This window comes from Candoia aspera, chromosome 14, assembly GCF_035149785.1.
Source record: "Candoia aspera isolate rCanAsp1 chromosome 14, rCanAsp1.hap2, whole genome shotgun sequence".
In the NCBI taxonomy this organism is placed as follows: Eukaryota; Metazoa; Chordata; class Lepidosauria; order Squamata; family Boidae; genus Candoia; species Candoia aspera.
Window position 1 is genome coordinate 4,830,116 of NC_086166.1, and position 121,896 is coordinate 4,952,011.

The 121,896-nt window shown below is 46.1% G+C and overlaps 4 protein-coding genes across 7 annotated transcripts; 2 read left to right on the top strand and 2 right to left on the bottom strand.

Moving 5' to 3' along the window:
- Nucleotides 1–22,812: 22,812 nt before the first annotated feature.
- MAP2K3 (mitogen-activated protein kinase kinase 3) lies at nt 22,813–67,981 on the bottom strand. 2 transcript variants are annotated; one of them, XM_063314604.1, is made up of 13 exons: nt 67,864–67,981; nt 37,190–37,222; nt 36,546–36,615; nt 35,761–35,809; nt 33,956–34,069; nt 32,991–33,110; nt 32,496–32,612; nt 31,389–31,440; nt 31,094–31,221; nt 29,742–29,819; nt 29,278–29,417; nt 27,492–27,537; nt 22,813–26,459 (listed from the first exon to the last, which is right to left on the bottom strand). In XM_063314604.1, exons 1-13 carry the CDS (start codon nt 67,877–67,879, stop codon nt 26,376–26,378), a joined length of 1,047 nt encoding a protein of 348 aa, XP_063170674.1. In that variant the 5' UTR covers nt 67,880–67,981; the 3' UTR covers nt 22,813–26,375. The 2 variants fall into 2 exon arrangements, with proteins under 2 accessions (XP_063170674.1, XP_063170675.1); XM_063314605.1 differs by lacking the exon at nt 67,864–67,981 and adding an exon at nt 49,719–49,832.
- A 12,492-nt stretch (nt 67,982–80,473) lies between these two features.
- Nucleotides 80,474–92,585, top strand: NATD1 (N-acetyltransferase domain containing 1). The gene is made up of 3 exons (XM_063314729.1): nt 80,474–80,651; nt 88,290–88,408; nt 91,256–92,585. Exons 1-3 carry the CDS (start codon nt 80,546–80,548, stop codon nt 91,370–91,372), a joined length of 342 nt encoding a protein of 113 aa, XP_063170799.1. The 5' UTR covers nt 80,474–80,545; the 3' UTR covers nt 91,373–92,585.
- A 5,850-nt stretch (nt 92,586–98,435) lies between these two features.
- TMEM11 (transmembrane protein 11) lies at nt 98,436–108,412 on the top strand. The gene is made up of 2 exons (XM_063314813.1): nt 98,436–98,678; nt 107,488–108,412. Exons 1-2 carry the CDS (start codon nt 98,614–98,616, stop codon nt 108,002–108,004), a joined length of 582 nt encoding a protein of 193 aa, XP_063170883.1. The 5' UTR covers nt 98,436–98,613; the 3' UTR covers nt 108,005–108,412.
- Nucleotides 108,413–110,399: 1,987 nt separating this feature from the next.
- On the bottom strand, nt 110,400–121,534 carry DHRS7B (dehydrogenase/reductase 7B). Of its 3 annotated transcripts, none has more exons than XM_063314730.1 (7): nt 121,452–121,534; nt 116,392–116,561; nt 115,678–115,793; nt 114,298–114,508; nt 113,054–113,146; nt 111,775–111,927; nt 110,400–111,182 (listed from the first exon to the last, which is right to left on the bottom strand). In XM_063314730.1, the coding sequence occupies exons 1-7, from the start codon at nt 121,463–121,465 to the stop codon at nt 110,977–110,979; spliced, it is 963 nt and encodes a 320-aa protein (XP_063170800.1). In that variant the 5' UTR covers nt 121,466–121,534; the 3' UTR covers nt 110,400–110,976. The 3 variants fall into 3 exon arrangements, with proteins under 3 accessions (XP_063170800.1, XP_063170801.1, XP_063170802.1); XM_063314731.1 differs by having other exon boundaries at nt 116,392–116,558; nt 121,452–121,493; XM_063314732.1 differs by lacking the exon at nt 121,452–121,534 and adding an exon at nt 118,315–118,386.
- Nucleotides 121,535–121,896: the final 362 nt, after the last annotated feature.

Consider the following 121,896-nt stretch of genomic DNA (forward strand, 5'->3'; position numbering starts at 1 on the left):
AAATAGTTTCAATGTGGCCTGGCACCATGGGAAATTGGCTCCACCGTTTGGAAATGAGGATTATTAGGATCAAGAACAGGGTGGGATCCAAAATCTCAGGGGAGATAGAGAGATAGAACAATCGTGCTTTGTAGAAATGTGGTCTTATTAACTAGATATCTCTATCTCTCTCTATCTCTCCATCTCTATCACCTCTATCACCTCTATTTCTATCTCTCTATCTACTCTCCTCCCCTCCAGTTGTACTCTTTCATTACCTTTTCTTTCTCCTCCCAACATACTTTAATGTTTAATAGGGCAGAGCATTTATTCGGCCAAACAACAATTAATCAATAGATTCTCTCTATTTTGCCTCTTACATGATGGTAAAGACCTCTTTAGACAAGAATGCAACCTGTGGCATAGATGCTTTCCTCCCTCGGTGTCTTCTAAAGTTGCTACTGAACTGGGAAAAGAAGGACATTATTAAATATTCAGGGAATCTATCTATCATCCACCCACCCATCCATCCATGACCAGGAGAAATCAGGTCCAGGAGGAGGTAGTTCTTCTAAGATGATGCTAGTTACCCAACAAGTCTGTTTGGAGGGAATAATGAAAGCCATGATTTTACTTGTTTCATAAGACAGCTTTTAGCTAGATGCCAGACTGACTGAGAAAGGAGAAAAAGATGTAATCCACCAAGGAAAGCTTTTAAAAGATATATATATATGACATATATATGTGACATATATATATATATATATATATATATATATATATATATATATATATATATATAATATAATATATAAGGCAGGTCCTGGCCAATCAACCAGACATCGTGGTGGTAGACAAGGACCAGAAGACAATGGTGGTGATAGATGTAGGGGTGCCAAGTGACAGCAACATCAGGAAGAAGGAGCATGAGAAGCTGGAGAAGTACCAGGGCCTGAAGGAGGAACTGGAGAGGATGTGGAAGGTGAAGGCCAAAGTGGTCCCAGTGGGGAGAGCTGGGAGAGCGGCTCCAGCAGATCCCAGGAGCAACATCAGAGCTCCCTGTCCAGAAGAGTGCAGGGCCAGGAACAGCTGAGGTCCTGTGCAGAACCCTCAAATGCCCAGGCCTCCGGTAGGGGCCCTGAGATACCACCCATAGGAGTGAGAAGGGACTTTTATTTTCTTTGAGGAAAGGGCAATTGTAACCAGCATGTTTAGGAGATTAATATGCACTTGACCTGCATTTGTCCTTAGCTGGATCAGCTGCTGTAGCTTTGAAACTGTTTGAATGCACAAAAGTGAGTGTAGAGCAAAGGGACGCGAAGGTCCCTTTCTCTAAATGTTAAATCTAACAAAATGGGCATTGCACATCAAGACTCTTGTGTTTGTGGCAGAAGCCATGCCAAGGGTGCCACTGTACTGCCAAACAGAGGAATCTAGACAACGTTACAGTATAAAGAGCCCATTTGGGGCCATTTCAGTCTGGCATAACTAAGATCTACTCAAAATGCCTGGACACAGATGTAGGATTTCTCTTTTGCTGAGCAAGACTACCAGAGCCTCATGCCAAACCAAATTAATACCAGCTGGGGCCCAAGTAAGCCTTCTGTACAATGGTGAAATCTTTGTCAGGGGGTGGGGGGAGTTCTTGTTGGAAGAAGTTTCTTGTGTGATGCGTTATGGTAAGGCAACTGTTCGAAGCAAGGGGGGTTGCCATTGTTAATCCACATTAGTAACCCCAAGACAGAAAATTGAGGGAAGTGGATACATCAGAAAATAAAATATTCAGATAATTGTAGATCTGTGTAACCCATTTGAGATGGAATGTCCATCGCTTAGAAAGACACAACAGCAAGGAGCTAAGCTGCTCTCACCCCACTGTGTTCTTCCCACCAGTGTTGTAGAGTTTGGATTTCCCATCTTAGAAGCCAGGAAAGGGAGCTGTCCAGCCAAAGTGCTGGAACCAGTCTGCATGATTTCAAATTTGGTGAAGCGAAGCATGGCTCCACCAACTTCTGAGTGGAAGCTCAAACGTTCTATAAGCCGATTAGCCTCCTCACTCCTCCTTGGAACATCTATGGAGACCCTCTGTGGGAAGACCTGTTGGTTTTCTGGGGTCTCCTTTCCAGACAAGGCCTGGAGATGGCAGAACTCTTACAGCTAAGCACTGTCCCTGATCCTTGGATCTCAAGGTCATTTTAGAAGATCTGAAACGGTATGTGCAAGAAGGAGAGAGAGTTGCTGTTCAAAGTCCACTGAGGTTCCCAACTGAGATATCTTCCAAAAATAGTGATTTCAAGGTAGGTGTGTGTGTGTGTGTGTGTGTGTGTGTAATTCCCTTTGATCATTGCCTGTGCCTAGGCAGATGATGCGGTCCTTGACTTGTCCAGTTGAATTAGAAGGAGGTGGAATATAATCCTTCTAAAGGAGGTATTCCCTGAAATATTGATCCCAGAGAGTAAACCTTTCTAGTTTTTCAGTGGCTGATGAAAGTTTAATCAGAAGGTGAGCTATTAGACTTGTAGTTTGGGAATGCCACTATTTCCCATTAATAGCACTTAAAGCTGTATTTTAAGATGTAACATATGATTACATTGTGTACTATGTTTTTATTACCGTAAGATCTATCATATGTTCTTAGCTGGCACTTTGCCTCAGTTGCCTTTAAACTGAGGCGAACTGTATAAATATTCTTGGAACTAAAGATAATGTTGGAAAGCTGAACCTCATTTTGCAACATGGCAGTTTCCGGGGAGGAGGAGGAGGAATAGGGAACGGGATGCCAAGCCAAACATCCATGGACAGATGGTTGCTCATCGGGGCTAAGTTGGTGACCCCATAAATATAAGTCCAAGGGACTTCCTGAACTGAACTTTGGAGGGTTAAAAAAGACCAGGGCAAGATTCCCCACAAGGTACAGGAACCAAGTCATCACCCCAAAGCTCCTGTCAGTATCTTAAAAAAAATTCACAGGCCACAGAGACAAACAGATGACCACCAGTGAAATCCTTCCCAGGCTGAGCCAACGTCACCGAATCATCAAGCTAGCTCAGGGTCATCTGGGTTACAGGCGAGACGTAAATACTTTATGTAACTGGTTCTGGCAGTCACAATAATAGCCATCTTGCTATCCAGGGGAGCGAGCCGTCCTGAGAGAGAGCAGGAACAACAGGATGGTGCAAGGGCAGAAAATATCCAAGGGTTTGAACACCCAAGGAAAACATTACCCATGTTCCAAGCTAACAGGAATTCCATGGCAAGAGAAGAAACCTTTCAGGATTTGTAACTAATATTTGAGAGGGTGAGGGAGGGCTCAGCAATTCAGCTGTGAGGTAAGATCTCGATTTAACCCACTTGAAGGCTTCCCTGAGGGAGAAGAAGAGGCACAGAGAGCTGCTTCTATTCCTATATGTGTTGGGTGCAAGCTGCTTGTTCCTTAGGTTAACCCTCCGGAGAAATGCGCTGTTTCAATTGCCCCCGGTTTGAACTGTCGCCCAGGAAGAAAGTTGGTTTGTTAATAGGACCTCTGTGGCTTCCTTTTTGGAGCTGGAAGGCCAAAGATCGCTGGTGGGGGGTTGACCCTCAGCTGATGAATGATCGCCAATGAGAGATTTTCCTAGAACGGCCTTTTAAATCCTGCATGAGTGGTGAATGGAGCACATTTCTCAGCCCCTGAGGGCTGGAAAATTTGCTGACCTAGGAATGGCACATATTTGCACACCTGCATGCCCTGCTACACCCCCCCCCTCCTCCTTCTCTCTCCACCAGGGCAGGAAACTAAGCAATCGCCACCCTATTCTTCTGAGTCCATAACCTTCCTCCATTATGGAGAGTTATATAAAAGCAAGTTTGGCAAGTAAGTTGTGTACAGTTTTTAGGACCCTGAGTTTCACATGCAGTCCAGAAGAAGTGGAGTGTTTTTGGCCACAATCTGGGCAAACCAGTGGCCCTTGGATGACCTACAGCCCCCCAGTTACACAGTGTATGGTCTGGCGAGCAATGAGTTCTCCCTGCCTGTTTCCAAGCATGAACGTTTTACTGGCAACATCCAGCATTTCCTTTCCAGCTGACCATTGAGAAAAGCAAGCAGGGCTCTGTGAAGGGCATATGTTGCATTCAGAGCTGCTGATCTCCTCCAGGAGAGCTTTACTTCTGTCACAAGCAGGATCTCAAGGAATCTAGACAGCTGCATGCCAGAGGAGTTGACAGAGAGACCACAGAAAGGTGACCTCCAGGAAAGGGGAAAGTCATCAGCTGAGAATAGGGAGGACAACCCTCCTTATTTTTCATTTATTTTTATTTATCAAATTTATGACTGCCCATCGCCCCCCGAGGAGGGACTTATGGCCGTTAGGGTGAGAAACAGATCTTTCTCTTTAGTTCCAGGGCTGTAAAGGAAGAGAAGATATTCGAAAGAAAGGCAGGATTTTTCTTGAAATGGAGACAAGGGTAGCTACTCTGAACAACTGGGATAATGAGTTAGTGTTTGGGAAAAAGAGGAAAGGAGAGAAGGGAAGAGAGAGAGAGAGAGACAGATGCTCCTCCAGTATCATAAGCATATTATTCTTCATAATTAATCTCAACTATTAGCAATAATCATCACCAGCTATTAATAATTTCCTTCCCAGAGTAGCTTGTGGCCAGCTTTAAGAGATACTTGTGGGAGTTTTAAAATTGTACTTGGGTGATTTTAAACATGGATGGATCATGTTTTCTCAACATGTCTCCATGGAGGAGGAATAATGGAGGTTGCCCAATCCCCTTAGACATCCTTCCAATAGAAGAGAACATCCTTAGACATCATTTTTAGTGGTCTTAACTTGAACCCTGTCTTCAGGTATCAGAGATAGAGACACACTGACCTAGCAATGTTCTTCCACTCACAATGACCAATATCTCCACTCTGATCTGAATGGAACTTTAGTTTGCTTGAGGCAGGCCTAGATTGGTGCAGGAGCATCTCAAAGCCGTCGTTTCCATCTGAGGTTTGCAGGAGAGGGACCTTGATACATCGAGTGATGGCAGGAAACTGTGTCAACATCACCCGGTAGGTTTTGTGGCAGAGATGGCTCTGAAGTTGAGTCTTCTTCTTCCATGCTTTAATCTGTTACAATTGAAGTACCATTCTGGGTCTCCAACTTAAGATAGTCAACACCAGCACCTATTCTGCCAAACCAGAAGCATTATACTGAGCTGTGGCAATTAGTTTTTCTACTCCACATTTGTCCATTCTGCTTTTAAGGGCATCTGAGTGGCTGGTCATCTGCTTGGCATCAAGCAGTTCCATGCATTTGGAAGGTCTTCTTTTGATCAATCCAAAATTTGCCCTCTTTTTCAGGGGATGACCCCCACCCCCTTTGGCTTTGTCCCACAGAAAGGAGAGAAGGTGAATTTGCTTCTTTGATCTTTCTCAGGAGTTCATTCAGTGTCTCTCCCCTGCATGATGCCAATTACTAACTTGAAGATTTCTAGTTGATGAACTTACAAACCACTTGACTTGCTGCTGAGCCATTAGTGACAAAAGAGACAGAAAGAGACCCTAAAACTCTTTTGTTCAAGCATATTATCCAATCCCTTTAGTAGGCACCTGGGGAGTTAAAAGTAGCTATTCTCTGCAAGACAATATTTGTTCTGGTTTGGCTTTCTTTATTCCTCCCCCCCAACACACACTCCACCCCCCTTATTGCCACTCCAAGTCAAGATCATCTTTATTCATCAAGCATCTTCTAAAATGGATCCCAAAGAGCAGGCTGTACGGGGGAAAGGATAGGATGAAATCAAATAAGGTTTGTCTAAATCAGTGTTTTTCAAACTTAGCCACTTTAGGATGTGTGGACTTCAACTCCCAGATTTCCCCAGCCAGCATGCTCCCTGAGGAATTCTGGGAGTTGAAGTCTGAAGATCTTAAAGTGTCCAAGTTTGAAAACACTGGTCTAGATAGTATTGTACGGTGTCCCGTTTTCTTTTTGAGGATACCCAGCTAGATGGCAATAACAGCCCAACCTTAGCTGATTTTGAAAAGCTAATCAGGTATGAGTCTGGTTAATGCTGGCATGGAAAACTGCCAGAATATCAAAGGGCTGTAGCTAGATGAGAAAGTACAGGTAGTCTTCCACTTATGACCACATTTGGGACTGGAACTTCTGTCCCTAAGTGAGGCGGTCATTAAGTGAGTCACACCCAATTTTATGACCTTTTGTGCCATGATCATTAAGCAAATAATTGCAGTTGCTAAGTGAAACAGGTGGTTGTTAAGCAAATCCAGCTTCCCCCATTGACTTTGCTTGTCAGAAGCCAGCTGGGGAGGTCGCAAATGGTGATCACATGACCCTGGGATGCTCAACCATTGTAAATACATGCCGGTTGCCAAGCACATGAATTTTGATCATGTGACCGCAGGGAGGCTGCAACGATCATAAGTGCAAGGGCTGGTCATAAGTCACTCTTTCCAGTGCCATCATAACTTCAAACAGTTGCTAAACGAATGTTCGTAAATTGAGGACTACCTGTAAAAGAAACAAGAAAAGTCGTCTTGGAAGAAGGCAGTGGCAAAAACCTTCAGTACTGTTCTCAAGAAAATTTCATAGACCTGGTCATAAAATCATGAAGGGTTGAATACATCCAGTTCTCTGCATTCACACATCCGTAGAGCTATCAACCAACCACCAAGGTTGCCCCTATACATCATGTGTAAAGTGCTGTTGACTAATTTGTGGTTAAATGGTCCAGGGAGTGGACCCAGATTTGGTTATGCGCAGAGCAGAATTTCAAAGCTTTCACTACTGTATTCAGTGATTGGTGCTTCTCTTTGGAATGGGTGTCCCAGCCTTAATAGGTTCCCGGCATTTCATACCGCAAAATAAATCAGCCCCATTTCTGAGGGTGACCTTGGCCCATTGGAAGGGAGCAAGGTAGGATAAATCTTTCTCTTGTCTCCTGGCCTCCCCATGGGAAAGAAGATGGATACATCATAAAATGCATTGACCCACATTGGTTTTTTTTTTGCTACTTAGGGATATATTGACCTCTGGGAAAGAAATACAGCAAAGAAAGCTCAGATAATTTGGAACTCCTTCAAGAGAACCATAAGGAAAGTATGAAGCTCAGCAATACAGATGATGGCGTCTGAGAAAATGAGGCCTCAGACATCACCGGAAATACCTTGTTCCTCATTTCCCCAATCGGCAGAGGAAAATTAACCACATTTTTTGTGGTCATTTAGCCACATTTTTGAGACCAGACAAGCCCTAAACTGTGGGTGCAATATAGCATTCTGAGAGTGCCTTGGACTGCAAGGAGATCAAACCAGTCCATACTCCAGGAAATAAAGCCAGACTGCTCACTTGAGGAAATGATATTAAAGGCAAAACTGAAATACTTTGGCCACATCATGAGAAGACAGGACACCCTGGAGAAGATGCTGATGCTGGGGAGAGTGGAGGGCAAAAGGAAGAGGGGCCGACCAAGGGCAAGGTGGATGGATGATATTCTAGAGGTGACGGACTCGTCCCTGGGGGAGCTGGGGGTGTTGACGACCGACAGGAAGCTCTGGCGTGGGCTGGTCCATGAAGTCACGAAGAGTCGGAAGCGACTGAACGAATAAACAATAAAAAAAGCATCTTTCCTAATTGTGCAGAAGTTTCACAACAGTCTCCTGCAACTTGATGCCTTCGGGATGACAGTGTTGGCTGCAGCTGATGGGAGTTATAGTCCAACTCATTCCAGCCCAGGGGAGCCTGCTAGAGCAGCACACCATTCCACAATGCCGTATTTGCATCCCTTATTTTTTATTTTGAACTCATTTTTTAAAAAAATCCACTGTCCCCATTGGCCAGCTGCACGCCCCACTTTCTGGCTCAATTTTTCTGCTGTACAGTTTAAGAACAGAAGCGCCTTCTTCTCTCACCCCCAAAATCTTTTCTTGTTCTTTCGCTGGTTAACCCTTCTGCTTCTCACCAGCTGTTTGCTCCACTTTGGGGCACCATTTCTTCCTCCTCCTTTATTGCCAATTGACACTCCTTCCTGCCACACAGCCCACAGTTCTAAAGGGGGTCCCAAGCTTGGCTTACTGGAATCCAAAAAATACCAGCATCTATTTCATGGGCTACGGGAAGTTAAACGGGGCATTTGTTAGAAAGAAACGCGATGGCCATCTCACCAAGGTTCCTTGATAGGCCAGAAGCAGGGAAGAATCCGATTTAAACTGGAAAACCTGCTCTGAAGAACATAAGCTGAACCTTGCCAGAAAATCTATCTATGAAGTTGCTAAGAGTTGACACTGATCTGATGGCACATAATCAGTCAATAATCAAATTTGGACCTCTCTTGGTAAATCTTCCACCTGTTGGTTCTTGTCCTACCTCAGGTACTATGGAGAATAAATCCTCATCTTCTTCCCTGCAAAAGCTCTTCAAGTATTACAAGACTGCTGTCACGGCTCTGCTTAGCCTTCTCTTCTTTAGGCTAAACGGTACCCAGTTCTTTTAACCATTCTTCATAGGATTTAGCTTATTAACCCTTCACCATCCGTATTGCTCTTCTCTGCACTCTTTCCAGTTCCTCAGCATCCTTCTTGTATTGTGGTGACCAAAACTGGACAGTCTGTTCCAGGTGGGCTCTGGCCAATACCACGTGGAGGGGAACTATCACTTCAGGACAACCTCCTGTAGTCTCGGCATGACCCAGTCTAAACTGGTGACTATCAGCAATTCTACACTTAACTTTAGATTGCATGAAGAAATCCCTCCTTTCCCCAAATCACTTCCAGATCTCCCTGAATTGTGTTTTGGTGGATGATGCCAAGCTCTGGCAGTAGGAGAAGAAGAGAAGAACTTCAGATTTTCCACACCAGACATGAGTTTACATATCTTTCCCCAAGCTAAACAGTCTCAGATTGTCATCTTTCTCCTTAAGGAAGCTGACTCTGCCCCTCTCCATCCCACCAATCATTTTGATCCCCCCTTTTCTGCAGTCTTTCCAGGTCTACAATATCCTTTTTGAAGTGTAGTGATCACAAGTGGGCACCGTATTCCAACGGCGATCGTACCAATTTTAGGATATTTTAAAAAAAAATGTTCAGAAGCCAGGGCATGGCCAAACACGTCCTTGGTGGAATCAGGAGAGATGAATACAGTCTTAGTTCCTTTTAGGACATCCAATTAGTTACCAATTTTAGGAATGTTTGGGGAATACGGTCTAACTTCTTGTGGTTTCATTATGCTGTTCCTATACTCTATTGTTTATTCCTTGCTTGAATTTCCAGGAAAGGCATCTTTCGGAAAGCATATCATTTTTAAGAAGGATGGCAACAGAGGGTCTGGAATTCCTTCTGTGCTGCTGGAAAGAGGGGGTTGGGTATGAGCCTTTTCACATACGCCAAAGATAATGTGCTTAAGGCAAATTTGATTTGGGGGATGTGCTTGTTGTGTAGGTTCCTACCATGACCATCCCTCAAGCCCATCTCCGCTGCCGAGTGCAGCTGGAAATACAGCTCGCCACCATATTGCAGAAGAGTTTGCTGCTTGCCCAAAATAAATTCGGGATGTCAGGATGATGAAGCCATTGTGGGCTCCGAAATGGGAGACTGTCACAGCATGAGCTCTCCTGTAATTAATGGCGCTGCCACACACCTCCCAGTTCGGCTAAGAATAAAACACTCCCTCGGTGGGACCCAACATTTTTTTTTTGAAAAAATAAAAAAAATCTCTTATTTGGGTTAATTATATTTTTGAAGTGACGACACACATTTATTAACTCCTTTTCATGCTTCATCGGAAAGTAAGTCTTTGTCTCGTCTTCTGAGTCCTTTTTTCTTGAAAGAGGCCTGGGTGCACCTTGGGAGTTGAGAGATGATAGAGAGAGAGAGAGATAGGGATGAGATACATAAGATAGATACATAGATAAAGAGATGAGATAGAAGATAGACAGACAGACAGACAGACATAGAGGGAGGGAGGGAGGGAGGGAGGGAGGGAGAGGTAGAGATAGAGGTAGATAAGATAGATAAAGAGATGAGATAGATGGTAGGTAGGCAGGTAGGTAAGTAGGTAGATAGAGGGAGGGAGGGAGGGAGGGAGGGAAGGAGAGATAGATAGAGATAAATGAGAGATAGATGAGATGGATCATAGAAGAGATAAGTGAGATGAGAGATTAGATCCATAGATAAAGAGATGAGATACATAGAGGGACTACAGACCCCAGCATCCTGGTTAGGTGATGGGTATGCTGCCTGGCCTATCTGGAGGAGGCCAAATATGGGGAGGTCTTCTCAGAAAGGGATTTTTAAGACCTCGTAGAACCCTTTCCCCCATTTCCCCTAAAATAAAAGCTTACTTCTTCACCATCCACTTGGCGCCAAAGGGGACAGGAGCACATTTCTTTCCTAATGAAGAAACTAATTAACTTCATGTTTTATTTTTCAGGGGAAATTTAATTTTTTACAACCGAGAAGCTCTCTGTTCCCCAGCGCCCTCTGGAGAGGGCTCTTGTTGAATCCTACCAGATGGCGACAAACCGCTTTGATGACTGTAGGCTTCATCCTCTGGTCGCTCAGGGTTTCTTTGAAAGATGCGTGCCGTTCCTTTTGCGCAAGGTCTCCCCCTCTCATCCATTGGTTGTCCTAATGACACTGCCTTTCCCTTTGGTGAAAATAGATTTAACGGCATTAGAAAAGCTGGATAAAATCATCCTTCAAAGTTTGACGGGGTAAAATCAAAACCCCTCCATCTTAGCTTTGTAGACTCCAATCGGTGCTACGCCATCAGAGATAAGGAAGTTGTTTCCTCGTTCCTTAGGCATTATGCCTTGTTCCAACCACTTTTGTTGCGGCTTCCCCCCCACCCCACTAAAGCTGAATCCAAGCAATGCCACTTGGTCACCATCTTTCCCGTATGGCACACCTCCACCTGGACCGCAAAACAGACACGATTTCGCTTGTTGGAGAGCAAGGGTGACATTCAACTTCGTTATTTTTAGCATTGTCTCTATTCCTGATGCCAGTTGCAGGCTGCCGATAGATTTCATTTTGTCTGCACTCCGAAAGAGAGCAGCTAGCCTAATTAAATCTCTTAAAACATGGCTTTAGTTTTATTTTTTATTTTAGGTCTCAGATACTGTATATTCCTCTGCAACTCAGAAAGCCACGTGGAAAAAGTCTTCTCTTCCAAACACACAGTGCTTGAACAATGGGTCATTTCTGGAAAGGGGACTTAATGGTTTGGTATGGCATCCTCTCTCCTTTTTCGGAGGCGACAGAGGTGCAGGAAAGTGTAGATGACCTTGATGGATATATGCAGGAACTATTACCAGGACCAAAGGGGGTGAAACGTTTTTAAAGTCCAGAGCAAGGAGATAACATTCAGAAGCAGCTCAGACAGACCTCCCTAATTCAGTGGAGTATAAGGAGAAGGAGGTCCAGCACAATCAGGCTGGCAAGATTCTGCTATTATTGCCCATATCCAGAGAAGTAGTTTTAGCCTTCCTGTGGAGTTGATGTCCTGGTCTGGTCTGCCTAGTGGGGCTGACAGAAAGGGCTGTGGAGTTGGAGGAGGAGGTTTGGAGACCTCTTGTAGGAATCAATGAAGGTCCAAGCCACACACGTGTTTAGATAGCTAAAAGGATCCTATTTGTTCAGTGCACCTCTCTTTGACCATTGGCATAGGAAAGACCAGGGGAAATGAATTCAGAGCCAGCTAGCCAAGTCAATAAGCTTTCTGGGATGAACTCAAAAGATATGTTAGAAGGTGGTGGAACATCATGTCTCCATCATGACTCCAAGATCAGGAGGGCTCTGAGCAAATGTCTCATTGCCTTATAATTGCCAAAACAGCACCTAGGAGCTTTTCTTTCTTTCCTTTATTTAAAAACAGAACAACTCCCAAAAGCACCAGCCAGCCTCCGATACAACTCACCTGCCCTTCTTTCTCAGTTCCATTTCGAAAACACATTTTCTCCTGCCCTGAGATCCACAAGGGCCCTTGGCAGAATCCTCTTGGCTTCTCTCTGTCATGTGATCCTCTCAAAATTACATGAGCAATTAAGTCATAATCAGCCTCTTTCACAAAAAATGTCATCTGAGGCAAGGCTGAAGCAGCCCCGTGGCTCAGAATGGATGTTCGGCATCTAAGTTGGGAAAAATTAATCATGATGTTGACTTATTGAACAGCTGACTCCTGTTCCAACATCAAGTTGGGAGTGGATGGTGACACTGGAGGAATTTGGCCTGCAAGATACATTGATGCACCAAAATATTTCCTGCAAACTAGTAGTGAACATCCACAAGGTTCAGTAGAATTTCTTCTAAATCAAAGCAATCCAAATTCTATTCTGCTTGACGATTTGACATCTTCTGGACCACATTGCCAACCCTCCCAACTAAAGAGAGAACTTTTAAATCAAATAACAACAGTTTTTAAAATACACCTTTACCAGCTGAGCAATTGATAAAAGGGTAAGCCAAGATGAGAGGAAATTCCAGGAACTGATTTTTTCATCTTGATCTTTATTTAGTAATCAGTTTTAAATCATCATCATCATCATCTCTAAACTCCCATCCCCCTAATCCAACCATTTTGAGTTTTACTCATGTAAAAGAGACAAGCTCAGTTCCTTTCCATTTCTTTGATAGGCCAAGGACTGAGAGATAGAGAAGAAGCAGAATATGAATTGCATTTCCCTCGGCTTCATTAAATAAAACATGGATTTGGAGGGATAAAAAGAGAGTTTTGTTAAATATTTTAGCACATCCATCACTTAAGGGGTCTTCCCTCATCCCCACTCTATGGGGAACTGTAATTTCAATAATTTTGCATACTGATTCGAATAGGAGCCAGATTTATTTTAAAATAGCATCTCTGGAACATGGCACTTTCCTACTTAACTTTGCATAAAGAAGTTGATAGATATATGTAGATAAATCCAAAATGATTGGCATCCAAATTAAACCAGGTTAGACATGCTAGGAGCTATGAAGGACCCATTTATTAATCAATATTGGTGCTGAAAGCCAAGATACCTTTACGGGAGATATTTTTATGGCTCTAAAGGCAAACGTTGCTTTTATAGTTGAAATCTAATCGTAAGAGGGGAAAAAAACATTTTAAAAGTTGTGGGATAGAGAAAGCAATGCTTTTCTTATTTGTCAGGCAAGAAGCAGGATGCTAAATTATTTACGCCTTATTTGTCAAGCACAAAGCAACAGAGGCTGCGTGTCTCTCCCTAATGAAAGGCTTGCTTTCCCCTTTGAAATCCATCCACACGCGCAGCCCGGATCTTGCGAGCTGCTCACGGCTTCTTGGAATTTGCTAAATATATCAAAGCAAAGACTCACAGAGAGAGAATTCCTTTGAATTATTTCTTTTTCTATTAATTACCATAGCCATACCCCGCCCCAATCACCACCCTCTGGATGGAGTGTTCTCAGGTTTTGTTTTTTTTTCCAACTGGTGGGTCTGGGCTGAGAGGCAGGGTCTCCATTTCTGGATCAGTTATATCAGTTATACTGAAGGCAATGACTGGGTGTGTGGGTTCCATACACCCTTGGAATGAAGCCAATTCAGTGGCCTGCTAGAACCACTGAAATGGAGCAGAGCTTATAACACAGCTGAGAAGCTGCACAGAAAAAGAAAATTATCTTGAAATAGCTTCAGTGAGCATGCCAGAGAAACACAGGGTATGGATCTTACACATTCAGCCCTCCCAAGCATAAAGAATCACACGCTTAGACATTTTAGGTTGAGATAAGTAAAAGAATTTCTTACTGACTTTATTGTTGCTTCTGCTACATCCATCTTGGTGGAAAAGATGAAGTTCCTTTGTTCTTTTTTTCTTTCTAATTACATAGTTTGCTCTAAACTCTCAGCCCTACAGCTGCCAAGAGCTGTGTGGAAGAAAGGGGAATTCCAGGCCCACCACATGGTGCCCAGAATGGAGGAGAGCAGCACACATCCCTGTGCTCACTTCTGGTGGACAAGAAGGAAGAGAGAAAGAGGAAGTGGGAGTGAAAACCAACAGCTTCCTCAGAGTTGCATTGTGGGACAACTCAATTTACATGTTAATTCACATGCAAATGAGGCATGCTGGATTTGCCAGAACTTCCAACATGGAAGAGATTATGTCCTAGTAGGTCTAAGGTTGGCAATGGGGTTCCTGCAAGAAACAGGATGCTCCAGATAGCTGTGTTGTGGCCCGCCAAGCTCCTTGTGCCATTTGGTTAAAGTTGGTTTTAATAAAAGAGGAAATACATTACAGGCAAGCGTACATCAGAAGAAAACACCAGCCTTGGGTGTCTTCTTCATTCATAAGATGGCCTCTAGACTCCAAGCAGGCTCTAGAGAGATTCTTTAGATCAGGGGTCCCCAACCTCTTCAGCTCATTGACCCCTTCATGAAGTTTCAGATTGTTCATCGACCTCCCAGCATTTATAATATGAAAATAATTTAATAAATACGACTTTAACTAAGTACTATGAGTCCTTCTGGTGGGAGGAGATGGGCGGTGACAAACCTGACAAACAAACAAACAAACAATAGATAATAATGACTTCATAAAAATAGGTAATATTTAAAGTATGAAAAATGTAAGATTTAACATACCTTTTTTTACTGAAACTGTTGATATCCACCTCACCTTCAGGACCAGGAACAGGCATGGAGCTCTACAGAGACCCCAACAGAGTAATTGACCCCAATTGACATTTATTGACCATCTAATGATCCCCAGACATTTACTGACCCCCTTTTGACCCCCACATTTATCAACACCTTGGATAGTCCCATCGAACCTTGGTGGGGTCAGTATTGACCACTGGAGGGAACCCTGACGTAGACAATAAAAACAGTCGATCCTTGCGGTCTATGGCTCTGCTTTGCACAATTATCTTGTGCTCCAAAAAAGGACAGTGTTAAGCTAGCGGTGGTAAGCAGGGCTGTCCACGTAGTACAGTGAAAAAAAATCATGCGGGCAGGCAACACACCTAAAAACATGGGCAGAGCTTCGATTGCACCATCACACACCATCCTGACTTTCTTACCTCTTTTTTTGAGAGGACAAGAAGGGCAAATGCCAGCAAACATGGGGATGTTCGCCACACTATTGGCCTCTTTAATATGGCTCCCTGATGAAATTCCAAGAAAATCTGGGTGCAGATGTTTCACCCCTCATTCCCCAGTTATGGATATGGACACAGATAGATGCTTTTTCTTCTCTGAACCAAAAACTGCAGCCTCCAGTGGCAGGAATATGAAAGCCATCAGCAGTTTCTTCTTAGAGATTTATCATTAAAGAAGACAAATTGATGCTGATAAAGTCAACACCCCAGGTGCCACTTAATCGGGCCTGTCATTCCCACAGCATGACCCTGATGGATCAACTCAGAAACTTGAAACTCAGCCGAGCTGGCGAGGCAGTCAAGAGACTCATCTGCTGGATCATTTTTGGAGGGGGAAATAATTCCAGCTTGAGAGACGTTGCCAAGGTAGCCCTATTTCTGATAAGTGAAACTCGAAAGCGGGACTTGAAATGTATGTGTCAACCCAAAGAGGAATTCTTATTCCGTGTCCCAGGAAGAAGTTTAGAATGTACTACTTTCAAGTGTCTTGCACAGTGTCGGAGTTACTAAGAACAAAACTCCAGAGTGCTTCTGAACTTGAATGGCAAAATATTTCATTGCACCATGCGTCACCATCGTCTTAGACTGAATTGGCTGGATTAAAGCACAATCTGAGCCTTCAAGAACAAACCGGGTAGTCCTCGACTTGCGACAATTGGCACCGGAACTTCTGTGGCTAAGCAAGGCAGTCATTAAGTGAGTCACACCCGATCTTTGCTGTGGTTAAGTGAATCACATGGTCGTTAAGCAACCAGTATTAAACTTCTTGCTAGGATAGGTGAATATCCACAGGTCTGGGGGAGGGAGAGGGGGGAATTTGCATTTGGCTTCTTCTCTTAAGTGGCTCAAAAATGAAAATCCTCCTCCAACTCATTTCCCCTGCCCCAAACTGGCTGTCAACTGTACTATGCTGTCAGAGAGAACAGCAAAACAAAATCAAGCAGTTCTTAATTGGCAGCGATGATGATGCACATTGGTTGGTAATAGGCTTCAGTGCAATGCAGATGGCTCTCAAATCTCATCATCCCCTGTCCTCCTGGGTATGGTCTTCAATCAGTTTGTCTCCTTTTGGCAGGTAGTGACCCAGACAAGGAGCTGCCACCTGTATTTCTGGATGCATGCAAGCCTCTTTGCTTTCCAGAGGCCCAGACTGACATTTCAATTAACTAGGTGGGTTTGTGGAATGAGGGGGAAAATCTTCCACAGATGGGTAATTTAAAAAATTGCAGACTGGGAAGATGCAAAGAAAAGAAGGAAACTGTGACAGGAACCCAAAGGCACCTTCAGGCAAGATCCTCAGGGTCAGAAAGCGCAGGAGTAGGGGTGAAGGTGTTGGACTAGGATCAGGAAACCCAGGTTCAAGTCCACCACCACCAATGGAAGCTTTCTGGGTGACCTCAGGCTAGGCTGACCATATTTCCTTGAGACAAAAACGGGACATTGGGATTGCAAAACGGGGCAGGGCTGGGCTACAGGCTGGATCGGCAGGCAGGAACTTCTCCGGTTTTCTCGGGCTGGGAATCTTCGGATTCCTTCATTTGCAAGAGGCAAGGCTGGGCTGGAGAATCTGGTGAACGGTTTTCCCCGACAAGCCGTTCCTCCTCTGGCTGTGCTTTTACGTTCTTTTCTTCCTGCCATTTCAAGGCAGGAGCCAATTGTCTCACTCTTTGATCACTGCCTATCAGCTGATCCTGTTTTTTCCTTTTTCGGTTTCCCGCCCGGTTGAGCTCTGCGGCTTTTCCCCCACCATTTCTGCTGAGCTCCCCCTCCTTCCACTCAAAGTCAGACTGCCTTCTGACAGGTTCGCTGGAACTTTCAAATTTTTAAGTAAGGTTTTTAAGAAAACAGGACAAAATGGACATTTATATTAAAACAACGGGACAGTCTGGAAATGTTAAAAAAAATGGGACTGTCCTGTTCAAAACAGGATGTATGGTCAGCCTACCTCAGGTGTGTTGTTCTATGAATGGCATGAGCTGAGACCACAACAGAATCCAGAAGTGAAGTCCCACTCAGAATAGGAAGCCTAGTTCCTTCCCTTCAGAGTAGACCAGTTTGAGTAGGACAGATTGTAATGGCCAATCCAGGTCTAAGAATACGCCATGGTCCTGGACAGCTCTCCAAACCACAAGAGGCGAAGGTAACTGATGGAAGCCTTTGTGACTCCTGAGAAGCATTTCTGTGATCCTGAAAAGATTTATATGTTTTCGGTACTACGGCAGAACTTTCATGGACTTCAGAGTCCATCTCCGGTGGGAATCAAACTTCAAAGCTTATACTAGGTAAAAATGCTCTCAGGTCAAGCTGTGCTAGTTAGGATATCCATGACTTTTCTTGGCCATATTAAGCAGAAATGCTTTGCCACTCCCTTCTTTGGGGATGTTTTTCAACTTCCTAGCATACCTTATAGCCATGAAGTTCCCTGGTGGCTTCCCATCCAAGTACTATCCAGGGTTGACCCTGCTTAGGTTTCAAGATCAGCCACAACTGATTAGGTGCTGACACTTATTGAGGAACAAATGCTTGTGCCCAATAACAAATAAGTTCCTATTTAAGACACCACAAGACTCTTCCATCTCTCTCTCCCCCTTTGATATAAGTTCTTCTAATAAATGACTTCACACTGTTGGAATGCTCTTCTCAGATGTCATTCCAGATGTGCTTAGAGCTTCTGCCAGCATCAGGGCTGCTTGAGGTCAGCAAGAGCTCCTTCTGTGCCTTCAAGGCAACCTCTCCATCTTCATCCTGCTGCCTCCGAGCTCCAGCTAAATTTACTTAACACGAAGCACCCGCCCTATGAAAGCCTCATTAAAAATGCAACATAACTGAATTGTTATTGATCCTTCATTTGGCATGATCATGTTGAAGGCTCAGCTGTCAGAGGAGAGACACATCTTCTCCCCTGGAGGTTGCAAAACAGGAGGGGACCAATTTTCTCAAGGTAAGAGGCTCCAAGCAAGCATGTCCTGGGATGTTTCCTGTATCTAGGAAGCCCTGAGCCATTTTTTGAAAATTCAAGATCCAAACAGGTAGGACAGAAAGGAGAATTCAAAGCACTTCCTCTTTTAGTGAGACTTCTGAACACAGCCTGAGGGGAGGGGATCCCCACTTGGTCAGTAGCCCTTGGAGAGCACCACGAAAGTCAGGGCTATCCTCAGTAAATAAGGCCATGGGCTAGGACATTGTAACCCACTGTATTTGGAACACATCAAATTGATGGAAATGGCTTTGCAATCGTTTGCTACTTCTTGGCCCTTCTCTCTTGGCTGGATCTCTAGAGAGCTATCTCACTCAGGTAGATCAATACCCTGCTCAAGTCCAACATCTCCAGCCTGCTTCCTCATTTCCCATTCCTTCTGTAGCTTTGGGAAACCTGCCAGGGAACTATTGATTTGTCATGGGGTAAGAGGAAACCTCTTCAGGGTTTCACAGTAGTAGCTGCAGTGTTGTATATGTAAGAATTGGAGCTTCCCACAAAGCGAGTGGTGAAGCAGCTCTGGGCGCAGAATGTAGAGAGGAGGCCCATTCTGTGATCTCAAAACCCACCTTTGGTTTTTCTCCATGCAGGAAAGGGTCAACATTTTTACAAAGAGAAACGAGGTTCTTGTTTGGTGGAAAACAAGGCTGGCTGGGGAATGCTGGGAGCTGAAGCCCACACCTCTTCAAGGTGCCGAGGTTGAGAAACACTGCCCTACCCATTAGTTGCAATCATCTGCCTGTTGCGTCCTTGGTCTCAAGCCCAGCTTTGCTGTATCCCCCAAGGGATCGGTTCGTCCTCTGCACCTCTCCCCGCAAATGTTCATGCAAAACAAACATTCTTTTTAAGGCTTTTTGCTATTTTAATCATTGCCCAGCACCAAGCAAGCTGAATATAGCTGCCAAAGAATTAGTTCTTCAGCTATAATCAGATGGACAATGAGAAGCTAATACATCAATTACAAGGTCTAATGATTTCACTTTTGCCTTGTGATGGTGAAGGAACTGCGCCTGCCACAAGTTTGCCTCCCCCAGCAACCAAGGACCCATTGTATCGCCGCACAATCGCTTTTCTCTCCATTCACATCCGTTTTCCCTCCCCCCCCATGACAACATGGAGCTTGTGGTACAGCAGACAATGACGATTGTCGCTTGCTATAATCTCCAACGGCAAGGGATAACTTACTCCCTTGGAATTAGAGCCGGAATCTGGTCATTGGGTGTTGGGGACGTTTACTTGTTTAACCTGGTGCAGAGGGGGGCCATGAAGTTTGATTCCTTTTGGTACGAGCATTGGGAGCTCTTTGAAGACCGGTTCATAACGAAGAAGAGGAAAAGCAAATTCAAAACCCAGAGCTGGAAAAAGCGGATTGGGCATATTTGCACGTTCTGGGAAGTACATTCTTCCAAGGTTGAAAAGTATCTCGTCCATGGAGGCCTGAGCAGATTTAAGGGAAAGAGAAGAAGGGAAGTCCTTCTTAGCTGCTTTGGAATGAAAGAAACCGTGAACCTGTACAGAGGTGCGCACACACACACACAAACACCGAGTCTCTTTGGATGCACAGCTGCCCCAAATTCTTCTGCCTCTAAGACCCAAATTATCTGGTGTCAGTCCCCTCTCTCTCCCCTGTGGTCTTACCCACCAGTGCTGTGAAGACAGACATGAGGTGCTGGCTTTGAAAAAGGAGAGAGATGTGCAATTGGATTAAATTTTAGAAATATCCTTGGCCCAAGCAGAACGCAGAGATAACCCAACAGCACCACCTTGGGGCAAATCAGTAGAAGAATGGTGACCACCGGAGTCCCTTAATTTTTTTTCTTTTTTTACAGTTAGGTGGTGGCTTTCAATGCTTTTTTGGGAAACTGGTCCTTCGTTAAAGGAAGGGTTGCTACCATGGCTGATTTGAGGTGTAAGGAGTTGATAAAGGCCAGGAACACCACCTGCTCATCTCCTGCAACCTCTTTTGCAATAGGTGTTCCCCCTCCCGACAAAAATCAGTCAGACAAAACCCATCAGCAACAGGAGGACACCAGGCCAAGGGATTTAGATCAGTGCTTCTCAACCTTGACAACTTTAAGATGTGTGGACTTCAGCTCCCAGCATTCCCCAGCCAGCCATGCTGGAATTCTGGGAGTTGAAGTCCACTCATCTTAAGTTGCCAAGGTTGAGAAGCACTGATTTAGATCAACAGCTCAATGTTTTAAAATGAAAATCTGGGTACTAGAGGGCCTAGTTTTTAAGGTGAAATATAAAAACAGGATGTTACAGTCCAATGATATGTAGGAACTTTGTCGATTTTTGATCAACCCATTCTTGGTCAAGTCAGCGCTATCTGATTATGTGCCATCAGGCTGGTATCAACCCTTAGGGACCACAGAGAGAGAGATCATCATGGAGAAAATCTAAGAGCTCGTTTGGTCTAGTGGTTAAGGCAACGGGCTAGAAACCAAGCGACTGGGAGTTCTAGTCCCACCTTAGGCATGAAAGCCAGCTGGGTGACTTTGGGCTAGTCCCTCTCTCTCTCAGCTCACAACATCAGGCTTGGGCAACAAGCTGGTCTGTTAATTCCTATTGCAACCAATGAATCAACATTCAGTTGATCTGAAAAAGCAGACCTTGCACCTGACGGAAAAACATTAGGAAGAAAAAAAAATCTATCCCTAACTTGGTCCTTCCGGTCTTCCAACGGTGCACCCATTGCTGCTGTAACCGAGTTCATCCAATCTGCTGGTCATCCTCTTCTTTTCTTTCCTTCCACCTTTCCCATGATCAGAACCTTCTCCAGAGAGTTAGGACTTCGCATAATGTGTCCAAAGTAAGATAATTTTAACCTGGTCTTTTGTGCGAGTGAAAATTTTGGGTTGATTTGTTTAATGATCTGTCTTCTTAGCTGTCTGTGGTCTTCTCAGGGATCAGTAGTGTCTGAGGTACTGAATCTACATCTAGTCTTTCCACTTTCATGTCCTCTTTCCTCCAGTGAGCCAAAGAAAACTTCCTTTTCTGGTGTTCTTACAGACATATTTTTGCAATACACATAGTACTACCCTTGTTTGGAAGGCTGCTGAAGTAAAATTCCTGCTTGCAGGAATTCAACAGATATTGTTCTGCAAAGCATTAAATTCTCCTGGCTCTGCTCTAGTGGCATTTAGGACATTTACCCATAACTATCCTGCAAGCACTGGATCTGAATTGCTAGCAGTTTTATTTTTAAAATGCAACGGGCTGCACTTCTTCCTAGGAATAAAAGGATTAAGGGACAGGATAGTGCCAAATGCAGAAAGCATTTGATGAAATGCCATTGTTGTTCATTTGCTTCCCACTCTTCATGACCCAGACAGACATCATTAGCCTTGATTGTCCATCACAAACAGCTCTGAATTCTTGTAAGCCCCTGCTGGTGTCATCAGCAAGATCGTCTAGCCACCTCATTTTCTTCCAGCGTCCTTTCTAATTGCCTTCGATTTTTCCAAACTTCCAAAACACTCCAAAGGATCTTGCCTTTGCCTTATGCGTCCAAAATATTTAAGCTTTAGCATTGCAATTAATCCTTTATATCGAGCAGTCTGGTTTTCCTTCGTTTGATATTGAATTATTTGCTCACCTTGCAGTCTGAGTGGTTCTCAGTTTTTTCCCCCCAGCACCATGATTAAAAGGCTCAGATTCAAATCAATTCTTTCCCCCTCCTTCAGGCAATGACAACAAAAAGGACATTAGAATTTCTCAAACAGCTGAAGGACGATAGAGGGAAGAAGGCAACAGTTCGCAAACAACTAACAGAAGACCGCTGGGTCAACAGATTTCTGGCTCATGCTTTCTCCTCCACTGCCCCAAGAATAAATGTGTTTTGAGAATCCTGCTAGCAAATTGCTTAATTTAAACATGTTTTACAGTAACCTATAATTGTTCCATTTGGGAGGAAGTACATATTAACTCAATTTTGAGACAAAAATTTAATATTTTCAGACAGTCATATTCTTTTGAACTACATCCCTGTTGCATGGAAGTTGACCTCTGGACCAAGAAATTGGATTCTCCATGCCCTACTTACAGCCAAAAGATTTATTTTTCAGCTAAAAATATAGAGGTGGGTTCAATTACTCAATGATCTGCAATTGATGTTCTCAGTAATCTGCAAGTGACTTGCTAATCAATGGAGATTGGCTATGGATGATAATACGGCTACCATTCATTGAAGCACTGACAATATATATTATATAATTAGAATATATACACATAGGTATCCATGAATTTGTGCCTATCTTTTAGTACTTTTTTTCCTTGTATGCTGTTTATTTTTGTTTCTTTTATTCAAACAATAAAAGCAACCCACCGCCCCCAGTACCTAAAATAGGACTACAGAGCGCAAAATCATCATGCATTTTCTCTGGCTTTGGTTTAGCATAATGGGAATGCAAATTGGCTCAGGTTCAAATCGATGCAGAAAACCTAGCCAATTTTTTTCCAGCATCAAGCTGAGATCATTGGGTTTGGCAAACTGATTAGAAAAGGCTTATATGGGTATTGACCAAAGCCTTTCCCACTGTCAAAGCAATTTGAAGGCATCCTGTCTGATCTGATCCAGACTGTTTAATCCAATTCAGGAAGCTGCCTGGGTTCCAAGACTGGACTGAACACTCCATAAATCTCAGAATCAAAGCTTTACTTAGTGTGCTCTATAAATTCTTCGGTTGAAAATATCTTCAGGGAAAATAAAAGTGTCACGCTTTTGCAAGAAAGCCACAATCACACAGACTAGATTGGGGGCTTCTTTTATTGAAAACCAACAACCAAGTTAGTTATTAGAGAGAGTCTTCCAAATCATAAAAGCACCCAGTGTCCTTATCTAAATATAAATAGTCTTCCATTTCCACTGGAAACTCCTTTTGGGTGGGGGGGGGGGGGGGAGAGGTGGAAAGGGAAAAAAAAACAGAGGGGGGAATAACATGCTATCAAGCTTTCTTCGAGCTCAGATCAGCCTGGAAAGCAGACGGTCACTTTTTGCACTGTGGAGACCTAGCTCGTGCTCCACAAGCAGCCTGTGGTCATTTCATTTGCTGGGTTCCAAGCCAAACCAGGTTTTTATTTGCAGGGTGTAGAAGAGAAGCAGGTGGGGGTGAGGAAAAAAAAAACCCTGTAAAATCCAAAAAGCATGCATTTGAAAAAACAAACACTGAAGCACGAAAAGAAACTGGAGAAGCCCGGGGAGTGATAGCCAAGCACCCTCCCGCTATTCCAAAACCAGTAAGAAAAAGTAACATTAGAGATGCCCAGCAACAGCAACCTGAAGCCCATCCCGTTACGCTCGAAGGACATCGCAGGAGAAGTGCTGTAGATTTGCCTCCATAAAGTGCAGAGGGTACAAAATAGCAAAACAGACAACATAGTTGAGGGAGATTTCATTTCCAGAAGCCGCTGCCGCCACAAGGTGTGACAGAGGTCGGTCCGAATAATGGTGATGCAGAGGTGGTCAATCTCCTGTAGCCTCGGGGCCACATCAGGTCCCTCTGATCCAGCCTGGGAACCGCCCCCCCCCCAAATCAGGCAGGATCGAGACAAAACCCAACGTGAAACGTTAAACTGCATAGGGAGAGTTAACAGAATAGTCTCCCTGTGTCATTAATGATGTTGCAATTTGGTGGCATCACTCAGATGGGGAGCCAAACATCTGGAAGGGATGAGACAGGCCCTGGTGGCCCTCAACCCTGTTTTGAACGAGGTTCAGGCCAAATTATGGACAGAGGTTTGACCAGCAACCTAAGACCTATTATGAGAGCATCTTTACAAGGGGCCTTGCGTCAGAATAAGTTTCTAGAGAGCAATGTGATTAGCATTGCCTTTCCAAACTGCTTACTGGTGGCAAAGGTGACCCACAGCTGATCCTGAAAACAAAGTTTGCTTGGGTCTGGTTAGTACTTGGATGGGTCTTTCAAAGCTACCGATGAGAACGGCAGGTCTCTTTTAAAAAGCACCTTGCGGGAGGCTGTGTTGAGCCCCATCTGTAACATCGCCAAGGCTGAGACGTTTTAGTGGATCAACAGGGACTAGCAACTCAATCACCTTCCAGTGGAGGTGGCCATTGGTGAAGATCAAGCCACAGCTTGAGGGTGCTAATGATATTTCTTCAGACTGGACAGATTAAACAAACAGGTGGATCTGTTTTTTTAGCACCTCGTACAATCCTGACATGCCACCACTTCCTGTGTCCTTAAAATGGGTTTTCCCTTTTGTGTGTGTTTTAACATTCTCCTGGAAATTTCATGTGCTGGTGCTTTCTCCAAGCTTATTCTGCATCTATTCATCATTTATATGATATATATATATATATATGTATATATATACACACACATGTTGAAAGATAATTTACTTCTTTGGCATAGCAGTATGAAGGGAGGGAATCCACAGGAAAACAAGAAATGTGAATACAAGCCACTGGTAATATTTCCTTTTGGGTGGGTGGGTGGGGGGTAGAGAAAGGTTTCACAGAAGCAAGTCTATAAAAAGGGAAGAATTCTCCACGTTGTTCAGTTCTCTGGAGGTGTGGTAAAGAAAAACATTTCATTTGTTCCCCGTTTAGAAATCATTCACACCCATGTTCCTATGCATTTTTTCCTGCAAAAGTAGGATACAGATGATCAGCCAGCAATGGGCTCAGTGCAGAAAGCACATCCCTCACCGGCAGACAGCCTCAACTTCAATCCAGATGTTCTCAGGCAGGCAGGCAAAGCCATAACACAGCCACCTCGGTTCTAGCCGTGGCTAACTGCACATCGCAACAAGCCAAATTGTGGTGTCCGTGTGTGAACCCAGCCCGTCGTTCCTAACCATGATGGATGCCTTGGGGCAAATCTCACGAACCTCAACGTGAGTGCTTGATTTGGCGAATGGCGCCATGGCCAATTCATTAGACGTTGAGTTTGGGCAGTAGGCAAAACTGTAGGATTGGCACTAAAAGGTAAATGTGTGCAAAGATCTGAGTGGGTGTAAGTAAGTTTTGTGGAGGGGCAGTGCGCTGTGTTGGAAGGGAGGTGAGATCCTGGTGGACCCATTTCGGAGCTAAGGAGTGATGGGGGAGACTGAAGTTCTCAAGGGAAGGCAGACGATCCACTCCAACGTCTAACTTCTCCTGGCTGTGTATGGACTTCCTGCTTCCAACCATCTAGGAAAGATGACGTGGATCAAGAGAAAAAGGGAATTAGCCCATAGGATCAACCCCGCTTCCCAATTTGGACGTGGGGGAAGCGATCCACCTAACTCCATCTCTTGACACCGCACGGGGGGCCATCTGGTTTTTACTGACATTTTCAACCTCTGAAGGTGGTGGCTATGGAGAGAGAGGCCCCACAATAGCTGAACCTTTGGGTTTCGTTTTAGTGGCTCAGGATGCCTACTTGAAAGGTGAAATGCACATCAAAACAATTTGTATGTTGAAAAGCACCGCTCGGCTTCTGTATTTCAGCCATGCGATCCAGGAGCCGGTGAAAAGACGCTCCCTCCGTAGATTGAGAAGACAGATGGCCCTCTGGCTGTTTTTACCCAAACGAGGAGTGTCTTCCTCTGTGAATTCTTCGAAGTAAACATCGGAAGAGGTGACAAAACTGGGGTGGGTGGGCGCTTCACAATCCAGGAACGTAGGCCACAAAATTGGGATGTAAAATCTTTCCAGGAGGGTTTTTGGGTTTTTTGGGGGGGAAGGAGGAAAAGGGAAATTGTTTCTTTAGGGTAAAAAGGAAAAAAAGAAAGGAAGAATTGCAGAAAACAGAACACATACTTACAGAAAGATCCTATTCTAACCCTCTTTCCAGCCTTGATTTTCTACATAAAGAGAGTTTGGACATTGCAAGGCACACAAACCAACACAAGCCTCTTCTTAGCAGCGGCATCTTTAAAAGGGCGGGGGGCGGGTGTTGCAGTTTTGCATGCAGTCTAGAAAATTCCTGAATGTCCACAGCTGCATTTCTGGGGTGGGTCCATTGCAGGGAACACGCTAAAATTCACCTCGGCAGCAGCTGAAAGGGCAGTGGAGAATTTCAAGGGCAGGCCTCAGCCAGGCCGCCCAAGACGGCGTTCTGAAGCTAGATTTCTTCAGGCAGGGTGAGGCCACACCGCCACCGTGGCCTCTCTCTCGAAGACATGGAGAAGAAGTATCGTGAGAGGCTGGACTGGGCCAAGGGAGGCTGCGGACAAAGACATCTGTTCTATTTCGTGCAAACCGCCGTTAATGCTAAGAAGTTTCCGACTGCCTCGGTTCTTCCCGCTGGGAGAAACCAGGACGATGCCACTCCAGTTGATTCGGCGTGATGGCGAGGTCTGGGGAGTTTAAGAGTCTTCCCCGAGGATTTCTGTGACGAAGGAAGCCATCTCAGTCTCTTTGGTGTCGTGAAGAGTGAAGAAGGGGTGAGCCTGTCAGAAGAAGGAAGGAGAAGTGGAAGAAAGAGGAGGAAGAAAAATAATAATAGTGGTTTCAGCACATGGGAAGAGAAATTGGGATGTTCTTCACATCTCTGGCCACCGGCAAAGGCTGGAAGACAAGACACTTGCAGCATTTCTCGCAAGCCCCAAACTAAAAATAATACACCCTCCCAAGTCATTCTTGGCTTTGGCAACCTTGACTTTTAAAACTGCATCCCAGTGTTCAAGATAGGTCAGCTAGAGTTCACTGTGAGGGCTAGAAATCATGGCAAACCAAGATCAGAACACCATCCTCCTCTTAACAAACATGTTCTAAATACTTGGCAGAGTGGAGCTGTTAATCTTTAGGATCCTGCACATTCATATACAAGTCGTCCTCGCTTAATGACCGTCCGTTTAATAATGGTTCAGAGATACGACGGGGCTAAAAAGTTATTTACGACCCATCCTCGAAATTGCAACCGTCGCACCCCCATGGTCACTTCATCATGATTTGGGCGTTTGCTGACCAGCTCACATTTATGACCAGTTGCAGCATCCTGCAGTCACGTGACTGTGATTTGCAACCTTCCCAGCCAGCTTCTGACAAGCCAAATCAATAGGGAACCATTGATTTGCTTAACAACCATGGTAAAAATGGTTGTGAAATCTGGTCCGGTCATGGGATGCCCTGCTTAACGACTGCATTGCTTCGCAACCAAAATTCTGGTCCCAATTGTGGTGGTTAAGCAAGGACTCTAAGATGTAATCCTTATCATGATATGCAAGATGAGGATGGCTGGCTTCCTCCTGGAGTTGGGACAACTGAAGCTGAGAAACAATGGCTAGTCTTTTCCTTCCTTCCTCCCTCCCTCCCTTCCATCTATCCTTTCTCTAGATGTTACTAAGCAATATGACTTTCTGCCTGAGCTGCCACGTTCAATTCCACATCGGGCACTATGATTAAGGCTGCCCTGTGCTCGCCTGCAGGGACCTGGTTAAACTGGATTAAAACTGGGCCATGAGAAAGAAGATCAAACTCACCATCAGCTCTAAGTAGCTCATTCGTTCAGCAGGGTTCTTCCTCAGACTGGAAAGAAAAAAAAAAGACCACCAGAACATCAGCCCCAATCAAAGCTTAAAGATTTGTCATTGGGATAACAGAAACACCCATCACTCTGCTCTTAACCATGATCAGCTGTTGCGGCCTATTTTATCTACCGCCGTGCATGAAGGTAAGCATTGTTGGAGAATTCCAAATTATCAGGGCCAGTCTTGTTGTTCTCTTTGCTTTTAAGAAATCCTACACTTCTGTTTTACCATTTGGGAGATTTTGGCAAGAAGTTCTCAGCCTACATTTCTTGGTCCATCATGCAGAAAGATTCTGCTTGCTGCTTCTTTTTTTTTTTTAATCCGTTCAATCGTGTCCGATTCTTGGAGGCTGCCTGGACAAGTCCCTGTAGTTTTCTTGGCAAGGTTTTCAGAAGTGGTTTGCCATTGCTTCCTTCCTAGGGCTGCGAGGGAGTGACTGGCCTAAGGTCACCCAGCTGGCGTCATGCCCAAGGCAGGACTAGAACTCACAGTCTCCCGCTTTCTAGCCTGATGCCTTAACCATGATACCAAACTGGCTTGCTGCTACAGGCCTTCAGTCTGGAATGGCAGGGAGATACCTCCTCCTTTTCAAGATATGGCGGAGTGTGGAATAACTCTTTATATTTGGGGATCAACAGGAGCTCTTTCTTGCTCCCCCAATTCCACAAGGCAAACAAGAAATATTAGAATCTTGATCCAGATTGTGACCAGCACAAGGGAGATGCCCATTTCTTTTTAAATCACCGTTCACACAGCCCTAGATTGGAACAGGACGTCTGCGCCTTTCCACCACATGAAATGCAAACGAGGAACCACGCACAGCTTGGTGGTGGAAAGTCGCGCAGAACCATGGTTTGCAAGCAGAAGGTGGAGTGCTCAGTGGTAGAACTGAGTTGGAATTGCCACAGTTCCAGCCGTGCACCCACACGGCCAGCAACAGTGGCAAGAAGCGATCCGTCTGCAAGTCGAGGAAAATGCAATGCTTCGGCATTACAAAAACCATCGTTAAAGTTTCTAGCCCCCACGATTTAGTTTCTGGAGGGGCACAAAGGGAAGGATTCTGAACAGGGATTCCGTATCTCATCTTAGTTCCCAAGCCTTTCCGTGGTTTTAAAGCAAAATTCCTAACGAGGCACCCCCACGCCCACCAGAGATGGAGGGTCGGAGTTGAAGGCCACATCTGAAGGATTCTTCTTGGGAAAAATCTGTTCAGATGGCTGAACACCAAGAAACTTACCACATCATTACCAATGTGAATACAGTTTAGGAGAGGGGTATTACAGTTAATTTCTAAAACACGGAATTTGCCACCTCACAAAAAGTTTTGGCTCTATCGTGCGCGGAGCACAGAGATGGGAGAATTTTACATACAGGGAATTTTTTTTTAAAATTAATGGATTCAAGAGATGAGTCTCTTATCTATTTTTCAAAAGTCCCCGTGTCTTAAAAATGAGAAGATGAAGCTACATGGGCTAGACTTCATGATAAGCCTGTGGACGGAATAAATTCCACATGGATACCAATGGACGTTAGATGGGTGCTTTCTCTCTTTTCTTCCAGTTAATTACCCTTTTACCCTCTCTTTGAATTTTTTTTTAAGGATGTTAGCTGGGTCGTTTGTTTCTCTTTTTCACTGCACAGCCAGTATTTCTGTTCCCCCTGCCCCCCCGTCCCCCGTTTGTGTTAGTTTTCTATTTCCCTTTTTTAAAAAAAATAAATACAACACAGAGGAATTTACCACTGGGCGGTGAAGTCGACAAAGTCTTTGGAGAAACGGTCGGCCGGGAGCTGAGGGGACGGTTCTTCCACTACCTGCTTAAGCTGCTGGAAGGGGGTCCCCCAAGAGTCGTAGGGGAAACGGAGAATGGCCATCTCGATCTGGATGGAGAGGAAAAGATGGGAGTTGCCCAGCACAGGGTTTCCCCACCAGGGTTCCATGGCAGCATCTCTTTCCCCAGCCTCCCAAGGTCTTTCCCACGTACCACTGCACATCCACCGTGTGAAACTCATTTCTAAACTTATCTATACCTGCGAAGGACGCTCTTCTTTATGCACGTCTTTCACTGACCATATAAGAGTTGTTGTTACTTTCATCGCTGCAGTTATTATCCCCATAATCCATACTATATCCAAAGCACAGCAGGTGTCTTGGCCCTTCTGCTTTCTGGCTTGCCAGCAACCGAGGGCTCCTTGATTTCTTACCAAAGTGATCCCAAGACTCCACACGTCTGATTTCACATTGTACCCCTTCTGGTTTAGCTCCGGGTTTATTCTTTCTGGCTGCAGAACAGAAAGGGAGAACTTGATTTGTGTGCACCACCCAGAGGCACATGTGTGAGATGGGCAGCTATATAAATTTAATAATTAAACAAACTCAGTCAAAGAAGCCGGGAGCTGTGAGGGTCCTGGATGAATGCCAGCAATCCACGTGGCCCAATAACTCCTGCAGAGACATTAGGCCAATCAGAATGCTCTAGCCTGACCCTACCTCACAGGGTTGTTGTGAGCTTTGGGAGGATGGAATTGAGCCAATGTACACCCCATAGGGATTGGGGTAGAGTAGAATATAGCCCTAATGAACTATAATAAACCAGCACACAACCACCTTTGCCATCATATTGGTCTGCAAGGTTCATTCTACTTTTGGTCAAACCCCAGACACATATGACAGACAGAGAGACAGAGAGATAGAGAGACATGGACTTATAGGCTGCTCCAATCTCTGTGCAGTGTACAGCTCCCAAATCTCTAATCAGGGATTAAAAACTGAGCAATAACCCATTTTAAAACTAAAACTACACCTTGTGAATAACCATCTAAAAGCAGGAAATCAACATTCTACACAAAAAAACTAATTCATTGTCCAGAGCAGGGACCCTCGGGTTCCGCAAGAGGTCACTAGGAGTTCCCGGGAAGATCAGGATTTCTTTACAAAATTATTTCAAATTAGGGCAACTTCACATTAAAGAGGTAAGCTTCGTTCTTTGTTTTCAGTTGAAGAACCCTGTTAGTGCATCTAGACAGGCCCACCCATGAAACAAATATAATAATTTGCAACTTCTGGCCTATCTTTGAGCCTGAATGTGCAGGGGTTCCCCGAGGCCTGGAAAATATTTCAAGGGTTCCTCCAGACCACCCTTTCTCAAAAGTTGAGAAAGGGTGGTCCAGAGAATCTCTAACACCCTGGACCTGAAGACTTGGTGAAATAACCACGTTTTCCCCTATTTTCTGAAAAACAGGAGGGAAATCGTCCTCATCTTCCCTTCCTCTTCCATTTGAAGCTCCTTGTTTGTCTAACACACCCAGAGAAACCCAAGATGGATACTTGAACAGTTGACAGGAATCAGATTTGGCTAAAAAATAATTACCCTTCTGCACTTCCTTCTATTTGGAGAGAAATGAAAGGACAAGCCTGAATGAAAGGACAATTCTCTGTAGGAAAGGCAAATTAGAATTGGAGGAAAGGAGAAAAGGACAGGACACTATTCCCCAAACCCACGTACACATGTCCCCACAACAGACACCCCCCCACCTCTAATTGTCCCCACACTCACAGCCATGTAAGGTTTGCAGCCGGCATCCAGGGTTTTAGCCACTGAATCCACCAAATAACCACTGATTCCAAAATCACACATTTTCACATGCCCCTGTTTGTTGATCAGGACATTGGATGGCTTCACATCTGTAAGCAGAGAAGAGACATGGCAAATGCCTTTTTGGAATCCTTGCCCACAAAGCTGAGGTGGAAAAACATCACCCCAGTTTCAGCCGCCCACCATTTCAACGGCATTGGGGAAGAATGGTGGGAAGTCACCTGCCACCTGGATGAGATTTGGAACAGACATTTACCTCTGTGAATCACCGACAGCTTGCTGTGGAGATGCTCCAATGCCCGCACAATCTGGACAGGAGGGGAAGAAATAGCCGGTGCCTGTTAGTGTTGGGAAGCTGTCACAACTACACGCTGTCCAGCTGCTGTATGGAACAGCGGCTCTTTAACCATTTGACCAATTATCCCTTTTCCTGGTCTCAAACACCCCCACAAAAACCCCAGACCCTGTTGTTTTACACAAGCATCTCAGCAGCCCCAAGCTGGATCCCCGGCTCACAAAAAAACAATTACAAATTGCTGCCTTACTCCCAGGATATGCCCAAACTAAGAAGCACCTGTATGGAGGAACAGCTGCGCACGAAGGGGCTTTGAGTCCTCCATCTACGCCAGTGTTTCTCAATCTTGGCCCCTTTAAGATGGGTGGACTTCAACTCCCAGAATTCTGGCTTGGGAATTCTGGGAGTTGAAGTCCACATATCTTAAAGTTGCCAAAGTTGAGAAACACTGGTTTGCATGGATGCTTCTGGTCAACAACAACTTCAGGACACATAATCAATCAATCAATCAATCAATCAAATCCTCCATTAGTTTGGAGAAAACTAATCTAGCATTAAGAGAACAAGCCAAGCCTTCCACTGGAGTCTGGTGTAGCTTTATCTTCCAATTAGCTGCAAGGACAAAGTCAGAAGTTTTCATTTCCATCTTAATTAAGCTGAGTTTGTTTGGTTGTCTGAACCAGGACAAAATGGCAGGGAAGCTGGGCATGGAAACATGCAAGCTCCAGGGCACTGTTTTTGAAACTCAGGTTCCTACTAACCACAATGAAACTCAGGTTTGGTTAACATACCAAACCAGTGTTTCTCAACCTTGACAACTTTAAGATGGGTGGGCTAACTTCCAGAATTCCGGCTGGCTGGGGAATTCTGGGAGTTGAAGTCCACCCATCTGTTGAGAAACATTGCACTAGCTTGGGGCCAATCTAGTAATGGAAGAGGTATTTTTGTTCCCATTCCAGAAAGGAGGGAGGGCATATTATTTGCCAGCTAGATTTATAACCCTGAATTATAATTCAGCTTTGCATCTGAAAGTGGCCACTCCCTCATCCAGGTAAAGATAACACTCACAGACACGGCTATTTTTCCCAGTATATCTTCAGGGATGGTCTTCTTCTTCTCCAGAACCTTCTTATAAAATTTATCCAGAGACGTGTCCATCAACTCCATGCAGATCCATACATCGCCCTGAGCACCAAGTGAAGGCAGAGCAGAGATTTTATTCCTTCCTTGATTGTATTCGTTTGAAAAATCTTAAGCCACTTCCCCCGCTCAGTTCAGACAACGCATCCCCATTGCTATTTAGGAAGCGGAATTAAGCTTTGAAATTGAAAATTGGAAATGACATTTTCAGGTGCCCTGCAGGCGAGTTGATACCTCTATTGACAAGGCAACAACCCCATCGCTTGGGCTCCCAAATCACAGCAAAGGGCAAAGGATCAGCTCTTACAGGAAAACAGAACAGCCTGTTTCCATCCATGCCTTCTGCCTTCTACCATTCCATCCATGCTTCAGTGCTCACAGTCTACCAGTGAGCCAGTAAAGACTCTGGATTTCCTTCGTTACCTCTCTGAAAAGGGCTCCATAAAAAGTGACCGTGTAAAAGCAGTCAACTGTCCTCATGGAGACATCTAGATCCATCACTAGTCTCTTCTGCTCCTGAGTATTCACAGTGGCTCGGATCCTCTGGATCGGAAGGAAAAGAATTAAAATCAACGGTGGAGCACCGGGAGTAAGACCGCCTTCCCAACCTCTTCGACCTTGAGATATTGGACCACGACCCCCAGAATTCTCAGCAAGGGCTCGGCTGGATGGGGAATTCTGGGAGTTGGCTGTCCACTCCTCAAGATGGAACAACACTGAGATACATCATCACTGCTGACTGTTCTGGGGCCCTATGCTAAGCCGTAGAGCCCTGTTTGCAAAACACAACACCTGGGTTCATGCATGTAGAGGGTGGAGGGAATAACCTGGAGGGCAGGAGGAAGAGGCACCACCAAGGCAACAGTCAGATAAAAGGGAGCTGAGTCCAGAGAAAGAATGGAACATGCAGAAACCTCTCAGACAAGCTCCTCCCTGGTTCACATGAAGATATAGGGAGAGAGGGGGTGTAATAGTCTGTGGGAATGACCGTGGGAGACAGGAGCAAGAGCTGCAGACTAGACAACGGACAGATAAGAGGCAGCTGAGCCCACAGAAGGAATGAGGGCGTGGGAAGCGTCTCAGAAGGGACCCTCCCTAGTTTCTTGGACTGTAAAGGCGAGCAGGGGGAGAGATGTCCTTTCAGACTTGCAAGATTCTGTTATTGTAACCTTACAATAAAGGTGGTTTTGGATTCTTGTCCGGACTACCTCAAAGGGCTGACGGGGGGAGCACATTCAGACTTGTAAGGTTCTGTTACTTTAACTGTACCATAAAGTTAGTCCTGGCCTACATGACATTGGTTTCCTAGTCTGATCTGCCTTGAAGGGCTGTGTGCCAAGGCAACACCCTCGGTCCAACTTGCTGAGCCCCTTTGCTAACGTTCTCACCTTCACAGCCATGATTGTGTCACTCTTCGCATGATGCACTTTCTCCACCACGCCGTAAGCACCTCTCCCCAGTTCTGAGATGCTCACCAAGTCGTCAGCCTCAACTTCAAAATTCTGCAGATCGGACGAGACGTTGGCGGATGGAACAACAGGGGAAAGAAATGACCAGCAGGTTAAGAACATAGAAACAGGTTTCTTGCTCTCCGCCCAACAAACCATCATGAACACTCTTTAAGGCAAAACATTTCATCCATCCAATTCAATTCGCTTCCATCAACAACCCAGAAATTACATAAAAACATCATTAAAAAGGAAAAATAACAGTGTTATTGCCTTGTTTTCATTGCGGCAACACAAAATTTAGTTATCGCGTGTGTGGGGGAAATAATTTCATATCTGAGAGAGGCAAGTTCATATAATATTCTGCTCTTGCTATGCAGCAGGGTAAAATAAACTATTCTGCATATCCCTACAGATGTCACAACATCATAGCACTTAGCAAATTATTTTGATCTATCCCCCAGAATCCGCAGGAACGCAAGGCAGAGAAACTTCTGGCCTGTCTTTGAGCCTGAATGTGCAGGGGTTCCCCAAGGCCTGAAACATATTTCAAGGGTTTCTCCAGAGTCAAAAAGTTGAGACAGCTGCTGTATTTGATGGCGTGCCATTCCCACTTGGAAGACCGAAGCTATCTCTGTTCCTGAAACTCAGGTTGTTATTCTTCGAATGACATACAGCTTACAGGACAGCTCGTAACTAGAGACCACTGGCTATTTCTAGCCGGTGTGTTGAGCGTGAGGGTCACACACACTCCCAAGGGTCCAGGCTGGTTCATCCCATAGCCAATGAAAAGCTTTCAAAGGCAGTAATGGAAAAGGCCATTGGGAGGAAGGGAGGAGGTGACCGTAAGTGACCCATCTGTTACCCAGTCAGGTCAGGCCTCCCACCCAGCAGTAATTGGGGGAGGAGGTTGTTTGCCACAAAGAGGAATATGAAGGAGGAGGAGGAGGAGGAGATTCAGAAGGACACTAAAGTCAGGTTCAACAGAAAGCAGAACTGTAAAAGAGGAGGACTGGGTTGCCCTAAGTGCTTAAGATACTGGAAGCCCTTAGAAAGAAAATTCTTCCAGAGGTTTTGTAGGTGGTATCAAGCAAGCTTCCTGGGGAAGCGAGTTCCACCAACACAGCAGAACTTCTCTCCTACCTAGATGGATTCTCACCCAAGCCATGGCTTGTTGTAACCATGGCTGGTGCAAGGCTGATACACCCCACACAGCTAGCACTCATGGTCTACAGCAGTGTTTCTCAACCTCAACAACTTTAAGCTGTGTGGACTTCAACTCCCAGAATACCCCAGCCTGCCACGCTGGCTGGGGAATTTTGGGAGTTGAAGTCCACACATCTTAAAGTTGCCAAGTTTGAAAAACACTGCTCTACAGTCCATAAATGTGAGAAGAACCTATCTTGCTAAGTAAAAACTAAGCAAACCACATAGTTACTCAGGGTCATCTGTGCACCCGGCCAACCTTGTTCTTTTGTCCTGTTACAAGACCACGAGAACCTCAACAGGAAGGTGGAGAAACCACCACACCGTGGATTTTGTCCCAACTGACCAGCAGCGCACAAGCGTTGTCTACCCCTGCATGGAGGGGGCACTATCCCAACCCATGTCTTTGCATTTCTGAGCCTCTCCTCACAGCTACGTTTTGCTTTCATGAAAAGCCCAAGATAAACAGTAAATCAAAGAATTTTGCAGAAGAAAAGGTCAAAAGCCTGGATGGAGGACAGGACGAGAACAAGACCTACCTTTTCTCCAATGGTAATAAAAGTCCTGGAATCCAAGTTCCTTGGAGGTCTGCAGAGGAAACAAAGAAAAGAATCCAATCCAGTCCCAGAATGGTTCTGGAGGAGACATTGCAAGAAAACCCAGTGCGCATCTCCTACGCTCTAGCATGGAAAAAAGAAACAAGATTGAGTACATTTCAATCAAGTTGCAGCTTGAGCTGATAAATCAGCAACAGCCCAAGGTAAAGCAGCAATTCATCCTTTCTCACATTCTTACATTACCGCAAAACCTCACTTTAACAGACTGTTTGTGGGGCAGGGTGTCCGTTAAATCCAAATGAGTGTAATGGATGTCCTTTGGACGATTATGTAATTGAAATGTGTACGTCAATTGCACGGGTTTATATCATTTGGGTGATCACCATTGATGTCAATTACATAACCATGCAAGTAACATAAATTGAGGCAAATTATGTGAAAACATCAATCATCTCATTATGTCGTTGGAAGCCAATGCCCTGAATTATGCCAGTTGTCCAGACTGATTCAGAAAGAACAGACTTTGGGAGGGGTGACATCTGAAATAACATTTTCTCCATTCCATCTGCAGTCTACTAAACAGAGGTCCGGAGAACCAAATTTTACTTATGTAAGTTCTGGTTTTACTTCTTTCAGGAAATATTAATGCTTCTCACATGGCTTTCAGCATCTTGGGGACCAGACTTTAATTTAGAATGGTCTTCAGCCAAACTACTTTTAGCTTTTACTTGGCGGGAACCCGTAAAACGAGGTGAAACAGATCTTACGTTGGAGGGACGGATGACTGTTTGTTGACCGATGGCATTCTTAAAATGGGTGGCCTTTTCTTCTTCGTTCCTAGAAGAAAGAGGACACTTTTAAAAATGAATCTGCTTGAGAATGCAAGGTTTCTGTTCATCTGAGGTGCTAGACTATAGCCTGTTCAATTGTGGCTTATTAAAACCCCCCCCACAAATGGCTGAGTTCACATCATGTGCCAAACCAAACCTCAGCAAATCACTTGAGTGAATCAGGACTGTGAGAATTAATGGAAAGTGATGGATAGGCTATGAAGAATCCATCTGATTCGAAATTCTTTCCACTTTCTCACAGCCCAGCCTATCTTGCAGGGCTGTCAAGAGGATGAGTTCTGGCAGTTCTCAGCAGTTTCTGAGCCTCTCCTCACAGCTACGTTTTGCTTTCATGAAAAGCCCAAGATAAACAGTAAAGCAAAGAATTTTGCTGAAGAAAAGGTCCAAAGCCTGGGTGGAGAACAAGATCTACCAGTTGATACCTGTCAACTGTAGGAAAGCTCAGGTAAACAGGCTCCCAAAATGAAGAATTTTGGCTGTACTCTCAAATATTACGGGTATGCCAAACAAGCGACTTTCAGTGGTGGAGGATTTTTTTTTTTAATGGAGATCTAACTTACCAACTTTGCGCTTTTCCAAGGATCCTTTGGGATCTGCAAGAGAAGAGGGGGGAGGTTAGAAAACAGCAGTTGTTAAAAAAGCCAGAATAGCTGGGTTGACCATAAGCGGGGAAAAGCCCATGGAGGAAATACTTTCTTTAGGCAAACAAAATTTTTGCAAAACTGTTGTCAGATTTGATGTTGCAAGAACCTTCACACTGCCAATCTCGAAATCAAAGTCTCCACCAGTTTAGAGGGAAGGACCAGATGCCAGTACTGGTAAGGTTTATTCAGCCAATGGCCAGCAAACCATGCAACATGAAAGCCACATCAAATGGGTGCAGTAAAATACTAACAAGGAGTCGCTGTAATAAAAGTGTAATGTCAGCTGCTATACAGATCCTTGTTTAGCGACCACAGTTGGGACCGGCAACTCAGTCATTAACGGAAGCAGTGGCTAAGTGAAACCGCAACGGTGCTTATAATCTGATTTCAACTTTCGTTTGCTTGACAGACCTGCGAAGGTTGTCAATGCAAGGACTGATTGCAGAGTTACTTTTTCATCACCACAGTAACTGCGAATGGCCGCTAAATGGTCGCGCGAAACGAGGACTACAGGTAGTCCTCACCTAACAACCATTCGTATAGTGATGGTTTGGACTTACAACGGTGTTGAAAAAATGGCTTACAACCAGTTCTCACACTTATGGCTGTCACAGAGTCCTGTGGTCACGGGATCGCCGTTTTCAACCTCCCCGGCCGGCTTCTGGCAAGCAAAATCAATGAGGAACCGCACGATTCGCTTAACAACTGCCACAAAAAAGTCGTAAAACAGGGTCAGATTCACTTAATGACTGCTTCGCTTAGCAACCAAAATTCCAGTCCCAACTGTGGTCGTTAAGCAAGGTCTACCTGTACGTGTAATGATATACGTTCATCAACTGTGCAAGTATGAGTCTAAAAACTTGTGAGCCATGGAGTAAAAGTACCCATCACCTAAAATCAAATAACCGACAGAGGTGCAGAATGGACCAGAGGCTTCACGCAGGTACATTCCACCTTATCGAGGACAGAGAAACGGTACACGCTGCGGACTGGCGCTCTTCTGTTCTCCACTTGTTTTCTACACAACTGTCTGATGAAGAACACGCGAGAGTTGAGGGCCACCCTCTCTTGGGTCTAACCCAAGTGACTGGCTTTATGAATTCAGGATGCTCCCCAATGGCCCATCAGATGCCTTGCAGGTAGGGCCTCAGGTAGTATCACTTGAGTTCTGCTGATAATCCATGGAAGCGTAACTGGGCTTAACACCCAAGCTCACTGCTGTCCAAAACCTTGGGATGGCTAATCTCATATTTCATTGCACTTTCAAGACACCTTCCTAACCTCTTTCGGATTGGAGATCTACTTCCTTTAGACACAGACCATTCCAGTATTTTCCACATAAATATGGCTTGTTCGTTTGTTTGCGCCCAGTGAGCCAGTCTCAGGCTTGTCTGTGCCTGGGAAAACCTCCATGCTCAGGGAAACAACTCCATCCTAATTCATTCTTCCTTGTCCTACTTGAACGTAAGCCAACTCCAGGCTTCCGCCCTCCAATTCCAGCATGATCAGAACCACTAGAGGTCCCTCCGTTTCTCGACTTTCCAAAGCCAACCACGCAGAAGGAGACGAAGACCACATTTTCATCCGAGTTCCCACAAGTAGTTTTCTGAGTCTTTATTTAAAAAAAAAAAATCAAGAAAAGAGGAAGGAAGGACTTCAAAAGCTGGCATCATTTGTCTCAGATCTTGACACAAACCTTCTGTTTATTCAAGCCACCAAGATTTCCCCAATGTTGATTGCAACTGACAATGATTTGCAAAACTGGGTATTTTGTATAATTACAAGGGAATGCGGGACACGATGCAAAAGCTATCCAGAAGGAATGCTACCTTGATTTTTTTTATATATAAGGGGTTAGGGAAAGCAGCAATTGTAACCAAGTGACTGGCTTCACCTATTACAGTAAGCCAAGGTTTGTTTTGACTGGTTATTTGAAAAAAGCCATGGTGTCCTGGTCTGAACCCAATGCAAAGCTCTAAACTCTACAAAGAAAGGCTACGAGGTCATCTAAAAGCCTGCAGATAGAGCACAGCTCATCCTTTTATAACCACATTTATTTTAAGATTGTATACACTATCCGTCCAGCTAAATATTTCCCACTTCCATAAATGTTTCCAGGGTTACAGCATTATGCAATGCCACGGCTCACTTATCCACAGGTCTTCATCTCTTGCAGAAACAATTAAGGGGGTTGAAAATAATTCTGAATCTTTTGGGGAGCCCCACTAGAGGAAGCGGGACAATTTCTGCAGGTTTCTCTGCCCCATCAAGAGCTCGCTGAGCAAAACACAAAGCAGAAATCTTCCCACCCCTGCCCCAAAATACAGAATAAGGTTACTCAAACAGAGAAACACTCTGCAAAACGCAACCTGAAGTCACTTCCCGTTTTATCCATCCAGGACAAACACAGCATCGAGGCTTGACCTGAACAGAATAATGGCTGTTAAACGTGTAACTATACTTCCAATATCAAATATAAAACTATATAAAACGATACTTCCAATATAAAATACTCTGTTATTAATATGGAGGTCAACCACTACATTATTGCTTAGTGCCATGTATACATGATCCTCAGGAAACCGAGATTTTTCATTTGGCATAATGGAACTAATGGGTTAGGGTAACTTTCCCATTAACCTTCCCTACTTTGGATAGATTTAGACTCGTCGTTTCCCGGCCTTGGCGTCTTCCAGCTGTATGGACTTCAACTCCCAGAATTCTTAGCAATGGCCTGCTGACTAGGGAATTCTGGGAATATGAAGCCCGCTTTTCTGGAAGTTGCCCAGCTTGGAAAGCAGTAGTTTAGATGGGGGAAAAAAAGCGCTTTAAAACACATGGACTGCCCAAGTTAAGAATCTAAAGGTGGGGGTGTCTACTAAGGACACCATTGGCAGTTCTGGGCCACATGTGCCCCCCATGCCTGTTTCTCTAGCCTCTTGAGCCAAAATCACACTGCAAAATAGGGCTAAAAATCATGGATTTTTGAGCCTGGGAGGAGTGTTAAACGGGTGGGTTAGACTCTGCAAATGGTGATACTCTTTGTGTTAAAAGAACCCCAAACACTCTGAGAAAGGGGGGAGGGAACCCCCTTCTTTCAGCCTTACTGCAATTCATGAGTGTATGATCATCAGCCAGTTTCCCTGAGAAGGGGAAAAATGCAGCCATGGAGGAAAAAAATATTGCTGTCCTTGACTTATGGAAACAGGATGCAAACGACGAAGTTCTCCAATGCAGATGTCTGCTTAGAACAGGGTTCCTCTGACTCCCAGCCTCAGCCCCCAAGTGAGTTCCAAATAGTCACATTTAATGTATACCAGTGTTTCTCAACCTTGGCAGCTTGAAGATGGGTGGACTTCAACTCCCAGAATTCCCCAGCCTGCCTTGTTGAAGTCCACCCATCTTCAAGTTGCCAAGGTTGCGAAACACTGATGTAGACTGAAGGGGAGAGAATTATGGAAGTCAGGAGCATGGAATAATCCCGGGAACCATATTTAACGGCATGCAAAACATCAACAGAACCAGGTTCAGCTTTTGTCCTCTGGAGACCCACAGCTGCTTTTGGGCAGCCCAGATGGGGTGAAGCTCTACCCAAAAACATCTGGGCATTCCTCCATTTAAAAGGAAAAATCCTTAAACGGTCATTATTCCAAGCAATCTGCCTTCCCTCGCAACCTGCAGCTGTCAGAACCAGTGGGGAATTCTGGGAAGGCCCCAGAGACCTTCTCAACCCCCACCTGAGAATATCCATCACCCAACTCTCCCTCAGCAATTCAAAACAAGATGGCTATTTGGTACTCACAGACTGAGTCAGTTTGCATTAAATTAAAAAAGCAACTCAGTCGCAGGTCGGAACCCCCCTAATCCAACGGGTTAGTGTTAGACTTGATGCAACGGCTTGATTTTACGGCCCATTAAAAAAAAAAATCCGAGAAGCATGCTGCTCGTGTAACGAACCCGCCTTCCACCCCAAACTTAGCAGCAAAGGAGACTTAAAGGTGGGTGTTAGGAAGGGTTTAGGAAAAGGAGCCGGCTAAGCTAGAAGGCAGAGTAAATTTGACTTTGCCGCAGACAGTGAGTACTCCCTTAGTCACCCGACGTGACTAACAGCGAGTCTTGTCAATCTAGTTTTGGGCCCGGTAAACCATTTCATAGCTACAGGACGGGTATATATAATTTCTTGCTTCTACTATTCAGAGGGGGAGCAAAACAAGCACACGCACATACCCACTAATTCTGCCTCAGATGGGTCACCTGAGTGCAAAAAATAAGGACTTCAGAGAGTCCTTGGTGCTCTCTGAGCTGGGTGGCTGGCTTGCGGACGTTTCACTGCCCGACTCGGGAACATCATCAGTGCTGGTGAGGGTGGGGTTGGCTCCCTGTTTACATACAGTGGCTTGCCCTGCCAGTGTTGGTGGGGTGTGGTTTTCTCCTTGGTGGGTCCTAGACCAGAGTATTGTTTCCTGCTTGATTGTTTGTCTCCATGGTAGTTCCTTGATTGGGGTATTACCCTAATAACAACAAGGTCATAATAATGCCCTAATAATAAGTAATACCCTAATTCAGGAACTACCAAGGAGAAAACCACACCCCACCATCACTGGCAGGGCAGGCCACTGTATATCACAGGGAGCCAACCCCACCCTCCCTCGCACTGATGATGTTGCCTAGTCGGGCAATGAAACGTCTGCAAGCCAACCGCCCAGCTCAGAGAGCACCAAGGACTCCACAGTTCAACCCCAAACTACAGATATTCTCTTCTATTGGAACTTTTAAGCGTGCCCCTGAAGCACTAAGATCTAGAAAGGGGGGGGGGGTTGCATTTAGAGAAAGCTGAGATTTTTCAGAAAGCTGAATTCAGTTCTCCCACAAACTGGGAACAACTCTTCCTTCATCCATCCAGGAAAAGGCAAGCAGAATCTACTTCCGTATTGTAGCCAAGACTATATTGATGGAGATCCAACTTTGCCGATTACAGACTGGCACAGACTGGGCAGGAGGAAGGGGGCCCATGCCCATCCCTTGGAGGTGCGCAGCTTTTTGAAAACTTCTCTAGCTCCAGGGCCAACTGAGGCTCATTTTCAAACCCACCTCCATTCTCATCTTTTCAAGCCCTTAAATTTTTTCACGCATTGTAAAAAGAACCCAGATTTGGGGGGGGGGGGCAATTCCCACCTTGCCTTCTCCCTTTCAACAGCCCCTAGCTTGGCTCCCAGACAAGAGTGCCCCTGGGGAGATTCATGGACTCTTCTGCACACGAGGACTAGCATGAATGTCCAGGCATGGCTTGGCCAGTGGTCCTGCCCTATCCAGCCCCTTGGGTGGCAGCCTCAAGCCCACAAAACAGGCAGACAGAACCCCAACTCCAAGACTTTTCATCTCCACTGGCTTCATATAGTTTCCTTGGCGGGGCTGCTGCAATGCCCTGGAGATGGAAAAGGACAGGCTGTAACCTCAGCCTTGGATTCCCTCCCCACCCACTTGGGCTGCAAGCACTGCAAACACCTGAGTGTGCGGGAAGACGAATATTTGGGTGACTTGGATCCTGATCCAACAAGCTCTGCAGGAAATTCCACCTTTCTGTTTGGAGGCTTGTCAGCATGGCAACAGGATGGTGTGTCGGGTTGCTGCACCGAGCCCGCAGCTCAGTGCTTCCCTGCGCAGCAAACTCCCTAGGGACATGAATGCATGCCCACGCACGTGATGCAGAAAATGCAACTTACACATCTATGCAATTTGCACACCCATGAAACTTCCAGTTCACCAATGCATCGGCAAGTCGAGAATGTCCTAAAACAAACGGGGGAGAGGGGAGGAATCCAGCAGGTTGAAAATTCTCCTCGAAAAGGAATAGCATACTAGCTGGATCGCCTTTCCAGAATGCTGCCGTTTAGCAAAGGCCTTGCACGGGATTCTGCATTTCTGCAAAGCTTGCTGTACTGGCGGCTTTGCATTTTCTTTCTACCTTATTTTTACGCCAGCGGTGATTAACGCCGCACGGGAAGCCAACACTGGAAAAATTAAAACAGGCAAGGGCACAAAGCCTTCCGAAATGATTCAACAGCAACATTCATGTTTAAAACAGCAAGGCTGTGGAACAGAGGTTAAAGCAGACCTGTCATCTGGAGCAATGCCGAAGGCTGAGCATCCATAGGCAACAGTTTATTTTATTTTACTTATTGCGCACATTTATACGGCTGCCCACGTTGCAATCAACTCTGTCCACAGAGTTGATTGCAAGGCAATTCTCCTAGGCTTTCTTGGTGAATCTAACTAGAGATATATCTTGGCCCAAAAGATTTTCCAAGATTCCTTGTTGTTGTGCTAATTTTTCAGGCAATGCAATATCTCACATTTTAATGCTACCGATGTCCCTTTTATTGTGGCACAGATTTCTGCTTTTTAGGTATGCGTATACATATTCTACGAAAGGCATCCACTTCACTATGACTTTGGTGACATTTTGGCATCTCCCCCCCCGTTTCTGATAGCCGAGGCAAATATTTCTGGAGCACCCTGTTCCACAGCACAGAGTAGGAAGCAAAGAAGCTAAAATGCTCCACCCTGAAACAGCCGTTCCAGCATGGAAATGCAGCAGAGATCAGAAAAACGTCCACTCGTCCTGTGCGCATCCCTTTTCGGATCCAGAAAAGAGCTGCAATGGATGCTTTGAGCAGAGAGCCAACCCCTAAACTTTCTGCCAAGTGCTGACCCTAAAAGAGGCAATGGGGATCAAACGGAGAACCCAGGTGAGCTGCTCCTAATGCCCTCCCCCCCCAAGGGGGAAACAGAACCATTACCCTGGCAAGTGAAACGATTCCGCACCCAACTCGCCTGGAAGCAAGGCTCAAATCACCCCAGGAGAGCAGGACAGAGCTGTCTTAAAACCTAGGAAATGCGGCTGTGCTACCGTTCTTTTGATGCACCAAAAAAGTGTTGATCCACAGCCAGTCAAATACGAGGTTGAGACCCGTTGGGCCTGTTTTAGAAGGCAGGGCGAGCTTCAATCTGTTCCCTAGTGGACAGATTGATGCTTCTGGAAAGCTGCAAAGCAGGACACACACGCACACTGTTGTCGCCCTGGCTGTGTTGCCCGGCAACTGTTGCTTTTGGCCGTGGAGGTAACACACAGCAAGCAAGACTCGTAACTGCTGCTAGTCTTCTCCATCAATTTCCCTAAAAGGGAAATTCCCCTAAAAACCTCTTCTTAAAGCCCGCCACCGTGACAGCAACGTGTCTTTGGGATTGAAAGAATGGATCACCACGCTGAGTTGCTAACATCGAAGACGTCCCCGTAAAGCGACGCAGTTCACCAGCAAGAATTGGGGGGGAACTGATTGGCATGGGTCCTTTACCGCACAGAACTGACCGACTGAAAATAGGAGCTACGAGGATCCGGCGGCAAAGAAGTAGTGCTCGGAGCAAATCCATGCACCAGGATCTTCATTGTGGATTCCTGTCCTGGTTTTCTGGTGCTTGCCCAGTTGCAGCAGGGAGCCTGGATTTTGCTAATGCGCTGTATAAAAACTGCTGCCAAGACAGCAGATCTATAGCAAGCAGGCCTCTTTCCGACTCCTGCCAAGAAATGAAATCCACCTATTTTTAAAAGGACATTGCCCCCTGCACACAGGGGCAGCCCAATATTACTTGAGTGTCTGGAAACAGGGGGTCACTTTGCAAAAACGGTCCACCTCCATTTCTTTATTTTATTTACCCCATTTATATAGCTGCCCAGCTCAGGGGTAAGCGACTCTGGGTGGCGTACGGCAAAGCTGGCACAATTTAAATATCTAAAACATTATTAGTTAAAAACATTAAAGACTATAAAAACCAAGCTAAAAACAAGTGTCCCCCATTGGGGAAGATGGGCAGTGATATAAATTTAATAAATAAACAAAGTAATAAATAAAAACAAAGTAATAGAAGAAGGGATATTATTAATAACGGGGCCAATTTTGCAAAGTTTCCTCCTGTCCTCCAATAGCTTTTTAGACTATTTTTGAGGCTCCAACGGCACCCCATTCCCTCTAAGGCTCAGTTTGCACCCCCAGGCTGGTAAACCCCACCCCCCAATCATCCTGGAGGTCAGTAAAAAAAAGCTGTCTAACAGGGGCTGCCCTTTAGACGGCTGCAAAGCTAAGTTCCAATGCTACAAACTCAAAATTAAACATTCTGCAGCCATGCATCTCATCTTTTTTCACCACACAGTTCAGTCTTTCCAAATGCCAAGATATTTCCCCTATTTTTTTTTTAAAAAGCATTCATCTGGAATTCTCCCCCTAGCCTCCCTTGCGCTGGTTCCAGAAGATGGCTGTGAAACCTCCTTTGTTCCCAAAGTTTTTTGGCCGGCCTGAACACGGTGATGTCATCGGGCTTTGAATCACCCCCGAAGGATCATAGAAATGCCTTTGCCTGTTCCTCACGCGACGGATCTGCAAGACGGGCGACTTTGGTTGGTCTGAAAAATCCCACAGGCTATTGGCAGAGGGTTCGGGCCTGAGGAAAACTGGAGGGTGGGGAGGAGAAAGAAGGCAGCTCAAGGGAGAGAAAACAGAACATGGAAAGGATGTTTCCAAAGTGGGGAAACTGGGATCAGTGCATAAGGGCGGGGAAGAGGACACGCATTCCACACTGCTGCAACCTGAGCCTCGAGAACAGTGTTCCTCCACTTTGCTGGCTGGGGAATTCTGGGAGTTGAAGTCCACACATCTGAAAGCTGCCAAGGTGGAGGAACACTGCTCAAGAATCAAGCTGGAAAATCCGGGTTCAAACTTCATGCCACCACTGACATTCCTTCCCCACTCTCACATTCTTTCGGAGCCTCCAACCTGCCTTGCAGGATTTTTAGCCGGTTCACCAAAAATTACATTGACCTTATTGTAAGGTTGCGAGCAAACTAAAGAACTCCAACGACAGAAGTACAGGTATACCTCGCAGATATGACAGGTTCAGTTCCAGACCACTGCAATCCAGGTAGTCCTCGACTTACAACCACCATGACCAGAACTTATGTTGCTAAGTGAGGCAGTCATTAAGTGAGTCATGCCCAATTTTACAACCTTTTGCCACAGTCGTTAAGCAAATCACGTGGTCGTTAAGCAAATCCAGCTTCCCTCACTGACTCTGCTTGTGAGAAGCTGGCTGGGAAGGTTGCAGTTGGTGATCATGTGATCCCAGGATGCTGCAACCATCATACATACATTCCGGTTGCCAAGTGCCTGAAATTTGATCACATGACCGCAGGGACGCAGCAATGGTCATAAGTGCAAGGACCAGTTGTAAGTCACTTTCTTCAGTGCCGTTGTAACTTCGAACTGTCGCTAAACAAATGGTCGTAAGTTGAGGACTACCTGTAAAGCGAATACGTCTACGTTGGCTAATGTGTGTAATGGTATGTGAGAAAGACCTGGGAGACGGGGCAAAGAGATGCTGCCTAGGGAACAGTCGGATAAGAGGAGGCCTAGCCCACAGCTGTATAATGGGTGGAGGAAGAGGCTCAGAAGGGACCCTCCCGAACTTTTCAAACTGTAACAGGAGAATTGTACTTTCAGACTTGCAAGATTCTGTTCATGTAGCCTTACAATGTCGCGAAAGCAGCGTCCCCCCAAAGGGTCAGACATGACTCAGTGCTTGCACAGGGGACCTTTCACCTTTCACCACCGCCTTACAATGAAGTAGAATTAGCTCATCTGGTCGTGTTTTCCCTCTGCTCCACCTGGGAAGGCTGATGTGTGAGAGGCCAGGCTCCTAAATGCCACCACTCTCCGAAGTGAGGCGAGAGCGATTTCCAACAAGACCTTCTCAGTGGTGGCCCCCCGCTCACCAAAAAGAGAATTGTTCTGTGCTCTTCCTCCTCCAGCGTTAGCACAAACTAAAATGAATATGATTTATGCCATCTTTGGAAGCGGGGGAGATACAGGATACCCTTTGAATAAAACCCTGTTGCTGTTTGGCCAAGCACAAAGGAGTCCGCTGGTCTTTGACAGGCTATACAAAATGTTCCACCGTGGAATGTTCCCTCCGCGCAAGGAGCTTGCCAGAAGGGGCTGGAGGTTAGGAACAGCCCATTCTGAAGTCAGAATGCCCCATGACAGAATGTTTCCTATCTCCTTGGCCTTTGAGTTTAAGCAACACACCCCAAAGTGCAAGAAGCATGCAAGCACATGGCTATATTTCTCCTCCTTTCCAAAGTGCCCCGTGGTTTCAACAGCCAGGGCAAATTCAAGCCCCAACCCACACATGTTGCGTATTGCAAACGAACAAAAAGACTTTGCTGGCAGCTGGTAGAGGAAGTCCAAAAATAAATCAAATCAAATGATTTTGTCCGAATTCTTGCAGCACTTCGGGATTGGAATTATGAACTGGACGGGCCCTAATCTGTAATCCTACCTCAGCACCAACTCACTGTGCAGGTTTCCATAATGCATCGCCCTAATCCAGTTTATCTACAGGTTGTCCTCGCTGAGCAACCACAATTGGGACTGGCAACTTGGTTGTTATGTGAAGTGGTCATTAAGTGAAACCACAACTGTGCTTATAATCTGACTTCAGCTTTCCTTTGCTTTCCAGACCTGCGAAGGTCATCAATGAGAAGATTGGACACAAAGTGCCTTTTTCATCACCGTTGTCACTGCAAACGGTCACTAAATGAGGACTGCCTGTATTTGTCTGCAGGAAGAACATACTGGCCTACCTCACAGGGGTGTAAAAACAGCCCATCCCATCTCTAGGAATTGCAGTTCCAACACTAGCAGTGACTGCCAAGGCGAGGAACGGAGCTTACGCAAAGTGTTTTGAACATCAAAACATAAGTGAGGCCAGCCTCATTTATCGGGGGGGGGGGGGCACGAAATCTGTCCCTCCCCTTCCAGCTTCTGGAAACTCTGCCTTCCTCCCTTAAGACTGCAGAGCCCTTTGCAATGCTTCCTTAACAACGCTAGCAACTCCTTGATCCTAAGAACAGAAACTTGCTTAATGCATGTATGTAAACACAATGAATTCCTGGGAATTTCATCAAAGATACCAGAGATTCTACACTGGTACGATAATCCGGGAAACAAGCAAGAACACGCACAGCATTCTTAACTCTTCTTAATCTATATATATAACAGGCCAGAAATGAACCATTTTTTTAAACCAAGCACTGTGCTTGGGCACTGGGGGAAAAAAAAAAACAGGCAGGGCAGGACCAAAACTGAGCACAATTTAAATTATGTAAAGGGTAAAATCTCCTGTCAGTCAAGCTCACTTTTTGGTGACTTCATGGGCATCCCCACCTAGTTTTTTGGCAACAATACAAAAGTGGCTTGCAAGGCTTCTTTCAATCCCCCAGTCTAGCCTGCATCTCCTGGTGGTCTCCCATCCAAGTATAACATACCTTCCTATTTATTTAGCAAACGTATAGGCCGTCCATCTCATACCCATGACTCTGAATGAATTACTATCATCCAGGATTATCACCCCCGGCAGATGTAGTCACTGTTGTGCTGTTACACTGAATATCACAATTTGGAACCCATTTTGGGAAAACTGCGGGGGGGGGGGGGACTGCAGGAGATCCTAACCTGTAACCTCCAATTCCTCCCCCTCCATGAAAAAGGGAATCATGAATATTTAAGTTTCCCCATCCATAACCAACGCGCACACTGCCTGACAGCATGCCATCTACAGTTTCTGGAAAGGAGGGAAGAGGGCACCTCTAAGCACGTGCAGAGTGCACCACCTCACCACAAGCATTCGTCCAACTGGAAAGCAGGAAACAAAACCAAGCTTTGGGAGCGGGGGGGTCACCAGGGGCTGTGAGAAGTGATGCACAGACACCATTCAGCCCACATGCCGCTTCAGGGGGGAAGAAGGAATCTGCCCCCACCCCGGCTTTTTTCTGAAAAAAGGACAGGTCTCCTGTTTGCAGAAGTTGCAAAAAAGGAGGAAAAAGGGAAGCTGCAGTCCTGTTTCAGGAAAAAGAAAATTTTTTTAATAGCCCAGCTGCCTCTTCAAAGCTTTGCCTGCAGACAGAGTTGCAAAATGCTACCTGTCAGGCGCCAGCTGGAAATCTAAAAGTCCGGCCAGACCCTGGTCCGGCCCGACGGGGTCAGTTGTCCGAAGGACAACGATGGGGGGGAAGCAGGAGAGAAGAGGCAAGCCCAACACAAGTCGGGCCACGAAAAGCATTGGCGTGCCTCCTGCACGCCCCCGTGCAGAACTCCCCACCCATAACTCCCTGTGCAAAACTTTTTGCACACTCATAACGCACCTCCCCCACCCCACCCCGTGCATATTTTAAGCCCCGAAGGTTCCTCGAACCTGCTGCAGAAACGGAGGGGTTTAACCTTTGCACGGGGAACGGTAGAACCCACGAGCCGAGTGGCAACCCACTTCTTCCACCACCCCCACCACCCCAATTTCTTTTTCTTTCTTCTTTCTTTGAGTTGCAACACACAGCTACCTTGTTTTTTGTCCATGCTGGTTTCCCAGAAGTGACGGAACAGCAAACCGCACACGCCTTGCAGGGGTGACTGTGTGTGTGTGTGTGTGTGTGTGAGAGAGAGAGAGTGTGAGTGTGTGTATGCGCTCGCTTTGGAGGCTGGCTGCAAAAAACGGTGACAGTCACTCAAAGGACTGATGCACACTCCTCTGTTCTTGGGGACTTAACGTGGCCACCGTCCATTTCTCTTCCAAGGCTAATCCTGGTTTAAGGTCTGTCCTCCCACGGTTTGCCTGCCAACGCGGCCTCCCGGGGTGCCGAATCCTGCAACGACGACGATGGCAGAGGACAAGCCATCATTCTCCTCCTCCTCCTCCTCATCCGGAAAGGTGAAAAAAAGACGTCCCCAAACTTGAGCAAGGAATTCCCCCACGCCTTCAGACCAGGGTAAGAAAGAAGATGAAATTGAAGGGGGGAAAAAAAAATCAAAGCAATTGGAATCAAGCTCCGTGGGGTCTTCCGCCCAGCGGGAGCCGAGGTGGCCTGGTTTTGGGCTGCTCAGGTTACATGGGGGACACACACACACACAAACAGACGAACTCTGCAACTGAAGTTGTAAAAAGAACTGTTTGGGCAGGGAGAAGACAGGCAGCCCTTGACGTCAGACAGGAAACTGGAAGGAGGCCAAAAGGGGCGGGGCTCCAGGACTGCCCAGCCCTTTGTGGGGCGAGATGCCAGGAGAAGCTATGGGGGGGGGGCACCTCCGATGCCCCCAGCAGGATCCCTGCTCCTTTCAAAGGGGTGCAACAGAGCCTGTCATGCAACTTCGCACCCGCTCCTCTCTCCCCCCCTTCTCCCCCCCCCATTTTTAATTTTGGAAAATCCTGCCAAGCAGGGCTGCTAAGAGGAGCTGACGGGCATCTGAACCCAGGGCTGCCCTTGCACCCTGCAGCCAACCCCCCTTGCCCCGCAAAACAATGCAGGAATCACTGTCCCTCCCTCCCGGTGGGGAAATGTCTGGGGGGGGGACACATCCCCCTTCCCTCACTTTCTCTGCCCAGAAGGAGGGGGGAGAGTTTCTCCCTTGGGGCCCCCAACTCTAGTTGGAAGGCCGGTTGCTCTTTGGGACCCCCGCCTGGTTTTGGCTGCAATTGGCAACATGTGCAGGCGGTTACAGGTTCCTAAATAGATTACGAGGATGAAGATAGCCAAGCACCCAGGGAGTTTGCAGTAATAGGTGCAAGAAATGAAAAGTGGGGGGTACGGTGGTCCTAGAGTGCTTAGATAAACCCCAAAGCAGCTGAGCACCAAGCAGAGGATTTAGAGGCAGCAATTCCACAGCCGGGCGCATCTGTGCATGCCCCAGCATCTGCCACATCGTACGAACTTAGCTCTTCTTCTCAATGCCAAGACCTTGCAGCCGAGACTTTAAAAGAAAGTGGGTGCTGGGCATCCACAGGGCTCAGGGCCCAAAAAGGCTGGGCTGGGCACACAGGAACCTGGCTACAAAAGCAGCCAACGGAGGCGGAGGCCGCCTGGAAAACACACGCATTTAAAAATAAAAGGCGCCCCTGGTGCGGGGGAAAGGTTTTGTTTGTGTCTGCGGGTAGCCAAGGAACCTTGCTGGAGGTGCCCCGTGCAATCATGCTTGCCAGTCCCCGAGCTCAGCCTCCCCTCGTGGCAACCTGCGTCAGGAGTGAAACAGGAGCCCGGCTGGAGCGCGGACAAGCCAGATGCCAGCAGGGAATGGAATGATAACCTTATACCAGCAGGATATATTTTGAAAGAGGGGTGGAGGAGAGAGGCGGAACGCAAATACACAAACACACACACACACACACAGAGGGCTTCTCTGCAGATAGACAGACACCGGAAGGTTCATGCAGCCTGCAGGCTTTGCATTGGCAACCCCTAGGAGAAAATTCAACGGCGTGGCGGTTCGGGTGCAAGCTGTTCTCTGTTGGCCCGCTCTGTCTCAGAGGCTGGATGGCAAGGCTGGAGGGGTGCCCGCGAGACACAGGCCCAATCCCCAGAAGTCCATCAGAAACGGGAAACACCACAAACCTATAGAAGTCTACCACAACAGGCAAAGAACGGTGGGTGGGTTGAGTCCTGGCAGCCTCTCAAATGGGCGGTTCACAAACAGTCCGTTTTGCACCTCGGAGGGGCAAGACTGCCACCGGTGGCCCCAATCCCCAAAAGAGGAGAAGCAGCAGGGAGTGCAGCCAGACTTTTGTCCCCCAAGAAATGCACCCAGCTGCCCTCCAGCTATGTGGGACTGCAATTCCTACCGGCTCGCACGGAAGAAGCCGAACCAATTCCAGGATGTTCAAACATGTCCCAAAAAAGTCCACTGTCATGACCCCCCCAATTTTTTCCCCTTCTTTTTGGAACCGCACGTGGAAACAGAAGGTTGGATTCCCTTACAATCTGATCAGACGGATGCTTAGAATCATTAAGAACAGAAGAACGGCCAGGAGGGAGGGTGGCGATTGCTAAAACAGCCAAGCGGGTGCAAATCGAACTGCAAGGCAAACTTAATTCACACAAAACTCGGAGCCAAGGATGGGAAACGCTGGGCCGGACCCGGCCTCTGCTTGCATTAAAAAAAATTTTTTTAATAAAAGAACCAAGTTTCTAGTCCTCTCACATTTATCCTTCCTCCTAAAAACCGTGCTCTTCTGCCCATTTTATTAGAAACTGCACAAGCGGAGTCAAGGGTTAGCAAGGGGAACATGGAAGAGAAAAGCACCCATAAAGAAATTACAGAAAGAGGCCTATGCTAGATCAACTTGCAATACATCTACATAAAAATTCCCATCCTCCAGTGCGCTGCACATTCACAAGTGCCATTTTTAGGGGGGGGGGCATTTGAAAACAGGAGGTGGTTACCAATACCAAGGGTTTCCAGATGTTTTGGGCTACCACCCCCAGCTGCATGGCTATGATGGCATCGTAAGATTGCAGAGGGGGGGAGGCAGAATTTTGAACACACTAAACGAAAATAGATGCATTAAGCCATCCGAAGCTTTTTTTTTAAAGCTTAATATACTGATGTTCCTTGACACTTCCAAAAAAAAGTAGCCAATCACAATTTGGAGGGACTCTTGGGCTGCAAAAAAAACAAAAAAGTTGGGGGGAAAGATGGGGGAATCCCAGGCAGGTGTTCAGGGATGCCACAACGACTGGGGTTTTCAGCAGGCCAAATGCAAAGCAGAGGTTTGACCCCAGAGCAAGAAAGCCTTGAAAGATTTCTATCTTACACGCTCATTGCATATTGTTGGACGGGAATCATGTTAGTTTAGGATAGCAAAACCTCAGAAAGGTCGGGTAGCACCTTTTCCAAGTAAACCATTTGATTAAAAGGTGGACATTTTTGCAAGCTGGACTCCCTTCTTGAGAAGGATGGCTCCAGTTGTGTTACCGTGTATCCCTGCATCCAAATCAGACACCTTACCATTCCACATGTCGAAGGGAGAGAGTCCAGCGCATGAAAGCTGATGCCCTTTAACAAAATGGGCGAGTTGGAAAAGACGCTACCACGCTCCTTCGGATGATCGCTGCATGAAACTGGAACAACCAACCGCAAGCAGAGACCAGGCTCTGGACCGACCAATCAAAATTCTCCACTGCAGCGTCCCAGATCTGCCGGAAGTGATCAGATCTGGTTGGAAACCAAGCGACTTCTCTCTAAGATTGCCAGCTAATTTCTCCCTTGAAGAATAAACTTAGCAAGCCCCCTGCCAGCCTGAAAAGCAGAGCAGCCCCCCACCCCTTAGAGCAGAAAACTAGATCCCAGAATTCTCATGAATCAAAAGGATGCTTGATGGGCACTGAAATCTGGCCCTTGACTTGCCCTTGGGGAACGGTGCCAAATGCCGAATTAAATCATTGGCTGCTGCCTGATTTCAGAGGAGGGCTGGATCTGAAGGCGAAAACCCCAAAGTTTCTGTGCAGCAGGAGAAACTAGTTTCTCTTTTTAACTCTCTTTAAAAATGGGTCAGGCTAAGGAACCACTGGGCACCCAACAGCTTTACCTAGTCAACGGGAAAGAGAAGAAGAAAAGATGTCATCTCAAGAAAATGCTCCCATTATGTTAAACCATGTACATCGATATTAGGAGGGGCTGGGGGGGGAAGAGGGGAAAAATGGGATCTGGGTTGAGGTAACCACAAAATTCTTGGGTTATGAGACTGCCTGCAAGTCCTGTAATAATGGAATCCAGATGGGTTGGAGAGCGGGCCATTTCCATATACAGATCTGCTGAGGTTTGCAAGGCAAACGTCTAAAAAAAGAGAGAATAAAAAGGGGCTTACCAACCCTGTTCATGTCCTTCCATCCAGCTTTGCTGTCATCGCTGCAGATGGGGGCCGTGATCTCAAAAAAACCCCGGGGGAGGAAGGAAACACCAACACACACGCATGGACACACATTCTCAGCTTGACAGATCTTTCCTCTTTGGCTTCTGCAAAATCCCAAGGTCAGCCAGGAAGGAAGACAAAATACGCCCCCCCCCATTATTTCCCAACCCGGATCAGGAACAGCAGAGAGCTAGATTGGACCTTGCAAAGATACGCTGCAGGGGCTTCGATCTATGGCCAGGGGTCATGCGCGCTGATGCGCAGAGCAGAACAAAGTGGATATCGCCTCTGCGAGAGATGCTAGGTGGGAAAGACCAGGGCAAGCAGGCACCCCACTGCAGCAAAAGCAGCCTAATTCAGATGTGCACACACCTCCTCCCAGGAATTGGAACAATCCCAAAACGGCGTTAATGAATGAAGGAATGCAATCAAAGTCAGATGGTGCAGCCCACATGCACCCACCCCCGGACTGCACGGAAGTGCAAGGAAATGTGCTTGGTTGCTGTGCCAAAAGTCACGAGTGAACTCAGCCAGTGGTGGTGGATAAGTTTGGTCTACTGGTTAAGGTGCTGGGCTAGAAACCAGGAGACTGAGAGTTCTAGTCCCGCCTTAGGCCTGAAATCCGGCTGGGTGACCTTGGGCCAGTCACTCCCTCTCAGCCCAACCCACCTCACAGGGTTGTTGTTGTGGGGAAAATAGGAGGAGGAAGGAGTATTAGGTATGTTTGCCGTCTTGAGTTATTTATAAAAATAATGAAGGCAGGAAAATAAACAAACAAACAAACAAACAAACAAACCACAGCTTATGGCTTGGTGGAGAGTTGTAAACCCAGCCCTTTTTGCTGCACAAACACTGTGATTAAGCAACCCTGGGTTTAGCATGATGGGTGAACACATTCACCCTTTCACCATATCCTAAATGGGACAGTTTCAGAAAAAAAAAAAGGGGGGGGAGACATTTCAGAGAAGGAGGGAGAAGAGAGATTGGAATACTTAATTGTGGGGAGGGGGTGCAGAGAGACCCCTGCCATCTGAACTGACAATTTGGAAGGGCGACAGGTGGCGCCCACCCATTTGCTGGGCCCGCACATCTCGCTAAACTGAGTTTGGGGAAACGGGGGCCTCTCCTCTTTGCAGAAGATCCTAAGTCCAGAATTGGGCACCGAAGAGCCGCAGAGGCTGAGTTCACACGTGGCATCAAGTCCCCTCCAACCGAACGCGCCCGTTACAATCAGGGCCGCAACTGGGGGGGGGGGGGGCAAGCGGGGCATGTGCCCTGGGCACCGCACTGGGGGGGGGTACCAAAATGAGCACTGGGGGGGTGCCAAAATGGGCACGGAATCCATGTTTGCCCCAGGTGACCCAGACCCTAGTTGTGGGCCTGGTTACAATTAGTGTGGAAGCCATCGGGCTTCCCCCTTGCGCATCTGCCTGCCGTTCTTCTCCGTCCCGCTTGCCAAATCATTCCATTTTCTCTTCTCCCAGCCAGTTCTAAAATATCTGGGAATCTCAGCCCCAGGGAGCCAAGAGTGCAGCTAACCTCTTTGCAAACCCAGACGGTACACTCAGAGTTCCTGAAAGCGAGGCGCTTCTCAGAAGTGGGAGCAGAGAGAAATGCTGTAATGGAGGAGGCGGCCACAGTGAGTGAGTCAGCCACAGACGGGGACCTTCCTATGCAGCTGTAAAGCTTATAACTTCGTGGAAAGAAGCAGGGAGGGGAGAACGAGATAGGAAATTACTGCTCAGGAGGCTGAGTCGCATTGAATCCCAGCCCCAGCGGGGAGGGAGGAGACCAGACACCCACCCCCAACGAGGAAGGGGCTGAGAAGGTGGTTTTGCAAAAGAGAGAGTGCACAGTGAGGACTCAAGGGCCCCAGTCACACTGAAAGCTAAGCTAGGGTGGGGATTGATTGATTGATTGATTTGCAGGGGCTCGAGTGCTGCTCCGGCAACCCTGAGGGGCTGCCGCGTTCCCTTCTCCCAGTGGCACCGCAAGAAGGCTGCCAACCCCAGCAAGTAAAATCCCGGAAGACATTGTGTACAGAGGTTGTGCACACTGTCCTTTGGGATTTTACTTGCTGGGGTTGGCAGCACACATCCAGATGCAACAGGGCACTCCCAGCTCACACCAGATCCTGTTCCAGGGCCCCCTGAAAAAGCCAGGGTTCTGCAAAGTTAAGATGATGATAATGATGAGATTGCCCCAACCAATGCAATGGGATTTCCACGAATTACCTGAAAATCTAGCGGTAGGTGTTGACCCCTCTCCTGCCACGTGTGCTCGATTAAATGAAAACCTATTCTACGGAAACCAAGCTCCACCTTTTCTGGCACATCTGCACCCATCTGCAGATCTCAAAGCTGGGATTCCCGCTGGCTAGGTAAACCGGCATGGTTCAGCCAGCTAATTCTTGAAACAGCAGGAAGCCAATCTGGTGAGGGTTAAGCACCTTAGATCCAATGATTACTAACTCCTTCCCACAAACCATGATCATTAAAACAAACTTTTTTTTTTGCAACGTCCGTTCAAACCAGGGCTTGTAGGATGGAACATCCATCGTCAGCTCAGCAGAGAAATCCTGAATCAGGTCTGCAAAGGTGCCCTTCTAAAAATGGTGGAATGTACCAGTTGGGAGTGATTAGAAAAATACAACATTGCTTTGTCTCTTCCCATGTAATTGTCATTAGCCAAGGATCAGGAAAGGGATCTCAGCTATTTTATTATTACTCTAGATTATAGTCAAGCTGAATAAAGGTAAGAATGGGACCACAGCGGTAAGGTGATTAAAAAATAGATACATATTGGTGATCGCAATCAATTATAACGTGGGAAACAGCCATAGGGCACTGACACACAGCTAGCTCCATCCTTTTAATTATTTTTTTCTATTTCTATTTCAAATTTAGTCACCGCCCACCTCACTCAAAGAGCGACTCTGGGCGGTTTACAGTAGCATTTTAATACTAAATATTTAATTTTAATATTTCCGCATATTATTAAACGTAGACCGCATGGAAGCATATCCCACAATCTTCTCATTTTTGCAGTATCATAAAGACTTCGAAGGAACTTCTACAATAACCCGCACCAAGTGACCAACAGTACATCTCAACTGAAGGAAAAGTTCTGATGCGTGACAGTTTCGACTCGGCCGACGGGCTGCCGAGTGGATGGATTCCCACATTACGCTGGCATAAACAGAGTTCACTGAATCCACTCCAAATGTTGGCTTCTTGCTGACCCACGAACCCTTTGGGCAAAGCCAGCCACTGCAGCTCAAAAACACCATTTTCCGCCATTCCAGGATGAGCGGCACTAAAGGAAGGGGATGAAAGTTGCTCGCTGGTGACTGGGGGTGAACTCAGAACCTTGCAAACCGCAGATTACAGCCTTGGGCGGTGCGTGAACCAGCCCACTACATTTAGGGCAAAAGGCAGCACAGATGTGGCTGAACATAAATTGCAAGCCGCCTGGCAAATCTGGAGCAGCTTCAAAGTCACTTTGGAAGCGGGTCACCTTTGGCAACAGTCCCCAGCGATAAAGCCCGCCACCTTTGCTGGGCTTTCATTTGCAACTGCCCACACTTGCAACTCCTTCACTGACACACACACAGACTTTTTATACTGTTGCTTTATTTGGCGACGCGGCCTCAACCAGGCTCCGCAGCCAATGAGAAAGGAAGGGAGGCCACCGGAAGTGTAAACAGTTGACCGAGTTTGAAATAAAAGGGGCACCGCTGGGCAGGCGGAAACGGAGGAGCCGGCTTACGCAAAGCCAGGAGGGGAGGGGAGGGGAGGGGAGGGGAGGGGGCGGCCTTCAAAGGGAAGAGGACCAACCCAGCTGCATATGCTGGTCTTTGACGGTAATTTGATTTGATACAGCAGCAGCAGCATTAAGGTCATCCTTGCTGGCCTGCTCGGCTCCAAGCCACCAGGTGCTTGTGTGGCTCCCGAGCCAGCATTGTGCATCTCTTTGCAAAAGCTTGCCCTGGATTCCATTTGGAAACGCCCCTGTTTCCAAGTAGATACCTGGACATCTTGTGCTTTGTGCAGCTGCAATGTTTTCGAGAGTAGGGCATGGTTCTTGGCTGCCTGGCCCTCTTGCTCAGATGAGGATGCAACTGACGTGGCTGGTCCTGCATCCCACCCTGCCACACCAGGGTCTTGTCGGCAGGTGAGCCTAGCTACGGGAGGGCTGCCCCAGTGCACAAGAGAAGGGAACAGAATTGACACACAACTGAGGGACCCTGAAAGAGCCCCTCAAACATCCAGGAATTTGGAACCCCTGTTCTGTCCCAACTGCATTCCTATCCAATGTTGCATTAAATATTTTGTACATCACTCAGCAAGGAGGGCTTCTCCTTAAGGGTGAAGTTGGCCAAGCTACCCAGGCCATGCAAGTGGGATGCAGCCCTCAGACCCATTTTCCCCCTCCCTCCCCACAAGTAATACAGACTTATTTGGAGGTTTTTTTAAAAAATAAATAAATAAATAAATAAATAAATAAAATAAGTGTGCAAAACCACTAGCTACAGCATGCAATGCCACTAACTAAACACAACTAAAAATGAAAGAGACTAAAATAAGTGTGCAAAACCACTAACACCGCTCCCCACCCCTCAAAAATGCAAAACAAACCGACACACACAAAGAAAAAGCTGGCTCTGGTTTAAAAGAAAAACGGATTTCAGTATTCTAGGGAAAAAAAACCAGTCTCTGAAAATGCCCGTGCTTTGGAAAATGCAGAACTGAAAAACTCCCAGCCTGAACAAGATCCACGCCAAGTCCTGCAACTGTTTGAAAATCTCAACCCTCAAGAGAATACGGTCTGGCTACCGGCAGCCTTTATCTTCAGCAGAGATCCTCAGCCCATTTCCAGCACAGCTCCGCCTTTTCTGGTTGGTCTTTTGGTTTCCGGCCTCTTACATCATCCAAAACAAGACTTCCTTCCCAGAAAGAATGCCCCATTCATTGCTCTCAGGCCCCACTCTTTGCATTCGGTACCTCTAAAGCAAGACTCAGCCACTGCACTTCCTACAGCATTACAGGTAGTCCCCACTTAACAACCATTTGTTTAGTGATGGTTCAGACCTACAACGGTGCTGAAAAAACCGACGTATGACCGGTCCTCACACTTATGACTGTCACAGCATCCCCACGGTCATGTGATCACAATTTGGGCGCTTGGCAACAGGTTCGTGTTTATGACTGTCGCAGCATCCTGTGGTCATGTGATCACCATTTTCTTTTTTATAGTAAATTTTATTAGGTTTCAAGAGAAGAATAAAAACTACCAAAAAAAAAAAAAACTACAAAGAAGGGAAAAATGTGCGGAAACACAAGAGAAAAAATTTTCAAATTTACAATAAGATGCGGCTTCCGACTTCTAACAGCACGGATATACAAAAATTTCCATAATCAATCTCTTACTCTATATTAAACCAAAACACCACACTATTTCTATAAGTCATTCCACTTTAACACATAATAAAAATCACTAACTATAGTTACTCCTCCCCCTTATATTAAAATAAAGAAAAAAAATTCATATAAACCTCCTAAACGTCTTTCTCTCCTCCAAAAGATAAAACAAATTTAATTATTCCCTTCCTACCACTATTCTATACATTTCTGTCTAGTATAATATGAATCAAATTAAACAGCACATAACTTGCCTATTATACTTAATAGTACAACAATTTTAATAATCCCAATCTTAATAAACCCAAAAAACAAAGACAATTCAAAACAGTAATTCCATGTCTTTAAAAGGGAATAACATCGATCAAATCCTTAAAGCAAACCAGATGAACATTCTTCAACCCTTATCCCACTTCAAAATAAACCAGAGCAGTTACATATCCCCACAATCCAGGCCAGGGTTTCTCCACCAGGGTTCTGCAGCACCCTCAGGTTCCGCGAGAGGTCACTAGGGGTTCCTTGGGAGATCATGATTTATTTAAAAAATTATTTCAAATTCGGGCAACTTCACATGAAAGAGGCAAGTTTCATTCTTTATTTCCAGTTTAAGAACACTGTGAATGCATCTAGACAGGCCTACCCATGAAACGAATATAAGAATTTTGTAACTTCTGGCCTGTCTTTGAGCCTGAATGGGCAGGGTTCCTTCCCCGAGGCCTAAAAAATATTTCAAGGGTTCCTCCAAGGTCAAAAGGTTGAGAAAAGCTGATCTAGGACACAACTGCAGAAATTCCGTGGCCTTGCAACCGTGGTTGCACTAGAATATAAGAGGCTGTGCATCTCCGAAGGTTGCAAGCAGGGCAGATGGGTAGTCCTGGTGGGGCAGATGTCCCCCAGCAGCTGGTATTCAAGCTTGGATGCCCATGACTCAGGAGGTGGTGGGTGTTCTCACCCAACTTGATTTTATCTCATCCTTTTTTTAAAAGCACCTATGCCGGTGACCATCCACAATAACCAATCTTAGGTACAGCCATGCTTCCTTTGGTAGGTCTGAGGTCTGCCCACGTGTAGCTCCAAGGAACTTGCATTTTAATATTGTGAAAGAGGAAGAAGAACTGCTTTGTGCTCCCATTTTCTACAGTTCGCAAGAACTTCAGCATGGCCAACACAACTGGTTGAGGAGAAGGCTTGAAACGCTTCTCTGGGTAGGGTCTTGCATCCAAAAGTGAGCTGTTTCCCAGAAACCCAGGGCTGGTAAAACACGATAAACTCCAGGAATTTAACTCCAGAGAAACAACGGTAGAGTTCCCCAACCTCAATTGTTTCCCTCCTGCATTTTTCATCCTTGGGAAGCTTTCGTTTACACTTCGACAAGGCGGCCTTCAAAATCACACGGACTTCCTGCGTGACCAACCTAAGGTGACTTGCTACGTTTCTCATCCAGCTTGCAATGCATTCTTGCCCTGAAGGTCAGGCTGGCGTGCGTGCTGTCAGTGGCTCAGAAATGTGACAGGACTCATTCATAAGAGATTTATACATACACACACACACACACCACTTAGACAGGAAATGCAAATCCGAACTCTCTCCAGTTAAAAACACGAACACACAACTTGGCTGGACTTGCCACATAGAGGGGTTCAGAAGGCCCGCCCAGAAAGCTGTCCAGATCCACCGTCTCATTGGAAAGAAGGTTCAACCTCAAACATGGAAGCTACAGCAGAGTGGCACAGCACACAGAGAAGGCTTCCAGGCTCAGCTCTCTGGCTAGCAAAACTGGGAGCTATAGACATCACCACCAACCAGTCGGCAATGCTAAGTTTGATGCACCGTTTCAGACCTCCATAACTCAGTCTCCAGCTGTGCTGAGCCTCAACTCCTGTAAGATCTTCGAACGTGCAACAATCTGGATCACCTTGAGTTCCTTCCTTTGGGAACTTAAGATACCAACCGAAGCAAGATGGCAAATAAAATATTGCAACTACCCGTTACACAAGAAGCAAAAGACGACATTTTTGCATCCAGCAAACTGCCCCCAGGGCATCAGACAAAGTGTTTGTACTGTTGTTGTTTTTTAAATGTTAATTTGTCACCTGTAAAGGAGCATGACCAGTCACTTGCTCACCTGCATGTTCCATAACCTCATGGGAAAAGGATGTAGGAAGACTAAACAGCCAAGTATTTAATTGAGCACATAAAGAACTAATCCAGATTAGCATCACACCCAGGCCATGAGAGAGCAGCAATGCCGCTTTGGAAGAGGACATCAGGTTAAGAAATGCATAAGGGGAGTTGATTTACACATTCTTTCGCTGCCCTAATGGAAGGATACCCAGTATTTATTCTGATTTATTTAGGACGGGAAAGACAATTATCTGGCTTGCATTTTAATGAAACTCACACACATTACATACAGAAAGTAAAAGGCAATAACCTTTGAGATTCTGAACTTTGCAGTGCTCTCCTCTTCCCCAAAAATGTACAATAAGGAAAAGTGTGCATATCTATCTATCTATCTATCTATCTATCTATCTACCTACCTACCTACCTACCTATCTTCCAACAAACTCAAGCATGCAACAAAGCAAAACTTGGTTCCTGCCTGGCTTGAATTGAAAAAACTAAGCATTTCATCAGAATACATACACTGTTTTTCATGCTGCAAATCTTTTTAAATGCTCTGAGCCCAAAGGCCAGGGGCAATGCACCCGTCATCTTCAATGGTGTGGAGCAAGTTTCTGTAAAACCCACTCAGTGCGCAATTCTAAATTACTCAGAAGTAAGTCCCAATGAGATGAATGAAACATCCAGAAAGCATGCATACAATTACACCTTTAATGGGATTTCAATGTTACGTTCACAACAGACCCAAATATGACTTCAATATTATTAAAATCAGCACACTTCTACATACGTCAAAACATGCAGTTGGGTAGGGTCTGTATCCTTTATTTTATTTAGATTTTGAGATATAAATCCAACAATTCCTTTTCAACAATATTCCACTGATGGCTAGCTTTGAAAATTAAGCTAGTACATTCACTGGAACACTCCCATAGCATCTGCCTGCACATACACTTCTACAGTTGCAATTTTACAGCCACTGACTGCAAAGCACTGTTGACCTCAATGGACCAGGTCATAAACTGGCCTGCCCTTTGCAGCAATCGTTGGTCGTTCAGAACGGACCGAAAAATCTGTTCCACCTTCTCAAAAACGTCTCCAGTGTGGCGGCCTACAGGAAATATTTATGTACCATAGGTATACGGGCCACATGTCCTTTATTACAAAAAGCTGTCCTTTAGATTTATTTCTTTTTCAAAAACTCACTGTTGTCCTTTCTTTGGGTCATTTAACTTTTCCCATACAGATGGGACCACCACTTAATGCACAGCCTTTCACATTCAGGTGAAAAAAAAATTGTAAACAGAACTGTCTTTTTAAAATAAATTTACAGGTAATGTTTGATTTTAGATATTTTTATTAGAAAGTGTGCTTTCTCTAAAGTTTTTCTTGGATTGCTCTTGAATTTTCCTTTGTTAAGCAAAGCTATCAGCAATCAACATTTTTTATCCTTATGAAACTCTTTCAGATTTGCCCTTTTTCAGGTTAGTCCTTTATTTTTTCCAAGAAAATATGGTCACCATAGGTAGCCATAGGTGACCAAGCACTGGTCCTCATAAGCAGCCATCAAGTAAGCCGGACAGAGAGAAAACTGAAACGTGCCCTATTACAAAGTCAGTTACGTAAATAGCAATTACTCTATTATACATAACTATGAGAACAATGTGCAGTTCATAGCTCTGCAGTCATTAACCAAGCACTTGAAAGGATTTCCCGGCCTTTGATGTGAAGGAATTAATGAATCATAACATATTTTTCCAACTTTAATTCCAAAGGACATTCCCATAAAGTGTGCATGGGTATGTGTGTGTGAAATAGATATTGTTTTCATCAGCTACAAACAGCCAACAGTTACCAACCATCTCATCTAATGCATTTTCACGCCACAACATTTATTATTCAAATTTTGTTACCGCCCATCTCCCCCAAAAGAGGGACTCTGGGGCAGTTATGTGGCATTAAAATGTGGCATCCAATCTTAAGAAAAGTTGTGGGTCTGTTTCTAGGTCACCAAACCTGCAGGATGCAAGTCTGCAGGATGCAACTATTGTATGCGGAGATCCAGATCCGTGACCCCTAACACTATTTGTGGAGTGCCCCAGTTGTATTTCTTCGAGCTTTAAGACTTCCAAAGTAGCCACCATGACCCTGTTACTTTGGCCCACAGATTTATCAGCACTTCCCTCTGCATTCCCTCTATTTCTAAAGCTCAGCCTAAACCCCTGTGACCTTCCTGTCCTTGCTGGATTAAAATCCCATCATCCTTGATCATTAGCCACCAGCAGAGCCTGATCTGGGGCTCAACACCTTTTGGAAAACATCATCATTTCACCATCTCAACTTTGCTTATTTTGTTCACCGACCCTTTCTGCAAACTAAAATCAGCTTTAGGCTTCTGCCTTTGAATAAAATGTGTGGGTCGAAAAAGGCGTTACCAGTCTCCTTCCAATTTTGGCTACTGTAAACTCTCCTCCTACAATTTTCTTACTCTCTGATTGCTTCCTCCTTCACTAATAAATTGCCTTACTATAAACAGCAGCTGAAAAACCTCAGTAGCTGGAATATTAATAACAATAACAACAAGGCTGGCCAAGGAGGGAGATCTATGTACAAACTCCAGAGGGGAGCAGACTTCACCTTGGCAAGACTTTTTTTTTAAGTGATGTCAAGCCGATATTCATCAAGCAAAAGACAATGGGGATAAATGTCAGGTGTTTGTTGTGTCTTGCACCGGAACTCTGCGGACAGATCTTCACCACCACCCAATTTATTTAAAACACACACACACACACTTCTCTTCCAATTTAACCCAAGCTGTTGAAAATCCCTGAGACTGCCCTGAAACAGATCCATATATTCAGTTCAATCCTTTGCCTACCTCTGGATCAATTTTGCACAGCTGTTCAACACTTCCCTCTTCTTTATGCTGTCACGGCATCTCTCAGGGGACTCCCAGAGGATTGGGTTGCCACCTGCACCGCCCAAGGAGGTGGGAAAACCAACCAGCTTGCACTTTAAGAGGGTAGAAGGGCTAACTACAAACACAAATTTGCACCTCAGGGTCATCCTCGCCCTGCTGCCAGAGAGAAACACCTAGCAAAAAGAAATATGGCCGTGCCAAAAAGTCTACCTACATCTCCTCCTTGCATTGATGCAAATTCCCAAGAAGCAGCAGAGACCCAGTGGATTATGCCCAGATTGGTCAGCCTTTAAACAAAAATAAAGTCTCCCTGGTGACTTAGAACTTCCCCTGCTTGCCACTGTTTTCCTCTAGGATGTTTTTTTTCTCAAGGCCCCATTTCAACATAAGGCTCGTTCATCCCAGTTCATCGGGTCCTGACAAGCCTTAGTTTTTGTGGATCACACAGGGTTGGCTAAGTGATGCTGAGCCAGGTATCAGCTTCTAAGCCTAAATCATCTTCCAGGAACTTCAGGTCACTTCCTCACCTTGGAGAAAATGCGGAAGACTGGATTGAAGGAGTGTCTGATTAAAACAAAACTAACACAGTTCCTTAACTAATTAATCAATCAATCACCGGAGCAGGGTTTCTCAACCAGGGTTCTGTGGCACCCTCGGATTCTGCAAGAGGTCATGAGGGATTCCCTGGGAGATCAGGATTTATTTAAAAAATTATTTCAAATTCAGGAAGCTTCACATTAAAGAGGTAAGTTTCATTCTTTATTTTTTAGTTTAAGAACACTTTTAATGCATATATACAGGCCTACCCACAAAACAAATATAATAATTTTTTAACCTCTGGCCTATCTTTGAGCCTGAATGAGCAGGGGTTCCCCGAGGCCTGAAAAATATTTCAAGGGTTCCTCCGGGGTCAGAAGGTTGAGAAAGGCTGCACCAGAGGGATTCTCGTAGAGATGCTATAATGCGTTTGAATCAATACACACAGGCACTTATTTCAAATCAACATGTTATAGATCAAACTGGTTTTTATTCTCTTGAATGTTATATAAACACAAAAATCCTTTTTTAAAAAAAATTGGCTGAGTTTTAGGCCTTGGATAAAGGTGTACTTCCTGGGTGTTACACGATATTACTTCATTCTATTCTTGGGTTCATTCTAGCCAAAAGATGCTTAGTGATTCGCATGAAACCCTAAGGCTTATTTTGTCATCTGCATCAAGAACCTTGGTCTCTTTAGTTTAAAAGAAGCAATAAATAAAGCAGTGTTTCTTAACCTCAGCAACTTTAAAATGGGTGGACTTCAACTCCCAGAATTCCCCAGCCAGCATGCTGACTGGGGAATTCTGGGAGTTGAAGTCCACCCATCTTAAAGTTGCTGAGGTTGAGAAACACTGACATGAACAGCAGTTACAATTTATTTTCCAGGCTTTTTATAAATTGCTTTAAACTCTGTCTTTCACTTACTGTTTCAAAATAAAGAAATCAACGATCGTGCATGTATGTATATTTCAGAAAGGGAAACTGAGGTCTGCATTTACACCTCTTCCCAACTTGACAGCTCTGTGGACTCACTGGATTTCACCTGTTGCTGCATATTATGGGTGTGAGGTCCAATATACCCTCGTGGGGAAGATCACCTAGCACAAATCAATTTGGAATAAAATCTGGAACGTATTGACCATTTTTGCATACCGTGGGGAAGCCTCATTTTGCGATTTAGAATTCTGTCTCGCTGGATTGAACAGGCTTACTCCCAGGAAATAAGAAACTACAAACTCTTTCTATTTCACAGCTAATAAGAAAGCTTATTAAGTTACTGTTTAAAATTACTTAGAGCCTGCCTAAAGAGCAATCAACCTCCAAAAAGAAACACCGGGTCTCAGGTTACATGCCTTATTATAGTCATTCAACCAGCTTTCTTGAAAAGTCTCTAAGCCTGAGAAAGGTGGAAGGAAAAAGGAGAGGACAACCAGCAGCAAGGTGGAGGGACTCAGTTACAGGGGTGACGGGTGCAATGTTGGAAGACCTGAAGGACCAGGTTAGGGACAGATGATCCTGAAGGTGGTCTATCTATTTGATTGCTAAGAGTCAACTCTGACTTGATGGCACATAATCAATCGACGACATGAAGACCCAGCTCTCTTGAGAAGTCTATAAAGCTGAGAGAGGTGGAACAAAAGAGAAGAAGGGGACAACCAGCAGCAAGGTGGAGGGACTTATTTACAGAGACGATGGGTCCACCGTTGGGAGACCACAAAGACAGACCTTCTCAAGGATGATCTGTCCCCAGTCTGGCCCTTCAGGACACTTCAGGAGAAGACCTATCTACGCGGTCACTAAAAGCTGACATTGACTTGATTACGGATAATCATGGACCACGATTCCGAAAGCTCTATAAAATTTCAGTGGTTCTTCCTCAACTTCTGTATGCAATCTCCTTGCCACAGATTCCAAAGTAAACCTTTTCCGTATCTCGGGACTCACAAAAGGGATTATGGCACCCAATTGTAAGGATTAAGTTTATCAGAGCAGCCATGGGAGTGGCTTCCTTCCAACCAGGTATGTCAGCCTGCAACTCCCACAGCCACCAAGTTGGAAAAACCCTCAGGTATGGAATACAACCTGGAATCCTGCCTATAAAGCAGGAGTTCTATAAAAATGGAATTTTTATAGCATTACTGGGGGGGGGGGGGGAAGAAGAATTCAAACCCACCCCCTAGGATTTTCTCTCTTTTTTTTATTAGTACAGGCAACCTGTTTTCTCAACACGCACCCCAACACCCTGTGGGTAATAACAATACAACATCTAGATAATAGTAAACCATGACCAATGGCTGGGTCATCCAAGGTCGGTCCCATCAACCATCCCAAGAGTGATAACGGCTTCAGGGCAGACCCCGCCAAGCTCCGCGCCGGAGTTCAACCCACCCGCCAAACTTCATCCCCCGGGGAGACGCGGACCTCCGGTTTGGTTTCGCATTCGGGGCACCCCCAGAAAACTGCTTAACTTCAGCGGGAGCCCAGACGCCCCCAGCCAGGCGGTAAAGCCCTCCCGCCTCCCGCTCCGCGCCCCCCCCCCGGAAGAAGGCTGCGACCGCCCAGCTCCGCACCAAGTCCGGGCGGGGCCGGCTTGGCTGCTGCGCTGCACCCGGGGGTCCTCCTCCTTCCCCCGCGCCGCCGCCCGCGGAGACCCGACCCCCGGCGAGGCTGCGCGGAGGCGTTCCCGCGACCGCCTTCCCTGCGAGGCTCCGCTGCAGCGGCCGTCGGACGGCGCCCGGCGGGGGCTCGGGCGGGGGCGCGGGGTTCTGCTTCGCGGCGCGGGGGGGACGCTGCCCGCTTACCTCTGGGCAGCGACATGGCTGCGCCGCGGTTCGCCCCGGCTCAGACCCGGCCGGGCGCGCAGGTGAGGCGGCGGGAGGAGTCCGGGCGCCCCGCAGAGCGGCCGCCGGGCATGTCCGGGCGCTCTGGGCGGCGGCGGCGGCGGCAACGCGCGGCCCCCGAGCGCCGCGCGGTCTGAGCCGAGGCAGGCGCCCCCCCCCGGCCTAAAAGCCCTCGCCCGCCCCGCCCCGCCCCGCTCCGCCTCGCCCCGCCCCGCCCCGCTCCCCACTGGCTTGCCTCCGGAGCGGGGCGGGGTCCCTGCCGGCCCCGCCCCTCCGCCGCCCGCCCGGTCCCGCGGCTGCTCGCCCAGGTGACCGCAGAGGAAATTCCAGATTCCTCGTTGCTTCTCCGCGGGGCGGGGAGCTCGTGACACGCCGGCAGGATGTGCCCGGCCCCGGGCTGTCCCTCGGCTGCCCGCCCGGCTGGGGCACGCGCGCCCGGCCCGGCTCGGCGGCCCCTGGCATCATCCTGGCCTGTTGACCCAACCGTCGCGGGCTGACGTTGCATGGCACCCTGTGGGAGGTTTATCAGAGCCCTCTAGTTGGGCACCGGTCCCCTGCAAATGAGGCTTTGGCACCCCTTTCCAGTCCTGGCTGTTGCTGAGTTAGCGGCCATGCCACCCCTTCAGCTGGGGTTTGTTTATCGACTCTGGATTGATGATCAAACCACCTGTGCTCAGATTCAGATGACAGGCTGCGCCCCACCCCCCCTGGATGGTTTGCCAGACCCCACTGGCTGGCTTTCTTCAGCAAAGGATCGTTACCTTGTCGTGGTGCTGGAGCTTGAGCACCTCAATGATTTCATGAGCTAAACCGTGAAGGGCCACCCAAGATGGGAAGGTCATGACAGAGAGGTCAGACTAAATGCGATCCCTGGGGAAGGTAATGCCAACCCACCCCAGTATTCCTGCCGTGAAAACTAAATGGATCAGTACAACCAGAGATACGTCGGTATACCATCGGAAGATGAGACCCCCAGGTCGGAAGATGGTCAAAATGCTACTGGGGAGGAACAGAGGATGAGTTCAACTAGCCCCAGACGTGATGACGCAGCTAGCTCAAAGCTGAAAGGACGGCTAGCGGCCGACGGTGCTGGCGGTGAACGGCGAATCCGATGTTCTAAGGATCAACACACCATTGGAACCTGGAATGTAAGATCTATGAGCCAGAGCAAATTGGATGTGGTTATTGGTGAGATGTCAAGATTAAAGATAGACATTTTGGGCGTCAGTGAACTGAAATGGACTGGAATGGGCCACTTCACATCAAATGACCACCAGATCTACTACTGTGGACAAGAGGACCACAGAAGAAATGGAGTAGCCTTCATAATTAATAGTAAAGTGGCTAAAGCAGTGCTTGGATACAATCAAAAAACAACAGAATGATCTCAATTCGAATTCAGGGCAAGCCATCCAACATCACAGTGATCCAAATATACGCCCCAACCACAGATGCTGAAGAAGCTGAAGTAGAGCAGTTCTGTGAGGATCTGCAGCACCTACTGGAGAACACGCCTAAAAGAGATGTTATTTTCATCACGGGAGACTGGAATGCTAAGGTGGGCAGTCAAATGACACCTGGAATTACAGGTAAGCATGGCCTGGGAGAACAAAACGAAGCAGGACATAGGCTGATAGAATTTTGCCAAGACAATTCACTCTGCATAACAAACACTCTCTTCCAACAACCTAAGAGACGGCTTTATACGTGGACTTCACCAGATGGACAACACCAAAATCAGATTGATTACATCCTTTGCAGCCAAAGGTGGCGGACATCTGTACAGTCGGTAAAAACAAGTCCTGGAGCTGACTGTAGTTCAGATCACGAACTTCTTATTGCACAATTTAGGATCAGACTAAAGAGATTAGGGAAGACCCACAGATCAGCTAGATATGAGCTCACTAATATTCCTAAGGAATATGCAATGGAGGTGGATAATCGATTTAAGGGACTGGACTTAGTAGATAGGGTCCCGGAAGAACTTTGGACAGAAGTTCGCAACATTGTTCAGGAGGCGGCAACAAAATACATCCCAAAGAATGTGGTCAGTGAGCTAGAGCCAGACATCCTGAAGAGTGAGGTTGAATGGGCCTTAAGAAGCATTGCTAATAACAAGGCAGCAGGAGACGACGGCATCCCAGCTGAACTGTTCAAAATCTTGCAAGATGATGCTGTCAAGGTAATGCATGCTATATGCCAGCAAATTTGGAAAACACAAGAATGGCCATCAGATTGGAAAAAATCAACTTATATCCCCATACCAAAAAAGGGAAACACTAAAGAATGTTCGAACTATCAAACAGTGGCACTCATTTCACATGCCAGTAAGGTAATGCTCAAGATCCTGCAAGGTAGACTTCAACAATTCATGGAGCGAGAATTGCCAGATGTACAAGCTGGGTTTAGAAAAGGCAGAGGAACTAGGGACCAAATTGCCAATATCCGCTGGGTAATGGAAAAAGCCAGGGAGTTTCAGAAAAACATCTATTTCTGTTTTATTGACTATTCTAAAGCCTTTGACTGTGTGGACCATAACAAATTGTGGCAAGTTCTTAGTGGTATGGGGATACCAAGTCATCTTGTATGCCTCCTGAAGAATCTGTATAACGACCAAGTAGCAACAGTAAGAACAGACCACAGAACAACGGGCTGGTTTAAGATTGGGAAAGGAGTACGGCAGGACTGTGTACTCTCACCCTACCTATTCAACTTGTATGCAGAACACATCATGTGACAAGCTGGGCTTGAGGAATCCAAGGCTGGAGTTAAAATCGCTGGAAGAAACATTAACAATCTCAGATATGCATATGATACCACTTTGATGGCTGAAAGCGAAGAGGAACTGAGGAGCCTTATGATGAAGGTGAAAGAAGAAAGTGCAAAAGCTGGCTTGCAGCTAAACCTCAAAAAAACCAAGATTATGGCAAGCAGCCTGATTGATAATTGGCAAATAGAGGGAGAAAATGTAGAAGCAGTGAAAGACTTTGTATTCCTAGGTGCGAAGATTACTGCAGATGCTGACTGCAGTCAGGAAATCAGAAGACGCTTAATCCTTGGGAGAAGAGCAATGACCAATCTCGATAAAATAGTTAGGAGCAGAGACATCACACTGACAACAAAGGTCCGCATAGTTAAAGCAATGGTGTTCCCCGTAGTAACATATGGCTGCGAGAGCTGGACCATAAGGAAGGCCGAGCGAAGGAAGATTGATGCTTTTGAACTGTGGTGTTGGAGGAAAATTCTGAGAGTGCCTTGGACTGCAGGAAGATCAAACCAGTCCATCCTCCAGGAAACAAAGCCAGACTGCTCACTGGAGGGAATGATATTAAAGGCAAAACTGAAATACTTTGGCCACATAATGAGAAGACAGGACACCCTGGAGAAGATGCTGATGCCAGGGAGAGTGGAGGGCAAAAGGAAGAGGGGCCGACCGAGGGCAAGGTGGATGGATGACATTCTAGAGGGGACGGACTCGTCCCTGGGGGAGCTGGGGGTGTTGACGACCGACAGGAAGCTCTGGCGTGGGCTGGTCCATGAAGTCACGAAGAGTCGGAAGCAACTAAACGAATAAACAACAAACCGGCTGGCTTTGGACCTGGAAACGCCTCGGAGAGCTGCATGGCTCCCATTAGCTGCAGAGTTGGGCTGCGCAGGGCTGGTCTCTGCATGTTGATTTTGTGAGGGGGGGTGGGGGAGAAAAAAGGCACGTGCATTCAAACCAACAACCTGGAGTGTCTATTTAGTTTCACGTTGCTATGTGAAATTCAAACAACAACAGGCAAGGAATTTGGAGTATTAATCAGCTTACCACACCCAGCTACTGTTCTGCGAATGGCTACTTTCAGCGGATGATTAAAACTACCTGCACCTCCTGAATTTAATTTCCCACTGAACTGTTTTCTAATCCCTCTTCTCCTTCCCTGATCCTATCTTCAGATTGGATCACTTTATTCCCAGGCACTGGATACCATGACCTTTTCCAGGTGTGGGGGAAAATGCCCTGTCCCTTTTCAGAAAGCACATCTCCCATTGTTGCAATGTGCCGGTGGAATGCAACGATGCAAATGCCATTAGCGTGACTGAGTGGGGACATGTCTCTTCCATGCCTGTTGCCATATGGTTTGACCCCAACCTCGTCAAGGACAGCTCAGGTTTAAAGGTTGGGGCAGAGAGGGGTGGGACAGCCTTAGCATGTAATACACCAGCAGGTCATGACCTAAAAAACAAGGTGGAACAAGAGAAAGATATTCTGGATATATTAAGATGTGGATTATACATTCTTGCATGCACCGCAATGGTTTCTGTAGTGTTTGCGGCCATCTTGTTCAATGGCTTCTAATGATTCAGTGGACTTCATTAGGCCAGGAACGTCTGCCAATTAGCTCCTTTGAGCCATCATCTGACTATCTTGTCTTCCTTCAAGCTCTTTTTGATTTCCACGCATCGGCATCTTCTCCAGTACCTCTTGCCTTCAGCTTGTGGGTCCAAAATACAGGCTTTGGCTTCATCAACAGGACTTCCTAAGAGCATTCCAGTTTATTTCATTTAGTGCTGAATGCACTCTTACCACCTGCATGGCATTCATTCAGACCTTGAGTTGGGTGGAGATGAAACATGAGTGTTGCAGAAGGAGACGGGGGTCCAGATGTTTCACATCCCACCAAGGGGCCTTGCCCGTTAAAGCTGTACCACCTGGGGTGAGAATGCATCATAGAATGGCAATGTTGCCTCACCTTGGAACCTCCAGTTCTTAAAGTGAGGCATAACTGAGCAAAATGTCTCAGTATTCATTGTCTTCCTCATTACTCATCCCAAAGTAGTTTTGATTGCTCTGGAAGCATCATTCCAATGGGTAAACTTGGCACTTCCAAAAGTTTCCGCTTACGGCTCAGTACAAGTGGAATAGAACAGGGTTGCTGGCTGGGGAATTCTGGGAGTTGAAGTCTACACAGCTTAAAGTGGGTGAGGTTGAAAAGCATTGGAACAGAAGAATAGTAGAACAGAAAACCCATCACTTCAGAAGCTCACATAGTCCCCAACTGCTACAATGAAAATCAGTGGTGCAGCTTCCTCCCATTTCAAGGTTCCACATAATGCACTTAACCATGGTTAAGGGAACCCTAGTTGCTCAATGAACCCAGTGTTCCAGGTGCGCACATCATACTGAGCCATAATATAACCAGATGACTTGAGTTCATATGATGCCCTGGGTGAGAATTGTCTCGCCTAGTTTGCGGTTCATTGGAACACAATGCAAGCACGGTCTGACTGCATTTACACATTGTCTTAAGTGTTTTCTCAGGTTCAGGCTAGCTACGAAGCCAAGCCATGGTGCTTTGTAAATGCTTGGGGGGTTTAGCAAGTTGTGTGAACTCAGCCAGTCCTGGTTTCAGCAAAAGATGACTTAGCACAACGCGCCCACCAGATGACTGGGGGGCAAGGAGGCCGGCCGTGTTGAGTTCCTTGAAGAGAAAGTGGCAATAATATCTTTTATAATAATAATTTTATATGTATATGTATATGTATGCATATGTATGTGTGTGTGTGTGTATAAAAGAAAAACCACTAAGAAAGCGGGAATGTCCTTAAAAGCTGCCACCTACTCAGCCATCAGTGGCAAAAGTTTCTATCAGTGATGCCAATCTCCCCCACAATAATTCCCTGTTGAACGCAGGTTATCAAAATGCAAGTAAAGAATTTTTAAAAAAATTACGTAACAGGAAACAGGCAGATATTTTAAGCGAAGTCTTCTTGCTCACAAGCTGAATTTACCTGAAGTCATTGCACAGTCATGGCAAAACCTGGGTGCAAAGCGAAGAAATCTTGCAAAGACGGAAGAAAACTACGCACACACAAGGGAAACCTCAGATTTCTAGTGAAGATAAATCTTAGGGAAGGCCCTGAATCTCTCCCTCCCAACTGCCTCCTAACTCAGTGCCCACCTTCAGCTGAATGCAGACTTCTCTTGCACATACAGGCCAGTTGTGCAAAATGAGGATTCCAGATCAAGCTGGCAAGTGGGATTCCATGCTTCGGCTGAGGTCACTCAGTGTGCAAGCAAAGTGTTACTGCCTGAGGCTTGGGCGTGGTCCTTGGGAGCTTCTAATATCCTGCCTTCACTGGGAAAGTCCTTAAAAATTTAGGGAGATATTCAGAGATGCATCTGCCTTGAAAATAGCCCCTGTCGAACAGTATAGCCCAGTCAAACATCAGGAGCTGACCACAGGAAATGTTTCATGACATTTTGTATTATGTCATTAAACGTTTTATAATAATTTTTATGTCATGAAATGTTTTATAAAATTTGCCAAATTTCTATTCCACAGAAGTTATGGGCCCTGGATTTTGGACACATTCTGTAAGTTAGCCCATTTGAGGCACCTTGGTTCAAAAACTGTTGCCCCACGATGCGCTGCTCAAAGGCCAAGCATGGGTTGTGGCTGGCAAAAAAGGGTGCACCCGATCTGCTAAGCCATGGTGTGATTTACTTATCCGGCTCTGAATGAGTTGCATAAGCCCAACCGTGGTGATTTGTAAACCCCGATACAGGGCTGGACATGCGCCACCCAAGCCGATCGTAGCTCAGCCATTCAGGCCCTGTGAACAACATCACCTTCGCCAGCTCTACAGTTGCCACCTTCTTATCAGGATGGATAGACCGGAATGAGGAAGTGCTGGGAAGGAAAAAAAAAAGTCAGGGAGCGAGTGTGAATATCAGGATGGAGGCTGTGGGTGTGGTTTAGCTCCACCGCAACAACAGGGAAGAAAAAAACACAACAGCAGGAGAAACTATGATTACAAATTGGTGTCACTCATTACACAGGCAGGAAGCCTGCCAAGGTGGCAGCAGGCCAACAGAGAAGAAGGCTGTTGGCAAAGAAATAAAGCCAGCATTCACTAAGGCTTGGGGGGGGGGGATTTCTCATGACTGGCAGCAGGTGGGTGGGGTGGCGAGATAATCTTCACTATCTGCTGCGGTTCCTAGAAAAGTCCCTTGCCCGAAACTGGTATTTTCTTCAAAGGGACTCCCCGCTGACACGTCGTGGATTCCCCTGGGACTCCTTCTAGAAGAACAAGGTTGATCTAATCCCAGTCACTCCAGTTGGGTTGTTCCCACTCTGGTGGGACGACTGCTTGAGTACTGGCTGAGATTCACAAGTCATGAGTACTGGCTGAGATTCACAAGTCACGGTAACATGGCTTGGTTAGTTTGAGCAGATCCAACCAGGATGGGTTTGAGCTTTAGGCTGATGGTGGAGGATGATTCCAACCAACTGGGCTGGCTTGGTTAAGAAAGCAGAGTTAAACCAGTCAGGACATAGAGCAGGGTTTCTCCACCAGGGTCCCGTGGCACACTCGGGTTCTGCGAGAGGCCGCTAGGGGTTCCCTGGGAGATCACAATTTATTTTAAAAATCGTCTCAAATTCGGGCAACTTCACATGAAAGAGGCAAGTTTCATTCTTTAGTTTAAGAACAATGTTAATGCATCTAGACAGGCCTACCCGTGAAACAAATACAATAATTTTGTAACTTCTGGCCTAGATTTGAGCCTGAATGTGCAGGAGTTCCCTGAGGCCTGAGAAATATTTCAAGGGTTCCTCCAGGGTCAAAAGGTTGAGATAGGCTGGCTTAGAGCAACATGTGGACTCAGCCAATCGTAACTCGCTCAGCAAGCCATGATTTTAGGCTTAGCGACTCAGTGCTCAAACCACATGGCTTTCCATCCCACTAGAAATACCTCTGATGCACCCAGAGATTTCTGCTCTTTCTCTTCCTGTGCACACTGCTCTCTGCTTTTCCACAAGCCGCTTTCCAACAGGTAAAGCAGATGGAAAACTGGGAAGCTCCTCATTCAGTGCAAATTACTGGGGGAGGCCCAGCCATTGGGGCTACCACACCCTCTACCTATACCTTGTAGCTTTCCCAGCCTACTTAGGATGGAGTCAGGATCTTTATTGCAAAGACAGAAAAGTTAAGTATTTAACTTTCTTTTTTAATTAAAACACTGAGCGAACCGGATGAGAGATTCTATCAAAGGTAACTTTTGACTGTGCTCTTTTCTATTATGATCATTCTGCCCCCTAGTGGCCAGTGAGTGAGACGTTACAGAATCCAGCCTCTGAATTTGAGTGGAAACACATCATGTTACTTGGGGGGTCTCTGTTTTTATGACTTTTATTAATTTTTAGTCGGAGCAGAGACACCTGATCTAGGCTATTCTTGTTAATGCTTCTAGTTTGGTTAACTGCCCAGAGTCCAACTGATTGCAGTAGGTACAAACTGAATCAAGGAATTGAAAAAAAAAAAGATGGAGAAATCAAAATCCAAAGGTTCTCATTGATGGCCTTTGAATTGTAATTTTCAGATGATTCCCATTTGGGAATAATGTCTTGGAGCCAGAGGGAGCTACCCAGGAAGTACCAACAGGTAAAGAAGAAATCTGATGCAAATCAATATGGTTCTTAACCCACATTTCTTGGCTATGCTTTTCTACTCATGTTGGCAATGTGTGGTGGCTGTTTCGATGATTTCTCTGAAGATCACGTTGAGTTGAAAATGCTTGGGCAAAATATCTTGTGGATCTCCTCCTCAGCTGTGATGAGTTGACTCAGCACTGGGAATGTGAGTCTGGTCGTCCTTTTAAGTCTCCACAAATGCTCACAGGGTCTGAAGGCCAGCACCAGCCTCCTCAGGAGGTCTTCTTCGGCGTCTGTTGGCATCAGTGAATGATGCAAAGGAAGCTGTCAATGAGATGTTAGAACTTGGCATGTCAGCTACCTGATTTCAACTCTTCTGCTTCCTGCTTCCTACAGGGAATGGGAGTTTGCCTGTGGGTGATAAATTTCAGCCCCAAATCCAAGCTGAGAGTGATGAAAGAGGTGTTACTTTGTCTTCCAGCCCAGATGGTAGAACATCGTGAACATCACGATGTTCTACCAGCTCTGAGGCAAGGCAGATTGGATCATCCTAAGTAATTAATGTCTAAGACAGCGTTTCTCAACCTCGGCAACTTTAAGGCGCGTGGACTTCAACTCCCAGAATTCCCCAGCCAGCCTTGCTGACTATGGAATTCTGGGAGCTGAAGTCCACACGCCTTAAAGTTGCTGAGGTTGAGAAACACTGGTCTAAGAAAAGTCATTCTGGCTTAAATTGGCTTTAGCTTTCTCCACTCTGATGTTCTCCAACTGCGTTGGATGCCAATATTGACCCTCTTGGCAAAGAACCATAGGATTGTTGGCTCAGCATAACATGACAGCACCAACTTGGGCAATCCCACTCATTTCCCATAATAGTCAACTATATGCCTACGGGCAGCACGCAAACTTGCCTGCTCGTGGTCATATTCACATTCCTTATCATATACCTGGGATAATCTATAGCCATCAAGACTACTAGCCTTTGGTCCTCTATGCCTCCATAAACTAGACCAGTTCCCTCGAAAAGGACAATTAAATCCAGGTGACTGGGGCCACTGAGACTGTCAAGTCTGGTAAATCCAATTCCAGGTAGCTTCCCAAAGGTTGAATCCATCTGTCATGATGCTTCTGGCGGAGTTTCAGAAGCCAAAGCCTCCGATGTTAACCTGCTGGATATTCCTATGCTGCCTCCCAGCATTCTTGGTGAGGATACATGCAAGATCATGGATTTATTTTAGGAGAAAGCAATCAAGAGACCTTCAAAAGAATGGACACCCTCCCTTCCATGTCTGCAGGTCTGGTGGCCTTGTAGGATAAGGAAGAATCAATGAGTTGCATGAGTAAACAGCAGGCAGATACTGGAGGTGTTCTCTCTCTCCACCCACTTCCATTCTTGACATTCTTTCTGATGAAGTTCCTAAAGAATGTGCACACAGTGGGAGAGCATAATGCTAAGCCCTGCTCTGGATGGGTGATGGAAAAGGATTGTTCCTTTAGGTTGGATACTTAACTCTGGACCCAGAGTCACAGCCATTACCTAAACACGAAAAAGTATAAATGACGTTCACCCACTCCCTGCAGTGTATTTGAGTTGGTTTATAATTTACACCCCACTTGTTGGTTTGCAATAAGTAAAAGCAGCTTGTAATTTAAAAAGGCATGTATAAAACAAAGCATCAAGGATGCATCAGTATCATAAGCTATCAAAGTGGCAAGCACTAACACATCCCGTAAGTGAGTTCCAAGATCTAAATTATTTCACAAAGGAAAATAAAGAGGATAACATAATAGAGAATAGGCTTGAATTTGAAAAAATCATTTTAGGAACTATCTAGACAGAAGTGAGGCCTAAGAATTGTGCCCCTACAATCCCATTGACTGGATTAAATCTGTTTTGGGAGATTGCACAATACACTAAACCAGTGTTCCTTAACTTTGGCAACTTTGAGATGTATCGACTTCAATTCCCAGAATTCCCCAACCAGCATGGCTGGCTGGGGAATTCTGGGGGTTGAAGTTCACACATCTTAAAGTTGCCAAGTTCAAGAAACACTGCTTTAGAACCACCAGTGAATCAAGCCACACAATACAATTTGCTGCCTCCAATATCACCCTTCCGGTAATGACCTGCCATATTTTCTCCACTTATTTTGGCTGAAATTCCCAAGGAGGGATCCAAGGAACTGAACTGGGCAGAAAAGAGGGGCAGGGCCCCTTGGGGCTCTAATGGAAGACAAATTCCAGTTCTGTGGTTGGGGAATTCTGGGAGTTGAAGTCCATACATCTCAAGGTTGCCAAAGTTAAGGAACACTGGTTTAGGGCTTAACTGACCCCCTGATCAACTTCCAAATATAGCATTCACTCCAGTGCATGAACAACCCTGCCCCCAGAAACTTTATTTATTTATTTTATTTAATCTGATGTGCGGCCTAATCCTGTTTCCTCTCCCAAGGGCAGTTCAGATCTTCAAGAAGCCAAAACGGGTTTCGCTTGTTTGTGGCTTGGTAGGCGCTGGGGTTATTAGCAATACAAGTCATAGGATCAATGAAACGCAAATTCGAGGGGTGAAAAACTCAGCAAAGATTCTGCCTTCCTAACTCTGCCTTGCTTCTTAGAATCAGTTGCCATTATGAGTCACGTTCTCTAGGATTTGCATTTCTTTCAGTTAATCTCTGGCAGGAACTCAGACAATGGCATCAGTTCAGGCCACGTTTCCTGCCAAATGCCCACAGCATTAAAACCTGATCTCTCTAAGGAGTGGGTACTATAATCATCTCCGCAAATGTGCATGTTCCTCTTTGTCTATCCTTCCTTTTCGTTCCCTCCTTCTGTGGTTCCCTCCCATTGCTGACAATTTTAGAATGGCTGTTTCTTCCCCTGCTTTCTGGCAGCACTTAGTCAACTTTGCTCATCTTGAAGCTGAGCAAGGTTAGAGCTGGTCAATCCAGCAGAAAATTCCAAGCCTGTAGCCTAGATGGAGAAACTTAAAAAAAAAAAATCCCCAGAACAACAGTAGCAAACTGATTCTGTGTTGTCATGAAAATTACACCATTCTGTCCATGTTCACATCCCCAGGAGTTGAATTCCACCCAACTTAAAGCAGATATTACTACCACTACTATTATTATTTCATTTTAGAGGCCACCAGATTCCAGAATGACATTACAGGCAGTCCTCGCTTAATGACCACAATTGGGACCTGAATCTCAGTTGCTAAGCAAAGTGGTCATTAAGCGAATCCAACCTGATTTCACAACCTTTTTAGCGGTGGGTCGTTAAGTGAATCACCACAGGTATTAAGAGTCCCCCTTTGGGGGGAGATGGGCGGTGACAGAAATTTGAGATATTAATTAATTAATTAATTAAGCAAATCATGTGGTTCCCCATTGATTTTGCCTGCCAGAAGCTGGCCGGGAAGATGGAAAATGGCGATCACGCGACCACGGGACGCTGCAACGGTCATAAATGCAAACTGGTGGCCAAGCACCCAAATCGTGATTGTGTGACCACGGGGACGCAGCAATGGCCGTAAGTGTGAGGACCGGTCGTAAGTCAGTTTTCCAGCACCGTTGTAAGTCCGAACCAAACAAATGGTTGTTAAGCGAGGACTACCTGTACCTACCTGCTCATCTCACTGACCAAAACCTAAAAACTATATAGCTGCTTGTCTCACATACGTGACTCAGGGCAGGACACGCAATGCGATCAAAACCATTAAAACGAAACGGTTAAAAAAAAAGCATTAAAACCATTAAAAGCGACATGCATATATTTAATTATATGTACATAAAACGCTCGGAGGGAGCAGCCCCCCTTTTCCTCTCCCGCCCGCCCCCCAGAGGCGAGCAGCGGGGCGCGCGACGGGGGAGCAGGAAAGCGCAACGGGCTCCTTTAAGAGTCGAACGGAATGTATCAAAACAAAAGCGCGGGCAGCCCATTGGCCGCCCGCCCGCCACGTGACCCCACAGCTGATTTCCTGCGCTTTTATCGCCGTCGCCCGGGCTGTGCGCTCCGGCTCCTGTTGCGGCGAGTGGCGCTCGCGGCTCCTCCCTCCGCGCCGCTTCCTGGCCGGGGCGTTCGTTCGAGGCCGGCGCCCGACCGCTGACCGTCCGGAGAGCCCGGGCCGGCCGAGGGCCCCTCGCTCCGCGCCGGGCCGCCCCTTCCCCGCCACGCGCGCACAAAGGCGACGGGGCCGCGGCCGGCGGGGGAGGCGCGGGCCCTCCATGGCGCAGGCGCCGCCGCCGCCGCCGCTCAACCTGCTCGAGCCGGGCTGCCCCATCCAGGTGGAGCACGATCGGCGGAGGCGGCAGTTCACCGTCCGCTTGAACGGTAGGAGCGGGCGGCGGCAGGGTCCCCCTCGCTCTGCAGGCGGGCGCCGCCTTTTGTTCGCCCCCCGGCGGAGAACCGCCGCTGCGGCGCTCGTCGGGACGCGACGAGCCGTCCCCGCCTCGCTCCGGCTTTTGTGCCGCGGCGGGGAAGGGCGAGATCCGCTTCGCTTCGGGGGCTGCGGAGCGACCGAGAGCGCGGAGGTGCAGCGGATCGGGAGCTTTGCTTCCGGCAGCCTCTGACCTGCCCCGCCCTCGCCCTGCAACCGGGCGCCCGCGCTCAGCTGGGAAAGGCGCGTGGCGTCGCCTCCCCGCCAGGTCTGGTTTTAAACCCCCGCCGAGGTGGAGCCGAAACTCTCTCATCCCCAGCGGCCCTGGATGCTTCAACGCTCCGCTTGGAGTCCCCCTTAATTTTTTTTTCTTTTTGCTCCCGGCAAACCGCTGAGCCGAGTCCGGGGGCGGATGACTTGAGAGAATTAGCCCTTCTTGGTGGGACTCATCCCCAAGGGCGCTGAAGGCTTGACAGCTCTGCCTGGGTTTGGTTTACTTGGGGAGGCTTGGAAAGCTGGCTTGCTGGCCAGGTGCATTGTCTGAACCCTGCTCTTCTGCTAAACCGTGGCTTGCTGCGTTGCCAGAAGCCCAACTTTGATTGATAAGCCAAGGGCTAGATTTTCATCACTAAGTTAAACCCAGCACATCCCATGAGGGGTTAGCACAGTGCTTTTCAAACTTGGCAACTTTAAGATGGGTGGACTTCAATTCCCAGAATTCCCCAGCACTGGCTAGGGAATTCTGGGAGTTGAAGTCCACCCATCTTAAAGTTGCCAAGTTTGAAAACTCTGGTTTAGCAGGATGCGTCAACCTGGCTGGTGTGATTTGTGGCTTAGGTTTTGGGGCAGTCCAGTCCCCTGGGTTTTATTCAATGTGCTGTCGTTAAACCATGGTTTAGTGGGAAGCGCAAACTAGTTTGTTATTTTAGGTGCTTGAGCTGATGCACTTTAAGTATAGGAGAGAAGGATTGATGATAGTCTCTTTTAAGTGTATCAACATCTCTTCATTTTTCCTCTGTTCTTTGCTAAAAAAAAAAGTTGGTGGTTTTGTTAAAGCTTATGCTTGTTTTATTTAAATTGCAGGCTGTATTAAAATGGATAAACAATTCAAAAATTACATGCCTCGCAGGAGACATGGTTTGTAAACGGCTGAAAATGGAAATGCAAAGAATGGCCTTTCTTTCTCTTAGCCCTGAATTGCTGAGAACAATCTACTGTTTTTTGACAATGGGGGGAAAGTAAAGAGCAAATTAATCTTGTAGGCTGAAGAGTTAGAAAACCATCAGACTACCCGAAGCTTCTTTAAATAGCACAAGGTTAAAATAGTTTTATAGTGATGGATTCCCGGAGGAAATTGGCCTGAGCTATAAATCAAGTTTGTTGGTTTTTTTCCAAAGATTTGTTCCAGCTAAAAGGTCTTGTAAAGGCCTCTTTAATTCTCTTTGCTTGTGAAGAGAGATCCTCAAAGGAGGTGAGCGGCGTCATTCAGACGTATTTATACAAGAACAGCATTTGGGGAAAAGGAACAGAAAGCAGATGCTAGCATTTGGTCGGTTTTTTAAAAAGTTATCCAGACAGCATGGTGCAGTTGGCATGTCCAGGGGTGTCCACATGGTACCGTCAAAAGAGTCAGGATGTCTGTGATGGAAACTCTGCCTGTTTTTTAATGTGCATCACGGACTGAGCTTTGATTGCACCATCTTGACTTTTTTGACCTTGGTACTGGTTTTTCCATTAAGATTCTGGTCCAACCAAGGAATGCTGAGCCATGTGGTAACTGGAAGCATTACTGATTCAAAAGAAGGTTGTGCAGCGTTCTGGGCTGAAGGATCTGGGATTTTTGCCTAGTTGGGAAAGAAATGTCTGCAAGCAGACAACCAAGTTTAGGGAGCACCAAGGACTCCACAGATCCAGGATTTCTCTGAAAAAGTGGTGGAATCTTTCTCTGTGCTCCTTTCTCCAAAGAGATCAGAGTCGCTGTATAGGCTGTTTCACACAAGCTGTGATTTCCTGAATAAACCCAGTTAGGTTCACAGTACAAGCTGAGCCATAACTAAGCAAACCATGTTTTGGCATAGTGTTAGTATGAACCTGTAGGTTGGGGAGGAGGCGAAGCTGGCAGAACAGTTTGCCCCAAATAAACATTTTGGCTAAAAGTAGCATACCAAAACATTACACAGTCTTGCAGCACAGACATTTCCATAGGTTTTCACGAATAGGAATTGTTTGCTTTCATGTAAAATGTGGCAATAAACCACAGGAATTCCTCCTCCTGCTTCCAACTTGGCTGTGAGGATGGATCTGAAAGCTTTTGTTTCTTTTTGGATCAACAGCTGCATTAAGGCATCCAAAACTGAAAGAAGAAAAAAAGTTGAATTTCCCCAGAGGTTAAAGCAAACTTGCTTCAGATTGTAGCTCATGAAGGTGGCTTCTTTCAATTATCCAAGGTTAAGCCTGACTCAACACCCCAACCATAATTAGATGTGTTTGGTTTTGACTGGGCATGTCAAGTGGATTATAGTTTATTCAGCAGAGCATAGATAAAAATCTGCCTTAGCACAGTGCATGAATCTAGCCACACATGTTCAACTCTAATTTATTTCAACAGTGTTTTCTTTTAACAAGCTGCAGTTTCAAAAGCCACACAAGTTTTTTTAAATACAAGAAATTTTGCTTGTAAAATCTGTACAGTAATGGAACTGCCTACTGATGGAATTGTGGGTTCTCCACCCTGGGAGGTTTTTAAGAAGAGGCTGGACAGCCCCTTCTCATGGATGGTTTCACTGATTTTCCCTTTACAGCGCGGAGAGCGGGACTAGATCCTCCTTCCCAGCTCCTTCCCAGCTCCACAGTTCTCTGATTTTAGTTTTACGCAATATGCTGAAGCCAGAAGTGAACAGACCACCATAGGTTTTCAAGGATGTGGGAAGCTGCATGTTTCTCTACCATCTTTGGGGTCTTCGTTGTCATATGGAGTTAAAACTGCAAAAGTTGTGCAGAAGTTCCAAAGTCTGTGCTGAACTGTGAGGTTTGACAGCTGTCACTTCAGGCAAGACAATGCAGTGTGGAGTTGAATAGAAAATTCAGGGCTAAATGTGTCTTGATGTGAGAGTGGCAGGTGTCATTTTTGGTAAAAATCTGGTCGTAGCCCATCAAAAATAACAAAACCAATTTATGGGAGATCCAAGCCTTGTATATATTCCAAGGGCCTAGAAATGTTCCCTGGGGCTTGGCTGGGTGGGGAATTCTGGGAATTGAAGTCCATGCATCTTAACCTTGCCACAGTTGAGAAACATTGCCCTAGAGTAGCCCAAAATCAGGAGGTGTCTGATTTGTGATTTGCAGAAGCCTTTTGATAAAATTGGTTAGTTTGAATCTGAAACACCCACAATGGAGGAATGGTTGGTGAAGATGGCAGAATTTTCAGAGATGGCAAAATTGACTTTTTTGTTTAGGGGAAAGACAACTGCATTTGTTAGCAACTGGAAACCCTTATGGACTTTTTGCTGACGATGGAAACTAGAATGAACTTACGATTTATGGGTCTGATGATTAAAAAGGGTAGAATATGGAAAGAAGGGAGACATGATGTAACCTGGGAAAGAGAGGATAGACCAGTGTTTCTCAACCTTGGCAACTTGAAGATGTGTGAACTTCAATTCCCAGAATTCCCCCAGCTAGCATGCTGCCTGGGGAATTCTGGGAGTTGGAGTCCACACATCTTCAAGTTGCCAAGGTTGAGAAACACTGGGTTAGGCTATAAATGCATTTATAACTGCTGTAAAGAAGATTGGAAGCCATTTATTTATATCTTTTTCTCTTTTCTCTTTTCATTTCTACTACCACTTTTACTTTACTTTTTTCTTTAAACTTGTATTGTTTTTACTTTGCAAAAAACTTCTTTAATGAAAATTAATTTAAAAAAATATAAAATTGGTTAGCTTGAAAAGGTACACCAGACTCCTGATTTTAGGCTACCGGCTTCAGGGTAATTCAATGTTCAGTCTTCTCAGAGAATCCTAGCAGCGGGAGGTTTTTCAAAAGGTGGAAATCTTTCAGGGCTGAAATCTTCTGACATGTATGGACAGGAGCATCTCAATATGTTTCGTCCTGGCACCACTAACAGTGTGGCAGCATCTGCCCTGAGGGTCCCCACAAGCTTTTTCCCTTTGCAAAAGAAACATCTGTTTTTCTACCCCCTTCTCCTGGAGCTGTTGCCTGTGGTTTCAAGTTCCTTTGGGCAAGATTGTTGAGGTTGCAAAGGACCCCGGGTACTTTTGACATTTTTGTTTAGTGACTAGGTCTTTGCGTTGATCTACTGTGCTTTCTGGAGCAGGGGTTCCATTGGAAAACCTCCCTGAGGAGTAGGCTGAAACCAGGGAAGTTGCCCGCAGCTAGAGAAATACAAGGGTGCCATTGAAGACTGGACAGTCATGGATGGACCAGACTGCTGGCAAGGAATTCTGGCAGTTGCAGGCCCGTGTGCCCAGCGGGTGCCAGTTTGAGAAAGGCTATTTGAGGCAATGATTAGCCTGGAAAAACAGCACTGCTACAATTAGGGCGAAGTAGGGATGTCCCTTATATATCTCATATATATTTTTTGCAAGGAATTGGCTCTGTGGTTGATTCTATCTGTAGGGACTTTTGGAATCTGCATGCATTAATTTGAGGGTGCATGCATTTGCCGTGACTTGATAGCTGCATGCAGTCATGTATTTATTTATTTTTAATGGCCCTTTTCCCAGCTGCCTTCTTGGTTATCAGTCCTAACCAGGAAATGTTTACTCTCTAAATCTGAGCTTGTCCTTTTGATATATTTCTCTGTTTCAGATATATAAGCTCTCGACTTCTTGGAGGGGTGTGTGTTTAAATTTCCCATGTTGGCGTCCCTTTGTCCTATTTCCCGAGAAATGGGCTAGTTGCTTGGGATTGTGCCAACACCTCTTTAAACAGGGCTGGTCATGGATTACATAAAGCAGCTTCCTTGAACAGATGGCCCAAGATGACGGGAAGATTCGTAATTTTATTTTGGGAATCCTAATTCCATTTTTCTTCCAGGGGGAAGAAGGGAGGAGGGATTCTTCTCGAGCTGTTACAATCAGTGTTGGTTGATTGATGCAGCAAATAAGCCCAGAGAGTCAATAAATAAATCATATTATTGCTGTGGGAAGTTCATGGGCGAGCCCAAAGTGGGTGGGATCCTGGGTGAAGGAGGCAGGGTTTAACCCTGCACTATAGCCCAGATATGGCTCATGGGCTGTTTGTTTCCAACCCATCCAAATGTGAAGCTATTATGGGTATAGTAATGCAAAGGAGTGAGTTGGTAATCAAACAGCAGGAGAAATATTTATTCATTCATTCATTCATTCATTCAAATTTTGGTACTGCCCATCTCCCCCAAAAGAGGGATATTATATTCTCCCTCCCTCCCTCTATTATAATAGTGTTTCCCCACCTCAGCAGCTTTAAGACTTGTGGACCTCAACTCCCAGAATTTAAGCTGGCTGGGGAATTCTGGGGATTGAAGCCCACACATCTTAGAGCTGCCAAGGTTGAAAAACACTGCTCTAAATTGAACCAAACACAACTTCTCAGCAGATGGTCTCTTTCCACGCCCTCTTCAAGTCTGCACATCTTTCAGCTTGCCAGAGTCCTGAAATATCCAAGGAAACCTGTGGTTTAAAACCATGACACATTCCAGATTGCGGCTGGTTGACAAACCAGGTTTGGGTTGAGAGCACCAAACCAGGAACCTTGGTCTGGGGAGTGCTACTTGTTTGCACAAAAGGAGAACCAATTGGACCATGCTTTATTTTTAAAAATATTTTAGAAGAGTTATATGGCTGCCCATTTTACAGTATACTATAACTTGGGCAGCCCACAACAGCAACTTTTTATTAGTGTTTACCACTGAGTTGTGTGACTCTACCAGCTTTATACCCCTCATAGATTTTTTTTTTTAGCTAGAAGAAAAAAGATGGAGAAGTAATTGGGAAAAGACTTGAAGAAAGATTGCACCAAGCCACGGTTTGTTTGATTGAATTGAACAAACCACAATGGGCTCAATTTGCACATCTGAGCAGTTTACATTGTATGAAACCATGGTTTGTTTAATCATGAACCACAGTTGGCTGGGCTTGATGTCCTAAACCATCATCTGATTTAGGGGTTAATCCGGCTACTGTGATCTGAATCTCTTGCTTGGCAAACCAGGCAGTGTGATTGCAAGCCTCCCCTAGGCATCGTCAAGCCAGAAATCATGGTTTATGTTTGAAGAAAGCATAGAGTGGGATCTCTGGACCTGCTTTTCTCCTCTTGGCAGCATCTTCTCAGTCTTGTTTGGTCTTGAAGCATAAGCATGATAAAATGAACGCATCTTGATCAGCTCACCATCCAAGGAGTGTGAGATAAATGGTGGGTCTGGTGCAACATAGGACCATTCAGGGCATGGGTGGGTCTTATGTTCATACTCCGAGAACTTAGACCTATATGAGTAAGAACTGAATGTGCATGCAGATAAATGCATATATTACCCACCTCCACCCACAGCATCTGTTTCTTCTCCCTTTCCTCCCACCCCATGCATATGAACTTTTGAGTCGATGCAGACCTTTCTTGACGTGGGTTTCCAAACATCCTTTCTTGGAGCGAGGCGCTCTCTTTTTAGGAATTTCAGCCAGTTGAGTTTCTGGAATCTTTTGGGGAGGGTGGGGTGGGGGGCAGCTGAGAGTTGATGCAAACTTATTTTTAATTTCTCCAGAATGGGACGTGTTGGGTAAATTTTTATAACTGAATGGAGGGGGAATGTCTGAGGTCAACAAAGAATTCTCCACTGTGGACAAGGACATGGTTAGGGACCTGGGACACTGGGTCAAGTGTTGGATGGAGAGTGGGAATTGGTCATCCTGCTGAGCCAGGTGTCATGTCACCAGAGGGATGTCTGTAAAGCAGTGTTTCTCAACCTTGGCAGCTTTAAGACGTGTGGACTTCAACTCCCATGGCTGGCTGGGGAATTCTGGGAGTTGAAGTCCACACGTCTTAAAGTTGCCAAGGTTGAGAAACACTGCTGTAGAGGGTGGCCAGAAAAATCAAGATGGTGGCCATGGGGGTGTGATCAAAGCTCTGCCCGGTTTTTAGGTGAGAAGTCACCATCTTGACAACACCCTGGGGACACCCCTGCTCCCTGTCATTTACTGGAATCATAACAGGGTGCCTTTGCAGAATGCAACTAAGTCAAAAAGCAAAGCCATCACTCTATGGTTGAGTGTAGAGGATTCTCTCGAAGCTCTGGAGGGATGGGCTGGGACCAGAACGAACCCCTCATGCCCCAGAAAATCCCGAAATGCCCCTTTTCCCCAAAATACCTTGGCCCCGCCCAGTTTGGGATTTTGGCCCTTGAGACTCAAAGGTTGCTGTCGTCCTTAACCCAACCCTGGTTTAGTGTAATGTGTGAATGCAGTTGGCTATGGGATGACGGAGTTGCAGTCCTGGGGTGAGCTGAGGAAGGTTGAGTGCTGCTGATGTTCATGCCGTATCTTAAGTTTCCCAGCTTGGGGTGGCTTGTGTGAAATGGTTTCTCTTTCCATTTGTAGGCTGCCATGATAAAGCCGTCCTGTTGTATGAATACGTAGGAAAGAGGGTGGTGGATCTGCAGCATACGGAAGTCCCAGATACCTACAGGGGAAGAGGAATCGCAAAACATCTGGCCAAGGTATGACGCTGGTATGACGCTGGTGTGGGGGCTTCTTTTTCTCTTTCTCACTCATTCTAGGTTGTCCTGTTCGGAATACTCATGCAAAGACTGACATCCTGTCCAGAGACATGCCACAGAGACATGCCACGGTTTGCATGAAGCCATGGATTGTTCAGTACTAAACAAGTTAAAGCTAGTTAAACAAGAACCAATGTGGTATAATAATAATACTTCATTAATTATTATTTAATATTTCAAAATAATGATTTAATCATGGCTCCAGCGTGCCTCCCAATTAATAAATAATAGATGTATTACTTAATAATTTATTGAACTTGCACGCTACCTGACTCTCAAGGACCACTTGGGCTAGTGCAAAAGGTATTGGACGAAGACCGGAGGGTGCGAGAGCAGATTAAAGTCCCTGTTTTTTCCAGAAACCCGCTGGAGACTTTGAACCGGTCACGCATGTTCTCCCGGCTTAACCTACTTCACAGGGTTGTTGTTGGGCAGGTCGCATGAAGGGAGAGTCTCGAACTGGGCACATTGAACCCAGGCAGTTTTGCGGCACATTCAAATCTAGCTAATATTTTTGCCCGTTTTTAGAGCGCCTGCAGATTCCCCCCCCCCCATTTGTACTTAGTGGATTAACCCTGCCATGTCCTGGGAAAAAATACATCTTACTGTATATGTTTTTGGCATTTAGATCCAGAGTATTAATTGCTAGAAAAGTACTCAGGCAGTCAGGAAAGAGATTAAACCTGGCATCTGTTAAACATGTCACTTCCAAAGATACGTCTAAAATGTAAGATTGTTTTTTTTTAAAATCTATTTTACTGTCATCCGCTGAAGGAAAATTCATCCATTAATGTTTATGACACAGTGATTAACATTTACATAGTGATAGCCAAGTGTCTTGGCTGGCTGAAATCTGCAGACTGAAAGGAATGTTCTCTTGGCGTGGAAAAACGACAACATGAAAAACTGTTTTTCCAGCGATAACTTCTTTCTTTTAAAGCAATGTTTTAAAAAACAGTAAATCCCATTGAAATATTCCGCCTTTGGCCGGGCACCTGTGATTCTCCATGCTGGTGAGAGATGTTTGAAGCGAACATCCCACACACCTGGAGGGAGGTGGGTCGCATGGAGGGCTGAATTGTTGTGATACCTTGGTTTAAATTTCCATGCACATGTGTGGATTTTACAGCCATTGTCGGGGCAGCTTTCCAGACGGAAACATCAAAATTGCCTCCTTGTGCTTCCCCTGCTTCTTTCTTTATTATCCTCCGGCCTTTGTTCATTAAATTAGCTAATGAGGATGGAGAAACATGCACGTAGCTTAATATTGCTAAGGACCAAAAAAAGAACAATTGGAAGCTCCTTTTCAACCTGCAGTTTATGGATAAGCAGCTTTGGCTTGCAATTCGGACCCTTAGGAGGCACATTATGTTTTTTTTTTCTGGGGGGATGATGGGGGGCATCCTGCTGCTTCTCTGTGTACCAGTCTGCTCTGCTCTTCGTTCCCTCCCCTTCCTGTTGGGGAGAGGGACTGCGAGGACATTTGTATTGCTTCCTCTGCCTGCATAAAAAGGGGATCTGTTCTGAGGGGGGGAATTCTCCCCAAGCTTAAAGAGAAACTGATGTTACGGCCAAGGGAAAAAAGCACTGTTAGGTTCACTCTTGCAAAAGCTGCTGATTAGATTTTATAGGGCTGAGTTAGGACACTGCTTTATTTCTTGTTTTATTTTTTAAAAATTCCATGCATGTAGAGGTCCTAAGTCGTCATCTCCCACCTCCCACATTCTTTTGTTAAATATAGGCATGAAACCACGGAGGGAGGGTTGGTCTGGGATGAGGAATCATCCGTATGTGGATGATTCCAGCTGTCCCATCTCCAAGCCAAGAGGAGATGTGGGGTAGAAGTGCGCTTGGAGACTGAGAGAGCCTGGATGAGGCAGGACAGAGTGAGGTTGAACCTCAGCAAGATGGAGGGACTGTTGGTTGGAAGTCCTCCGGTTCCAAGATAGCTCCATTTTTGGTTCTGGATGGGGTGGCCCTACGCCTGGAAGAGGAGGTATGCAATCTGGGCTTCTCCTGGACTTGTAGCTCCTGAAGGAGCTGGAGGTGGAAACCATGACCTGGGATGACTTTTGCCCAGGTTTGGTGAATGCTTCCACTGAGACCAAGAAGCTCTGGCAGCAATGAGTCATGTCTTTCTCCAACATGGTTGGATCACTGTAGTTTGCTCAGCATGGGGTTGCCCTTGAGGATGATTCAGAAGCTATAGCTGGGGCAGGAATCCACACCACCACATGCTGACATGACCTTCTGTTTCCCGTGTTATATCTTGCCCGGGCTACATTGCCTACTGCTGGGCTTCTGGGTCTAGCCCAAGGCACTAGCTCTTACCTGCAAAGCCCATTATGCTTCTCCACCTTGATACCTACTCTAGAATCTACCTGTCCAGTATGTGCAGACTGAGAGGAGGTGCTGCTGATGCCTCTCCTCCTCTTGACAAATGGCATCCAGAAGTAGACTTTTTCAATCAGAGACCTTTTACTCTGGAAGAGTCCCCGTGGGTAGAATGAACGCTTGGCTACTATCATCTTGCAGAGCAGGAAAAGCAGCACTTTTCCCCCACAAAGATCTTTGGAGAAGAGTGGAAGAGGACCAAAATAACAAGTGCATTATCAGAGACGCTCCCATATTATTTGTCCTGATTAAGTGGCCTACCCCTTTGGTTAAATAAATAAACAACAGTTAAGCCAGCAGTTACCAAAGATGTGGGTTCGTCCCTGTGGCATGGTGGGCCTGATTCTTGACTGTATTTCAGAAGCTGACTCTGTTCCTGTTCTTTCTTTTCAGGCTGCCTTGGATTTTGTGGTGGAGGAAGATTTGAAAGCCCACCTCACGTGTTGGTATATTCAGAAATACGTCAAGGAGAACCCACTACCACAGTATCTGGAACGTTTACAGTCCTAACCCAGGCAGGCAGGAGAACCTTGTTTGAAGATGGGAGCCAGGCCTGCTGCTGACTCGCCTTTGCCTCCAAGCTGTCGTGGGGACCCCTGACCGGCCTCTGCACACGCTCAAGAGTTCCTACTTTTGAAAAGACCAAACGTCGTTTCTGAATGATGCTTCCAACCAGCTCTCGTGAGCGTTTGGCTGACCTGGAATTTTATGGTCTGCCTTGGCCTTCTCTTCCTCGGGAAACCGCAAGGTGTAAAACTAGACCTCCTGCCAGTTTTATTAACTGTTGGCAATAGAAGGGATGGGGTGGGTGAGGTTTTCCTCCCCAAAGGAATGAGCATTGAGCAGAAGTATGTGAGCTTGGCAGCTGTTTACTTGTTAACCTGGAGCAGCATTGAGAAGACGAAAGCCAAGCTATGGGCCTCCAAGGTGGTCTTGGACACCTGGCGACGCTGGCCAGGTGGGAGTGTGCCAGCTAGACTTAAAGGCGAAAGCAAGATGCTGAATGCAATAAATGTGCTCTGGCAATGAGATCTCACGGCCCCGGCATGCCTGCCAAAACATGGACTGAAGTGGAGAAAGGACTGAACTGCAGAGGGTAATATGATGGTCTGTTTTTTGCGGGGAGGGGGGTGAATGAGAGGGTCAGGCGGATTCCGCTGAGAACTTCAGAGGAAAGGGGCTGGCATAGTTTTTTACAATATTTTGGGGGAACCTCCCTCCCCCCTTGATTTTTTCTTCTCTGGTGGGGGAGGTTTCCCCTTGTATGGAAGAAGAAGAAAATCAAGGTGAAAGGATAGAGAGATGGACACAGTGAAGGGAACAGTGTGGTGCATCTGCTGAACAAATGGTGGGCATCTCCAGTCAGGGCAGAGCCTTTTCTCCTCAAGCCATTTTTTTTAAAGATCCATCATGCAGACAGCGTGAGTGAGGTGGAATCCTACAAATGGAACGGCCAGGAATCTGGTGGGATGAAACAGGAGGTTCAGTTAGAAGGGCGGATTTGAGTTGAACTGGCAAACTGGTTCAAAAAAAAAAAAAAGAGGGGACTGGTACAAAATGTTTCGACTCTGGTGGGAACTGTTGGCGTTCTAGCTGTGATCAAACTCTTTAACTTCTCCCATCTTCTGCTTCTGGCCAGGGCGGCTGGGGCTGCTGGGAACAGTAGCCAGAAATATACAGAGGACCGCTGATTGGATTGTTTAAACAGAACGTATCTGTGGGTGGGGAGGGTGGTGGTGGGGCATCTCTTTAGATTGCAGTTATTCTGAATATGATGCAAGAAGGTTTTGCAGGGAACTCTAATCACCTTCTGTTTCCCGCATTCTGCCCACACCCCCTGCCTTGATTGGGGGTTGTTTACTCCAATTTTCCCAAGCCAAGCACCCTCCAGATGTCTAGAACTACAATTCCCGTCACCCTTGACCAGCACAGAGGGTGCCCGCACTGGGGAAGTTTGGCTTAATATAAGGGTGGCACCTGGAAGGTTTGGGCTGTGTTAATTTTGCCACAGACCTGAATTTATCTTCCATTAGAGCCCCAAGGGGCCCTGCCCCTCTTTTCCGCCCAGTTCAGTTCCTTGGATCCCTCCTTGGGAATTTCAGCCAAAATAAGTGGAGAAAATATGGCAGGTCATTACCGGAAGGGTGATATTGGAGGCAGCAAATTGTATTGTGTGGCTTGATTCATTGGTGGTTCTAAAGCAGTGTTTCTCGAACTTGGCCACTTTAAGATGGGTGGACTTCAACTCCCAGAATTCCCCAGCCAGCATATATCGAGAAATACTGTTCTAAAGAGATTCCAGCTGAGAGTCGTTTTTTTTTTTTATATATATATATAATCGTATGGCATAGCAGTTCGGTGTTCATGCTGCTTTTTCTTGCTGGGAAATCCTTGTGAGGTCCAGCAGCCAGATGTGTGGACTATTTAGCCGTGACAAGTCACGTTGCCCGGGGTGCACCACGAGGCTAGTCCACATTGCACCGAGTTGGGCTGAGAGAGAGGGACTGGCGCAGGGTCACCCAGCCGACTTTCATGCCTCAGGTGGGACTAGAACTCACAGACTCCTGGTTTCTAGGCCAGCACCTTAGCCACTAGACCAAACTGGCTCTCAGAGTCCATTCTGATGTTTTGGGAGAGGACTGGCACCCTTAGGCATCCACACACCTTATCTGATGGGCATCTACCCTACCAGTAAGGGACAGAGTTAAATTGCAGGAAAGGGAGCAGAACATTAGTGCTGGTTGTTTAATTGGAAAACCTGGGCTTCTCGTCCTTGCTGTTCAATAACTACCATGATATCCAGTTGTCTTCAGTTGTGTCATAGAAGGTGTCCTCCTTACCTAGAAAATGCTGTTGGGGGCTGAGGAGGAGGAGGATTTATCCCAAATAGTGAAGAGGTCACTTGCAAAGATTGGAGTAGTCCTTCCAGCCTCAAAACAAGTGCAGTATTTGAGAAAATGCTACGGCTTTCTTCTGTGGTGCCCCAGCACAACTTTGTTGACCCTGAGATTTTTTTTTTTTGGTAACACTGGTGCTTTTGTTTCCTTGAAAAAAAAGCAACCCACCTTTCTGCAGTTCTCAATTCTTGCATTGCAGAAGGACAGTGTTTTCAAGGCCAGCTGGAGCGGCGGGGGGTGGGCAGTGGCAAGGTGGTCCTTGTCCTTGAACAATCTGCAAAGTCCAGGGTGGTGGAATGGAGGCCACATATTCCTCTGTCAAAGTTATCTTCGCTGTGAGGATCTCAGTATAGCTTTCCACAGTTTTGGTTTATCCAGAGGTGGTGGAATTCCATCTGTGGTTGAACTGGCTAGGAATTCTGGAAGTCCCAACTCCTCTGAAGAGGCCAAAGTTGGGGAATGTGACTTTAGCAGATCTTTGAGGGGAAAAAATATCTCTGATCTGCTGCAGGAAGAACAGAGCATGGCTAAAGCACCTCTTTATTCTTACGTTGAAGATGAAAAGTCCATTAGATGGGCAAACAGAGCTTCAAGGACCGTGGGTTGGGCACAACTTCAAGAACCATCTACAACGTCAAGAACCATCAGCTTAGAAGATTTGGAGGGGGGTGGGCTCTGTGTTTTCCACCGAAGTGGAATTATTTTCACCCTTAATCTACGTGCCTTTCTAACTCAGGACTTCTTACAGTGACCTTTCCGGAATGTGGACATGTGTGTTTTTAATATTTCCCGGGTTGTGTTATTAATAAAACCTGACCCAGTTGCATGGAAGACAATTTTTTAAAGTGTGGTTAAACTGTTTGCCCATTGAAGATCACTGGTTTGGTGGATTTGGAACTTGTAAGACGATGGAAATGTGCCTTGATTCACTTCCTCATGCCGAAGACTGAAGGGTCACATCTCAGAGATGAGATTTAAATCCATCAAGCAGGAATGAAAGCTGTTTTGTTCATCATGTTCTCTGAGCTTGGTTGTTTTCTGGCAGACGTTCCATGACCAGGCTTGGTAACATCATCAGGGCGAGGGGGAGTGGAGGCTTGCTGGCTGTTTGTATGTGGTAGCTTGCCCTGAGGGTGTCAGATAGGAAGCCACCCTCCCCAACCAAGACTGGCAAGGCAAGCTACCATATATAAACAGCCAGCAAGCCCCCACTCTCTCTCACCCTGATGATGTTACCAAGCCTGGTCATGGAACGTCTGCAGAAACAAGCTGAGACCCAACCATTCAACCCCGAGCTACATACATTATATCAGGGTTCCTCAACCTTGGCAACTCTAAGCTGTGTGGACTCGAACTCCCAGAATTCCCCAGCCAGCAAAGCTGGGAGTTGAAGTCCGCACAGCTTAGAGTTGCCAAGGTTGAGGAACCCTGCTCTACATCTTGAAGGACTTGTGGGCTTTTGTCCATGGTAAATGGGAACTTCCAGCAATTTCTCTCTCTCAGCTTTTAGATTGCATTCCTCAGCTGGAAAAGGATCCCAGATTGGCTTGTATCTAATCCGTGAAAGTGGGAGGGGGGATGTTCCTGTCTGCAGGCTGATCATCTGAAAGTCTTGATAGAAAAGGAAGCAACGAAGAGGAAACATGTAAGCCTGGCTGCCAGGTTTTAAAGTGGAAGAACTGCTGGGTAACGACCAAAAGAGTCCGGGGAGAGCGAATTGTTAGTTTTTCCTTCTGACCAAAGGAATGTTCTGCTTCCGGTATCATCCTCTGCTCTGGTCTGATGATGAAAAGGACCTTCTCTGCTGGACCTTACTTCCTGTGATTCCCCACTGGCCCAAGGGGTGCAGGCCATCAAAATGTTAAAACAGAAACACAATGTGAGATTTGCAAGGCCTTTTGCCCAAACAACTTTATTCCCAAGCACCTTTCTGCAATCTCGTGGCCGAGGCAGATGTTTGTACAGGTAGTCCTCGCTTAACGACCACAGTGGAGACCAGAATTTTGGTTGCTAAGCGATGCGGTTAAGTGACTCCATTTTACAACAGTTTGTGCGGCAGTCATTAAGCAAACCACATGGTTGTTAAGCGAATCACATCCCCCATTGATTTTGCTTGCCAGAAGCCGTCTGGAAAGGTCGAAAATGGCAATCGTGACTGCAGGATGCTGCAATGGTTGTAAATGTGAGCTGGTTGCTGAGTGCCTGAATTTCGATCACATGACTGCAGGGATGCTGTAATGATCATAAGTGTGAGGACCAGTGGAAAGTTGGTTTTTTCAGTGCCGTCGTAAGTCTGAACCATCACAAAACAAATGGTCATTAAGTGAGGACTACCTGTACTGGAGTTGGTAATACAGGAAGAAAGATTTACAGCCTTGGTGGTGGGTGGTTGTGGAAGACTGGAGGATTGGAATTCTGCCATCTTTTACAGCTACTGCTTGTCGAAAGACCAGGATTGGTTTGACTTCTCCGTCCTGGGCACAAATGTCATGGCAAACACCCAGGGACTGTATGAAATGGCCTGCAGGAGCTTCTAGCTGGAAAATAGGTTTTGCCTAAATATGGAGAGGCAGTCTTTCCACATTCCTGAGAACTCAACAGTTTAAGGGAAGGAAGTTCTGCTGTTTTTCAAGTGAAAATCTCATTTATTTCTTGACATTTTGCAGCTGCCATGGCTCTGATTAGAAAGGTAACTCTAGTACAGTGTTTCTCAACCTTGGCAGCTTTACAATGTATGGACTTCAACTCGCAGAATTCTGGGGAATTCTGGGAGTTGAAGTCCACACATCGTAAAATTGCCAAGGTTGAGAAACACCGCGCTGGTAGCTTAGAATTGACATAGACCTGGATCAGGACAATGCCCAACTAGGGGAGGTCATAGCTGAAGGATGGGACAGTCTCCTTATGCATGGAAGATCTTGAGATTTAATCCCTGATCCCTCCAAATAAGAACAGCTGGAACAGCTCATTCCTACTCGGCTGCTCTGATAGTAGACCATTATTTGAAGTGAGGTGAGGCTCACCCTTGGGTGGCCATGCAGAAATCTTCCTGGAGCATCAAGGGAAACGAAGGGTGGAATCTTCGTGGCTGGGAATTCCGTGGCTGTTGAACGGCAGGGATATAACCACTGAAGATGCCAGCGGCACCTCAAACTCCGCACTCCCTCTCCAGTCTTCCCGTGCTGTCAGCCCTGTGAGATAGTCCAGACGAGGAGTACAACCAGGAGCACCAGCTCTATATTATAAGTTTACTTGAACCAAATTTTGCAAGTATTTCTCCCCTCCTTTCCTTTTACTCTCTGGAAGACTAGGAAGGGTCCCTTCTGAAACACTTCCCACGCCCTCTCTCCTTCCTTGGACTAAGATATCTTTTACATGCCAGTTGTCCAGTCTGCGGCTTTCCCTCCTGTCTCCCGCAGTCATTCCCACAGACAGTTTCATACACAGAACCCGAAGATGACAAATGAAGGACGCACTCTTCCTAAACCTGAATTATCCGTCGGGAAGCCAGATCAGTCGAGGTACCAGGGCCGCTCTTCCATGGCCGCTCTTCCAGGGAAAGGCATGAAGCAAACGAGGCAGAAGTCCCCATGCTGCTGGACTCTTATTTCGATGGGTCACCCAGAAAGCAAACCCACGCTGCAGTTCAGGTCAGAACAGATGATTGTGGTTTGATTTCCTGGGGCAAGCACGGCTGCTAGGAAACGGGCATGGCCTACAGTTTCTGGGAAGATCAAACGTGTCAAGCCCCTTATTCTATGAGAGGATTGCTGGACGCATAGCCCAGCTGTATCTTCTCAAGCTGAGGCAGTGGGAAAGGCTGGTTCTTACATGGATTAGCAGTGCTAAGCCATGATGTGTTGAGTCACCGTTATTAAATAGGCCACAAGGTTGGGTTTGCAGAAAATGCTGTGCCCTAGAACAGTTTGCAAACCATAAGGGCTGTGTTCAGTTAGTGGGGGTGTTCAAACTTGGTAAGCTTAAGAAGTGTGGACTTCAACTCCCAGAATTCCCCAGCCAGCGATGCTGGCTGGGGGATTCTGGGAGTTGAAGTCCACACTTAAAAGAGTTTGAACAACACTGAGCATGCAAAGCACGATGCTCTGTTTCTGGCTTAGCGCTTGGTGCGAACTTTGGTGCTGGGCCTTTTTCAACAAACCAGGTTTAGCGGGATGTTGGTGTGATGCTCACCCAGTATGATCCCCCCCCCAAAAAAAACTTCACTAGGAACGTTGCTATGGTAGGTGCCGCTTGCTATGCAGCGAAGGCATGTGGACTATTGAACGGCAAACAATTGCTTTATTTGCACCCCTGCGCGGCCTCCCCGCCAAAAAATATCTCCGGGCAAACACGTATTCTGAACCCGAAGCCTGAGATGCAAGCCGCCGGGCACTCATTGGCTGAGCCTCGCAGAGTGGGCGGAACTAGGGCTTCTGCGAGGCGCCCGTCCCCCTCCGGTGTGTGGGTAAACCCTTTCTCCCCGCTCCTCGTGGTCTCTGGGAACCTCCCACGTGGACCATGCCCCGCCCGTCCTTTCCTGGGAAAGGTAGTTCTTTCCTTCCCCTCTTCCCCCTCCTTCCCCGGCAGCGAAACTCCATTTCCCAGGCGGCGCCGTTCGCGCTCTTCCCCCTCCCCTTTCCCGCCGCCTCCGGCGGAGCCGCCGCCGAGCAGGCTGGGGCTTGTGGTTTGCGCGCGGGGAAGCAGCCTTTCCCCGCGCGGCCCCTCCGCCTTCCTCCCGGACTCCGTTTCCCGGCAGCCCTCGGGAAGCGCCTCCGCCGGCCCCCCTCCCGCCCTCGGCTGAGCCCCGCCATCCCCCCCTTTTCGGCGGAGACATTTGCGAAGCCTTTTTCCAAGATGGCGGCCTGGGGAAGGAGGCGCGCGGGGCCCAGCAGCTCCAGCGGCGGCGCCGCGAGGGAGAGGTGAATCTCGGGGCTCGAGCGGGGAAGCCGGCCGCCTCGCCTCGGCCCTTCGAGCCGGGCCTCGGCCCTGCGGCAGGGGAGCGGCGCCGGGGCCTGCACGCCTCCCCGCTTGGGAGGGAGGGCGGCCGGCCAGCAGTGGGTCGCTGCTTGGCCAAGGGGCGGGGGCGGGGGCAAGCGGAGCCTGGCCCAGCATCGATGGACTACAACGCCCATCGTCCCCAGCGCGGCCGGGGTGCCCCATCATTCCTCCCCCCCCTCGCAGTCCCGTGAAACGTCCCTCCCGCCCGAGAGTCAGGGTTGTGGCGGGTCGTGTGAACCTGTCATGGGCCGGAGAATGACCTTGGGAGGCGGGAGGAGCAGCCGCAGCCCAGAGGAGGGAAGCCCGCAGCAGGACCGGGGCTGGAGGAAGCGGCTCGGAAGGGACCCTCCCTGGTTTTGGGGGGAGTGAAAGTGAGGGAGGGGAGAGGGGCTTTCAGACGGGCGAGCTTCTGTTACTGTAACCTAGCAAGAAGGGCAGGGTTAGGGCTCCCGGCCGGGACTACCTGGGAGGGCTGAGAGAAGCTGGGCAAGGGGGTTAGGGGAGCCCCCCCGGGGAGAAAGGAAGTCTGTTGTGGGAATGCAGCTGCAGGCAGGGGATCCGTGGGGGGTGGGAGGGCTGTGGCCCGGGGTGGCTGTGGATGTAGGAAAGGGGGAGCTGGGAGCAGCAAGGGGAATGGGCAAAATATTTGTCTGCTGCGGGGTCTGAAGTTGCATCCGTCCTGGGGAAGGGCTGGGTGAGAGAGGAGAGGGTCCAGCTGCTTTGCAAAGGCCCGGGCTTTCTGGAAAGGGTGGGCTTGGTTGCCAAAAGGGAATTATTATTACCAATATTAATAATAATATTATTACCGTATTAGATTTTTATCCCTCCTTTTTTATATATAACTCACCGGTGAACATACTTAACTGTGTGCTGGGGTGGACATGCAGGAGACCCTGAGAAGGGGAGATCCAGATCCGCTGTTCACTCAGGAAGCCCTCGCCCTTCCAACATGTAGGAAGTGGGGGGGGGGCAGGGGTTCCTGAGCTGCGGCTAAGCGTGGTTTCTGGGTGCTCTTTAATTTTTTATTTTGTGTTGTCAATTCTGAACCCTGACACTGAAGTCTTGGGGCACAGCTGTTAGTGCTGGTTGAGCAATTTGTAGTTTTTTTAGGTGGGTGATGTGTTGGTCCTGGATTTGGAAAATTATATTGGGAGCTGGCATGGAACTAATTGGTGGGGGGGCGGCGGCTTTGGAAATTTACCATTTTGCCATTGGCTCTCCTAGCAAGATAGAAAAATGGGCTGATGGGTATTTTCTTGGCGTGGTAAGTAAAGGGTCTTAATATTGGTTGGAGGAAGGCAGGAGAAAGTACTTGACTTCCCGAATGAAAGGTGGGAAATAAACATTTATTTTCTTCCTCTCAGGTTATCTTCTGAAAGAAAAATAGTTACAACACAGCTATCATGTAACAAAATCTGAAAATTGCAACTTAATTTTTATTCTGTCCAGTTTCAAAGTTTCCAACAAGCTTTTCTGACTTCATGGTGTTGCTTGTTGCATTATTTCCCATGATTTTTTTTTTTCATTTTGATGTTAAAATAGTTGGATCTGCAAAGGAATGAAAGACTTTTTTAAAAGAGCTTAATTTTTCAGTAAATACGTTATTTGTTGTATATGTTTAGGTAAGGATACTAGAAGATACTAGAACCTGGACCTACTCTAGAGGTCTTTGCTACAAGTTCTTCAGTTGAGAAGCTGAGGCATGTTCCTGAATGTGGGTTGTCCCTCCACAGACCAAATAAACTATACATGAATGTTATCTTTTTTTAATAATAATTTTATTATTACAATTGAAAAGATAAAAGCTAATACAAACTAGAAAATGAAAAAATAGAATGTGCAGAAAAGGGAAAATAGAAAAGAAAGAAAAAATAAGAATATAGTAAAAAAAAAAAAGAAAATTATAAAGAAATTACCTCCCTCTTCATCACAACAGGTATAAGCAATTTTAGTAACTTATCACCTTTTCTTAAAACACAACAAATGATCTCTTCTTCCCATATGTCATCTGTAAAGAAATCTTTAAAGCCTTATTGTTCAGTCCTGGTTAGCAAAAGTCCATTAAGGATTACCGGAGATACCATATCTACCTTGATCAAATCAATTTTATATTCCTTTGTTTTACTTGGATCCCTTCAAATAATGTCCTAGAACTTGATTTCTTTTCATTTTTTCTTCGTCCCTTCTCACAAAATCCAACTTTAACAAGCCTCTTGTAAATCCAATATAGGAAAGTCAGGTCACTCATTTGGTTTGTTACTTGTCTAGTATCCCTTTTAATTATTAAGATATCAGCCAGTTTCTTTTGTATATCCAGTGTAGCATCTTTTTCCATATCGTTCTTGTAGCCTGTCATTTTTAAATCCATTTTCAAAATTAGTCTCAGTCGTGTCTGGTAAAACTTGTTCCTCTTCCATGACATCTTTTAAGCCCTGTCTATCTGTAATGGCAGACACTTTTAAAATTAACCTCTGTGTCCATTGTTCACAAATATCCTTCAGTATCTCCAATGTTACAGTATTTTGCTCCATTCTGTATTAGTAAGTCAAATTTAAGTATTCTTTTCCTTTAATTGTAATCCTTAATTCCTTCTTCTCTCTAGTATCCAGCCTTCAAAGTCCCATCCTATCATGTTTTTTTTTTAAGAATTCAAAACAACCGCATTTTCCCATGGGAAGGGTTCTTACAATTAATTTCAAAATCTTATTTCAAATCCATCTGGATTAGTCCATTTGTAACTTTCCAATATCAACTTTCTAATCACCCTTTTGCTGTTTATTCCAAAAAAAAAAAAAAGTCCTTAAACTTGTATTTAAAACTTCCTTCACTAAGGTTTGAAGGAAACTCACCCAGTGCTATAAAACTTGTCAATCCAAAGGTTCCTAATAGCTGAAAAGCAGTTAAGAAGCAATTTCCAAAAGCGATTAAGAAATGAGGCTCAGCAAACCTTATGTCCATATAGGCTGCATTATAGCTATGAGCTTGGTTGAAATCCCTCTATTTCCAGCCGCTCGACTCACAGGTCAACCACAAAAACCTCAATTCCTGCAGTCTACTCATGAGGAGCAGCTATCCAGAGCACAAGTGGGCAATCTCACAATCTCTCCCTTTTCTGGAGAGACTTTGCTGGCCAGAATTTGCCATCTGGCCACCAGTCTCCGCTGCCATGCTGTCCCTGCTCCTTCAGGGACGTCTAATTCACCATGAATCCTCACCAGAAGTCCCACGTGAATGTTGTTATCAGTGGGTTGCAAATCAAAAGATGGGTTAACAGTTAAACTGCAGTGAGGAAATGATGGTTGAAGCAGATACTTCTTTTCTTCGGTCTCTCTAATCCAAGACAAAAAGTAGATCTTATAATTAGTCTTCTACATGCTCCTTAGAGCAGGGCCTGGCCCTAAAGTATGTTTCCGTTGTATTCTGGGATCTCATCCAGAGTGACAAGGACACACCCTGGCTTGCATTTATTAATTTTTATTTGCATTATAAAGGTTCTTTCCCAATTGTTGGAAATGTTCCCTTCCCCTCCAAAGTAGAATTAGCTGTAGTGAAGCATTATGTTTACCCCAGGAAAAATATTTGCTAGCTGATATTTTTTTTTATTACCCATATTTTGGAAAATGTAGGCGAGTCGGTAGGCATTCTTGTCATCAGGGCTTCCATGCAGCTGTCCCAGAAAATTCTTCTGAGCCATGTGGTGAATTCAGATCTCATGTTTCTGGCCACGCACATCTTAGTTGGCTGCATCATAATGGATTCTTTCCTTAGAGTTCTCCCACATCTTTTTTCCTCTCCCCCTGCTTTTCTGGAAACATCTCCGAATCTCTGCCTGCATCTAGAAATGTAGTTTAGATGCAAAATGGACACGATCACCTGATATCTGCAAAGCCTATGCCTTTCCCCACAATGGTTGGGTATCCAGTCATTTGTATCTGATTCCTCCTATTCAGAGCTGGTTTTCCTGGCCCTTTTTCTGAAGTTGCGTCTGGATTGGGACTTTAGTTTTGAAGGCAAGGCTATTTGTATGAAAGGACTACTATTAGGGGAATTAATACTACCCTACTGCATTGTTTCTCAAGCTTGGCAATTTTAAGATATGCGGACTTCAACTCCCAGAATTCCACAGCTGGGAATTGAAGTCCACATATTTTGCCAGGGTTGAGAGACAAAGCCCTGCTTGAGTTTCAGAAGTTGGCAAAGTATTATAAGGCTCATCATGTCAGACCTGTCTGACTGATGCCTTTGATATAGGATGCCAGGTCAGTTTTGTATTAAAATACAGCATTTGTAGAGGAATAGGAAATTGGGCAGGTACTTCTAAGTGGGGCTGAAAAAGATCCTCTTGTATAAAACATTTTAAACTTTCTGTTTCTACCATCAGTGTGGTTGTTAATATTGACCTTGGTAGATCTATAATTAGGCTGCCCATAAACCAATATTCAATTATTTGCAAGTGTTCTTTGGTAGTGCCCTGGTTCATGCGTTATGTTAAGCCATAATGTGTATTTGTGTGATGTGTGATTCCTGCCCATTGTGGTTTATTTGGGAAGCTATGTCTAGACTGTAGGTTAGCTTGATGTGTGTGCAGTCCCAGCCATAAGCAGAGACATTACCTGAGCAGTGTTGGCTTTACCGTTTTAGGGATTTGGGTTAGATCCCTGTCATTTGTTCGCGTCAATGCAAGTTGTATTCCGAAACCTGGGTAGCGCTTGGTTTAATGGCTCCACTTTTGTATCTGAAGATGCATTACAGATTTAAGAACAGGTAATCTCTATATTGTATGTCATCCTTCTGTATTCCTGCTCTGTATAAAATTGGGATCTGTTAGGCTCATAACTGGAGTGCTGAGTCAGTCACTTCATAGTTTAAATGTGTGTTGCTGTCTCAGTTCTGCATACATTTTCAGCCATAAATTATTGGCTTAATTTTTTCCTGTTGTGAACTTGGGTGGCTATAATTAACATGACATCATCTCTGGCTGTTTTAAATGAGTACCTTCTGAAAGTTGGAAAGTGCCAAGTAATCAATAAATATTGTTAATTGATGATTACTTGATTAGTCAGATCACTACGTTAAACTTGTTTTGCTAGAGTAGTTGTCCAATATGTATAAAGCTTGTACGGGTTGGTTGGCACATTTATTTGTAGCGTGAAGAAGCTGATATTTTTGTTTTAAATGACAGTTTGCGTGACTGAAAGAAATTCAGTCCCTTTCCTGCATTTTGAAAACTTTTATCGGTCTAATGGGATAGGATAGAATAGGAATAGAATTTTTTTTTATGGAGAAGAAAACGTAAAGCATTTCCTCTTCCTCCATGCAAGTTCCTTGATGCCTTTCTGCATAGTGATCCCAGGCTTAAAGAACAGCATGTATTTTTGGAAGGGGGGCATGTTCCAGCTGACATAGAGGAAGCAGAGGAAGACCACCGCAACAAGGAAACCTTAGAATCTAGGTCAACAGGTCTCCACATTTGTGAGGCCATCCTAACCGGTTTGCCTTTCACTAAGCAAGGGAATACTTCAGTAAACTGCTAATACTATTTCTTAAGCAGTTTCTGGCCTTTTGTGAGAGATTATAGCAGCATGACTAACTCAGCAGTTGCATGCATGTTTACTTAGAAGTAACTCCCATTGAAAAGTAGGCTCTAGGAAGATCATGGTTTGTAGTTTGCCTTGGCTAGGAGCACATTAAATGGCCTAGCTCTGTCATATCCTGAGTGGTAGCCCCTATCTGGAATAATAGTAAATAATAATTGGTGTGATTTTAGACTTAAACGTTCCTCCCTACCAACATTGATCTTCCATTTCTCTCTCTGATGGCACCCCAGTAATCTAGATGGCAACATCTCTTGAAAGGTAGAATGGATTATTTTCAGTTGACAAAATGAATTGCAACATTGCCTTTGGCTCCAGGTGTCAAATTCTGAGTCGTAGCAGAAAGTTCGCAGCCGTATCCCACATTTGGTCTGCGTTAGATTTCAAGCTGGGCTAACTCTTTCCTTGTTCCACTTGAGTATGGATCTCTGCAGAGGTTAGATATTCACGAACTAACAATGGTAGGGTGGAGATAGACATCCTGGAAACTTTTCCTCTTGCACTCTTGTTTCAGCGCTGAGCTTTTCTGGGCAATCTTGTGAAACGGAGCCCTGGCTGGGAGATACCGAAACAATAGTTTTTTTGTTCAGTGCAGTAACTTCTGAGCCTGGATCCTTCGGTGGGATGGCCGGGCCACTTAGTTTGGGGCTGTGTTGGGTGGTCCACCCTCAACTGATGGCAGAAACTCTCAGCCTCCGGTTGGGCGGGGCTACAGGGATTCTGTGATGTGGCGGAACTCATGTCCTGTCTCGGTTAGGCCCGGTACCACGTCTTGCGAGACACCGCTAGTGTCCACAAAGAGAGAGTTCATTCTCTTTCCAGGAGCTGCTACTGGAAATTTCGGTCTTGGTTTGCTATTCAAACAGACCATTTCTTTTTATAAACAGTGAACTAACCTTATAAGCGTTTTAAAGATTGATCCAGGAAATATCCAGAGATGCCGGCGTATACCGTTAATGCAGTATACATAATTCATATGTACGCTCTCACATTTCCTGTGCTGTTTTTGAGGCCTGCTTGATACCGGGACGAGCTTTTTTGCCGTGTCTGTCTGGCGTCTATAGCTGGAATAAAAAGGTAAAATTAAGAGCAGTTCATCAAGGAAGTGAAATCTGATTTGCAAACGCTCAGTGCTTTGTTACCAGCTCCTTGATGTGGCGTATTTTTATGAAGTCGAAGAAAGAACTGCAGAAAGGACTAATTAAAAAAAAGCCCCTCTTAGTTAGAAAAATATCTTTAGTACAGTATTTTCAAATTCCCTATGTCGGTGGTGCACAGTGAACAGGAATCCTAAATGTGCAGCTTTCGTGAGAACATGAATATGCAGCAACGGAGTTTAGGATGGGAATTCCAGTTTCTAACTATTGAATCCATTTTCTAGACTCTCTAAGAATTATCCCTTCCCTCCCTGTGTACATACGTTCTAAGCAAGCGGTATGATCTTAACATTTAGAACCCCAGGATTTTCATTCCCATTCCCACATTGATTCAAATGTGAGAAGGTGGTGAAATGCTTACAGCCACCATTCTGGTTCCCCAGCTCTACTTTTGCTTGGGCTAATTGAGGAATGGATTATTTCAGATGCAGGATTTCAACCACCGTTCAGCTTTCTGAGAGGGGTAGGATTTTCTGACAACTTTGGGACACCCCAGCAAATGAATGCAGTGTCGCTAAAGTTGCTCCTAAGGCCGCCGTAACAGCTGGGTGGGATCAAGCCAAAATTCACGTAGGACAGCATTCTGTTCCCCCCCAGATGTCGTTGGAGGCCCGTAATGTACATATATTAGCTTCCTCCCTGCTCGTGTTTCTCTTCCCATAGATATAAATAGCCTCTATGGCAGTGTTTCTCAAGCTTGGCAATTTTATGATGTGTGGACATCAGCTCCCAGAATTCCCCAGCCAGGCTGGCTGGGGAATGCTGGGAGTTGAAGTCCACACATCTTCAAGTTGCCAAGCTGGAGAAACCCTGCTCTATAGATTCTTCTCTGCTAGGCTTGGAATTGTCACAGGGAAGGTATTTGGTCAAACCACTGAAGTTCACACTCTTCATCCCTGTACGCAAACGTTCGAGACAGACACTAAGCAAATACACCATGAAACCAAAAGCCTGCTTTTGTTAGGGACGTGAAGCTCCGGAGAATGAATGTGTTGGGTGCAGACCTACTGCAAAGCTCGGTGACGGCCTGGGCTGAACAAAAGCGCCCTTTCTGTCTGCGTGGTGTCGGTTAGGTTTTTGTGAAAAGCTTTCCCCTGACCTGGCAACTTTAAAATGTGCTAAGTCGATAAACCCACTTTGTATACCCAGCGCAGTGCTAGCAAAATACTGGGACTCCCTCGTTCTTGGGGAGCAGAGTCTGATCTGAGGTCATCCGGTGGAGGCTTTGTCTTCTGCTGACCGGTTCAACAGAAGGCCAGTGTGAAGAGCTGGGAGCTACGCTTGCATCATCAAAGCCTTGAGGCCTCTTTAAAAACACTTGGAGACACACATGGTCCACCATTTCAGAAGTTCAAGTAGGCAACTTTGCTCCCCAGGGTTTTGAAGTTACTTTCCGGTGGGCTGATGGTCATTGAGGCAGTGGGGTTTCCCAACCCTCCACGAGACAAACCGGCCAATCTTCCAACTCTCTCTCTCTCGTTAATGTTTCCATTTAATTCATTTTGATTCCTCCCAGCCACAAAGAGTAGCGTCCAGGACCTTCCCATTTGACCAGACAGCTCATAAATTAAACATTAGAATATCCACAGTAAAGCCCTGGAGACTACCACGCTTGTCACTGTTTGCCCTTTAGTGCCGAAACATGAGAGTCGCAAGCCACTCAGTTGACTGAATTATGGCCATTTGGCATTTCAGAGCCCTGGGGGTTGCCCTGGAGGGCCCAGAGGGACCCGAGCCTGAGACCTCTCCAGTCGCAATGTGTGGACTTTGGCTCCCAGAATTCCCAGCCTGAGCTGGCTGGAGCAGTCTGGGAGTTGAAGCCGGCACATTTTTACAGCGCCAAGGTGGGAAAGGTTGGCTCATACGCTGGTTGAAAAGGCATGAGAATGCCGAGGGCCCCCAAGTTACACCGAAGAGGAGAGCAGGGGCGAGGCCTGTGCCCACACCCCTCTGAGTCACTCTGCCTTTCCTTCCCACAGGGTCTCCTTGTCTGCCACGGACTGTTACATCGTTCACGAAATCTACAACGGGGAGAACGCTCAGGACCAGTTTGAGTACGAGCTGGAACAAGCCTTGGAAGCGCAGTACAAGTACATCGTGATCGAGCCAACGCGCATTGGGGACGAGACGGCCCGCTGGATCACAGTTGGGAACTGTCTGCACAAGACGGCGGTGCTGGCGGGCACGGCCTGCCTCTTCACCCCTCTGGCCCTCCCCGTGGATTATTCCCACTACATCTCCCTGCCGGCCGGCGTGCTGAGCGTCGCCTGCTGCACCCTCTATGGGATCTCCTGGCAGTTCGACCCCTGCTGCAAGTATCAGGTGGAGTACAACACCCATAAACTCTCCCGCCTGCCCTTGCACACGCTGACCACGTCCACCCCGGTCGTGCTAGTGAGGAAGGACGACCTGCACAGGAAGAGACTGCACAACACAGTGGCCCTGGCTGCCCTGGTGTACTGTGTAAAGAAGGTGTATGAACTCTACGTGGTATGATTGCAGCCGCGACAGGGGGAACCCGCCGAGACAAATAAGGTGTATTAAAGACTCCTACAGGAACATTCGACTACTTTCTTCCTCTTGAAGTGGTGCCTGGAAAGCCATTTGGTTTACCCAATTATTATTATTTTTTTGGTTATTTTTGAAAGAAACAATCACATCACGGGTGCATCGAGGGAACTTTGTTATTTTTTACGCCTCAGACGGGGATCTGCAGTGGAGTGGAACAGTACGAGCGCTGGAGACAGTGATGGAACCTCAGTGAAAGAAAAGGATACACGGGAGGGGGCGGGTGGATTTTGCCCCCCACCCCTTGGGAAAAACCTTAAGTATGTTGTTTAATTGTATTCTACAGAACCAGCTCAAAGCTATCACTGACCATTCATTAAAGGATGAGAATTTCAAGTGGTCTCCTTTCTTTTGGTGCCCAAATAATCTGGTGGAAGGCTCTTCTTAACGGCAGGCACAGTGGCAAGGGACAGACTGGGTGGAAGCTCCCTCTTGGGTAGATCAAGAGAATCTGCAGCAAAGGGTTTCCTGCCTTTATCAATAGCCAATTGGTTGGATTCACACGTTGCACCAAACTGTGACGTGTATCTGGCTGTTGTGTGGAACCAGCCATTGCAGTTTGCAAAGAATAGTTGATGGCTTAATGTTGGGTATGAACCATGCCACTATTGCTTGTTCACCAAGCCCTAGCTTGAACAAAACCTGGTTTAGCGATCTGTGAATAGTTTTTCCCAACAATATTTTTAATGGGTATTTGAACTACAGGAATATCAGTTAACAATCACTTCAGTGTTTTTTCTTGTTTGTGGGCCCAAGTTAGAACCTTTCTTACAAAGCTGGTAAGCATCCATTAACTAAATCAAAGGGAACTTGAAAACTCTGATGGTGCTACTTAGGGGAGATTGTTAGATGCTGAGTTGGCTGAGAATAACTTGCCCCTTCCCTTCTCATAACTGTGTGGGCGTGAAATAGCTTTAATCATTTTCTTAAAAACAAAACAAAACCCTCATGCCTGGTACGTTTCAGTATCGTATATGAGAAAAGAGGACCCAGATTCCTCTTTTTGTCCATTTCATCTGGGGGGGGGGGTGTAATTCACAGCCAAGAGCAGTTTGAAAATTTCAAGCAATTAACTGAACAGGGAAAACAAACACTGAAAAAAAATTCCAATACTCTTACTTGCCATCCAGAAAGGTGAGATCATCTGTTCAGCGCAAGCATGATTTGTTTACAGGTATATTTTATTATTTATTTATTCAAATTTTGCTGCCACCCATCTCCCCCAAAAGAGGGACTCTGGGCGGTTCTTGTTTGGCAGGTAGACCTGCCATCTGACTATATTATAGTAAAGAGGGCCTTGAAATGGCTTCCCACAAGGGCAAAGCCAGAGGTTGATGCTATTTTTAGCTTGGGGAATCTAGAACTAAGAGCCAAGCTCCTGCTTCCCTTCAATAGGGCCATCTGGTCAAATGCTGAAATCCTGTGGCTTTTTGGATATAGCACCTGTTGAGGAAGCCCAGGGGATTCCTGTTGTTATAGCCTCTTTCTGTAGCATAGCAGGTAGGTAATAGAATACCTTTCAAGTATTTAGTGCAGCGATTCTCTTAGAAATGAGAAGTGAGAAAAACAGTGATTAAATAATTCTGGCTTCTGTTTGGGCACAATCACTAATATTCACTGAACTCAGACACATGGAAAGGTTCTGTTATTTATAGTAACCAACTTATTTCCCCCAGAACGGGTAAGGAGGTGTTAAGGGTCTGGATCGTCTTGCTGAGGAGTAGGGGAAGCAGCAGACAGTGTGATGAGTGGATTTAACATTAAAATAATGTGCATTTCACAATGGTAAACCTGGCCTGAGGTTTGGCTTTAGAAAACTGCTAAGGTTAGATGAGAAGAGGCAAAGTATAAATAAATGGCAAGATCACCTGCCCCCCCACCCCCCAGTAATTTCAGCTTTCCTAAAGGACTTGTCCTAACAGCCAGGAACCACGCTAAGACAAGGAGTAGGTCTCTAGTGTTTTATTACTGCTACATAACAGGAAATCCTAACAAACTGAAGAAGCGTGGGAAAAACCCAGACATATAAACCCCAAAGGCTAAGGCGGTCCCGATCTGTGTCTCTTTGAATGGCCACCTAATTCCTCAGTACTACGCATGTGCTTTACAGCCTGGATGGGAGCCCCCTGCTCGCCATCCTTACTCAGGACAGGACTACTGCCATACTGGCCAGTATGCTGACTAACATCAGGTGCGATGAAGTCATTAATCATTGGCAGAACAATGCAGATTTTGCCACTGTCTGAAGTTGGCAGTGTTTATATCTATCTGTAAATCTCTTGAGATGTTTTAAGTGAAACAAAACAGACATAAAGACTAGTTTTGCACATGGTGCTGAGTCAACTGTTTATTGAACCCTGGGCTAGGTTGGCACGCCGTACTAGTTGAAACAAACTCCCTTATGGTTTTGTGTGATATACGAAGTAGCTTTTCTATCTCAGATACTAAATGCCTGTAAGTCTCTCATGAACAACATCCACGCTATTCTTTTTAGCTTGGGAGATTTTAATAGCTGCTGGGGACAACTCGCTTCTTTCCCTCTCTCATTTACAAAGCAGACATGAAAGGCAGCTTGAAATACAGGTGATAGCAGAAAGAATTCAGGAATACCGAGCTGTTGATGGCACATTGTCTCTGGAAGCTCAACTAAATGGGAAACGTGTCAGCATGCAGCTTTCATTCACTGAATCTAAGTTGAACTCCCTAGGATTGACTGCTTGCCTTGTACATACAAAAGGCTTTGCGGTGCATGAAGACTTTCAGTTGGCCATGATTGTTGCCCCGAGACTCTTGGCGCAAGGAAGGGTAAAAGCTCTCGCAGTTCTCCACTGATCGAAGATACGATAACACGCAGCTTCTGCTTGCAGTCCACGATTTGGCACAGCCCGGTCTGTGGGGGGCTACGATGCCTTGGCTTTCTTTTCCTTGCGAGCTCTCCTTGCCGTGAAGGTGAAGAAGAGCGTGGGGCAGAGCGCTCGGAGGTACACAGCCAGGGAAGGCAGGAACCCGGCCACCACGACCTCTTTTTTCTTCTCCCCCACAGCGTTGAGAACCACGCGAGCCACATCGGTGGCTGCCTTGCCTTCGCTGGTGGTCTTGTCCATCACTGCGCAGCATGGAAAGCAAGCAAGCAAGCATCTTTAGAAGCAGTCAGTTCCTAGCTGCAACAGACCAGCGATTGCAAACGACAGCCCCTGCTGGGAAGCGAGGCTCATGGATAAGGCAAGGAAGGGTCTTTAGACCGCTCCCCCTGCAAGTTCCCTGTCCAATTTAATTTTTATTACTTTAATTATAAGGGAAGCAGCTGTTCTGCAAAACAAGGCACCAGCTTCAAACACGATCGGCATTATTTCCAACAAGGCCTCAGGCCTAGGGAGACCCCAGATGCTTTCTTAGAATGAAGACGGGGGTAGCTCAATGCCCTGTCTGGGTGCCTGGCAAATGCGCTTTGATGGCCGGTCACATCCGCTACGGCAGCTATTTTGAGGAGTGCCCATAACAGATCTGCCAAAGTCCAGATGGGCCCACCAGCCTCCCCTGCCGTAAGCCATTCAGCATCTCAATACCGAAAAGCGTTAAGTCTGTTCAGCCCAGCGGCTTTTATAACCTAATTGCTGAGCTCGGGGGCCTGAACAAGCGAAACATGGTACGCCACCTTTGTCAGCAGACGGCACGCGGACAGCGACACCAGTCCTCACCTCCATACTGGGATCCATCAGACGTGACGGCATTTAGCGAAAGGTTCGTCTGAATGTAGCCGGGACTCACGACCGTCACTTCGATGTTGAACCGCTCCACTTCGGCTCGTAAACAGTCAAAAAAGGCTTGAGTCGCATGCTTAGAGGCTGCGTCTGGGAAGGATGAAGAAAGGGGGCTTGATCACCAACCTGCAATTTCCCAGCCGGTGTCTAGAGCAGCGTTTCTCGACCTTGGCAGCTTGAAGATGTGTGGACTTCAACTCCCAGAATTCTGCAAATACTGTCTTGATGCCAGAAAACACACCAGTTACTGTCCCATGTGCTTATCCAGTAATGGGACCTGGACAGGGGGGCCACAGGAGAAAAACAAGGTCAGAAGGGGGCCACGGGCGAAAAAAGGTTGACGGGCTCTATATGAGCCCGGGTGGGGACGCACGTCACAATCAGAATTATTACCAGCTCCAACAACAAAGTAACTTACTAGAAGGAATTGTAGGAGGACAGCTATGTTCGTTTCTGCTAGCAAAAAATCAGGAATTTGAGAGCACTTTTTCCAACGAGCAAATTTTATTAATAGGCCTAAGCTCACGAATCGAGCTGCAGCTTGAGCCTTTTAACAAAATTTGTTCCTTGGAAAAAGTGCTTGACTTTTTTATTTTTTATCTTTTACTACTAGGAGGAAGAAAAGGTGTAGTAAGTCTGAAGGGGATTTTCAAGTATTCCAGAAGCACCAGGCTGGCACTCCTGCACAGTCGTCAAGCAGACGGCATCTTGGTCCAACCCAACATAAATAAATGTAAACAGTGAGGCAGTGTGTGGGTGTTTTTTTCTCCTCAATAGCATGGGGAAAAAAATGGGACTGCATTTTAGAATGCAGAGTTCAGCTGGAACTAGCATTCCTGGGAGCAGCATCTGGAGAATTGCAGGTACCTATCTCTTACTTAAGGTAAAAATTGGCAAGCAACATAGGAAGTTTCTCTTCCCTTGAACACTACGTGTGTCGTGTAGAATGTGCCTTTTCTTAGAAGTTGCTGTTTCCAATGATATTAGTGAGGGGAAAGTTGCAGTGTCCAGCAGAACGTTCCTCCTAAGCTGCTGCTGTCTTCTCATTTCAAATTTGTTATAGCTGCCCAACTCTGACGGACGCTGGGTGGCAAAGAAAACCAAAAAGCCAGTAAGAACAACAGAAACCATAACACCACGAAGACGGCCCAGGCTCAAACAATCCTAAAAGCAACAAAAACCACAACGGGGGGCCACAAGTGAAAGTGGCGCTTACATGCCGAGCGGAAGGGGATGCTGAATTTGCCTTGCACGCTGCTGATCGCGACGATGTGGCCTTTCCTCCTCTTGATCATGGAAGGCAAAAGTGCTGGCATGCAAGAGGAGAGAAAAATTAAGGCTGGGCCTTCGAATACGACCATAATAAATAACACGGACTTGGCTCTTCCCAAACCTGCTTTCTTGTCTAATAAACACCTATCTAGACATTCCAATATTATTAGTTCCATTCAAGTTGCCCACCCCTAATCCCTGAACACTTCTATCAATTTACTCTAATCACGTTTTTTTAATCCGTTCAATCGTTTCCGATTCTCAGAGACTGCCCAGACAAGTCCCTGCAGTTTTCTTGGCCAGGTTTTCAGAAATGGTTTGCCATTCCCTGCTTCCCAGGGCTGAGAGAAAGTGACTGGCCCAGGGTCGCCCAGCTGGCTTCATGCCTAAGGCAGGACTAGAACTCACGGTCTCCTGGTTTCTAGCCTGATGCCTTGACCCAGTGTTTCTCAACCTTGGCAACATTAAGAGGTGTGGACTCCAACTCCCAGAGTTCCCCAGCCAACCACGCTGGCTGGGGAATTCTGGGAGTTGGAGTCCACACCTCTTAAAGTTGCCATGGTTGAGAAACACTGCCTTAACCGCCACACCAAACTGGCTCTCTAATCCAACATTAGATTTGGAGAAATGTCTTGCTCTTGAGGACAAGATGTGCCAGTCAGATTGCTTAGCCGCAGTCTGGGTGGAAATGGACTCTGAAAAGAGAGCCCAATTAATCACTTCAGCACCCATCAAAACAAAGCAAACACAGATTTTCTATTCCCCCAAAGACTGCTGGCCCAAAATGGATCATCCAATGTCGAGGTCCAGAATGTGTTGATCTGGAGTAAAAGTTCGACCCATTTCAGTGAAATGTGCATGCTTTTCTTATATCTGCTTCACTTATAAACTGTTCAACGGAAGTGCAAGAAGAATCGGTGATCCTATGCTGCTTGGGTATCAAAAGTTATGTCCACAGTTTTTCCAAAAATTACAATTTGTTAGTTGATTTCCCTTTGTCAGCTTCTGCTCCCCAGCCGCCTCCTGTAGGTGCCTCTGAAATCTGGGGCAGAGAAAGAAAACTCTGAAAAAGGATGAAGAGACTCTTCCCATAATTTACTTCATCCATGATCTGGCTACATCGTCATCCTGCTTTTTTGTTCTTTCTCACCTGGAAAGGTGAGATGGAGATCAAGCCTTAAGCCTTACCTTTCGTCAAAGCAACTGGACCAAAGTAATTGGTCTCCATCACTTTCCGATCCACCTCCATCACTGTGTCCACTATGGTGCCTCGGTAGCTGATCCCAGCGTTGTTAATCAAGACGTCGACATGATCCACGCACTCCAAAATCTCCTTAGCAGCACTAACTACAGCTTTGATATCCGAGAGGTCAAAAACCACAGTGTGATGTTTATGGGCCTGTTAAAAAGGCGGAAAAGCCCAGACCCACAACTTGGCATCCAAATCCTTTCAAGCTACAGAGTCTGCAGCACAGCCTCATACCGTATCTCTACTGGCACCGTCTGTTTCATAACCCTCTCCGAAGGCATCACCGGGAACCAGGGTAGAAACTCAAAAGAATCACTTCCCCCGTGCCCAGAGGTGTGCATGCACCATTGCTGTTATTTGCACAAACACTATCACCAAAGAGACATTACAGTACAGCTAGGTTTGCGTCGTGTGCTTAAATGGATCAGTGGCAAAGTAAGGCATGGGCTGTAGACCCACCATAATCCAGACTGTGATGGCCAGGAAAGGTTAGTTTTAACCCCAGAGATGACCTGAGTTGGTTTTCCACCCTAAACTAACCTAACCCAGTCAGCTGTGCTGTGCACACACAATAACTTGGTCAAGAGAGGGGCAGTTCTACAGCCTACCCTTCTCCAGCTTTGGAGGAGGAGGAACGATTCCAACCTTCTCATTCTGACAAGATTCCTAGCAGCCACAGAAACCCGCTCTCAAAGGCTGTAACAGCCTAGCTAGACCCACGGGTGCCTCCTGGCCACAGAGAAAAGGAACGCTGATACCCTGCTAATATTCCCTTGGTACAGGGCTCATAGGACGCCAGGTCCTTCCTGGGGGAGGTGGGTGGGGACCGTGTTCCTCAATTTGGAAACTACTTCTGGGTTAGTTGTGGACTAGGCTAAGCGAGCTGTGCAAACCTGGACCATTTTGAGAGCCTGTTTTAAGGTTAAAAGGCTAAGCGCGAGCCACACTTCCTGTAGGCTCTACCCTGTTCCTTTAGCCGCATCTTCATTTTTACAGGGAATCACAACACTGTGCAGACTTAGGCATATTTTATTTCTCATTGTCACCATCCACCATTCTTGATTAAGGGGCTGCCAGCTTTTGCTGATTATATCTGAAGGGGTTTAACAGCCATCACTGGCTTAATTTGATACATAAATCACATTTTGGACAGTATGCCAAGAAGCCACCTTAGATACCTGGATGCTGTCCAAAGGCCCATCTCTGCTTCCTCAAACTCGTTGAAAACTAGAGATGGCAGGGACTTAGAGAAGCGCAGAGAATGCAAGGGACAGTATTAATGTCCCAGCTTTCTTCTTGCCTTCCCTCCCCGTACTTACATTTTTGAGGGGGTCAGCAGCAGTAGACAGCTCCTGAAGAACATCTTGAAGTCTCTCTCCATTTCGACCACACAACACCAGTTTGGATCCCGCAGCATGGAAAGCTTTGGCACATTCTTGCCAGGAAAAAAATCAGGAAGAGGGTGAGAGAGACCTGTTTGACTGTAAGTCCCAGAATGCCTATCCAATCTGATGCCCTCTAGATGTGGTGGGCTACCACTTTCAAAATCCGCTATTGGCCGGTATGGCTGGACCCAATGGGAGCCGGTTATCAGCCCCCAACCACTTTTTTTCATTAGTTCAGTTGTTCAGTCATGCAAACTAGAGCAATAGCACTTCTTTCTTGACAAAAAGGCTATTTATGGAGGCAAAAGGATACGTTGCCATGCTTAAATAGGTGTGTCAGAAAGTAAACATCCCTGGGAAACAATGACATCATTTTAGCATCTGTCTCAGAGAGGAAAAAAATCAGTCCTCTTGGAATGGTGTTTTAAAAAAAAAGGATGAGGTTCCCATACTGTGCAAAGCCATAGTTTGCTCTCTCATGGTTTGTTAATTAAGCCATAAATGGCTGGGTTGACTCAACATGCTAAGTTAGAAACAAGCAAAGCACATGCTGGTTTCGTCTGTGGTGCAAATCTAGCCAAGGAGAAGCAGGATCTTCAGACACCAGGTTCCTCTTCGCCAGATCAAACTTCAGAAGAAAACCCCTACCTTTCCCCAGCCCAGAAGTCGCGCCTGTGATTACCACCACTGCATCCTTGAGGTAGGCCCTCGCCTGGATCCACCTGAGCAACCGGAAGAGACTGAAGATCCCTGCGCCGCTCAAAAGCAGCGGGAGGAGGATCCCAGAGGTGAAATCCATCAGCTTTTGACTTCTTCTCCTGGAGTGGCAGAAATGAACAGACACAGAGGCACATGACGTGGACTGATCGCTAACCCTTTTCCCTTTAAGTGATCCAGCTTGCAGCTGAACTAGCAGAGAAAATGGGTCAGCCAGGGAAATGAAAGCTATTTGGTAGGGATGGGCAGCCCAACACTTCTTCTAAGCAATTTTGCGTTGGGGTGGGCTTTCTTTCTGCCCCTTAAATCACAGACAGCTTCCTCAACACTCAAGTAAATGGATCCACACATACAAAGGAGCGCAGAACAGATTACTCCGAAGTGGTCCAATCCAAACAGGTTGAGTTCACACGTTCCACCAAGCAATGAAGTGGTTGGGCTGGCCTTAGGATGAACCCAGACTATTATGGTTTATTCAGTAAACGTTGGCTAAGCAAAATGATGGCTTAACAGGATTGAATGCAGCCACAGTGGTTTGTAAACCATGGATTCAAGCTTAGCATTAAGTATGGTACTTGAATGAGGCCACTGTGGCTTGCTCAACAGCAATCCATTAGGGTAAGCCACCACTTACTATAATGTGGGAGCCCAGCCATTGTGGCTTGCTCATGAATCCACATCTAAAATAAACCATAGGTTTATTTTGAACCTAGCCAATACAAAGAAAGTTGGCGTTCCAACACCCACTCCCATTTTTCCTTTCCCAACCAATTCCCAACATTCTGTGGCTCAGCTTGCTGAGTCCTCATTAAAACATCCTCCTTAAGCTCCTTCTAAGAAACGTCTGTGAACACTGATTCTCTCTTCACTGCCCTGAGTTTGGCTCCACAGCCAGCATGCACTGCTTGCCTTTGCTCTTAAAAGGATGATAAACTGATTAATGTAAAACATAGATTTCAAAGCTAACAGTAAGCGATTTCAGCTGAATAACAACCCATGCATTATTTTAATCTTGTTTGTTTATAAAACCATGTAGCTACTTTTTATAAACACTCCTAATGTGGCGTGCAAGTCATTAAACAAAGCAGCCTACAACTATGTTTGGAAAATAATAATACAGGAAAACTCAACCTTGGCCAAAAGAAAGACATAAAAAATCAGCAGATGACACCAGCACAGCAGTTTTTGAACCAAACCCCTGGGTGGACAAGTTTGCCTTGAGCTCACCCTGAAAGGTTAAGAGCCTGGGTATCAATTCTGCAATGAGGTATCGCATTATCAAGCAAACTCCAACCCAGACAGGAGGTAAAGACACACACACAAAACAAGCTGGACCTGGGTAAACGCCAAAGCACCTTGTGATCCGCGGTGCCCACCTGAGACAAGCCTCTGGATCCACAGTCAGAGAACATGCCCTCCTGTACTTTGGACAGCTTGATTCTGGAAGAAGATTTGCCTCAGCTAAACTGGGTGCCAAGTAAACCATTTCCACTCTTACCACTTTAGAGAGAGTTCGCTTTCTACAGGGAGAGCATTTAGTCAACACTGTTGTCAGAAACCAGAGAGCACCGGTGGCAACCTCAAAAGCTCTTTGAGATGACGTACTAGGAACAAGCCACAAAGGCCACCAGATGGGTGATGCCGCCATTCATAGAACACCAAGTACAAAACCACGTCACTTCACATCATGCTACAAAACGGACTAAAGGGCCCGCTGGGTTAAAAAATGCCTAATGTTAAATAGATTGAAACTGGGAGAGAAAGCGTTAAAGGTGGCCCTTTCTCCGTGTAAAAATAGTCTAACGTCTTGTCATGTCGTCATCCCCAGGGTGTGAAGGATATATAAGGTCCTACCTTTTTGAAAAATAAAAGCTTCAGTTGCAGAACAGTGTCCCATGCTGGTAGCTGTCTCGGAAGCTTCGACTGAGGGCCGAAAGATTTAAATAGATAAATGGCTGACTGCCAAGCTGAGATGCTTAGTCCAGAACTGGCACATGAGAGCAAAGCCAGCCTCCAAGAAACACACTGTAATGTTATAGGCATGTCTTTTATTTTGGGTTAGACAGAAAAAATATCTACGTTATATTGGACTGGTTCAAGGTAGGGCCATGTCTTTTTGTTGACCAAAAAGTAGTCATCAGCTAGGGTCAACTGCCAGGTTCACCCACACAGCAAAATCCAGGTTTGCTCAACACACCACCATTTGCTGAGTTCATACAATGAGCTAAGACAAGACCAAGCAAACTATATTTGTGGACAGGTACAAAGTAGACAATGTAAGGTAAACTCTGGTTTATAAGCAGCAATGGAAATCCAAACAAACTACATTTCTTTGCACACCTCCAGGCTGTACATGAAGCTGCTGTAGACCAAGCCAGAAAACTGGTTTGTCCAGCACATTCTGTTTTGACTGACAGCAGGTCATCACACACCTTTCTAGCATGAGCTACCAGAAATCCAGTTTTAAGTAGGGTTGTCAGGAATTGAATTTGGGATCTTGGAACATAAATTATGCTCAACTCCTGAGTGATGGACCTCATTTTTACTTTCCTCTTTCCAGCCATTTGGTCATTTGTGACTTGAACCCACCACTTTTGGAAACTTTTCCTGCCAGGTTGAAGGGGCAGTTCTTCCTGGAAAACTGGCAACCAGCTGAGCAAGACATCATCATTCAAACTGCAAATTCAGACCCACAACAAATTCATAATAAATGGGATAAAAGTAGGATACAAGACTTTTCCCCAACTGGCAACCTCAAGACACATTTGAGAACTTCTACCCCCAGAATTCCCTGTAGGTTCCAAGCTGTTTGGAAGACATCAAACTACAGAAAACTGGTAGGGTATTTCTACATCAGAGAGCCAGCTGGGTGTCGTGGTGAAGGCACCAGGCTAGAAACCAGAGGACCATGAATTTGAGTCCCGCCTTGGGCACAAAGCCAACTGGGTGACCTTGGGCCAGTCCCTCTCCCAGCCCTAGGAAGGAGGCAAGGGCAAAATACTTCCAAAATCTTGCCCAGAAAACTGCAGGAACTTGTCCAGGCAGTTGCCAGAAGTCAACACTGACTCAAAGGCGCCAAAAAAAAAAAAACCATCTACATCAAGAGCAGCTTTCTTTTTTCATTCATTTATTCATTGCACTGGAAGCTGTCTGTCTGCTAACTATCCTTAATTTTAGTGGCACCAGACTGTTCTCCCCAGCACTTAATGATTCAGAATTGCTTCACCTACATTCCTCTGGAAAAATACCTGGTCCTTCTTTCAACAAGCTAAATTTAATCCTCTTCTTGCCAGGTCCTGCAACACTGATTCTCTTCTCAAGTACCTCCTCCTGTTCTTTGCCAATAAGGACCAAGAGCTTTTGCAAACAACATACGGAGTTTGTAATTTCAGAATTATGGAGTTGGAAGATACACCCCAGTCCATCTACTCCTTCTTCTGCTGGATGAAGGAAACATCCCCACTGATGGTTAACCAAGCAGGGAAGAACACCAACCCTCTTCTTTAAGCACTTTTGCCATGAAGATGTTCATCCTAATCCTTGACTAACATTTCCCCTCCCCTTCTAGATCTAAGACTATTCCCTGGGGAAGGAGAGAACACATTTCTTTAAAATCTCTTTTCTGTGGCAACTCTTCAAGTTTGGGAAGAGAGCCATTGATCTCTGAGCTAGCTTCACCTCCCATCTTAAGGCACAATTTTGTTAATGAGGTTAAATAAACCACAACTGGCTGGGGTCACACAACACACTAAGCCATACATCTTGGTTTCCAAACTACAGATGCTTGGTTCAGGCAACAAATTATTTAAAAACCAAACTATAAACATTTGGGTTTAGTGCAATGTTGACACCAAATCTAGGTCTTCTCTTGAGCAGAGTAATTTAGACATGTTTAGCCTGGAGAAGTCACAGCAAACTATTTTTCAACAGCTGATGCAATGCTAACACCAAGATTTTTCTAACGGGGTAGTGGAATTGCTCTGTCTTCGATTTCTCACAAGCACATAAGGCATATATGCATAAGTGCATTTGCCCATTTTCCACATGTCCATCCAAATGCCGAAATATTTTTCAACTTGCTTCAAGTCATGCAGCTGAATTAAACTGCTCAAGATGATTCAGCAGATCGTTACAGAACAAGAATCAACTTGCTAAGCATCCAAAACCCAGCAGCTATTAGAACTTGAGAGAATCCTCCCACCTGCTTGTCCTTTTGCTTTTTCAACACCATCTCAGATTAAAACACTACAATCACACTCTCCGAGAAGGTGAATCCTATGGACCTTAATTCCAAGAAAAGAACAGAATCCAGTTGCAAGCATGAAGCTACCCATCACTTCAATAACCTCACTTCAATCCTAAGGCTGGCATCTTCCCTACCCCTTCTTTAATACCTCAACCATGATCCTGTGAGGTAAGTTAGACTGAGAGATGGCAACTGCCTCACGAGGAACTCCCAGTCTCACCCGCCAACCCAGTGTTTCTCAACCTTGGCAGCTTGAAGATGTGTGGACTTCAACTCCCAGAATTCTGGGAGTTGAAGTCCACACATCTTCAAGCTGCCAAGGTTGAGAAACGCTGCTCTAACCTCCTTCCCCATCCACTTCTGGGGAAATCCCATTACTCTCTACCAACATCTCTCCCATCCATCGCCTTCCATATCCATTGGACTACAACTCCCATCCCCCCTGGTCCAGCCACGGCCTCAACCTGTCGCTCTCCACCCCATCCTTTCCACCCACCATATCTGCAACCAGCACCTTCTAGCTGTTTTGGTCGGGAATCCCCTTCACGCCCAGCCATTGTACTGTCTGTGGATAATGGGAACTGCAATCCAACACCCAACATCCAAGAGTGGGAAAACCATTCTAACCCCCCTCCCCTTTCTGGATTTATGTAACCAGGCTCCCCCGTATCTAGCAAGAAGACGCAACCCCGAAAGCAAAAACCACCCCCATCCAAGCCCAATTTCCCGGTTTTATACAAACTACCTGGCAACCACCATCACCGTGATTACATTTCCAGAAGTGGAATGACACCTTCTCCCCGCCCCCTCTCTCTGCTGTGTCCAATCAAGACGCATCGTTCCAAACCAGACACCAGGCGGAGCTATCAGGCCATCAGCCAATCAGCGACGGCGCGAGGTGGGATGCCCCGAAGCTATCGACGCGATGGGTAGTCCAATTCCATTTCAGTTCCCTCCGGAAACTTGGACCCTGGGCTTAGAGTTCCGCCCCAGCAATTACTCCAAGGAAAGGAAAAATAAGATAAAATATGATTCACTCTCTTATGTCAGCGGGGGAGAGAATAAGTGAAAAAGCTGGGGCAGAGATTTCTTGAATCCTGAAGAGGGCGGGGTCAGTTCAGGATTCAAGGGGGAATTTTTTTTCATTCACCCATAATAATTCTCATGTAGGGTTTTCTCCTCTTTCATAC

What these genes read in the sequence shown, in the direction of transcription:
- MAP2K3 (XM_063314604.1), bottom strand. An exon ending in TGGGAAAAATAGCCGTGTCT is followed by an intron (nt 31,441 to 32,495) that starts GTGAGTGTTATC and finishes CCTCCTGTCCAG; the next exon opens with ATTGTGCGGGCATTGGAGCA. An exon ending in GGAGTCTTGGGATCACTTTG is followed by an intron (nt 29,418 to 29,741) that starts GTAAGAAATCAA and finishes CTCTCCATCCAG; the next exon opens with ATCGAGATGGCCATTCTCCG.
- NATD1 (XM_063314729.1), top strand. Translation starts at nt 80,546, where the DNA reads ATGGCGCAGGCGCCGCCGCCGCCGCCGCTCAACCTGCTCGAGCCGGGC. An exon ending in GTTCACCGTCCGCTTGAACG is followed by an intron (nt 80,652 to 88,289) that starts GTAGGAGCGGGC and finishes TTCCATTTGTAG; the next exon opens with GCTGCCATGATAAAGCCGTC. An exon ending in TCGCAAAACATCTGGCCAAG is followed by an intron (nt 88,409 to 91,255) that starts GTATGACGCTGG and finishes CTTTCTTTTCAG; the next exon opens with GCTGCCTTGGATTTTGTGGT.
- TMEM11 (XM_063314813.1), top strand. Translation starts at nt 98,614, where the DNA reads ATGGCGGCCTGGGGAAGGAGGCGCGCGGGGCCCAGCAGCTCCAGCGGC. An exon ending in GGCGGCGCCGCGAGGGAGAG is followed by an intron (nt 98,679 to 107,487) that starts GTGAATCTCGGG and finishes TCCTTCCCACAG; the next exon opens with GGTCTCCTTGTCTGCCACGG.
- DHRS7B (XM_063314730.1), bottom strand. An exon ending in GACTTCTGGGCTGGGGAAAG is followed by an intron (nt 115,794 to 116,391) that starts GTAGGGGTTTTC and finishes TTTCCTGGCAAG; the next exon opens with AATGTGCCAAAGCTTTCCAT. An exon ending in CTGCTGACCCCCTCAAAAAT is followed by an intron (nt 114,509 to 115,677) that starts GTAAGTACGGGG and finishes CCTTTTTAACAG; the next exon opens with GCCCATAAACATCACACTGT.